This window comes from Sinohyriopsis cumingii, chromosome 14, assembly GCF_028554795.1.
Source record: "Sinohyriopsis cumingii isolate HCF-2022 chromosome 14, ASM2855479v2, whole genome shotgun sequence".
NCBI lineage: Eukaryota > Metazoa > Mollusca > Bivalvia > Unionida > Unionidae > Sinohyriopsis > Sinohyriopsis cumingii.
The window spans coordinates 16,532,689-16,676,867 of NC_142974.1; the positions used below are offsets into that span (position 1 = coordinate 16,532,689).

The 144,179-nt window shown below is 37.1% G+C and overlaps 1 protein-coding gene across 3 annotated transcripts; it reads left to right on the forward strand.

Annotated features, from left to right (window-relative positions):
• Nucleotides 1-11,416: 11,416 nt before the first annotated feature.
• Nucleotides 11,417-104,243, forward strand: LOC149783325 (protein tyrosine phosphatase type IVA 1-like). Of its 3 annotated transcripts, XM_089931545.1 has the most exons (7): nt 11,425-11,572; nt 31,356-31,520; nt 56,962-57,798; nt 60,221-60,313; nt 95,212-95,342; nt 98,052-98,126; nt 102,861-104,243. In XM_089931545.1, the coding sequence occupies exons 3-7, from the start codon at nt 57,685-57,687 to the stop codon at nt 102,970-102,972; spliced, it is 525 nt and encodes a 174-aa protein (XP_089787671.1). In that variant the 5' UTR covers nt 11,425-11,572; nt 31,356-31,520; nt 56,962-57,684; the 3' UTR covers nt 102,973-104,243. The 3 variants fall into 3 exon arrangements, with proteins under 3 accessions (XP_089787670.1, XP_089787671.1, XP_089787672.1); XM_089931544.1 differs by lacking the exon at nt 31,356-31,520 and having other exon boundaries at nt 11,417-11,572; XM_089931546.1 differs by lacking the exons at nt 11,425-11,572; nt 31,356-31,520 and adding an exon at nt 52,629-52,766.
• The last annotated feature ends 39,936 nt before the right edge of the window (nt 104,244-144,179 follow it).

Genomic DNA, 144,179 nt, shown 5'->3' on the forward strand with positions numbered 1-144,179 from the left:
GGTAACTTTCCACGAGGCGTTTAAACTCGGGATCGGTTTTCAAACGGTGATCGTACTCGTGTTCCCACATTTCCACCACTTGGTATCCTTGCTGTTTTAACTTTAGGCGTCGCTGACAAGTGTCCTGGTACAAGTCTTCCATGGTTCGTTGCAAAAACTGATTTTTAGTGCCACGGTCAGGGTAACAGACGGGACATCCGTGAAATAAGCAACCGTTAAACTCGTACACGATCTTGGGGTTTTCTAAGTCCCAGCCATCTACCGAATACGTTCCGATGGTCTTTTCGCCTCCTCCGTTGCGGGCATGCTGAATCCATTTGTCTTCCTTGTCGCACAAGTAATGTAACCAACGTAGGGCTTTGACCGAGTATTGACGCTTGACATAGTGGGTCGTTTGAGGACTGATGACAGCCACGGTGTTTTCAGGCATGAATCGTTGGCGGTACACTAAGGTACACGCTTTGGCAATGGTGCAAGCTTCTTTCAAAGGATCGACCCCTCCGTGTTCCATGAACAGTTCTCGAAATTTTCCACAGCAACGCCGTAAAATGTCCACGTCGGAACGACAATACTTTAACATTTCTTCCTGAAAGTCGAAAGGGTCCGAGGCGTGAGCTTGGTACCAAGCGTAGAAAGCTTCTCGTTGTTCGGTATGCATGTTGTCGGGGTCGTAATAGTGAGCCTCAGGCAAATGGGGTAGAACAGCATGTTGATTGGCTTCCGTATTGAAAAAGTGTGGAAAGTACCCTTTAGCCATTTCTGTCATTCCAAACGTTTTAGGCATTCGGCTCAAAGGCATGACCAAGTAACTCATCGAATCTTTAAACTGTACTTGTCCCACTTGCATGAAAATGATTTTGGCTCCGTTCAAAATCACTTTAGGACGTTCGGTGCCATGTTCCGTATAGTACCTCAAAAGAAACTGTCCATCGTATCCGGAGAAATTGTGAGCCATCACCGTGGCATGACGATGACAATCTCCGTAACGTTCGATGTCCTCTTGGCTCCACGTCTTGTCGATGGGGTCTAAGACCCATTGGGCAAAATCGGCTAACGTGTTTGGTCCCCGAAAGATTTTTTCACTCCCTCCAGGAATCTTGCTGCAGTGAGGGCAATGACTGAAGATAGGTTCTTGAATGCACTTCTCGCACGCTCGATGAGCCACGCAGAAATTAGGGATGTGAATGCCAGTCTCTTGCATGCATTCGAAATCGAAAAAGATGAAATTGCCTTTCTTCTTGTGACCGTCCTCTTTCTCTGGTGGGGGTTGGTATTTTTGCACGTAGCATTCGTGTTCCAAGTCCACGATGTGGTGACAAATGTGACATTTTTTCTTTCCTCGACATACGTGTGCCTTGGCATTGTTGGTAAGCATGCCTTGTCCACAGGTAGGGCACAATCTCAAGAGTTGACAAGCACATTTCTGCTGTGAACCTTGCGTCTTCAGATGTTGCTGGTAACAGGCAGGGCTGACAAACGTACGCAGACAAGTTGAACAAGGCACTGGTTCTTCGCTCAGACAGGGTGGAGAGGCCAAACATCCTGGGCAATTCAATCCACAATGCTTGTGTTGCTCTCGATTGTTATAACCATAATCACATTTCTCACAATAATAACCGTATCCCAGGAATCCAGTGATACTGGTAATGGTATCGAAATGGTCATCGTGATGATAGACATGAATGTATTTTCCGTCCTTAAAGTCTTGGCCTCGAAACAACAGAGACCCGCGCATTTCTTGAGGGTGCACTTTCAAGGTGTAGCGTGGAGCTAGGGCATCTTGCAATTTTTGCATCTCAGGAATGCCACAGGGTGTGTCTTTGGACAGGCCAGCTTGTTGCAACAGGAGTTCTGCTTCGTTTCGTTGTTTGGTTCGGTTCGATTTTCGAATGTTCTCCCAGGTTCTTTTCCATTCTACCGTGTCGTTCTTGTTGGCATAGGTTCGTCCCACCACGATGGCACGGGCTAAGCACATCTGGTCTTGAGGGTTGTTAATTCGGACGAGACTCTTTTTGGTGTTGCGAAGGTCGTCCACCAATAACATCTTTTTGCGTCCTGTCCCTTGAGGAAGAGAGACGTGAGCCATTTTCAGTGTGGCTTTACCATCGGTGATGTCAAACTGGTCATTAGATTGTTGTACGTGTTGAATCTTGTCCATGATTTTGGAAGGGGTTAGTTCTGCAGGTCTGCTAAACTCGATCCAAACAGGGGATTTCAAACCGTCGTGATCTATGGATAGTGTCAAGCGATCGTCTTCTTTGGGTTGACATTGTCGCTTGAGTGAGGTGAGCAAAGAATCCCACATCTCGGTGATGAACCCTTCTGCTTTCTCCAAGGGTACGTCGGCCTTGAAATCTTTAAACTTCACCGTGTAGGTGTAAGCCGTGGTTCTAAATTTTCTAGAGGAGCGCTTTTCCGTCTCTCGAATGGAATAGTATTTTTCAGGGTTGACTAAGGGTGACGAACTTGGTTTAGAGGTTTCAAATTCTATTTCACTCATGTCCTCTTCAAAATCACTGGCATGAATCTGTGCCAAGATTTCAGCCCTGGTACGAGGCGATAGATCACGTTTCTGCCTCTTACTTTCTTCTTCTTCTTTCTTCTCGAATGAATGGGATCGTTTCATCTTGAGTGCAAAACGTCAAATGACTCAGGTTTAAACACCATAGACTAATTTATAGTCTTGGCAAACCAGCGTATATAAAAAGGGTGTGTGTCTTGTCCTTTCACTATTCATTTCACTCTCAAGCCGAGCACAACGATGGAAGAGACTAGCCAAATCGAACGTTTCGTCAGAGCTTTGCGAGGGGTCATTAGAAAATTCTCTTCAGACCAGCCCACAGACTACTCTCCTTCCTTTCGAGATGAAAGTCAAGATACTTGCTATATCTGTCAGAAGAAAGGGCATTGGTCTTCAGAGTGTCCAGACCGTCAAAAAAGAACAAAAACAGGGGCTAAAAAAGACAAAAGTCAAGATACCTGTTATTATTGTAAAGATAAAGGACATTGGTCTCCAGATTGCCCAAAAAAGAAACAAGAGGAGTCAGAAGAAAAGAAGGATTCTTCAGAAGAAGAGAGGGATTCTTCGGAAGAAGAGAGGGATTCTTCAGAGGAAGAAGAGGAAGAAAGAAGACAATTCTATTTAAAAGAGGCAAAGAAACAGGAGAAGAAAAGAAGAAGGGAAGAAAATGAGGAAAAAACGGTGAAGAAATTCAAAAAACAGAGAGACTAAATAATGAAAAAGAAGAAGTGTACGAACTTTTTAAAGTGTTCTGTGGTGAATTGTGAATTGGATTGTAAAAAAATGGATAAAAGAATGCATGAATGATATAAGGTAAGTGTCTTTGAGTTTTGATTTTAAAATAAGAAGCTACACTCACGCACTCATACACAGACACGTACTAAAAGGGTAAAATGGGTGGGTTTATTTTTGAGTTATTGGCAAATTGAAATTGTATTTCTTTTCGAGAAATGTGGGTGGCCCTGAAAAGGGCCTTTTTTCTTTATGGTGTAGGAGTGAGTTTAACCAATCAACTTTAACTGCCTTAAGCCTTTGCCACGGCCAAGGCCTACTTCTGATGATTGGGTTGAAATCACTAAGGGTGGTACGACAGGCTTAGTCACAGGGTTGGCGTGTTTAGCTCGGGAAGGTCGTATTCTCTTCGGTCGTGATAAAGAAGTCTGATACATTTGTTTCAGACTTCTTAACTCCGCTAAAATGTCCAACAGTACCGTAGCCGTTTGATTTTCACCCTCTTGTTTCTTTGCTGCTACTTCTTCTTGCTGTTGTTGCTGTTGTTTTTTTCTTACCTCTTCTTGTTGCTGTTGCTGTTGCTGTAGGAGAAAAGCTTGTTCCGCTTCCTTTTGTCGTTGCATAAATTTCTCCAATTCTTCTTTCTGTCTCTGTCTAAAATTCTCCACTTGCGGTAATGAAGAAGGTAACGAAGGTTCCGGAACAAATTCTTGCGAGGTAAGAAAATCCACAAAATCTCAATGTACCTCTTCTGAAAGTAAGTCCGGGTTCCCTTGGGCAGTCTCCCCTGCTGGTGCACCCCAATGGATCGTTTTCTGAGTTTCCGTCATGTTGAATCACTGTCGCATAGATTGACTGCACACAAGCGCTAGCGAATCTATATAGACCAACTGACGTCACAGACTACTCTCTTCGGATTGGATGCGGGCTGACTGAATTTTGTAACGCGTGTTTGGATTGGTGAATGAACTCAATCCGTTTCAATCCTGCCTCTACCTATAAATAAGCGCAGTTCAGTGCATTGATTCACCTGTTCTCGTCGCTTCAAGATGTGGACCGATGTGCAATCTTCTACGCTTGTGTCTTCCATGATGTTCCGGACGGACATACCCATGTATGTCCGATCCAAGTGGGCCGTTGTCCACAGGACAAACACCAACCTGTGGATACGTAGGATCTACGTAGAAAGACAAGGATGCCTGAAAAGAGTGCTGATTTACGGACCAACAGTGAGACGTAGCCTAAGGACAAGAAGAAGACCAATGCGGTACCATTTATGTTAATGAATACATTAACATAAACCCAAAGGCCCTTTTCAGGGCCAGCCATATTTCTCGAAAAGAGATAGCCTTTCCATTGCCTACCCCTTTTTTTAAATTTAAATTTAAATTTAAATTTAAAAAAAACTTTTTAAAAAAAAAATAAATCCCAAAAGCCCAAACTCTATTTCCCATTCCCCATGTTAATTTCCCTTGTCCCTAGACAGACCCAAACTCTATGTTAAATTCCCATTGTCCCTAAAGTGACCCACGATTTTTCTCCATGTTAAATTTCCATTGTCCCTAAAGTGTCCCAGGGGTCTTTTTAATGCTAAGTCCCATTGTCCCTAATGTATCCCACTTAACTACTGACAGTTAAGTCCGCCCACTGATAGTCTGCTAGAGACTATGGATACTCATATCACAGAAAAGTTAGAAAAATTAGGCACAACCATAGACCATCTGTTAAGAGAAAGATCGGTCGGGAGCCGCAATGAGATAAACAAAGGAAAAGATACGCCATGCTCACATGTGACCAAGGGAGGTGACACGGAAAAAAAACAGAATTTAGTTCTTCTCTGTCTCCAACTAGAACAAAGACAACAGTTAAAGCTGACACTTACGATGGTTCGCAACCTTTTCTCGACTTTATGACACATTTCGAACACTGCGCAATGATTAACGATTGGAGTGAAACTGAACAGAGGTTGCGCTTAGCTGCTTGTTTAAGGAAAGATGCTCTCCAAGTCTTAACAGATCTCCAAGTCCAGCCCGGTCAAGTCGAATTTGAGAAGTTGAAAGCTTCCTTGGAAGCTCGCTTTGCACCTTGTAACCAGGATGAATACTACAAGGCACAGCTCCGAAGCAATTCAGGAGAAGGGGGAAACACTCCGTGAATTAGGTCAAACGATACAAAGACTGGTTTCTTTGGCATATCCCTGTTGCCCACCTGATATTCGCGATAGGCTCGCAAAATATCATTTCTTAGGGGCGGTACAGGATGAAAACCTGAAGCTCGAAATTTGGCGTCATCGCCCTAGCAGCTTGCAAGAAGCCATCAGAGTAGGGGTCGAATGGGAGGCTTTCCTGCGTGCTGGTGTAAGGCAGAAGCCAGTAAGTTCTGCATGTAGAGATTATGAAGAATCTGCAGACAGGTGCAAGGAGAGTACATATAAAACTGTAATCGAACAGCTTGGGGCAAAGGAAGAACAATTAGTAGAACAAAATAAGAAGTTGAATAAACAACAGCAGGAAACATTAGATCGTTGGCACCAGTCGGAATGTAAGCAACGCGAGTCAAGGCAATCAGGGGTCCAGTGTTTGAATTGTAATGGTTGGGGTCATTACCAAAGCGAATGCGCCAAGCCTGTCAACAAATACAACAAATAGTGGAGAAAAAGAGACCAATGAAAGGGGGACTCTAAAGATATAAGAAGTACAGACAATTCCAAGCATGTACGTTACCTAATCGAAGAACCGGGACTGTACACACAATGTCTTGTTAATGGGGTGCAGATCGCGTTGCTGGCTGACACAGGTGCTGCTGTTTCTATTATCAGCAAGAGGCGGTATGAAGCACTATGTCATCGAAAGCCAAAACTTAGCACTGTGGAGAGCCAACTAATCAGTCCATCCAGTAACAAAGTTGAAACTTATGGTCAGGCTGAATTTTTGATTGCTTGGAAAGGCGTCAAAAGGCGACATGTTTTCGTCGTTGCTGACATTAGGCCCAATGGAATACTTGGTTTAGATTTTTTCTGTCTGCATAAGTGTTACATTAGTATAACACAGTGTACACTGCAAATGCAGGGACTAAAGCTCCCGTGCTACTTTGGTCTTTGGGCTGTCACCTTATCACCGTGGCTGAAAACATCATTGCCCCGGCAAAGAAGGAAAATATCACGCGAGGTTGGATGGCGAATGCTGGTTGTGGAAAGCTAGCTACCGAGTCAGTGCTGGAGCCTCTAGCATCGTTTCGACATGAAACAAAAATTCTTGTCGCGCGAGCCGTCGTTAAGACGGTAGACGGAACAGTGCCAATACGGTTGCTAAACCCGACTAAAGAGGTGGTAAACTTGCAGACTAGTGTTTGTTGTGCTGAATTCAGTGCAGCCCTATCGACACAAAATGTCGATTGTTCCAGACAGGATTCGAGCAGCAGTCTACCGTTATATTTGCCTGAATTATTTGAGAGATCAAGCGTCCATTTGAATTCTGATCAAGCAGCTGCCCTAAGCAGACAGTTAAGTGAATTTTGCACAGTGTTTGCTAAAGATGATGACGACTTGGGCAGAACAAACCTTATCAAGCACGCTGTCAAGACAGGGAATGCCGCGCCAATTCGAGTACCACCTAGAAGATTACCGTTCTAGCTCCGACAGGAGACTGACATACAAGTGGCTGACATGCTGGAAAAAAGTTATAGAACCGTCCGTAAGCCCCTGGGCTGCCCCAGTGGTATTTGTAACTAAAAAGATGGGAGGAAGAGGTTTTGCGTGGACTATAGGGCGCTAAATGCAGTTACAGAGAAGGATGCGTACCCTCTTCCTAGAATCGATGACAGTCTCGATTAACTGTCTGGCTTGAGCTGGTTCTCGACATTATAGTTGATGTCGGGGTACTGGCAAGTAGAAATTGAGCAGGCTGATCGGCCTAAGACAGCGTTTGCAACGCGAAGGGGTCTCTATCAATTTAAAAGTCATGTCGTTCTGTTAATGCAACGTGCCGGGGACCTTTAAGCGACTTTAATGGAAGCCGTCCTAGCCGGGTTGCAATATGCAGTTTGTCTGATTTATCTCGACGACGTGATAGTTTTCGGAAGCACTTTCGAGCAGTTACTTGAAAACATGCACGGCTCTTTACCTGTCTTTTAGAGGCCGGCCTAAAGTTGAAACGCAGCAAATGTACACTCTGTGCACGAGAGGTTCGGTATCTGAGTCATACTATTTCAGCGGCAGGAGTTGCCACTGATCATGAGAAAGTAACTGCTGTTTTGAAATGGCCCACTCCGAAATCAGTTACCGCAGTGCGGAGGTTCCTTGGGTTTTGCAGTTATTATAGGCGGTACGGAGGTCACTTTGCTGAAATTGCAGCTCCTTTACACCAGCTAACGACAAAGAATTCTGTTTTTCCGCTGAACAGAGGAACACAATGCAGCATTCGAAAAACTACGTAAAGCGCTTGCCTCTGCACCAGTGTTGGCTGTACCGGATTTCAATAGCCCCTTTATACTTTACACATATGCGAGTGGTGAAGCCATAGGTGTTGTCCTGTCCCAGAACATATATGGGAAAGAAAGAGTAGTGGCTTACGCTAGTCGGTGTCTGGACAGGACAGAACGCCAGTATTGTGTCACTCATCGTGAGCTGTTGGCCGTCGTACATTTCATTCGCCATTTTAAGATCTACCTTTATGGCAGAAATGTCAAGGTACGCAATGACCACAGTAGCCTGCGATGGCTCATGAGCTTAAAAGAGCCCGGGGGACAGTTGGTCCGTTGGCTGGAGCAGTTATCAGAATACGATTTTGTGATAGAACATCGCCCTGGAACTCGACATGCCAATGCTGATGGTTTGAATCGCTGACCGTGCAACGGTTGCCAATGCTGTAGCAAACGTACCGTGGGGTTCTCTACTATACGGCTAGACAGTGGGATACATTTTGTAGAGATACAGAGACAAGATGCTACTTAATCACGAGTTATTAGTTGGTTTGAGGCACAGCAACGCCCTGCTTGGGAAGAAATATCTGGGAATAGTGCAGACGTTAAGGCTTTATTTGGGGGCATACAAATTATTAGAGATGTCAGACGATATGCATGTGCGAGTTTGGCTAGATCGTTCCGGCAAGCCAGTTAAAAGATTCATCGTCGTACCATACAGTTGGCGACGACAAGTCCTAAAATAATGCCATGATGGAGCCGCCGGGGGACATTTAGGTGTTGACAACACGCTCAGTAAAGTGCGTCAATGTTACTATTGGCCCGGTATGAGGGACGATATTCGTGACTGTGGGACGTGCTCCGTCTGCGCTCAGCACTAAAGGCCCAAGCAGAAGCGAGTAACATTTTATGTGAATGTTAGGTATAGTTATAGGCAAAGAATAAATATGAATCGCTAGCGATTTCAAGTAAAACCCGCAGTAGTTGTCTATATGGGACGTTTCTAAGCCAAACTCTATTTTGTCCGAAGACGACTGTGATTCAATGATAGGTCCTCGACAGGTATTCAATAATGAAGTCGACTCTGTTGCCTCAGCAAGTTGTTTTCATATTTGCGTAGACTAGCATGGGTGTTGGGTCTGGGCGAGGGTAATCATACTGTCGTCCTAATACAAAAAGGGGTTTTCCTAAGAAACTACATTGTATACAACTACTTCTATCTTTGCTGAACGTATTAAATGGCTTCTTTTGGTCTTATTTGGTTCATTATGTATTTACCTTTTAAACACGGGTATAAGCAAAGTAATTAGCAGAATTCGCACAGTTCAACGTCGAAGGTGAAGTCTTTCTGAGGAAGATCGTTCTCATGATTAGCATCTGTGTTCGAACGAACATCTTCGTTTGTGAACTGGAGGTTTCCCTTCGTCCACCACTAATCCATTACTTGAAAAATCCGACTATAATCATTAGTATCAAAACAAATTAGTGTTTATTTAATGATATATATTGCGTCCTAACGTTTCTAAATGAACACTTGTCATCAAAATATCACAACAGACATTCGTAGTTGCCAATCTGTAATGGTAACACTCGGTATGTTTGCTGTATTCATTAGATACAGTTTAAGGGAATTTTTAATGGCGTCGTCATTGCGTCTACCTTTATGTGTTTTTCATTATCTTTCAGTTTGCTTAGACTCGTATAGATTAAGTTATAGTCTTCTGCGTATCTCTTGTTCAGCCTTTTGGATACGAAATTCGTATCTCTTGTTCAGCCGTTTGTATACGAAATTTGTATCTCTTGTTCAGCCTTTTGGATACGAAATTCGTATCTTGTTCAGCCGTTTGGATTGGAAATTCGAATCACTTGTTCAGCCTTTTGGATACGAAATTCGTATCTCTTGTTCAGCCGTTTGGATTGGAAATTCGAATCACTTGTTCAGCCTTTTGGATACGAAATTCGAATCTCTTGTTCAGTCTTTTGGATACGAAATTCGAATCAGTTGATATTCTTCAAGATGACCTTTTTACATTTCTACATTCATTTCATTTATTAACTTGTTATGACATTATCAATTTTGTAGCTGCCTTATCGCGAGCTGCATCTGTATCATTTTGATACATGCTATCGATGTTTGTTTGCATGTACTCTTTTACTACCTGTTTTCGCGATAATCTTAAATTGGCTTGGCGTTCATGTTGTCCTTCTTTTATTCTTCAATGCGTATGTTTGCTGTACTATCACAAGCAGGAAACTCGTTATCATTCAGAAATTCAAATTAGATATTGTTTTAACTCTATGATCTTAAACTAAGTAACAGAAAAGAGCGATAACCAACAAATTTGGTAAAATTCAACAAATAATTTTTATCCCTCGAATACAAAGTGAAAAATTAAAACGAATTGACAGTATTGTGAATTAAATCCCGAATAATCTTGAAAGTTCTATCAGTAATCCAAATACATGAAGATGTTTCATCAGTAAGTGTTAGCTCCATGCCACAAATAAGAGGACATACAAAAAGTTGAAAAGATTCTGAAGAGAAAACGGATGAAATGTAAAAAGCGTGTGCTGGTGAACTAGAAAGGATATGATGAACCAGCACAATTATTTGCCAAACAAAATATTTAAAATAGCGAGGTCATGTGCACAATGCACATATATCACTATGAAAGAACATCAGCTATAAAGGAAACGATTTTATGGAATGTACCAGATGCACAAAAGTGACAAAACCGGAACATATGAAAATGCTGAGAAATGGAGTTTCCTTTCCCCATCAACAAAACAAAACAAGCGTTTTGTTTTGAGTTGCCTGATATATACCACTACAATTAGGCAGCGTCTCAGATTCGTAGTACATGACAACAGAGAATACATGAATATATATAACATTACAAAATCTGATTGTGATTCAAGCTACATCTAAACAGAACTAAGTAGCAAGTAATGCTATGGGATAGTCTGAACAAGTTTTCAATAACGAGGCATTAAGCCGCAGTAGTATCTAAGTAGCTTGTTCCGCACACATTTAGTTCCTGATGAATTCGACCTTCATTGATCATTTTTGTTGATAAAATAATCACTTATACTTGTAATCTTAGTATTCTGCCAGTAACCTTTTACTTCCTTTTCTAGAATAATCGCTCTACCGCCCCCTCCAAAAAAAAAAAAAAAACCCACAACAAAATCCAAATAAAAACACAGACTGTAAAAGTTGTTACTTTCCAGTTAGTGCACCACTACACAGGGCTCGTAACGTTGCCTACAATTGAAGATGTCATAGATGCCCAGCCCCCCTGCACCACTTACTATCACTCTGAGTTGGTGTCGCATTTAATATTCTCTTTTTGTTTATTTGAATCCTTATTTGGATTCGTGAGGAAAACTTGCCAGATACTTTCATTGGGTCGGGTTTTTTATCAGTTTATTCCTTCACCAGATATACTGACCGCAATGTATTGCCTACCCCGTGCTGAGAAATGATGTTTACACCTCAAACAAAACGAAACATTGGTATTTTTTATTTTTCTGAGACTAGGACCTGTGTGGCTGGTTTCGTTTTGTCTGATATTTTTAAAAAATAAATGTCCCAGCTATGTTACCAGCAATGTAGCTTTTAAATGTCGGAGTACAATCTCATTTTATTATCTGCGTATCCTTACATAGGATGTAGCCTGGCATTCTCAATGACATTGCCTGGCATTACTGATCACGAACTCCCACAGGTGCCTCACGTGACTTTGACAATTGCGCATTCCTGTTGACGTCACGGATTTGGCCGCCATGTTACTTCACTGCATGCTTGGTGAAACATTTCACCACAAGCCAAAACTGGATTTTCTCGTAGCTGGAGGAAGTAATAGCTCTCAACTGAGATAAATGTGCAGAAATATACTGGTAAGAAGCTGTACTCTTAGATATTTAAACATTTTGTTTAATTTTTGTTCGCGTTGAATGCCAGCACATGTTTTTTATGCGATGAAATTTTGCGCCATTCATTCATTAAATTTCAAAGAGTGGTGAAACACCGCCAAACACATCCTGTCATTTTATCTTCTACTAATATAGAGGGAGATATCTGTCTGCGTAATTTGAAACTTATGTATATGTTTAGATTGAGATGACTGATGAATTACAATTGCGTGATGAACGTTGTTTAATTAGGTGGTTTCTAAGTGCAGTGGTGAGTCAGAACCAAAGCAATCTCGGTTGGACTTGCATCGGCTGATTGTACAATCATGTGCCAGTGTTCCCTATTGCATAGTAATATTTTGTACCAGGTTCCAGTTGAGCGTCATGAATTTAATCAAGACACAAACATATAACAGGTTATATTTTATAATAGAGGTCTTTTTGTCCATACATTTCATACACAATCCTGTGTGTATTGTCAGCGTACAGTTGTTAAGTTTCAGTGACGAAAGCTACTGTCACAATATTTCTACGTTACAAATACATTCCTGTATTGTATTTCAGCGCATCTAAGGTTTCTGTCACCAATACGCATGCAAAAGGCATACTGAATACGACCGATTGACGAAAATAAAATACTGCAATGCTTACCATTTTAAAAGAGGCAGTTGTCACCAGAATATTCTGTTCAAAATAATATTAATTTTGGACACCGGATACCACTCCTGTTTTCGTGACGCGCGATATATCGGCCTATACTGCACACAGCTTTGAAAGATACAATCTTTATCCATTGGGCTGTAGAAATGAAACATTACTTTGGACTGTTTCTGTCAACAGTTCAGTTGAGTGATTAGGTCGGGTTTATAGCTAGTTTTACTAAATTCATCGTAACAAAGGCAATAAATGGCAAGCTGTATTAGGTCAATTAAACCGTTCTTGTAAAAAAAAAATGGTAAAGTTAACATTTTATTTTTTTTAAAAAGAACTTATGTGGAAGAGAATCAACAATAAATAGGGTGTACTGTGATGAGGAAAAATTGCTAAAGAATTTAGAAACAGACTATAAGCGAAGGAATTTCTTGAGAATATTCAATTGGCAAGTTGACATGTTGGGTAGCAGACAATATTGTACATGTGGGACAACTTGCAAAATTGGATACTTGTATTAAAATGCAGAATTCTTTTAAGGTATACATTTCCATCTTTTAAATAATTTATTTGTATGATTCTAAAAGATCCATAGCAAATAAGATTGTCAGGATGACAGGTTCAGGAAGGTCATGGAGTGGGTTTTCACGTTGACACTTTGAAGTTGCATTTTTATATGCATTTAGAGTCGAAATATGGGATATAATTGTACAGTTTATGAAAATCACTTTTCTTAATTAAAGTATGGCTGTTCTTTCTTGATACAAAATGGATTTTTGACCCAAAATAACATGTGATCCAGTGTTAACAGAAATGATGTATCATTGCACAGAATTACCCAATGTGTAGAATTGGTCTACATGGTGGTATATGAGAAGCAGTTTATCTACTACACAGGCAGGTTCAGACAGTATTTTTTAAGGAGTATGCATCATGTTTGGTTATTGGTTTCAGTGAGAGAGAAAAAATCGTTTCTTTTACTTAAGCATTATTTATAGCCTGTTTGTTTGCACCACTGTGAGTTTCAGTTTTATAAAGGAAAAACAACATTGATATAAATAGGCAGAAACCATTGTAAGTTCATTCATCAATTTATAATTAAACTGTCATCTTCTGCATTTCAAACCAAACAGTAGCTTCTTTGCTAACACAGAATGGTGCCAAGTAGTTGCATGTGCTGTTTGAGATTACTGCCATCTTAACTCTGTTCTTGCTGGCCAGCAACTTCTTGTGGGTCAGTGGTTTTTCCCTGCTTATACTGGCTTCCATGTATAGCATATCTGTGCTTGAAAATGTAGTTAAACCTCATAGCAATAACTACCGGATTTCATGTATTTTTTCGTACACCCACCCTCGAGAAGCTACTGACAAGCTTTCTCACATAACTGCATTGGTCGATTCCGAGACTTGAACCCATGCAGACAGAGGTGAGATGGCAGTGATCCATAACGGAGAGTGCTTTAGACCACTCTGGCCCCCCCTTTGAAATAGTAAATATCTATCTCTTTAGAAAGTAGTTTTGATGCTAATGCTGCAAAAGTTGAGTTGTACTTTGCTTTTGATGTAAGTGACCTTACACCATACCTGTCAACTTTCACTCATTCATTGCGGTGAATGACCATTATATCAGATCACCTGGTCACTATTTATGCGCTGGTTGAAATTTGCTATTTAAAGTAACCATGTCGTAATCTCCACTCTCCAAAATGGCGGTTGCGGATTTCATTCAGTACTTACAAAGTTTTCACAAATAGAATCACAGCTATGAAAGATTCAATAACCTAGGTAAAGGCTCTGATATTGATGTAGGCAGCAATTAGTTTTTATAAATTATCAAATTCAGATGACTTAGTGATGTAGACGCAGACGGAAAACTTGTAAATTTCGAGTATGAGAAATGGCAGCTATGGTTGGTCACGCGGTCACTGACATGACGGTGAACGAGTTCTCTCAAGATTTTAAAGCACATAAAAATTCTTCCATGATAAATAATTACACAGCTATAACAATCAGACTTTACTCTAAAAAATTTCCACACATAATAGATGTGTACCAAAAATGTAAAATGGTTAAAATTGCTGTTAAACATAACATACACTACATTGCTTGACAGTTCACAGGCGACCATGTGTATGGAGTCGACTGGGTAACATGTGTTCTATTTATAGTGCGCTGCACTTTGTAACTATGCTCTATGAGGTAGAGGGTTAACACGACTTTACTATTTTTATCATAATAGCCCTTTAAATAGAAGTGATATATGAGGTGCTGGGAATCACCAAGATATTCCCTACTCGTGTTGGTGGAACTAGATGGTTGGCGTATTGGCATAGGGCTTTGGACAATTTGTGGAAATCATATCCAGCGGTAGGCAGCCACCTCCAGACGTTGACTAAAACTGATCAGCCTTTGCCTAGAAGACCTGACGCTACTGGGAATGCACTATTTGAAAATGTCGCTAGATCTGCATCTTGATAATTATGCCCATTTCTCGACAGATGCCATAAATTTACTGTTGTCATTGTTTCTTTAGAGTTCTTGCAGCTTTTTGTCTTGGAACAGTTGAAATTAAGAGAAGGACCTGGGTTAAAAAAAAAGTTTCTGCCGGATATTGGTGAGGACCTATTAAAGAATTTCATTATTTTGTACTAAAAGAACAAAGTTCCCTAACATCAGTGCAGTTATCACTTCATGCTCAAGAGGACATGATCAACAGTTTAGCAGAACACTTGAATGCCCGATTTACAAACAGCAATGTGATGTATTGAAAGCCACACAATTTGCAGATTTTCATTTATGGCCAAGAGACTCAAATCATATTGGATTTGATGATGAAGATGTTATTACTTTGATGGAACATTTTCCCCCAGTAATGACGATGGCACGCTTCTATCCAGGCAAGGATAAAGAGGAGTGACAACTCTTGAAAAGTTAATTTATGCTTGTGGCTGTTAGGTAGAGAACTTAAATGGTGTGATGTTAACAAGAGATTTCAAGACGGTCACACTAACATTCTTGTACTGGTGGATATTGTGTGGAGATGCAGATTGCGCAGCAGTGTATTGATCGACAACAATTCACTTTTTAAGTGAAGGCATTGCTGGTTATGATCCAGTGCCAGCTATATATTTATGGAACTCTTGTAGACTGAGACAAGGATGACCACTGTATATGGAGGACTATTCAGAATCTGATGGAGAAGATTATCATTTGTGACAAACTGATGGTAAATCAATATAATTTATAATATGTATTAATCTTTATTGTTGTGTTAGGTACATGTATTTTGAGGACTGCTGGATTCTGCTGCAGACTAGTATGTCTTTTGTTTAGTTAGTCTGCTTGACTAGTTAATACAAAAGTTAGTTTCGAACCCTGCATTATATAACATTTCCAGCACTGTGTTGTAGAAGATGGAGATATTTGTAAACCAATTACTCAGGGAAATGTAAAATTGATAGATTTCAATATCCTATAGTAGTATCACATGGCTGTTACTGCACTTTTGCATAGTGTTATCTTCATGCTTGCCAGAAATGGGGCTTTGTATGGCCATGAAGTTCTAGATGTGCATATATATGCATAATGCATTGTGACACGGGTAATCCAGTTGTAGATTAATAGTCAACAACATATTTTGGATGTGATATGAGGAGGTTGGTGTAACATGGAAATGGTTGAGGGCAGTTTTGCATTGCATAATGACATGCAGGGGTAGAGATGAGAAATATTGAGGATGCATTGCTTTGCAGCATGCTTTTGGTATAAGGGGACATTGTAAGGTATTGGAGTTGCATTTTAAATTCTTCATGGCTGAAATCTTGTCATTCTTTAGAATGTTAGGCTCTTTTATTAAGAAAAGCTCTGATGAAAATGAGAAGTATGGTTTGATTTTGAATCCCAGCAGTAAGAATAACGGTCTCCTATTGTAGTCGCTTAAAGTAAAATTTAAATAGACTAGTTTCTAAAGGTTTTACAGGCCTGAATATTCTTTCACAACAAAGAGCTCTTTTATACTCAAACAGTAATGTGTTGCAGAAGTTTAGTGTGGGTGTATACGAGTCACATGCGAGTCCTGTGACTTTTGCTTAGGGAATACTTTGGATTTGCGGTATCTACAATGACTGACCTAGATTCATTATGGCTGAGTGAAAAGGTTTTGTATATGTCCTGCATGTGGGGGTTGACTAGGGATCAGTTTATTCTGTGGTTATCAATGACAAATGGATGAGACATTTCATTTCCATTGTCTGTCAGTTTGTATGATGCATAGTGGACTTGATTTATACAGTAGTCAAAGAGAACCAGCATGATAGCAACCACTTACCATCCCTAGTTCCACAAGGAAGTACCACACACAGGATCAAGATGACCATTGTAGGAAGAGAAATGTCAGACATCTTATTATAGACAACTGCTAACTGGTATTGTTTGCTTCATTTTGTATTCACTTCTTTTTTCTTTTTTTTTTTAATGCTGCTTGAATTTCGCTTTCTGGGCCCAGCTTGCCACTACTGAAACAAGCCACGGATAGCGAAAAAGATGATGGTAACTTGTATACATGGAACAGTAGCGTCATTAGGTGCCGAGTTCCAGGGATTTACCCAAACAACTTTTCTGTTAGCCCCTGGCTATATTAGTAAATTAAATGTTTTTAGTAAAAGTGTTGACTGAAAATGCTTGTGAAAAAACGATGAAGTTTATCTGCTTGTGCCTATATGATTTAAATAAATCTGGAAGTATCTCAGAATTGAAAGAAGCAAAGCAGATATGTCATCCAAAGCATAAATTTAAAAACGATTGATGTTCTAGGGAAAATGTCAAAAGATCACATGCTCCTGTTTAACTACGAGAAGTTTGAACTGTGACAAGGGGAGTGGTTACTGTTATAAATGTGTACATTATCCCATCGCTTGATCAAATTATACATATTTGAATTTGTTAGGAATAATAAGAAAACAAAAATATATTTATTGACTTGGAAAATTATAATTATACCATTTTCATGTTCATTGTCCCTTAACATGCGTGATTTTTTTTGTGGAAGAAATTACGATCGATAAAACAACTGATTGATTAGTAGAAAAAATGTTGGTGTCCTAAGACTTCATAGTGCTTGAGAAAATTGCTGTAATTTCATGTCCCATCATAGGTCATTACAAAAAATATTTGTTGAAAATAATTAAGGCTGTTGCAGGACTTGTAGTTACCCAAGACTTGGTCATTATGGTTCCTAATCGTGACCAGAACTCCAGGCAGCTGCTGATCCATGTAGTTGCAAAAATTTATTAAAAAATTTTTTATGTAGTTTTATTGTAATTGTGGCATGTGATACAGAGATTTTAATTTTTATGCCCAGGTTATGCTGTTTCGTCACAATTAATTTTTTTTAATAAGTGCAAGCACAAAGACCAGGTCCAGTGTTTTTATACTTGGGCCAGCATGATCATTATATTCAGCCTTGTTGTTTACTACATCAATGCCAGAAGGTGGAGACATTAAAACATGTCAGACTGGAAATTATAGCATGGATTTTATTTGCTAATTGGAATAATTCATTCTCTAATAGTGACCAGAGGTGAAAAATAACAGTTGGATTATTTTCATATATTTTGGTTTGAAAAGAAGACAGAAAAATATATTAAATGTTTAAATGAAGCATATATATATATACAAATAGATTGTTTATATTAAAGCATTTGTCTTCCATGTTGGATTTTCAGTATTATCCAAATGTTTCTACTACAACAAATGTCCATATTGAACATATCTGATTGGCTTTCTAGGTCAGCATCATGTGTCACCTTTTAGGTCAGGAGGGTTTTAATGGTGAATGGAGGTTGCTGAATTATTTGTTTGTACAAGTATCCAAATTCTGTGCTTTGTTAATGTGTCCTGTTTTGTTCCCCCATTTTGGTATTTGTAAACAGCAAGATCAGTTCCTTCCCGTTGAATGAATATTTGTATGACATTTTGAGAGGGCCAGACCTGGCAAAAGGCCATCTCTGTTCCACTCCAGATGAATCCCAGTCTCAGCGAACTTAAATATTCTATGAACAAACCAGGCAACTGCATTACTTTCAACCAAAATGTTTGAAAATATTGAAATGATCGAGGTATGGTGAGGAGAAGCAAATCCTGCACTGCTCCTCATGTAAAACAAATTAGCAGTTAATAAACCAGCACGATTTGTCAGAGAAACAAACAGGTTTTAATTGAAGCCATTGGAACTCTTAGCTTCAAAAATGCACACAAAGTATATTTCTCTTTTAAAGAATGCATTCAAACCATAGGCAACTAGGCAGCGGCTCAGTGTTTATTAAAGTTAAAGCAAGCAGAATATGACAATATTTTTATAAAATTTAGAACTACACGTCATAGTAAACAGTCATCTGAGCTTTTTATCCTCTCATTTTTGACACAGTACATGTATATATTTTGGTTCAAGTCAGCCCAAGGTTATTATGAGGTCTTAAGCTTAATACTATTTTTATATGAAATTTAGAGTCAATGCCTTTTGTAAGTTCGCTTGGCCAGTGATTTGAAAATTTGATCGTGAAGACTCACTTAGGTCATCCTAATAACTATCACTGGATCGGCAGGTATGTTTTTAGAAGTTATGTATAAAGGGCAATGGCTGCTGTTTAGATCACAGGGGGCAGATCTAGCATTACATTCAGGGTCTAAAGGTAAGAGGCAAAAAAGATGTCTACGTTTTTACTAAGTATTCTATAATTATTGCATGAAATACATAGATTGCTCTTTTTATGCTCAGATTATATTTTTTTGACACTTATATTAATAATAATTGTGCTTACAGCTTTCTTGGTGGTTAGGATGTGTGATCATACAACAAAGGAGTTCAGGTTCACATTTAAGAGTATTTACCATTTGATCAGGTACCTGAGTAATGAATTGTTACGATCAATGGGTAGCTGGTAGAAGTTCCTAGTTTTGACATCTCTAAGTACCATTCATGTTGTTGGTACAGAACCCAGAAGTAGGGTGCAAGCTGGCGATGTGCAAACATCACATACTGGGTTAATGAGTTGCATTTAAAAAAAAAAAAAATCTTATAAATTTAAAGTTTTGATGCAATATTAATGCACACATAATAAAATGCCCAAGGAATTCCGATTGGTGGTGTCATTGAAATTCACCCTTTACGTTGTTAACTGTTATATATTATTTTCATTCTTGCCTGAAATGGGGTGGTGATGGTGGTAAGAAAACAGATTTAGGGTGTAACTTCTAAGTATATCTGCTTCCAAGAGATTTTTGTTTAGCTGGGTGCCTATTGGTATAAAACATTTGCTTGCACATGTGCAGAATGATACAATTCAAACTTTTTTTCAAATTGGACCCATCATTTTCGTGCCCTGGCTACTTTACACTCCAAATCACAACCTTGTCAGTGTAAATGATGTTGGCAGTACAGAGTTCAGAAGTAGGTTACAACCTCATTTAATGTAAACATAGCATGTGGTGTTTACACATTAACCCCGGGTAACGAGTTTAAGTGGCAGGAGGTAGTAGCCTACTGCCAAGCTCTGAAGCATCAAGGTCATGTACGATACACTAAAGTGGGTGATATAGAAAGGTAGATAGATGTAGCTTTACAATGTTACCAAATAATCTGGAATTTCTAGTTGTACTACAACATACAGAGACAAACCTCATTTTTTGGACCCGATTTTTTTTCTACCCAAAATTCATCCTTGGTCAGAATCTGATTTTGTTTCTGGATTTTAGACTTTTTGGTCCCAGATCTAAGGCAAACCTATATGAACTGCAAACAGACAGGTGAACCTTTGCAAAAAGTAGGATAAGATGGGCATTTGAAATAAAGAGTGGCCTCGATGCAAAAATAATGGGTCCGTTAACTCATTCGGCCCCAGCACTGTTGTCAGTATCTCTGCTGCTATGCCCCAGAATCACTAAGCTGTGTCTAGCTGCTTGTGCCCCAAGAGTTTTTATCTGTTTGAAAATTTTTCAAAACATAGGGCACATCCATTCACTCTTATTTTAATTTCTCTTCTTATATCCAATTAAAATCAACAAAATTTTCACCATTTATTCCAAATGAATTTGTCTACACAGTGATGTATCCCCCCCCCCATTTGTCCAAGTCTTTCACAGCTTATTTATACACTATTTACAAAATTATGTGCAAGAACTCTTATCATTTGCTGTCAGCATCCTCATCTGACAATTCATAGAAACTTCTATGTCTGAATCTAAATCTTGCAAAATATCCAACTGCCGAACATATCTTTCCTCAGCTTGTGCAATATTTTCGAGATCAAACCCGAGAAACTCCTCATTTTTGATCTCATAAAAAATCACTCGTCTGCCATCATTTTTGCGATTTTTCGTAACAGAACACATGTAGTGAAGCTGCTCTCAAACGGTAACCCATGGCTTCTGAACAATTCAAATTTCCACAAATGAAAGTAAAATCATTTCTGAATCGTTTAAACTTTCACCTCATGGAAGCGCCTTTTGGCGCCTCTAGTTGCATAGAAGCGCCGTTTGATGTCGGCTAAAAACATCCACCATTTTAAGCTATTAGATACTACATTCATTTCTGTGAATGACAATTACATCAGATCACGTGGTCACTGTTTATGCACCGGTCGATATCTGCTATTTAAAGTAACTGGGTCGTAATCTCCGCTCTCCAAAATGGCGGTATCGGATTTCATTCAGTGCTTACAAAGTTTTCATGATTAGAATCACAACTATGAAAGATTCAATAACCTAGGTAAAGGCTCTGATATAGATGTAGGCAGCAATTAGTTTTTATAAATTATCAAATTCAGATGACTTAGTGATGTAGACGTAGACAAAAAGCTTGTAAATTTCGAGTATGAGTAATGGCATCTAAGGTTGGTCACGCGGCCTCACTGACATGACGGTGAACAAGTTCTCTCAAGATTTTTAAGCACATTAAAAAATTCTTCCATAATAAATAATTACACAGCTATAACAATCGGACTTCAATTTATCCACATATAATAGATGTGTACCAAAAATGTAAAATGGTTAAAATTGCTGTTAAACATAACATTCACTACATTGCTTAACAGTTCACAGGCAACCATATGCGTATGGAGTCGACTAGGTAACAGGTGTTCTATTTATAGCACACTGTACTTTGTAACTATGCTCTATGAGGTAAAGGGTTAATAGTTGTTTATTTCTTGGGGAAAAAAACCATTTCTAACCAATGAGACATGTATCTAACAAGCATTCATTACATCGGGAGACAGTATCGGGCATTGAATGCAGTAAACAATCTGCGGCCACGGAATGGAGAAACCAGATCGTGGGCCGAATGAGTTAAGCAAAACCATAAAAGGAGAACTCCCTACTTTTACCCTTCTGCTCATACGTGAGCCAAACAGCCTACCACAACTAGGCATTATTTTATTGGAAGATTGCCTGGAAGTTGGTCTTTTCGTATGTATTCAGAAATAGCTTTCAAAATGTGTTTTCCTATTCGAATTTCAGATGACAATAACAAAAACCTCCAGGGGTTAATGTGTTAACAAGTTAATTCTTAAAGTGCTAGTCGTGACATAGGTCATGCTGCCAGTCGCAGTCTCGTAGTGCTGGTTGCGACTTGAGTCGTTTTTCATGTAAGCAACAATGTACGCATCCTATTACTTCAATATGTCATGGCTGCTTGTAAAATATTTTTGATCGGTACATTGGGGTCCAGAACAAGCATTCTGTTGTACTTTATTATACATTTAGCAAATAAATTTTACAAATATTTGCTCTTGCGCATGTGGTGTCTGGACAAATTAAAATGTCTGATGCAGAATATGATGGTGATTTCTTTCAACAAGTACTGCTGCAGATAGTGATGATGACAATGATTTTGAAGGATTTGAGGAAGATGAGATTATTGGAGCTGGCAAAGTGTTGATGGAAATACCTATGAGTGATTTTGAGCCAGAAATTGACATTAACTGGAGCGTGATGTACATGCTCACTGGACAATAAAAGATGGCTTGCCTCTCAACCAACATTCACTTGTACTTCAAAACCTTGAGGGATTCAGAAGAAAGCAAAGATCTTTCAGATGTGAGACATTTATTATTGACTGTTGGTGTGTGTGTGTGTAAACATAGCTCTGGCATTCATGGAGTGGATATTTATAAACTTAACTTTTCTCTACTTTAATTATATTTATTTGAACTCTTCCATTAAATAAATATATAAACAAAAATACAGATGATATGCAATGGCAACATGTCATTTTACCTGTATTTGCACCTGTACATGCAAATATGTTTAACTTGCATTTGTGTCCTGATGCTTATCATAAAGGTTAGGCATCCACCATCATTTTTCATATAAGGTTTGTATCTGTTGTTTATATTTATTAAAATACATGTAGTTTAAGTTTTTCTTTTTTCCCCAAAGATTTCAGTACTGAGGGATTTTGTACTGCAAAACAGTATAACACTTTATGGGTTAATGATAAAAACTAAAAAGAGCTTGGAACATGGTAATTTGCTTCTTTTCTTGGCAAATTTATATTTTTGAAACTGAAAATTGAGAAATTGTAGTCAGTGCTTGGATGCTTGATCATTTGTAATTATTTCCATTTTTACCTCTGACACATGAGGGAAGACTTTTAAATTTGAGTACAGGTTTAAACTGGCACTTAAACATTGCAAGCAAATTTAGGCACAAGTGGAGAGAAACTGTTTTTGGTGCAGCGTTTAAATTTACCCTTATATACAGTTATGTAGGTTGACCTGACACAGATCAATATTCTATAGTTCTATATGGTATTTCTGTGAAAGATATTCAAGGGTCAAAGCTTGTTATATTCATATGCAAAGATCGTTTGTTGAAAAGAGACATATACATGTATGCAAGTTTCTGTTAAGAAGAACATATATCTTTACAACTGCTGAGAGAAAAAATGTGCCTGGAAACCATGATATAGGATGGTTGTTATGGGTTCCATAACTGCTGATTGCATTACACACCATAATGTGGTACAGCAAGGAATGATCAAAACTTCGATGAAGGCATGGATTGTCAGATGTAAACAAAATGTCAGCCCATTGTGTAGTAATTTTGCTACCTTCCAATTTATATATCAATATCTGGATGATAAATTGTCCTATGCTCCATCAGAATTAATTGCTATGTAAGAACATTAATTATCATGGTCACTAAGTGCTGATGATAATGATCCAATCATTCTGATGGAGGAACTTTTCAGGGCTGATCATTGGTTCTCTTTAATGGGAATAAAAATGCACTATTGACATATGTTCATGGAAAGTCCATGCTTTCTAAGCAATGGAACTGTGCTTTCCATTTATTTTGATCAAACTCGTACAGGTGGTTTGGTCTTGGTGCCAGCATTAATAAATGCTTACCAGAAGGAAAGGTGATGGATCATAGTTGGTACTTATAGTGCCAAGTTTAATTATTTCAGATGGTTATGTATCTTGTATAAGAATAGTATTTGTAATTTTTAAACTCTTTTGATAAATTTAATTAATTCTTGTTATATATAGATTACTATATCTGATTTCTGTTAAATAAGGTGTTACCACAAGTTTAGCATTAAGTCAAGAAGTGTCTTAAAGGATGCTTTCTTTGAAGTTGGCTTGGTTCATTTATAAGCTAGGGTCAACCATATTGCAGGGAGTGGGCAAGTAGAACTAGAAGGGTTCATAATATGTGTAGAACCGCTCTTATCTAATTCCCCAAGTGAAGTGCAGTTATATTAGAATGGGCATTACAGCATTTCTGTGCAACTGATATTAGATGGGTCACAGAGAAAGTCCCCCCAACCCACCAATAATAAAGATAAATAAAATCTGAATGGTTCATCATTGCCTAGCTGAATTTAGACTGTGGACATTGCCAACTTACATATTTATAAAATGTCTGGTTGTACAAAACAGTGATTTCCCCATGTGGTGCAATATTTGAGTTTTAAAAAAGTCATTTGGTGTCGGAACTGGGGATCAGATGAAAATTTTGTGGTTCTCTGTCACACAGATGAGGGTAAAAGAGAAACACTGTAGTCTTCACACACCTTCTCCTGATGTCACCAATAAGTTCAGTGTTAGAGACCTGGTGACAAGTTAGAAATTATAAGTTGATGAATGAAATGACTAAGTTCTGTGCATTTTGTATGGTTTTTTTTTTTTTGTTTGTTTTTTAAATCTGTAGAGGATACAAATGGGAGGGTATGCAAATGCTATAGTAAGAGAGATCCCTGAAATCAACAATTGCTGTTTTTTATTTAGGCCTTACTCCAATGCATGTCTTATGCTTTTGTTAGTCATTGTGGGTTTTGTTCTTTGAGGTATTGTGACCAGCATTAATATTGGATTTCTTTGCTGAAAAAATCTGTATCATTATGGATGGACTAGTTAAAGAAGTATAACATTTTAATCAGTTTGGTCTACAATGCCAAGCTGAAAAATGACAGCAATAGCTTACGAAACATGGCAGAGTTATACACAGATTTTACCTGAGCTTTGTTTTTTTACTTGTCACGTTTTCTGGGCTGAATGACATTTGTATTAAACTTTGCAGAAATGGGTTATATTAGGAGTGCCTGTATTTGGATCAGACACCAACAACAATGTGTGGGAACAAATGCAGATTTGTCATATAAACTTGCTTATAATTTGATTCTAGATTAATAGAGCAATTATCGTCATCAGCGCATAACGTGCCTGCAGATCAGGATCTGTGTTGCTCATTCTACTGATTACTCCTAGCAAACTGCAAAGATCCCAATCTGCCGACCCATTATGTGAACGCCGAGCTGGATGTATACAGTTTGCAATTGGACTCGACTTATAAGCGAGTATATATGTCACCAATGGAGGAAGTTGGGAAGGAATAAAAGTTTGCATAGTGTCCTATAACACTACTCATTTCTGTTTGAGGAAGTAAGGCTGCGTTTATTGTTAGGCTAAACAGCATTAATGGCGAGGCTTTGGTTATTAAAAGATAGCTACTTTAACAAAGCATGGGATGGTCACCTAAGAACATCACCAGATAAAGCTGGCCTTTTTTCTTATGGATAGACTTGGGATTTTACCTGCATGCATTGAGTGTTATTTGATTTATAGTTGCTGATTCTGGCAGTCACATCATCTTCTGCAGGCAGTCACCTATTATTTGCTGTAAATTCAGCAACTTTTTGGAAAATGCTCTCTATAATTGACTTGACGGTTATTTTAATGCACATATTTGATTATTTTGTTGGTAGAATGCTAAAATCACCATGTTTTCTTGTGCCTTCATTAGTGGGAAGCAAGACACAGTAATCCCTAATTGTTCTCAACATTTAAATCTGTTGAGATTCACATAATGCTTATAACAAGTCTTTATAAAGTTGAGACAATTCTTTCTACAGTATGATTATTCCTTTTAACATACCAACATGGACCATTCATAGTAAAAAAATTGATATTATAGTTTTGGAATATTGTATGCATATATTTCACATTTTTAATGGGTGTGTGGTGAATAAGAGTGCACAGGGTCAAGAAGGGTGTGTGGAGCATGGGACTAAAATTGTGGGAAACAAGCAAGACCACACTGACGGTTCAACACCGGATTCACCAAATTGCAAGAAAATTTCTATAACCAATCAGGGATGTGATTGTGCACTAGGGGCATTAGCTTGGTTTACATCATTATCTATACAGAGTAATAAATAGAATCTGAGTATCTGTCAATCAGTTCAGACTACCCCACTGATGTATACAAAATTGGCCAATGTATAAGGATCAATGCCTATCAAAAACTGGATAATAGAAAATGCTTTTTTGGTTGTGCTATCAGTCAGACACAGGTCTTGTAGATGACCCTTTATTTGTAAAACAGACGATAAATATGCCAGTGTTGGGCTTTAGGGTAAGTGTAGCATAATATAGATGACTCCTGGTACTGAAGGTTACACAAATTTCATATATGGTGTATGCAAGTTAATGTAGCAGTTTACCTAAAGGGTATGTTTCTGGATAGTCTGTCCATATACATTTACCAAAAAATACTAATATGATAACGCCTTGGATCGTTAATACCAGATATATTTCATGATGTGGTACTATAATGCTATACTTGAACTCGTGGCCTTGCCACTCATTCAGATATCACATTTTTGGTACCACGAGATGAAATATGTCCAGTATTAATGGAGGAAAAGAAAATATATATATATCAATTTCAGCATGACATTTTAACAGAAATTTTATATATTCATCATCAAGTCGGCAAATCTGTGACCTTTGACATGTGACCTTTCTCAAACTCTAAATCTGCAGGTTACGTATGTATTAAGAATCATCTGAATTGTAAAAATGAACAAACATTGTTGCCTACATTAGCAGCGGAGTCTATAATGACACTTGTTGAAACCTTGATGTCATAAATCTAATCATCCAAACTGAAGAAGGTGCTCAACGAGATCTGAGTCACCAATTCTGGGTTTTGGAGAATCCAGACCTGTTATTTTAACACATTAACCCCAAGTGACGACTTAATGGGGCAGGAGGTAGTAGCCTGCTGCCGAGCTCTGTAGCGTCATGGTCATGCATGATACACTAAAATGGGTGGTATTATTGAAAGGTAGACAGATGTAGCTCTACAATGATACCAGATAATCTGGAATATCTAGTTGCACTACAAAATACAGATGGAAAGACCTCATTTTTTGGACCCAACTTTTTTTTACCCCAAATTCGCTCGTGGTCAGAATCCGATTTTGTGCCTGGATTTTAGGCTTTTTGGTCTCAGATCTAAGGCAAACTGTTATGAACTGCAGACAGACAGATGAACCTTTACAAAAAGTAGGATAAGATGGGCTTTTGGAATAAAGAGTGGTATCCATACAAAAATAATGGCTCCGTTTAGGTGGCGCTATACAGTTTCGCATTTTGCATAGGGTTAGGATTTTAAAGAAAAAGAATGTCCCCGGCTTTCCTCACTGGTTATACTGGCTATTTAAAAAAGACCTTGTATATCTTAGGTATAATGCAAATAACCTTTAATTCCCTTTATTTTGGTGTATGATTGATGGGTGTACTATGGGTTATAGAGTATACAGCTTGGCCTTACTTCAAATGTGCACCTTTCAAAAAAGTGCTAGCTCTACTTGGTCATTTTCACTTCCTGAACTTCAGAGGTAAATTGTATAAAAAAGAGCCGATAACTTTTTTTACATTTTATATATTTGGTAATTCATTCATTGCACTTTCAGAAGCTGGCATTGTCTAGTCTGGCAAAATTCATTTTCCCTATTTTAATAGCTGCTATGTATAGTGTACTTTAGACTAATTCAGACTGATTTTTTAACACAAGGGAGCAGTCATTTTAGTTAGCAGTGTGCTTAAATCATGTAAAATTTCCAAAAGTACAATATCCAAAAGAAATATCATCCACATTACATTAATGAAGCATAGAGGTATGCAAACATTCTCTCCACTGTGCATGTTTTAAATGTGAACTACTTCACCTTACATATGTCACTCTCTCAAAAGTACATATTATCTGGTGAGCGCCACCATATAGAAGATGTAGGTATTATTTTTGTACGATTTAATTATGTTTATATGGCTGAAACATTTAAGTCGCAAGCTTCAAAACAATCCTTATGAATAATTCTCCTGCCTTTTTCCACACAGAACATTATTTATGAGTGTCAGAGTCTCTACCAAGTCCAGCCTACCCCCCGCCCCCCCATGATAAAAGTGAGCTATTTTAAGAATGCACATTACATTTTGTAAACATAGCAACCAATGTTATGCTGAATGACAGGAACATGAAACTAGCCATAATTATTTCTGAGATATCAACAATGAATTTTACAATTAGAAAAGGGAGGTAACTCATCAGCTTCATAAAGGTCAAAGGTCAAAGTGTAAAATATTTGCCTATTGTTTAATATGGAAGAAGCGAATTCACTTTCTCTTCATTTATTTTTTTATTTCATTGCAAATAAATGAAAAGAAACATTTTCACCATATATTTCTGTCACTTATTGCAACAGTTTTAAATTTAAGTTGACTCTATTCCTATATTCTAAGTCTTCTAATTTCCCCATAATTAAGGTCACTACTCACACAAACATACCTCATGGCAAATTATGTAAGCAAGAGAAAAATGATCATAATTAGCTTATTTTCATGCTTAACATCAATATGAATGTACCATTTTATTCAGAACATCATACGTAATTATATGAAAATAAAAAAAAATAATTGCAAACGTTTTTTTATTTTCTTTAAGGTGGCGCTATACAGTTTCGCATTTTGCATAGGGTTAGGATTTTAAAGAAAAAGAATGTCCCCGGCTTTCCTCACTGGTTATACTGGCTATTTAAAAAAGACCTTGTATATCTTAGGTATAATGCAAAGAACCTTTAATTCCCTTTATTTTGGTGTATGATTGATGGGTGTACTATGGGTTATAGAGTATACAGCTTGGCCTTACTTCAAATGTGCACCTTTCAAAAAAGTGCTAGCTCTACTTGGTCATTTTCACTTCCTGAACTTCAGAGGTAAATTGTATAAAAAAGAGCCGATAACTTATTTTACATTTTATATATTTGGTAATTCATTCATTGCACTTTCAGAAGCTGGCATTGTCTAGTCTGGCAAAATTCATTTTCCCTATTTTAATAGCTGCTATGTATAGTGTACTTTAGACTAATTCAGACTGATTTTTTAACACAAGGGAGCAGTCGTTTTAGTTAGCAGTGTGCTTAAATCATGTAAAATTTCCAAAAGTACAATATCCAAAAGAAATATCATCCACATTACATTAATGTAGCATAGAGGTATGCAAACATTCTCTCCACTGTGCATGTTTTAAATGTGAACTACTTCACCTTACATATGTCACTCTCTCAAAAGTACATATTATCTGGTGAGCGCCACCTTAGCAAAAAATTAAAATTCCAACTTACCTTTCTCCTCATGCGCGAGTCAAATAGCCAATGAAAAACGATGTTTCTAACACAACTAGGCAGTATGTTATTAAAAGATGACCGGTGATTTGGTGTTTTCGGATTTATTCAGAAATAGATTTCAAAATGTGTTTCCTATTCGATTTGCATGGAAGCGCCTTTTGACATCTATACTCCATTCGCATGGAAACTCCTTTTGAAGTCTGCTGTAAACATCAGCCATTTTACGCCCATTTTCATAGCACCACTTTCAGGGAAAAACCCCTGTTAAATACTACATTAATTTCTGCGAATGACAATTACATCAGATCACGTGGTCACTGTTTATCCTCTGGTCGATATCTGCTATTTAAAGTAACTGGTTCATAATCTCCACTCTCCAAAATGGAGGTTGCAGATTTCATTCATTACTTACGAAGTTTTCACGATTAGAATGACAACTATGAAAGCTTCAATAACTTAGGTAAAGGCTCTGATATTGTTGTAGGTAGCAATTAATTTTATAAATTATCAAATTCAGATGACTTAGAGATGTGGACACGGACAAAAAAAACTTTGAGTATGAGAAATGGCAGTTACAGTTGGTCACACGGTCTCACTGACTTGAAGGTGAACGAGTTTTCTCAAGATTTGAAAGCAAATAAATAATTCTTCCGTGAAAAATAATTACACAGCTATAACAATCGGACTTTACTCTTATATTTTTCCACACATAATGTGTATCAAGAATGTAAAATGGTTAAAATTGCTGTTAAACGTAACATACACTACATTGCCTAACAGTTAACAGGCAGGCATATACGTATGGAGTCGACTAGGTAACAGGTGTTCTATTTATAGCACGCTGCACTTTGTAACTATGCTCTATGAGGTGAAGGGTTAAATAGCGGATTATAATTATATCTTAAATAGCAGTCACTTAATGTATGACATAATGAGCAATTACCTCATTGCCTATATTTCCAAGTATTGGTCTTTCAAGATGTCCTGTGGTTACTGAAATGCTCTGTGTGAATCAGAAACAGGTGTTAAAGGTGCTTCCTTTGGAATGTGGTAGTGGCATTGTCATGTGCTCATGGAAAGTAAAGAGATATGTGCTGAAATAAATTGGGACTCTTTTTATATTTTTTCCCTCAAAGATTTTAGAATTTATTATACACACTGGTCACCCCCATTTAATGCACCTGATATACCTCTGCTTCTCTTAATGTGCTGTTGGTATGCGACATTAATTTGGTTTCATTATCCTTTTTGATTGTTACTTTAGTTATTTTGCTTGAATTTTGTTTCAAGTTATGTGTTTAGGAGCCATTCTAGTATGGGCTGTATATCTTTGGACATCATATTTTCTTGTGTACTATTTATCCTATTATGACCAATCGCCATTGGAATATAATTATGCTAGTATGATTTGGCTTGTATAAAATGGGTCTTGTTTTTAAATGCATGGGTGTAATGCGTCTTGATTTATATTGTGGGTCTAGTTTGAAACTATTGAAGTATAATGTGGCTCCATTTATGCAAGTCTCCTTGCTTCAAAATAATGTCCATTTATTGATCTCCGTGTTTCAAAATGCCAGTTTAATATGGTGATATTTATAATATGGTCTCCTTGTTTCTAAATACCTCTGCACAATGACCAAGTTTATAATATTAATCTCATGTTTAACAGTACCCATTTATAATGTTCAGTACCCATTTACAATGTGGCCACATTTGTAATATTAGACACTTTGTGAAGATACCTCGGTATTATTATGTCCCATTTCTAATATGGGTCTTCCTATTTGAAAAAATTCCTCAATATAATATGGCCCAGTTTATTTTAACCTCGATGTTTAACAGTACCAAATTATAATATGGCCCCATTCATAACATTAGTCTCCTTGTTTAAAGATACATTGTTATTATGATGTCCCATTCGTAATGTGGGTTTTCCTGTTTGAAAAATACCTTAACATAATGTGGCCCAGTTTATAATATTGATCTCCTTGTACAATTCCAGTCCATTTTAATATGGGTCTCAATGTTAGAAAATACATGAGTATAATAATGAGTCTCCATAACCTCAGTATAATGTTAACCTAGTTATAATATGGGTCTCCTTGGAAAATACCTCAATATAATGTGGCCCTATTTATAATACAGGTTACTCTTATGGTCTGCATGAATGGCATCATAAAGAAGGAGCACTGTTATGGTCCACATGAACAGCATCATAAAGGAACACTCATATGGTCCACATGAACAGCAGCATAAAGAAGGAACACTCTTCTGGCCCGCAAGAACAGCATCATAAAGAAGGAGCACTGTGTATATAAATCTTAATATATACATTTTTGATAGAAATAAATGGATTTTCACGTATTAATTGGGTCAAAGAACATAATGCACTGGTAGTTATTGTCAGGCTTTTGGTTCATTATTGATAAATCAAAGAATCTATGATGACTGCATATTATTAATTAGCAAATAATTTGCTAAAGATCTTCGATTTTTGTTGTTGAAAATTGCATCAGATTAAATTAAACTCTGGTGAAGGGTAGTAAAGTTGTAACCGTTTGTACTGTAGTGAAGTTAGCCGGGGGCGGGGGGGGGGGGCATTTCTAGAGGAAGATGGCACACCAGATTGTATTACATAATAGATCAATCAGTGCCATCCAGTTAATGAGCAGATGTCCATTGCAAAAGTTGACAAATTAAATGACAGCTGTTGGTAGGTGCATGGAGCTTTATTATTGGCCATTTCTGTTTGGCATCAGGTTCTGCCTGCTTTGTTATTAGAAATTTGAAACTCTTACTGGTATTTTATTATAATTTTTTTCTTTTTCATTATGGTTTCCAGTGATCTGATTCCTTAACACTTGTATCAGCTAAAGAAATGTGATTTGATTTGACACAGCCATCATGTATTACTTTGAGGACCATAGTTAGTAAAATAAATTGCAGCTTAATGTTCCTTTGCCTTGACTAACGAGGCTCTGTATGGACAATGCAGTTCTTGTGTGTGTGTGTATGTATCTATCTATCTTTCTATCTATATATATATATATATATATATATATATATATATATATATATATATACACATACACACACTTTGTACTTTGATCTTACATCCATACACAATACTGTCACCCCAACCCACTGCCCTCTGGAAAGTTAGGTACTGGCTATACAGTTTTATTAAGCCTATATATTAATAACTTACAAAAAGAAATCCTTTATTGTTTTGGGCTGAAAGTTGTACACTAGCTGGGGTTGCTACTACTCATTAATTTTGGCTTTGTTAAATATTTGCACTTGTATTGAACAAATAGAAAACAGTTTTGCACATTTAATCATTTGCATATTTGTTCACCAGGGATTTAATTTTGTTTAATTCGCCTCAGTTGTCAACAGAGACTATGTAATGATTTTGCAGACTATGGTTCAGGTTTTATGAAACTGCTGGCTGTTTTAATTGGCTGTATGCATAATATGGAGTCTGATTCTTATTTTTAATGCATTCATGCACTGGAAAAATGACACTGCCAAATTGCCAATGAATGTGTAAATGGATTGTTTGATAGAATTTCAGTTATTTTTGTTATAGGTGTGAAATTTAATTATAAGGGAGCAACTATTCGTTGATTTTCTTGGTGGGGCCTGGGATTTAAAAAAGAAATAATTAAGATCCCCAGATAGCTTGTTTAAAACATTCTTATTTTGATTTGTAAAAAATATCTATTACATTAGTCAAGCCAAAATAAATTTTTGAGATAGAAGGAAAATAATATTGTTAGAAAGCTCCCCCCCTTTAATTCCCTGTGAAAATGGCTAGTTTAAGTTTGTGAAGTATGCACTAAAAAAGAAACAGTATAAATTACTATGCTCATTGTGCAGAATCATAGTTTGTTCTGGAATTTTTCATTTCATACTTCATTAAAATAAATAAACCTTGAATCATGGTTAAACAATATTTGCCCATGTACTTCATGGTACCTTTGTGCGCTATCTTGGGAACAATTTGTATGAAGTTATTTTTGCACTTGTTATCTTTGCACTTGGTATAAGGAGGTGAACAAGTTCACAACTATAGGGAAGTCTTAAGGTGAGAGGCTATTACTGGCATAGAATGTTTATCTGTCTATTCCTTGAGTTGACACAGTATAAATTTGCTCCAGTATCATTTACCTTTTTCATACTTTTTTCATACTTTTACTATGCATGATTGACTGTGAATTAATTTTTTGACAGTTATAAGCATACTTTAAAATATCCTTTGATTGACTTTTAATTTAAGATGTTAGGCTTTTTAAATCTATACCTTTTGTGATGACTGTAAGATCTTGGCATGTTTCCAGTGTTCAGCAAGCATATCATAGGTGATGAATAGCTGTAAGGCTTGTATTCACCCGGAGCACCTCCATTAAAAATTTCATTGATAAGGTTTGACTGGTTTGTTTACACTTGTCGTTGACCTTATGAAAAGGATAGTTGGCTTAAATCGGTGAATGGAATTCTTTTCAGCTAGTTCGCACCATCCAGGTAGGTTGAAGCAGGTGACATAGTTCTATATGGAGGCCACTAAGTTACAGGACTGGAATTATCCAATTATGGTTAGCTTGAGGTAGGCTGAGATAAAAATGATTGTGAAGAAAAATGTTACTTGGCAGCTGAGAATTTACATTTTCACCCCACCCCTCAGATGTCTGACTGTTTTTTTGTTGATAATAGTGTATAAACATGTACACACTAATAGATCCATGAATCATCTAGAAATCATAGATATGATACACATCACAAGACATAACACACTGGTGTACTCTGTCCTGTTTGTCATTATTTTGATGTTTATTTTTATGCACTGATAATAAAGAGGAGAGAAATATTCAGCTTTTTATCATGGCAGTTCTTCCGTATCAATTACTATTTATTATATATAATATAGCATGATGTGCAATATTTTATTTTATCAGGACTGGAGCTGAAATGAATAAAACAATTGAATGTTAAGTGTTTTGCAAATATTGTAATAGAAAAATTGGTATCCAGCTATCATTTTTGATCATCTGGTGAGTTTGGCAGCATTTTTTTAAAAAAGAAACAAGGCACAATGTTAACTATGTAGTATTAGTTTACACGTGAGTAACCATAAACCTGCTGAATCACCTTAAATTCAAACTCTGGCTCCTTAAAATACTGTGAAAATTATGAGCTCTCATTGCTCACGTGTCATATCTATTAATTGTCATTGGGGTGCTTTTGAAGAGTTGTGTAATATGGAAAGTTGATCAAGAATATGATAGAGAATAGGGGTAATATCAAACTTAATCAAGTCTTTTCATGTTAATCAACATATCCAAATTAAATTATGTATACTCGCATAAAAGCCCATATGCATGCAAGGCAACACCCCCACCCCCCAACTGAAGGTATAAACGTTAAGAAGTGCATGACCTGAACATAAGCTGGGAATGCCAGTTTTTTTTCCTCCCAGCTTCAGGCATATTCATGACAAGCATTTCCGCATCCCTCATTTCTGTTAATTGTCATTTCTGCAAGAGGCAGATGGGCGAAAAATATCAAATGAAATTAAAAGTGAAATTAAATCTTAAGAAGGGCAGTAAGGAAGATTTAGAATTGAAACAGCGAAATAATATAACATTATACTTCATTAACCCTTGCTCTTAGAGTGTATGGATTTTTAGCCCTTCAGTATGTGTATCAAAGTTACCCATTGTAGTGCACTATAAATAGTACGCCTGCTAACTGTTTGACTTCATACACATAGGCCTGCCTGTTAAGCAGTGTAGTATATGCTATGTTTAAAATTAATTTTAAACACTTTACATTTTTGGTATATATATGATGTATAGAAAAATTTAAGAGTAAAAATCTGATCGTTATAGCTGTACAATTATTTTTCACAGAAGAATTGATGTGCTTTAAAATCTTGAACTCGTTCACCGTCGAGTCTGAAGCTGTGTGACCAACCATGGTGACCATACTTGAAATGTACGAGGTCTTTGTCTGCACCTACACCATTAAATCATCTGAACTTAATAAATAAACCTAATTGGTGCCTACATCAATATCAGAGCCTTTACTTAAGTTATTGAAGCTTTCATTGTTTTGATTCTAATTGTGAAGACTTAAGTACTGAATGAAATCTGCTGCCTCCATTTTGGAGTGCAGAGAATATGACCTAGTTACTTTAAATAGCAGATTTCGACCAGATCTTAAACAGCAACCACATGATCTGACAAGGGTCATTCACACCAGTGAATATAGTATCCAGTAGGGAGTTCTTCATGAAGGTGGCACTACAAAAACCCGATCAAAATGGCAGATATATACTGCAGGCATTGAAAGGCGCTTCCATGAGAATGGAGTAGAGGCATCTAAAGGCACTTGCATGAGGTAACGGGTTAAATGAAACTCAAAGATTTACAGTTGACATTTAATTTGCTAGTGTTTTCAGTTGGTATTATGACAACTTTGACTATAATTATTGCACATTAAAAGGATTGGTCATTTGGTTCCATTGTCAGATTTTGCCTCTGTTTACTTCATGCATAAATTATGCATAATTAGCAATATTTTGGTCATTTGGACTGCATGGGGCCCCAAGTGGACGAGCGGTCTAAAGTGCTCTCCATTATGGATCACTGCCATATCATTTCTGTCTGCGTGGGTTCGAGTCTAGGATTAGGCCTGTGTGGGTATGTGAGAAAGCTTGCCAGTAGCTTCTCGTGGGTCGGTGGTTCTTTCTGGAGTTTTCCCGGGTTCTTCCTCCACCATTGATACTGGCCACCATGCAAAACCTATCATATGCTGAAAAATGGCATTAAACCCCACAACAACAACATCAGAGGTCATACAGTCACATGATATCAACAGTAAACAGTTTCTAGTGTTGCTGTAGGAAAACAACTAAATGAAAGTCACGTAATTTTAAGAAAAATTAAAAAAAAAATTCTCAAAATATTTCTTGTGAAAACAACCGAAAATCTGTAAATGTTGCAGCAATTTGAAGAAAACCAGATTCACTACGCAGAGAGCACATGTCATGTGACACCAAGAAAAACATCGCTTACATGTGCTAGGTACTTCTTGAAAATGGCTTTCTCCACCCTGCTGCGATACCGACAGGTTTCTGGTCATTGATCTCAGAGTAAATATGTTGAGAATTAAATGTGCATTATACTTTTTTTTACAAACATTAAGTGACTTATATAATATGTCCAAATTATATGTACAGCAACTTTGGAAATTTGTTTATTTCGATTTCACCAGACTATATGACATCTGATGTCATTGACATATTGGTAGCGAGATTTGTGATGTCGGGATGCAAATGGCCCGATCCAAGTAAAATTTCTGCAACAACGTATTTTTGTTTCGTCTGTCAGCAGATTAAAGACATGACGAATGCTATGCTCATGATTTTTCAGAAAATATTCCTATCAATTTCATGCAGGTATATTTCGATGAATGGTCGTTCAAGTTTGCTGGGTCGGCTAGTAAGCAACTACCCCATGCCGACACCAAATGGCGTTGTTGAATTCCAGCTTTTCGATAGGGAATGGACTCTGACCCTACACCCCAACATAAATATCCAAATATCAAAAATGGGGTGACAAGGGTCAGAGGAAACTCTGACTAGTTTTAGGTTTGCTGTCATTCTAGACATTATTGTCATCACAGTCATTTGATCGTGTCGTTCTCACTCTCCTGGTCATCTGAATCAAAAAGGAGTCATCCAAGGCATTGTTGATAAAGCACTTTTGAAATGATTTGGCAGTCATTTCAATGGAATTAAGCCCCATGCAACCTTGACTCGTTTGTTCACCATGTTGATTTTATGGCTTCTTGAAATTTTCATGTTTTAAAAAGATGAGCAGAAGAAGCTTTGAATAATCAGCTAAACCGGCCAAACAGTCGTGAAACGTATTTTTTCATGACTGGTTATTTTTATGAGAACAGTTTTCTCATCAACATTATAGCATACATAATAGTGAATTCGCTGTAGCTCTGAAGGTCAAAGGTCATAGGCTTCTCATCCATATCTATGATTTGATAGTTTGAATGAGCACTACTTTGGATGTTTGATGATAAACTTTTGAAATGATTTGTTTTCTTGCAGAGTTTTGGGTGGCTTTTGTGCAATCTTTGTTTGCTGCTTGAAATACAATCCATGCCTGTTCATAAAACAGGAACACCAGCCAATTGATACATGAACCTGCTGACTTACATTTATTGCGTTTCACCATTAACGTAGCATGCAGATGATTTTAGATCTTGCGATGATGTATATATTTTGTCGACATTCACCAACAAAACTGCTGAACTGAACCAAGTCCTATGTGCCTTCTTTGTTTTTGGCATCACTTCTCAAATTGGCTTATTATCATTGTTTCTTTTTATTGTACTAAAGGCAGCTTAATTGTTGGTTGTTAGTGTAGACATCGTTATACATGAAACCACTTCAAGGCAAATGTGACAATTAAGACTGAATAGAAAATATGACACATGCTTATCTTGTCGAACAATACATAGAGAGTAGGTATGGATTAGAAAATTAATTGGCATTGTGCAACCAAACGAACCCTTTATCCCAGAGGCAGTATATACCGTGGATTAAGCAGATTGGTAGTTACTGTTCTGCAGCTAAAAAAACTTATTTATAAACAACTTAACAATACAATATTTCATTGTGGGTGTTACATTTTCAATATATAAGATGAGCTTTTAATGGAATCGAGGTGGCTGCCTTTTATTTCCAAACACAGCTGACAAAGAAATATTGTTTAACCCTTTACCTGGTGCGTATTTTGGATGCCTCTACACCATTCGCATGAAAGAACCTTTTGACGCCTCTACTCAAGTTGCAATGAAACGCCTTTTGACGTTGGCTGTAAACATCAGCCATTTTAAGCCAGTTTTCGTAGCGCCACCTTCAGGGAAAAACCCCTATTAGATATTACATTCATTTCTGCGAATGACAATTACGTCAGATCATGTGGTCACTGTTTATGCACTGGTCGATATCTGCTATTTAAAGTAGCTGAGTCGTAATTTAAACTCTGTCGCAGATTTCATTCAGTACTTAAAAAGTTTTCACGATTAGAATCACAACTATGAAAGCTTCAATGACTTAGGTAAAGGCTCTGATATTGATGTAGGTAGCAATTAGTTTTTATAAATTATCAAATTCAGATGACTTAATGATGTAGACGCAGATGAAAAACTTACAAATTTCGAGTATGAGAAATGGCATCTACGGTTGGTCATGCGGCCTCACTGACTTGATGGTGAATGAGTTCTCTCAAGATGTTCAAGCACAAAAAAAATTCTTCTGTGATAAATAATTACACAGCTGTAACAATCGGACTTTACTCTTAAATTTGAAAATTGCTGTTGAACGTAACATACACTACATTGCTTAACAGTTCACAGGCAGCCGTATGCATATGGGGTCAACTAGGTAACATGTTCTATTTATAGCGTACTGCACTTTGTAACGATGTTCTGTGAGGTAAAGGGTTAAGAATATCAGCATCTTAGTCATGCTAATTCATATGTTATTTCATTTTCTTCAACACATTTAAAATGAAAAACCCCAATGGAGCTTCTCGTTTTTATTGCTTAAAGACTAACCATCATACATGTAATTTTACTCTTGATACCAGATGTAGTTTGTTTTCATATCCATTTACACAAAAATAAAGCTTGGTCACTGATTAGCAGAATGTTAACACATTAACCCCTGAGCCAAACAGCTAGGCAGTCCAATGCAGCATACTTGCAGAGATCACCTAGAGCAGTGTTAGCCTTCCCAGTGCCTGTATCCCTGAGACTAGCTTACAGCAATTGCATTGCAGATTTTTATAGAGGGGGCTACTTGCAATAAAATTGTTATAATTTTATTTGTATTCATTTAATTCAGCTGAAATTTGGCACGGTAGTTCTCAATAAACTTACATACATAATGGTATAAATTTCATGCTACATGCGGAAATAAAACTAATGCATGATGGTGAAAACAAATGATGTACTTGCCAATTTGCTTCTCTTGCCGTGAATAAAATCCATTATGAATTCACACAGAATTATTAACACCATCAACACATGAAATAATTATATTTTATGTACACAGAAATTCCACTTGTCTCTTGTAAACTAAACTTACTGTGAATACTGTACACAAATGGGCACATTTTACTTGTTCTGTACTTAGCTTTCTTCCTTAGAACTCTCACTGAAATTTTTAGAACTAATAAAACACTTAACAAACTTTGAACTATGAACACTCATGTTAACAACATATATTTCCCAAACTTTATTTAACGATTATTCAAAAGGAAAAGAAGCTCCACAAAATCAAATGCATTTGCATCAGGGTCTAAAACCGTTGCTGGTCCTTTGTATAGCCTCTTGTCAATATGTGTTTTATCATTTACGATCATCGATCAGCTCTACTTTCATTTTCTTCTTCTTCTTCAACATTCTCATTCTCGTCATTACCGCTGTTATTTTCAGTAGCTTTTTCGATGTCACTATCAATCTCGTTTGATTAAAATCCAGAAAATTCTCCATCAGAATCTGTCAAGTAAAAGTCTGCTCCCAGTTGCTGCTTCTCGTCAGTTTGCATCATTTTCAGATGTATATATTTTCACTATTTCTGCTGCCATCGAAGTCAAATTTTTTTCCCTCCGCTCAGCAATGTTCACTCTATCTATGTAAGCTACAATTTTATTGGTTAAACTGCTTGTATAATTAGGAAATGGCTTCAAATCAACCAATGGTTTGCGCCGATTTAGTTCGGCATGCGGGAGAAAGGCATTGATAAATACTGCCTCGCAAACTCTGCACTCATGATACAAGCTATGTAAACTCAGCCGCGTTAGCGAGGCACGCGGAAGATCAGGGAGGAAAAGTACGACGAGTATACTCATCGCCAGGGGTTAATGTGTTAAACACTGGATTGAGATTACTAACATGGCAGTAGCAGCTCTTTTTGGAAAATAGATGTACAATCGTGGCTCTAATACATGTATGGCTGGCTGCTTTTATTAGTGGATGGACATGTACCACAGTCAAGTAATACCTGTTTTCTTTCATTATCCAACCCGTAATGTTTGGCATATATCAGATATACAAAAACAGTAATGTCAGTTTTTCATTCATTATCTCCTGCCCATTTATTAAACTTAGAAAAATACTTGTTTTATTTCATCACATCACTTCGTCAGCATGATTAGGCTTGTGATTTTTTATTCAGTGATTTTCAGATTTAGACCTTGTCTGCAGATAAACCTGGGCTTTTTATATTTAGATAAATTATTCTGCTATTACACAATTTATATGGTAATTGAATTTGCCACATACATGTAATTTCATTGTAAAAAATTACCAGAGTTGCTGCCCTTCTTTAAATGCAGTCTGTCTTCAGCGCTAAAGGAACATTTTTCTTCATACCAAAGCTTGAAGATATAATCGGGGAAAATAGCATTTTTATTGATTTGATTTTTGGTCTGAATTCTTCTTGAGCTGACTCAAGACACTCATGGGGTGATATTTGATTTCGTTGACTAGGTTAAAAGAAAATTAAACTAGTTTTGATGTAGGTTTATGGTGTTTAAAAATACTGAAGTAGACAAAAGAAAACTGGATTTAATTGATTTATTAACATTGATAATTCAGATTCTGTCAGAATGCATTCAATAAATATTTTAATAGATAGAGTTTACTTCAGCTTTTATCAATATATCGTCCCAGTTTGATGTGTTGTATCTCAGTGAATCAGAAATGGCTGATAAGTCAGGATATGCATTGGTGGAAAGAAATATAGTGATATCATTAATTATCGCTGAATTGTTAAACCTCTACCAATTACTGATACTGAGCAGATCTTTAGAAATGTGAAGGACAGTAGTTGTTTTATGCCAAAAGGCTTCATAGGGCAAACTAGTAGCACACGTAAATTCACAATATAAACTCTTCTGCCTAACCTTTGACCTTTCCATCAATTAATGTTGAATAGTTGTTATAGTTGTGTCTACACCAGTTAGGCATGTACTTGCATGTGAAGGTTTTCACTTGTAAAAGTATTCAAAACCATCTCATTGCTGGCACTCTGTGGCTAGTTGATATTGTAACATGACAAATTCTAGATTTATGTATTATATATGTAATGTGCACATTATCTTTTGGGCCAGATTGTTGTCCACTGACTTGGCACTTTTCATAGAACCTTTGGAATTTAGTAAGCATGACACCTTGTTTTGTTTGTATTGGATTCTGGTTAAAACGAAGAGGTTTCCTATTATAGGATGAGACTTGATACCTGTTATTCCTCTAAATACATGTATTCTCAAGATGAATAACAATACTGTAAAACCTGTCTTCAAAGACCCAACATGAGAGGCAACCTGTTTTGAGGTACCAAATTCCTAAAAATCTTCGCAAATTGAATGTTTTTGCCTTTGGAAATGTATAATGATAATAATAATAATAATAAAAGAAATCATTAATGCACAGATTTATTGATTATATAGTATTGTGACCTGTTGTGAGACCATAATTTCCTGGCAGAAGGGGTCGTCTTTCAAGACAGTTTCTGCTGTAAATGGAGAAGATAATAAATTTCCATATTTAATACAACAATAATCGTATAAGTGTCAATTGTAGTGCTCGGTTTTTTAAAAGTATCATTTGTTCTGTAGTACATGCTGTAACACTTGCCTACAGGTTGATAATGGTTTTATGAGTTTATTTTATGGCGTTACCATGTCCGTTTTGTGCATAGTATGTGTACCGGGCTTCTATTTCATAACCCGACCCCACCCCCACATTCATGAAAGCCATGAAAGAGAAATGTTTTAAAGGATGCAGGTATATGTTGGTGTTCTATGGCACCTCAAACAAAACTGGCCATGTTGTGCCAAGGAAAGGTGAAGTTTAAAAAAATAAATTGCAATAAACCTTTCCATATAAATGTCAGCATCAAGAAAAACAAGATAGAATATAAAACATGAAGATGTTAAAATTCTGTAAAATGTATTTTAAAAAACAGGTGAATGGAAAGCTGTTTAATCCACATCACCAAAAAAATCCAACATTTTCTTTGTGGTAAATCACTGTATATTTTCTTCAAGCAATTCACGTCAAAATACTTGTGTGTCATGGTGGGGGGTGATGAACATTCACGACAAGACTGGTATGCATTCCAGTCACGGTATTGTTCAGTAATCAGCACAAAACAGCAGCATCTCTTGAGTTGTTCTCTGTGAGGAACGCCACTCGCCAATAGTGGGTTTGATGTACTCAAGTTTATAGGTTTTCATTTCACATACATACGATAAACATTCAGAATAATACATTGTTTGAAGTATGTATATGGAATCTTCCATATGGACATAGGTGACTGCAGCGTTGCTTTCATTGCTACCTGTTTATTATCCTTTATCCAATGTAACTAGGCACCCAACTTAAATTACTTTCTATGATGCTGACCTAGTTACCCAGATTTATCATTGCTTCCCTCACCTCACTCTCTGAAATTAACATTATTCACCCACACCGCAACATATTACTAGTCAGAAACCTGATATTGTACTGCTGTATATTTTACTTTATCCCACACTAAAATCCTTTTTATCACATGTACTAAGATCATAATAGTGTACAGAAATAAACTGATCCACTACTTTGTATCATATTATAATTGGTTATATATAATATGCCCCAACTAAACTATAGATAAATGAATGACGAGTGATGAATATCAGCATTGTAAGAGGGACAGCATCATGTTTCAGGGCTTCGTAGAGAGGGACCATTGTATTCAGCACGAACATTGATCATGTGACAGTGATAGATGTGCATTCCTTTGATATGTTACTGTTTGCTTGTTCTTGGTTTGTTTGGGAAAAGGATTTGAATGCTGGCGGCATGGGTTTATATGCAGGTTGGATAGCTGTATATTTTTCTAGTCTGTATTCCTCATATTGCTTGGGTATTTTTTGTATTTAAAAAATGTCTGCAGACTTTATTTATTAATTAAAACAAGTATGTATGTAAAAAAAATTCTACATTTTGATCACAATTTTCGCTTATTCTCACTTGCATGTCAGTTCCAAACTGCATTGTGGAATTAATATGCCGGCAGATCTGGGTCTCATCAGTTTGTTAGGGGTAATCAATAGAACAAAACAACACAGACCTTGATCTGCAAAAGCATTAAGCGATATTTATATTGTTAGCAGTTGGACACGCTAGTGATCTAGTATATACTGTTAAGTTTTACAAAATCCATTCAAGATCTTCATTTAAGCCAAGATAAACTGTACTTTGTGATCAATAGCATTATTTAGAACAGATTCTGAGAATCACTGAGGTACATGTAGCTACAAGCAATAATGCAGTCTTAATGTAAGCACATAGTGGTTTCCATTTTCAAGTACAATATGTAAGTGGTACACGACTACCATCAATCAAGGAGAACTACACAGTACTGTTTAGTCAGAACTGGTTTTAAAATAGGTATTTATTAAACAAGCAGGATATCTTTCTTAAAACCAGTATACCTTTATACAAATGATGCATATTCTCTCCCGGACAATTTGACAATCTGACAGTTGGTTTTGGTTTGGTGCTTTACATAGCAGCAACACAAATAGACTATTTAGTAATGAGGCAATTGGAGTCATTTTAAATCTGTCCTGTTTCTTCGTGGCTTTTTGCTCTTGATTTAGTCTTGCCATAATTGTTATGATAATGCATGAAAAGGAAAAATAAACTTGAATAATCATATGCAATTCAAGTGAAGTATTTTTGAGCCAATGCCTTCACTTCTAAATCTATTTTTTTAAAATTGTTTAAAGAGGAAACTTTATCTGAAAAAAGTATTTGATATTATAAAAATTAATGTTATTTAATTTGTTTATACTGGGTCTTGAATAAAAGCTTTCCTGCATTTGGCAAAATGTTTACCAAAATCTGCATGTTAATCATGGTTTGAAAAACTTGAAATTGCTGTATACTTCTACTGGACAAGGTACCATAAAGGGTTGTATTTTTTTCTTGTTCCTACAGAAAAACAGGGATGAGAAAGTTAAACACGGTCTAATTAGCAATTTTTCCCCCAAATTTAAGTTGTATACTCTTAACGCAACCACTCCCAATACCATTCATTTTCACTTTTTGTGCCAGTTAACCTTTTTGGTTGTGGTCATAATTGTGTGTATGTTGTACTTCTTGGTAATTTGAAATGGGAACAAAAGCGTGGTCTTTTCCCTCCAGTACCTTTAGTGAATGAATAGACCCTATGATTCAGAATGGCAGATGTATGTGGAAATTTCTTATGTCTGGACAAAGTTTTTACCCACCCATATGTATGGACCTGGGATGGGTGGACATTTTTTGTCCTTTGCATCCTACATATAAGTGTTGGCTCTATGTATGCCTGGCATAAGACGTTGCTGTTACATTGCAACATTGTCGATCTGTTCATTACCAATTTCTTTTCAGCACAATAATTGTGCTGTCCACCATCTATAGCTATATCAGACTTGCATTTGAGCTAAAGAACAACAATATTTGATATCAGGGTTAAAAGCTCAGGTCAAGGTCTGTGCAACTAGATGTCAAGTGGGTTCCGTGCAATACGTTTAGTTTTTCATCATCTAGTTAACTTGCTTTTGTGGTAATGAAGAACCCTTCCAATTTTTTGTTCAAAGGTGAAGGCCACTGACAAAGAAGAAAAAGTTTTTTCTGCACCACAACTTGAGCTCTCGTAGTCTACAGTTACAAAACAGTGGATATGACATAGTGTATCTCAAGTTCTTTTTGTAATTTGCGCAGAGCTTCAGAATGATCTTTCATATTGCATGTAGATATGTTAGCCGGTTTATTTATATCAATGTCAGTTGCATTCAGTCTTTGCCTGTCTCCTAGTATTTTGCAGCAAATACACTGCAGGTGAATTTGGCTGAAGGGAACAGTCTAATGCTGAGTATAAACATAATCCAGATTCTAATGATAATAAGCCAGTCCTAAGGATCATGCATGGTTTCTTATAGATGTTTGCCAGGGCACAAGTGAAGACCTTGAACATTAGGGCATCATCTACAGTAAAAGCCACTCTTGAATTTGGTCCGGTACAATTGACAGAATAATGGGATGAAACGTTTTTTTTAGAGTATCTTTTGTTCAGGAAAGTTGCTTGACACTTATGATTTGACTTTATAACCTTGCCGTCCTTCAATTGTCATGTACTTCCACACCACTGTCCTAAAAATTACACATTTGCACATTTTGTGCCAAAACGGGCATTCAGGGTATACGCTAGGGGCTCATTATTGTGAAATACACCTTTTGTTAATCATTTCACCCAAATATACAAGAAATTGATGTCCAATTCTAAAACAATCTGATAGCTCGATACCCAGGACCCCTGTATTATAAATGATGTGCCTATCGGGCTTGTTAAAAAGAATTAATTTGCCTGTCGAAACATTGATTTTGCTGATGAAATCTGTAGATGTATTTTGAAGATGTTGACATCTGCCATAGCACGGCGCAATCTAAACCAGATCACCACTGTCCGATGTAAAATTGAGCTCTGAATTTAGTCAGATTGAAGCATGTTGGGCCTTGCTAAAACTAGGATTTTATACTCGAAAACCCCCTGGCACGGTCGTGTTTCAAAAAGGCACAATTTTCAGTAATTTTCTATAATAAAAAAATACCCACCAATTTCAGTATATTCCCGTTACATGTAGCATGTATCAACATTATACAGTCATGATTGGAGCTGATATTCAAATTGTAGCCTTTACAATGTTGCGTGACAGTATTAAAAAAGGTAAAATTTTCAGTGTGTAAATTGGGTCTGTTCGTGTGGAATTTCATTCAGGGCTAGTGAGTTTTTAAAGTCACCAGCCTGGGCTTTCTGTCTTTAAAAAAATGTTTATTTGAGCACTGACATCACACCCACAATGCCATCCATTTTTCTTGCTAGTGAGTGCTTTCAAATTCTAGAGGACTGATCTTGTGGTCTTGGTGGTTAGAGTGTCCACCGCAGATGCAGGAAGTCATGAATTAAAACCCTGGCAGAGCCATGCCAAAGACTTGTGAAAGTGGTACTTGCAGCTGCTCGCTTGGGGTTCATTGTTAAGAGGTTAGTGTTAGGACTGGTCATCCTGGTATCCAGATGATGTAACAGGGTGTGAAACAATGCTACATGTCTGCAGAATGATGCCACAGTGCTAGATATCACTGTAAACTGCCACGCTGCAGACATGGTAGAGATTATGACTAAAATTGTTGAAGCAATGTTAAAAATTCAAATCACAGTATCAGCTCCTTATATTTTCTGTCCAAGAATCAATGCTGTACAGTTTAACATTATTAGTGCATTTTCATGGTTATAATTTGCCATTTTACCAAATTACTGATTATGTATATATGCAGTTGTTTTAGTCTTGGAGATTTCCAAAATGTACACGTGTGAAAAAGTGTAGGTAGGTAGGTACATGTATTAGCATCTCACCATGCGTGACTATGTAGTACTACAAAAGGTTAAGTTTGAAAAGTGGAAAGTTGGATTGCCAAAAATGTAAGAAACAGAAAGCCTTCTAAATGAGCAATTTATATTAAGGGTTAAGTCTGCTATAATCTGATGTAATTGACTTTTTTAAAAAACAGCCCAAAACATAGGCTGTCCTTGAAGGCAAGTGATTGTTTAATACAGGTGACTTTTGAAGCAATTTAAATAGAAACTCATCACATCCCTGTAACAGACCTGCCAACTCTTAAGATTTTGCTGTATGTCTTGTGAAAATTAGCCTTAAAATACGGACTTGACAGCATACTAGCAAAAACTACAGAAAAATGGTCGTTGCCGAGAACTCCGGATAATTGGTTCATCTGTGTTTTATTTGGATCCATGTTTCATCTTAGAATTAGTGAAATTAGTCGGGGAACCAGACTAACTTTACAGCATCACACCAGATGCTTTAAACTACACCTATTTGTTCATGCGAGGCGTCTGCATGATCAAGCTATTGATTATAGAATTTTTTTAAATGTGGTCCAGAAAGCAATACATGTTTAACTCATTCTGCCCCAATCCCGTCTGTAAGCGTGATCAGGTTTCTGCATTTATTGGCCGATCCCATCTCCAGGCGTGATGAATGTGTGTTAGATACCACGTATCTGATTGGTTAGAAATGTTTTTTTTTTTATGGCAGACGTAAGAGTGAATTTTGGTGAGAGCAAAAATGAGGAGTTTCTCGGGTTTGATCTCGAAAATATTGAGCAGGCTGAGGAAAGATATGTTCGGCAGTTGGATATTTTGCGAGATTTAGATTCAAACATAGAAGTTTCTGCGATTGAATTGTCAGAAGATGAGGATTGCTGACAGCGATGATGAGTTTTTACAGATAAAAGTTGCACATAATTTTGTAAATAGTGTATAAGTAAGTTGTGAAAGACTTGGACAAATAGGAGGAGAAAAAAATACATCACTGTGTAGACAAATTCATTTGGAATAAAATGGTCAAAATAGCATGATTTTTTATTGGATATAAGAAGAGGAATTAAGGTAAGAGTGAATGCATGTCCAAAATTTGTCAAACAATAGCAGTTGTTGATATTTTGTTACACCTTACTGAAAACTGGTCAGTCTTATGGACAAAAAATCAAACTGCCTTACTGATATGGACTCCTCAGGGTTGACGGGTCTGCTGTAACACCATATGCTTGGTTTACAATAAAATTCAGTATTAACTACATTGTTAAGGTGTCAGTAACTGGGAAGTATCACAACTATGCATTGGTAACAAAGAACTGTCTAGTCTTCACAGCCTATCAAATTTATATCCTCAGACTAGGCAGTCAGATATATTTTCTTCATGAAGGTTTTGCATGGTGGTCTTCATTTGTTGGCTACCATAGTCTTGCACCTTTATGTCATGAAAAAGAAAGGACCATTCATGAATAAGGTGCATATACTGTACCTGTTTTGCTAATCTTCAATCTGGCACAAACTGGCTGGCTCATCTCAGGTCTCACCCTGGCTGGAAAAAACCCAGTTGAGTGTTATCTATTCAGATATTGCCGTTTTGGGTTAGGTACAGCCATTTACTCAGGGACTGGCTTTATTTTACTATGGGAGGGGTGTGGATTATGGGATTTTCTTTGGATTTTGGATTTTTTCTTTTATTCTGAAGATAAATTATTTTTTCAATTATCATAAATATATCTTGTTTTATACAAATTGGAGAAAGTATTATGTTTTCAAACTAATTTAGGTCTGGATATATATATATATATATATATATATATATATATATATATATACACATACATACATACATACATACACACACACACACACACATATATATATATACAGTAGCCCCCCTCATAAGGCCACCCCTAATGCATCAGGGAAGTGGCCTTATAATGAGGGTGGCCTTTCTAGAGGGGGATGACAAATGCGAATAGTAAATACATATGAAGAAAGTCACAAGTACATTTAATTCTAAAACATTTAATATTTTCATTAAAAAATCACATGCATGTTGTGAAATAAATGTAAAACAAACTGGGTCATCAATTTCAAAAGAATGTTATGAATAACCATTGATATAGTTTTAAAACTGTCTTTATAATTATGTTTCAGATCACATCATCTGTCACTTTGTTGGTAAGTCTAAAAAACAAACCAGTCTCGTCACAGTTAAAAATATTCTTGCTGTCATATCCCCTGCATATATCGTTTAGACTTTTGTTCCAATCTTCGACAACTTAATTATTAACATCAGCTGATTCTCCACTAAGGACAGAACACTTAATATTGTGTCACATTTGAAATCTGTGCAATCATCTGTTACTTGCGCTAAAGTCGTCATATCCCAATTCAGCTGACAAAAATTGTTTGCTTTTTCTTGTCATTAAAATCAGGATACAAATGTCTCCAGGCTCAAACAATCTTCCTTGCTCCATCCATTTCACCTTCCCCCCCCCCGCCCCGTCATTTGAATTATTTTCACTTTCTCTTCTAAACTGAGAATTTTTCTTTTCCTCGATGACATGTTGATCTTTTTGCAGTAAGTTATTCATGTTGCCAACTACAATACTGATAAAACAATTTTGTATGCATCTAAACAGATTTACGTGTTTTTAAAGGAAGTGATCTTGTCACGTGATTCGTTAGTCGCAGTCTGGTACCCTATTGTGTTTATACATTTCTTTACACTAGGTGAGAGAAGCCAAAATGGCTTCGATATGTACCATTAACATTACGCAGATTTGACCTCGCGGCCGTTAGGATTTGTAATTTTGACAATTATTGTCAGTAGTAATAGCCACTAATTATCAAAGTGAACAAGCTCAACATCTTACTAAGGGAAGCCATAAAGGCTATCAAACCATTTTCCTGCTGACTTGGGTATTGTACATCGATACTGCCACTTCTCAGCTGTTACTGCTGTTCAATAATTGTAATCTTAACAATTATCAGAGTGACTAAACTGGACATCTTACGATAACACAGCAGTAAGGCTAATTGGATTACATGTACTTACCCTTTTGTATGGATTAAAATTTGAGTCTCGGTTTTTATGGAATAAATTTGGCTTCTCGTGAGGCGAAAATGATATAATATTAACCATAGTGGTACATATACTTTACTCAACACTTCTTTCAGTAACGAAAACCTGACATCAGGAAACAGATATCGGATTACTTAACACACGTTATGAATAAAATACTGGTTCTGGATACATATTCAGATAAAATGCGTCCGCTTGTGAGGGGTGAATTTTATATTATTTACTAATATGCTGGTCGCGTTAGCCGGGTGGCCTTTCGCGAGGGGTACTTTTGAACACAAACTCGTCGGTGCCAATGGATTCTGGCCGTAAGGAGCGGGTGGCCGCTGGTCAGGGGGGCCATTCAAGAGGGCGACTACTGTATATATATATATATATATATATATATATATATATATATATATATATATACACACACACACACCATAACTGCTCTCAGGGTTAATTGATTGGTAGCTAATTAGTTACTGAGGGGATTCTTACCAAATAAAGTGAATTATATGGCATCTATATAGGGTGCACCCATGCTTTTAGTTGTGTGGTTTGGGCTGTTTGATTGCTGATGCAAATAAATTCCATTAGAGATGGAATTTTTGTCTGCATGGGCAGACCCTTAAATTGTAAATGTAATTGTTTAAAACTTGTTACATCCCTGTTAAATTTTCCCCCAATGCAGTGAAGCCCAGTATACTGTTATTGCCTTTGTTCTTCGTGCCTTTCTGTTTCTGATTATGTGAACTTTGTGTTATTAAATTTAAGATTGTGTGCATTGTTTTTGTTGATGTTTTGCGTTCATTAATCAGAGCACCACGATCCTTTAGGTGGCACTCTACAGCATTGTACTTTGCATAGGGTTTAATTTTTAATGAAAAAGAATTTCTAGGTCTTCCTCACATGTTATGCTGGCTATTCATATCTTGATATTGCTACTAGAATGTTTAATTACCCTGCTTTTAGTATATAGCTTGGCCTTAAATCAGGTGTGCACCTGTCAAAAAGCTGCTAGCTCTGCATGGTCATTTTCACTTCTCAGACATCATAGGTAATTTGTATAATAAAAAATTGTGGTCACAACTTATTCTACTTTTTATACATTTTGTAATTTATTCATTGCAATTTCAGAAGCAGGTATTGCCTACTCCGGCAAAATTTGTTTTCCCAGTTGTAATACCCACTAAATTAAGTCTTCTTTGGATTAGTTCAAGTTGATTTTTCCAGGACATTTGGGCAGCCAGCGAACATTTTTGTTTAAAAAAATTTTAGCTTACAATTTACTGAGCTATCAGATTACTAAATAGCAATATGCTAGCATCAATTTCAACTCTAGAATATGGTTGGATATCAACATGTGTCATTATCAATAGCTCTGGGTGTCACCATGCAGTGTAGTCAGTATTGGTGGGTATCAGTATGGTAGGTCAAAAGGTTAGGTATCCAAATGCCTTATGGTCATTAGAGTTCAACAGGTATCACCATTCATTGTGGTCAGTAGGGTTGTGTATCAATCAGTATGCACAGTGGTCAGTAGGGTTGGATATCAGCATGTGTATTTGGTTGGGTTATCAGCATGCATAGTCTATAGGGTTAGGTATTGGCATGGAGTGTGGTCAATAGGGTTGGGTATCACCATTCATTGTGGTCAACAGAGTTGGATGTTGGCATGCTGTGTGGTCATTTGGGTTGGGTATCAATATGCACATTGGTTAATAGGGTTGTGATCAATAGGGTTGGATATCAGCATGTGCGTTCAATAGTTTGGGCATCACCAGAATATTCATATTGTTATTTGGGACAGTCTGTTACAATGCAGTATATTGAGAAACTCTGTGGAAGTGCAAAATAATACAAAACTAGGGAATAAGAAATGATGGTCTTTTAACTTTAATCTGTTTTAAAACTCTATGAAGTTAGCAGTGGATGGGAAACATTGCAAGTGGCCAAATCCAAGCTACATAAAGTTTATTTGACTTCCATCACGGTGTCCACTCTGTTGATTAAATCAATCTTACAAGTAGACAGGCAGCAACTAGAGATTTAGTACATATGGAAATGCTATGGTCACCTATTTAACAAGTATGTGAAAGTCTAAAGGCAAAAGAATTTTAATGTACAATTAACAGTGTCTGTTTAATTTGCATCTTTTCTTCTCAGACAGTTAGCCTATCTAATTGGATGTTTATAATCCTGGACAGTCAAGTTTGGCATCCCACCCACAGACTTCTTATTGAGTTACATTCCCAGCAAATGGTATGCATATTGATTTTCCATTTTGTATGGAGAATTCCATCCAGAGGTGTTGATAGACCATGATTTTGCCTTTTTATTTGGCATCAGCTCATACCAGACTTAAGGCATCGTGTTCACAAGTTTTTAGTTAGTGTCAGGCAGGATATAATGCACAATTCAACCATTTTGTATTTTACTTTGAAAAATGAAAGTTGAAACAGGCAAAAATTCAGATTTTAATGAAGCTAAGTAGAAATTTATTTGTGTACTGTTTGTTTGTAGCAATGCCACAAAATCAGGCTCATTGGCAATATACCACAGTGCATACTGCCATACTACAATATAGATACACTGGTAAAACCAAATACATGTACCTGAAATAGCTGAGGGGAAAACAATCCTGTTTCACCAATAATACTTAGGCTAGTTACCTTGGTTTGTCTGGCATTTCTCTACATTCCACAGTACATACTGCTGTATATTGCAAGTGTATTACAGTGGAAGATAAGTTTGCTATGTCTAAATTGTTGCTGATGTCATAAAAATAATGCATCTACTCTAGGATGCTTGAACTTAGGCTAAAGCTGGCACCCTGTAATGGTTATTGTGCTGACATTAAATAGTCGGTTGATGAAATGGGAGGTGTTGAGAATGAAGCCTTCAATTTACTGGCTACAGTACTGATGTAATGGGCATGGAAACTTTACCAGAGATATAACTAGTGGTGAGAATTGGTCAGAACTTCATAATCGATAATCTGTTCCACTTAACCAACTGATAATCCATTATAATCGGTTACGAAGTGCAAATTTTAATTTTGTTTGTTATGCAGTTATATATTTGATCAAGAGTTCAAGTTGTTACTATATGTACATAAGTAATTCTCTTTTAATGACGTGTATACTTCAACCTGATAATAATATACATTTTTGTCTATTGTGTTATGTGTTATTTTTGTTCTGCAACTTTGTTAAATGAACAAAAACTTTTTATGGCTGATCTGTCATGTGTGACTGAAATACTGGAGCAATTCACCAAATTCCTTTCATTCATATGTGATGTGTCTATAACATAAGGTATAGAAGGACATACTTTTCTTGTTTGTCATTATTTAAAGGATTTTACATTTAAACTGAAACAAATCATCAAAATTTGTTTAAATTTACTAACTTAACAATTTAACAGCTTAATGATGTTATCATGACTATATGTTCCTAATTATGAAATTTTGCACTTGTGGAATAACCTATGGTTTTATATTTGTAGTTGTGAAGGGAATTAATAATTAGATCAACTTTAGCGGCTGGGAGTTTTAATAACCTTTGTGCTTTTTATACAAAAGAAGTAGTCTCCCTTCACACACAATCGATCATGGAGTTTCACAATCGATTATCTTGTTAGTTCACTCAACCAACTTATGCCTGTGCATGTTTCAGGCTTGATACTTCGATTTTTAAAATCACTTAATTATCTAGTGTCAAGCCAGATTCTTCACATCATGTTGTATATACTGTATATATTGTACATAACAGAAAGAAGGCCTCAAGGTAGATGAGTTCTGTAACTGAGTTACCTTCTCTAAATAATGTTTTTATTAATATTATTATTATTATGATAGATTATAATTGATAATCAGAACAACACTCTACATTGCACAAACACATTGACTCTGTCATACCAGAAAATATTTAGTGATAAAAGATTTATCTGTTAAGTATAATTGTTGTTATTTATGCCATACACTTTGTAGGTGCAGTGCAACCTTGGGCCTTTATTGTACTGCATGTGCTGACCATTGTGATAGTTGTTACTAAATGTTTAGAGAACAATAATTTCAGCAAAAGTATGTCATAGTGATCCCATACACTTTGTTATATATGTGGATGTATGTGTTTAGATATGTAGGTGCTACAGGCAGAAGATGTTGTTACGGGGTTTTAACGCCATTTTTCAGCATACGATAGGCTATGCATGGCGGCCAGTATTAATGGTGGAGGAAGAACCCAGGAAAGAACCACCGACACACGAGAAGCTACTAGCAAGCTTTCTCACATACCCACATTGGCTGAATCCTGGACTCGAACCCACGCAGAGGTGAGATGGCAGTGACCTGTCACGGAGAGCGCTTTAGACCACTCGGGGGCCCCTGCAGAAGATATATGCAGTTAGAAATGACTTCACATGTATACACTTTTAAGTTGGTTCCAGACTGCAGATGACTTGGACCCAGAGTTGCTGTTACATTATGTGCCAGCAAGTTAGGGTTTGTGGTTGATCCACTGATGAAAGATCTGAGTCTTTGCACTTGAACCAATTTGCAAGTGACTACAGTATAGCTCCCTTAGTTTTTCATTTCCCCATGTATTTAGTGAGGGTGGGGGAGAGCATGGAGAGGATTAAGTAAAATTAGTTCCACCATCACACACCATTGTCTAAATGGACACGTCACAGTTTCTGAGATTAGCTCAGCATAATGTACGTCATTGAGGTGAGAGAGAGAGAGAGAGAGAGAGTGAAGAGAGGAGAGATTGAGATCAAGAGTACACTGTATTGTGTACTTTGTTTTTAGCTAATATGGTCATAGACCAGAAGAGCTTACGGGATGGTCTTTCGCCTATCCACCCATTACTAAAGTTGTTGCTACTTGTAAACAGCATGGAGGATTTCATAGAAATTTTTACACAAATATTCATCACTTTGGTCTTCTGGGTCTAAATAAAAATGGTACTGCTCACACATTCAATTTATCCACCACAACAGCCATTTTGAAAACCTTGGATCATGTCAACATTGACATGTCACTAAATGCTTCTTATCAAGTCTACTGCTCCAGAATGAAATTGTGTTGATCTGATGTGTAGTATGGGCAACACAGTGGTCATATCAAAATAAGATTTTAATTGAAGGCTTATTGTGATGTTTGGTGGTTTTTATATGAAGATAGTGCTGATCAGACTGTCCAATATGGCCACAGTGGCCATTATAAAAATAATCATGGAAAGTCATATTCACATAGTGTTTTCACCAGAAGACTTCTTATAATGCCAAGCTGAGCCAGTAAAAATGGTACTCTACTGGTTTCTAATATGGCTTCCACAGTGGCCATCTTGAAAACATTGTTATTGTTATATAAACAGTAACATATTTGGTGAGGACATTTTATTTTTATATGAAGCCACTATTTAAAAAAAAAAAATAACAAATCAGATTGGTAAAACATGGTTCTCTTCACAAGTATGCAGAGATGAAGCAGATGCATTAATATTGAAGTCCCATTGTTCATTAGTAGTATTTTGATAAATTTACATCGATATTTTGTTGAAAGAAATAATGAGATGTAGGCTGAATTCCTAACATGGAGAGATAAATAAGTTGTGAGCTTTGATTGAAAAATGTATTGAAGGACAAATGTTCATATATACAAGTGAATGTCATTATTTTAAATTAATCATGTTTGGGGAAAAAGATGTAAAATTAAACCACAAAAATAACTGGAGAGAACACTAGGACACCACACATCATGGCATGAAACTCATTAAAACTTGTTAAATTGATGCCATACCACTATCAAATATGGCTACACATACAAAATCTTCAAAAATGACTTCTCATGCACATAAATAATTTTGATTAAATTTGATTTGATATTATTCTGATTTAAAGCTCCATCACATTTGTTCAGCTGATGCCAAGTTGCTTGTTATGTCTTTAACTAAGTAACAGGAATAAAGCCAAAACTAACAAGTTTAGTAAAACTTAAACATATAATTTATTTCCTTTGAAGACAAGAGTGAAAACTTAAATTTACTTACAGTATTGGGAATTAAATCCCAAATAGTCTCCTTAAAGTTCTGTCACAAGTCCAGAAGTATAGTGTTCCAATTGAACTCCAGTGGTGTTATGAATTAATTCCAATTTTTAATCTGTTCATGTGCAAGTAGTTTTAAATGTGCTGATGTGCCAACAGTCTTGATGTAGCGCAAATATATAAAACAAAATGTCCTTTAATAAATTCTCAATAATCCCAGAATAATGTTTTATCCATAAGTCTAGAAGCATTTGTAATTCCTGCAAAGAATAAATAACTAAAAGATGATTCCACCAGACAGGTGTGAAAATATGAATAAAAAATGTTGAGCGTAACCATATATAAAAGCCTAAGACACAATAAACAGATCAGCACAAGGGTTAAAGAATATTTTAAGTTGCAAACAAGATTTGTTACCTAAATAAATACAAATATTAAGGTTTAGTGTACATCCTTGACAAAATTTAATTATGCAATAGGTTGTTTATAAGATGATCTTTACAATCTACAATAATGGACAATAATTAAACACAATATAGATTTACAACTTATAAAATGCAGCCACCATTGCTAAAAGCATTTTTTTTTTTTTAAATTTATGATCTTCAGTAACCATTGGACAAAATTTGACCAAACTTGAAAGTGAGTATCTGGTCAGAGGTTTAGCTAGGATTTTAATAGTAGGGGTCCCACCAGCAAAAGTTGCAGTCCTCTTCCAGAAGTATATTGGGTATACTTGAAGTGGTTAATTGTCCAGATGAGAAGAACCAGTGGTTGCCACTAATTTTAGTTTGCATACAGAGATTTAAAAGATAAACCAACCATGGCCATTTTGGGTGGAGATTTACCTTGGCAATTGATGGTCCAAAATGTTAGTTTTAAATGTTTTATCTGTCACTTTTCCTACTGATGACTGTCATCAAATGATGTATTACTTTGACAAGTAGGAATCAGAAAACAGTCATGGCATTATAAAAGAAAAACAAAACGTGTTATGATATTTCTGTACGACGCAGACATTTATTTATAAATGTAAATGTACTCCAATTATTAATCTTGATTCTTATATGTTGGTCCCCATGACTTAACACCCATTTTTGTATATTTGCAGTTCTTTGGTGAACTTGGACACACATTTATGGAGTTTGTCACCAACAGTGGAGATTATTGCCAGGCACAACACGTATAGACTGGTGTGATCAAGTGGCAGTTACGTTGTCTTGCGTGCCCGAAACAAGCAGAATATTTAATGAAAAATACTGGCCATTCTCTAGTTAAAGAAAACCAGATCATCAGAAATATAAAGGTGCTTTTCTTCCATACCATTGTGCAAGTTGTCGTCATCATCTCTGATTGTATGCCGGATCTTTGGGAAATTTACTGGATTGAGTAATTTCACTGGATTGTATTCATAGTAGATGTGAAGCCCACTGTCTTTCATACCTCTGTAGTTTGACCTAGTGAATGGTCATCAATTCCTTATTCGCATGGTGAAATCTGTTGTGGTTGCTTCCTTTCGTGCTACATAATTGTATCCAACTAAATAGATATTTTCGTCTTTGTTCTTGTTCCATATATATATATATATATTTTTGTGAAAACAGAGCTTTAGCTGTTCATTTTCATTTACATTCTGAAAGAATTCAATACAGCTTACTGTCGAGTGGAAAATATATTTCTGTATGAAGGCCATCATCATTGTTGAGTAAACTTCTTTCAGTTTTGCTTTGAAAACTTAACGGCAGCAAATTAAGCTCTGACACCATTGTATTGTTCCTACTGGATTTAAAGGAACTGGACTGAAGTACAGTGGTTTATTTTTGTGTTCAACTCAATGTCAACCAACATGAAAACCAGACGACCAGAACCAGCCGTGATTGAATACAGGGACATGAGATTCCTGATTATGGATCGACCAACAGATGCCACAATAGACAAATTTGTAGAGGTAAGGCAGTGTTCCCCTTTGCCTAAATTTTTCACTGATTTGAATGATCGACCAACAACTTAACTCCAGAACATTTACTGGTAATCCAAGCCTTCTTTTCATAATCCTTCTGTATTTTGAGCTTTTCATAACAAGCAACATTTCTGTTTTTTGTTTACCTAACCAAAACATTATTGGCACCTGACCAGCAGTCAGATGCTAATTTTCACTGCTGAAATAAGGAATGTTTAAAGTGTTTTGGAAGTTTCTATATTTCTGGTTTAATAGTTGGGTTGAACTGAATTTTGAATTCAGTTTTGTCTAGATCCACCATGATTTAAAAGTTTTAACTTTAATCCATTGAATAAAATAAAAATAACTAACTTGGCTGATAATATGTGCATATGTAGATTAATTGATTTGATTTTTATGCCATTTAAATGATTTGAGCAAAGCATTTCAGGTTGTCATTTTCTGAACATTGTTGTTTGTAGTTGGCATACATCTATTTAGCTCGCCTGGCTCTATGTGTGTGTGTATGTATGTATGAGTATTTATATATATATATATAGAGAGAGAGTGAGAGAGAGATTCTAATAACTTTACCAATTGAATAGTTCTACAGGCTGCAATGAAATTTGTGTCAAATTCTAGGCCTAAATGTATAATGAATGGTGATTTGCTGAAAATAAACAATGTACTATTACATGTTAATGATATGTTGGATTTTGACACAGATTCATACGCCATGTTTGGGTGCAAAGATAGTTCCATTTCAGACAGTAACTGTGACTGATTGCCATTCTTAAGAAGGATTTACTTTAATTCCAGCTTTTGTTGTTGAATACAGTAGTATCGCTAATTTTCATCAGGTACCAATTTTCATGGATTTCCTTAATGCCCAGAGACATTAGTTTAAAGATGACAAAATGTTAGCCACACTTGTTAAAGAATAAGCCCCTTTCCTAGTTGGTTTTCGTTCCTAGAGGTCGACAAAGAACTGCAAATATACAAAAATGGATGCTAAGTCATGGGGACCAACTTATCATAAGAATCAAGATTGATAATTGGAATACATTTACATTTATAGCTTTTGCCCATGTTATGTTTTATTTAAACTCTTTAAAAGAAATTTATTTCGTTTAAATGCTCATGCACCTTTATGGTATAAGATGGCTATAATTCCTTAAACCAATACATTGTGACTACGGAAACAAGAATAAACACAGGGTATTAAACACTAGCATTACTAAAAAGAAAAGAAAGACTTGTAATTTGTACTTGTATATAACTATTAGATTTAATCCTCGTTAGATCAATTCTTCATGTAAGTGAAACTGTTGACAAAATCTTTAATCTTGGTGAGAGCATGCCTTGTTTTTTTTAAACCATGCATTCTTTATCCCAATGTACAACATGGCTGTAATATACCATAACTACTAATGAAGCACAATTACTAGTGAGACACTTGGTAGTTACACTAATTACAACAGAGAATTGAAGCTAATTCATCACTGATTTTTGTGACAAACCACTGATAAACATCATGTAAATGAAGCATGCTGTTATTCAAAGCAGTTATTTACCAAGTCCAGCATTCTCAAATCCATGGATAATTAGGGCTAATCTTTCACACATTTTCCTGTGATGTGCAATTAGTCATTATGGTTGAATCAGCTGGATTGATGAAGTTTCCATGTATTGTTTGGTTTGTACATGAAGCAGGATCAAACTTTGGATTGATTCCATTGTTTTTCAATTTGGTTGGCATCTTTGGACTTCGTTGGGCTCTGAACACATGAGAATGTTTACACTACTTGCTAATTGCATTGAACAATGGACAGCTGGTAACATGTTGTTTTGTTTTTGGATTTATCAAATTTTCTGAACCAACAGGAATTTAGTTTGAAGTTTGCAACTCTTGAAGTCAGCATGCTAACACCATGATCGTCAGAAAGTAATTTTTGATGCAACATTATTTTCAATGTTATAATGAAGCTATCATGTACATATACTTGTAATAATTGATGTGTTGTTGGCTGTGTTGGCTCCCTTTGGTTTTGCATAAAAGCTATTAAGTTGAATGGTGGTTGATTTCTGCTGATACAGGTGTTTGTATTGTTTAGACCACTGAAGTTACCACCATTTGTGGCAGTTTTTTTGTTGTTGTTTTATTCTTTAGTTCGGCTATTTGCCACAGTTAACGAGTGAAATTCAACACCTACAAATATGAAATTTTTGGCTGCCACAAAAACAAGTACCCACAAATAAGTTTCTTTACAAAACCATGCAACCATCAAAATTGATACACACAAATGAAATGGAAAAACATGAAATTTCACATATCTGAAGTGTTATTGAGTACATTTCACTACTGATGTTTTAATATGAGATGTGGCAACAAATATCTGTCACCTGCCATAAGCTATTCTTACTATTTCAGGAGCTAAGTAAACATGGCGCAAAGGATGTAGTTCGAGTTTGTGAGCCCACATACAAGACGGATAGATTAGAAGGAAAGGGAATCAGGGTCTTGGTATGTATCTATCCACAACCTTTTGTCATGAAGTTGAACATTGGCATTTCTTGCATGTGAGATGTGTGCAGATTTTCATTTTGTAATCTCATCATCAAATGTCAAACAATCAGTGTTCAAGGATTTTTGGCAGGATGTGTCAGTCAGTCGCAGCATTTGGTGAAAGTGTTTAAAGAAACAAAAACTGGTAAGACTTGAAATCTAGTTAAGATAAACAGTTGTTACTTTAGTGCCCTGTGCTACATTGTCTTACAAAACATTTTAAAACCAAATAAGAACTGCTATTTTTGATATACATGCTTATGTATTTTCTAATTGGATATAATCGATACCCAATTTCGTGGATGTTTCACATACGTGTACAGTCTTGATGCATTATGGATTGTATTGCACAAAGGCAACACAAATTTATGTTATCAATGTGTAATTCAAACTGGATATGCTTTCATTTAATTAAAACTGCTATTTATTTTTTCAAAGTATATGGCTTCTGATTTGTTAGCTTCACTGGTCATAGAGATGTCAAAATTTTGGGAAATTTCTACTGGGTACCCAATCATAGGAACGATCATATTAAATGCAAACCTGAACTGCTTTGTTCTGGGTTTACATTTGTCCATCCCCAATAGAAGTATAAGCGTAATTATTACTAATATAATTGGCAGAATAGCGTAATCTGAGCATATAAAGAGCAGTCTATACATTACATGCCATAATTACAGAAAACTATGAAAAACGTACATTTAATTTTGCTACTTACATGGATCTGCAGTTAAAATTTGTCACAAATTGGCTAAATCCATGTGGATTAGTAGTTAGTACAAGAGTATAGAAATAAAAGAAGTTGATAAATTATTTATGCATTTTACTCACTTTAACTATTCTTCATGTCTACAGTAACTTTCGCAAAGTCATGAAATCCACAAATGATGATTGTTCTATTATCCTTGACCTGCCATGGTTTGTCCCTTAACGATGTTCTGATGCATCATGTCTGCTACGTATGTAGTGTCAAGTGTTTCTTGGAACTGTTTCATGTAAAATTTATGAAAAAATTACCACATTTACACATGAATTTTTATTCGATTTTTGTTTTCAGTGTTATCAAAGAACAGATTTGTTACCCCCTCATATGTAAATATTTCATTGAAAAATTTAATTCTGTTTAATTGTCCATTTTGTTCATTCTTTCCTACCATGATATAAGAAGTGCATGTTACAGTAACTCAAGTTTTTTTGATGCCATGACAAAAAATGTATCTTGGGGTTTCTTGCTAATAAAAAAGGTCCAGCAAACTAATGTGCACAGTGGCCCTGACTTGAACAGCTAACACTCGCTCCAGGGCCACAAACTTGAGGCAAAATGGCATTAGTTAAACTGCTCATTTTTGTTGTGCTTTCTTTTATTTGTAGTATGTATTTAAATTTTATTTCGTCAGATATTTCTTAATCAGTACCTACTGATGAAACGTATTCACCCAGTTATTGTCATCAGGATCTCCAAACAAGCATATCTAAGTTGCGAGAAAAGTGGCACACGAACTATGGAAGGGTACGAAGTTAGGAAGGTTGAGCTTGAAATATTAGCATTGATTCTTAAATAGGTCACGTGAGAAATTATTGTATTATTGTATCATTATATAGTACATGTATGACAAGTAAATTGTTAGCAACTATTCGAGCCCCTGTGATAATGAATAAATGTGCTATGACATGAGCCTCGAACTGTAATCATTATTCTGTGTCTGAATCTGAACTTGAAAAACTTTTTCTTAAATGTATACGGGGGTGTTCGTTTTATTACCTGGGGACCAGTTGGCATCTTTTAGTCATAGAACAGAAGAGCTTGTGGGATGACTTCATATCCATTGTCTTGTTGTCGTTGTTGTTGTAGGGTTTAATGTCATTTTTCAGCACAAGATAGGCTTTACATTGGCAGCCAGTATCAATGGTGGAGGAAGAACCCAGGAAAACCCTATTGTCTATTAGACCAGCAAGAGAGAATCCTTTGCAGGATTCGATTGATAGTGTTCAAGACTTGTGATGTTTGTTGTATTTCCCCCCACGATGTTAAGTGATTACTTCACTGTCACAAAGCTGTCATCTTTTCAAGTTGGTGTGACAGGTTTACACACTTTGCTTAGAGCTAATCTCTGTGTCATCTTTGAATGAAGTCATTGATTTTTGTCTCTTAGTAAATAGTCCTGTTTCTGGATGAGATAATTGTTTCTTTTTATTTCATCAATTGTTAGATATGCAGTGCACATGTACAGATATCATATTTTCCCACAGCCCAGTAAAAACTGTCTTTACGTTCGATGTTACAATTGAGCTCTAATAATTCTAACAACTAGAACGTCCAACTAAAAAGACAAAAATTTTAAGACTGGAGAAAATGATTATTGTAACTGAAAGAAGTGAAAAAAAGTGTTTACACATCGGTAAAACAAATTTGGATTGTTATAAAAGAAATCTTGACTTTCTTGATTTTATGTTCATTAAGTGTCATCTGTTTCTACACCAGTCCTGTTTGCAACTTGGATCTATAAAATTAGTAACTATGTATATATGGCTGAGCCACTAAAGAATAGAGTAGTTTTGTTAGACATGTCTGATTTTGTTTTAAAAACAGAAAGAAAAAAAAATAGCACCAGCAGATATGTGACTTTATGCTTATAATAAAGTTCGGACTTAAGCTGTTAGCTTTTTGTGCAATATATGTATCAGTTTTGTGCAGTAAAATATGGGCCCCAGGTTTTTGAGTGGTCTAAAGCACTTGCTTTTACCAAATACTCCCATCTTGGCACGTCCATGTGGGTTTGAATCTCAGGCTTGGCCAATGTGGGTATGTGAGAATGTTCCCAGTAGCTTCCATTGTGTCTGTGGTTCTTAAATGATGTTTCCCGGGTTCTTCTTCTTCCAGTTCTACTTGTCATATGTGACCTATCTTGCACTGAGAAATGGCATTAAAGCCAAAACTAGTAAGTAAAATACAGACAATTTAAAGGCAGAGTGCAGTTTTCACTTTTCTTAAGCTATTAGGGCCTGAGGGATCTTCTGTTGCAGGACTGTATATGTCAAACATTTCAAGGCTGAAAGGTCAATTAAGAACATGATTTTTGAAATGGATGTTTCATATCTTTTACAGAACAATGTAGATTGAAATTCCATTTCTTCCAGACAAAATTTCCAAAGTAATCATTTCAACTTTGATCCAAGCAATAAGGTATCATTTGGTGAAGTAGTTGGCTTGTTAACAGGCATTATTCAGTTTTACTAGACTTGTGAATAACATCACCATTTGTGTCAAGTGGGTGTGAAAGCTTTTTAATATGTAGACAGTAGACGCGATGAAATTATATGGAAGGTGTGGCTAAGAGAAACTATATGAATTTGTTGTGGATAGCCTGAGGTGGTCAGTTAATGTATTGTATTATAATTAAGCCATGTTTGTGAATAAATATGTAATAAATTAAGACAGCTTTTTGAACCACTTCCCCAGTATACAAATTCCCATGCTCACTGTGATCTATAATACATACTTGTTTTTTTATGTAAGGGCAATATTACCAGTTAGAGTCTCTGGCAATGTTTCAAAGACAGAATTTTTTGTTGTTGTTGCATGATGTTCTGGGAGGGAATTAGATCTGGGTCACCTACTTTTATTTTTGCTTATATTTTCAGCATTTTAACCCCTTCATAATCATGCTACTAAGCATTAGACACAATTTGACAATGTACAGGCAAGTTTGCTTGGTGTTATGACATAAGTGATAAATGTAAATAGTAGATACAGCAAATAGAAACTTGAAAATAAAGAATGTAGACTGGAGTCCGGTCATTTATAATAATGCATCAATTCTTAGGAGAATTGTCAGAGTAAACAACTTAACATTTTAATACATCATTGTATCCCCCAGGGGTGTAAAATTGAGGGTCAAAAAACAACCATCTTGTCAGAACTGGGGGTCAAATAAAAAATGGGGGGGTCAAAAATGTAGACAAATTTTCATCTGACCCATACTTTTTCAGCTTGAAATAAGGGATATTGCAACTTGCACAACATTCTCTCTCTCTCCCTAAACATACAAATAAACCAACATGCACAATTAACAAACAAATGCATTGTCCATTCAAAGATTAATTGTATTGTTTATTTTTCTTTTAAAGTTGTAATTTTAAGTCTCCTTCTAATCTTTTTAAACCAATATTATAGACCAACACTTTACATATAGGCCAATACAAAAAGCCAAAAAAATCTTTTTAACTAAACGGCAGTTTATTTACTGCCTCTCATAAAATGTGTACTATCAACAGTTTCATTGTACTTCATCCTAGAACACATTTATCCAAAAATCAAGAAGGCTAATGGTTCATCTTTCTGTTAAGTTCCACTTGAACTTGAAGACATTTCTTTTATTGCTGCAAAGTTAAAAACCAACAAAATCTGCAATGACCCCCTGACTTTGTAATCCAAATAACACATTTGTCTTGGCAAGTTTACTGATTTCTTTGTTGTGAAAGAATGTCTTGAGTTATAATGTGTTCTCCAGATATCTTGTTGCAAATGAGGGCAGATTTTTAAAAAAAATTCTTAAACCTTGTCACCAAAGGATTGTTCACTTTTGCCATCTTCACAATCATGCAATCATAAGTCACACCAGTAATCCTAATGGATGTGCCGTATTCCAGTCAAGGGAATTATTTTCTCCATTTTTCTTTAAAGTTAGATCCATCGTTACTCTTGTGTTCTGCTTCTTTCACTTTATTCGCTAATAATTCTTAGTGCACACCAATTTAATCTGCAGATCGCTTTTTAGTGCAACAATCATTGAGACCTGACATCTTGCTGAGCTCGATGGAAATCGCGTGAGAGCTCGCGAGATATGGAAAAACTACTCAGTCATAACATTGCATGTGCTAGTTTGGTTCCCTTTTTCATATGTTCCCTGTGTTGCACTCTGCTATACGAATAGAGGAGTCTTAACACAGGAAGCAAACAAAATGGGAACCAGTCAGTGACTATGCTCAGAGTATAAATGATGCCATCCCTCATCCAAAGCATTGGATATTAAATAAATCCTGATTGCATTATGCAATCATTTGCGTTAAAAAAAAACTGCTATGCAACAAAATCTGTGCGTCAGTTTTCACCAGTGTGCATCCCTGATGCACAGATGTGCATAAAGGAAAACACTGATACATATATAGCTATTATTATCTCTGCTTGAAACAAGTTCCAGGATATGGTTGGGTGGATGTATGTGTATAATATCCTTGAACTCTCCTACACCACTAAAATGGGATGATGTGCAACTTGGGGCACTGATAGTCTGATGGGTGAAGATAGTGCCTGCTGCTTTCGATTTTGTTTCATACCAGAAATTGTGATGTTTTTGTGAATTTATATAAATTTTAAGTGAGCTTGAATTCATTCAACATAATAGCCTGTATTCAATATGACCAGTGTGCAAAATGGTCTTTGTTACTTCTTATTTGCAAACAGATTAGATTAGATAATTGTGTTTATATACAATTATTCTTGGACTCTACCCCCAACCCGTGGGCTACAAAAACCTAACGTTCTAATGGTGTTTGCTTTTGTGTACAAGTTACCATTTTTATTCTTTAATATACCAAACCTCAGAAAGATAATTGATAACATAGTCCATATGGTTGCAAGTACCATTACATGTATGGAAAGATAGTTAATAACAGTCCATTTGGTTGCAAGTACCATTACATGTATGGAAAGATAGTTAATAACATAGTCCATTTGGTTGCAAGTACCATTACATGTATGGAAAGATAGTTAATAATATAGTCCATTTGGTTGCAAGTACCATTACATGTATGGAAAGATAGTTAATAACATAGTCCATTTGGTTGCAAGTACCATTACATGTATGGAAAGATAGTTAATAACATAGTCCATTTGGTTGCAAGTACCATTACATGTATGGAAAGATAGTTAATAATATAGTCCATTTGGTTGCAAGTACCATTACATGTATGGAAAGATAATTGATAACATAGTCCATTTGGTTGCAAGTACCATTACATGTATGGAAAGATAGTTAATAACATAGTCCATTTGGTTGCAAGTACCATTACATGTATGGAAAGATAGTTAATAACATAGTCCATTTGGTTGCAAGTACCATTACATGTATGGAAAGATAGTTAATAACATAGTCCATTTGGTTTCAAGTACCATTACACGTATGAAAAGACATTCTGTATTATGTCACTGTCTTTTGTTGTTGATTCACAACAATACAAAATTCTTTTTCCCCCAAGAACTAGGGATGTCATCATATCATTTGGAACCTGTTTACGACTGCCCAATGATAACAGTAATGTTATTGAACCAGTGGAGCCATCATCATCCAAAGATGAGATAACGGTTACTCGTAAGATAAAACCATTTTTTGCAGCACTGGTTGAAAACATACAGCTGGCTACATTTTGAAAAAGCAGTGAAGTTGATTCTCGGTCCAGAATATGATCTTAACCAACTTTAGGAATAGGCTTGGGATTGAGAAACAGCAAAATCTGATGCCTGTCAAAATTGATGGGGACGACAGAGGTACCATAAATTTTGAGGATGCTTTGAAGAAATGGAAGAACATAGAAGAGAGAAGAATCCATGAACTTAAAAACATGAAATGATTTGTTGAATTGTGAACAGTTTACTGAGTCAGAGCTACATTCAGAAAACTTCCTCATTGAAAACACATGATGTGTGGGATAAGCTCTTTTCTGCCTGCTAGTCAGATTAATACATTCTAGTCATCTCGACCTAGTTTAATGTTTTCTTGTATAAAAATATTTAGAAAACATGCCTTGGCTTTAGTTACGTTGTATAACTAATTTTTTTGTCATTTATTTGAACAATATAATTATTTTTAAAAGCTACAGAAGACTGGTCATTGGCTTGAATAAGACTGAGGTTTGGATTTTGATCCACTGTTTTTGGCCTTGATGAGTCAAATGACTTGCATGAAGCCATTTGTAGATAAAACTCTGGATAGTAGATTGACATTTTTCACATTTGAATAAAAGAGGGCATATTGTATTAATGTGGTTTACACTGAAACCAAATTAAAAGCTAGAACTAAAATACAAATTTACATGATACAACTTATTGAATTTGTATTCATTTATGAAAGTTTTGCCACAAGTGACATTTTCTTTGATCAAAATTTTATAGAATATTGCTATTTTAGAGTATATTGGGAATGTTGTTTAAAAAGAAAAATAAGACTTTCTTATTAAAAGCTGCAAATTTCATGATGCCCATTCAAATTTGCATGTAATAACCACCCTTTTAGAAAATAAAACAAGCGTTATATCAAGGTTTCACATACCAATTTAAATCATGATTCTTATCATGTTCCAACAAATGGGGGCCAATTTTTGGGGCATTTTCATGTTATAAAAACGGAATCAAACCCTGACCCTTTGAGTTATCTGGGCACGGGTTATCAAGGGAGTGGTGTGTACTTGTACTTGATAACAAGTCCAGATGCAGACTGTTCAGACCCATATATACAGCTGCATAATGAGCCAGCAGATCTGGACCTTTGCATTTTTTTAAGGAGTAATGAGTACAAATAACATAGACCCTGATCTGCAATTATGTGACCACAGATCAGGGTTCATTTTTTTGCAGTCAGGCTTGTAAATATGTATTAACAGTATTTTCCCTTATTAAATGTAAAAAAAAAAGCTTTTACATTTTTAAAACCCAAGACTTGAATGTAATTCTTGTGGTTTGACAGAAATTTGTATGTTCTTGTGTGAAAGGGAAGTCACTTGTGTCTTGATAGAGAAGGGTGATGTAATTGTGAAAGAGCAACGATGTCCTTGTGTAAAAGTCTCAATAAAAATACATTCCTGATTTTGAATTTTTTTGTTTTGTTTTAAAAGTTAGATTATGCAGCAGAAAATAAAATATAAAAAAAAGGACAAAGTCAATAGCAAACAAAAAATGTGATAAGATAAATGAGTCCTCTTACCACACATGTGTAAAGACACCTGCATAAAAAATTACCAGCTGGAACACTGTACAATGCAAAAGTTATTGAAAGGAAGCCAGGTAACAAAATTGTCAACAGTTTGGGAATTTCTCATGTCACAGCCTTAGTTACCATATTTACCGTATGTTTTTGGACATCTTTTTTATGTTGTGGAAAATATAATATTTAAATGCCTTGTAAGTTTTCGGACACAATCTAGGAAGATCGGCTGCTTCGTTTTATTGTAAAATTCACAGCGTGTTTACCGTTAATTTAACTGATACAAAATTCGCTTCATTTGGTAGCCAATTATTTATTGTGATCATGAACTTCCATGAACTAATATAATTTAAATTTTTTAATCGTATGTATATATTTATGTATGTATGTATGCAGATAGATAAACATTGTTATATTAAGCCATATACAATAAGTAGCAATATCAAAGAATGAAAAGAAATATGATTTAATGCTGTAATATATTTAAAGGTCACCACCCACCTATATTGTACAAACATATGATATTATTATAGTTATAAACAAAATGCATTGGTTATGTATGCACACCATAAAAATGTTTAATTAGACTTAAAATTCCGCTTTATAAAATGAAAAAAATTACTCAGCAATCTCCGTAAACAATTGGTAGTTGCCGCGTGCCAAAACCGGATATGACGTACATTTATCACTTCTAATCAACCTAGCCATTCAAGTGCTTATTTTCCCCACGTAAATGTCTATGTGATATAGTGTACAATCGTGCTCTTGTACAGCAAATATTGTGCACTGTGTTGCATACGAATGTAACCAAAAGAGTGATGATGGGAAAAAGTGTTCTTTCTTTTTCTGAAAAACCATGTTTACCAGAAAAAGTGTATTTAATCTGTTGGATCGAATATTTGAGGGATGGGAAAGTTGTATCATTTATGCCGGATTGTAGTGAATTTAGCCCAAAGACAATTCGGCCCAACTCGAAATACAATTCGAAATACAATTCGGCCAAACTTAACAGTAGTTTGTACGTTCTTTTTCTTCAACAAAATAGTGGATGCTATGTAAGATAGGTTTTAGGGAGAAACAGAACCTAAATTTAAACAAACTATTTTGATATTCTTTGAAAGAAAATAATCATACTTCGTAACGTACATATTTATGAGAGAAAACACAAACTGACATATCTTGCTTGTTCTAATTAAAATATTTACATACATTTTTTATAAAAAAAATATGCATCTGCACAACAATATTCTTAATTTAAGTCTTGTGGTCAAATTATCAATAATCATTTATAAAACAAAAATACGTAACAGATAATCTACATAATACATATACATTTTGCTAAGGGTAGTGTAAATGAGATATAACAAATTTAATTAATTTTAGGCTTCATGTTGTAACACAGCTGCATACAATACATACTAGATTACACATGAGAGAGAGAGAGAATAATGTTGAGCATTTTGTCAGTATTTAGTTGCTGCAATATGAAGCTCTTACCAGTTAATTTTATTGTTTGTTTTTATTTTTCAAGTTGTCTTAGTGTTTGCGCGCGTACATTGAAAGCTTGTCATTACTGGTCAATATCGTCAATCATATTTGCTCCATTATTCCATACAAATTAGAAAGGAAATAATTTTGTGTTTAATTTGTGCCCCCCACACACACACACAACTCACACACTCACGGTACAAAATAAATTGATAAACATACACTTGTTTGAAAATAAAATGAAAGAAATTAACCTTGCACTGTTATCATATATTCCTTTTTTCATCATGACAAAATTATTTTTAAAAAAATATATATCCAGGAGCTTCATATATGTAGCGGATGCCGGCTTGCGTATGCATCCTTAGTGTAGTGTGTATCACTTATATCAAATAACAAAATCGCAAATGAGACGAAAGTATCACCCAATTGATTGAAGACTCCTGCCATTTACGCATTATAAGTTACTTATTGCAAACTGACCCAGATTGTATTGTATCCAGATTAAGTAAAGTCGATATCTTGCAAATAAATAAAAAAATCATTAATTTAAAATACATTCAGTGTGAGTGCAAATGATAATCTTTTTGCTAGCATGGGTTACAAAAGTATTATTAAATCAAGTTATTATTGTGTATAATATTTGCCCTGCAAACAACAATTATGATTACATATGGCAAACAAATAGAAGCCCATGTGATAAACACAACTGACAATTGAGCTATCTTGTCATCCATAGCTTGTCCATATGAAATGGGTCTTCCACACTTAGGCAAATGTCCGTTCAAGTTCAGATCGGCAGAAAAGTCAATTTTCATCCAGGTACTCACCGTGGATTTCGGAATCTTGAATTTTTCTGCTGTAGGTCTAATTCCCAGACATTTTGCATTGTTAACGATATCCTGCTTTTGCTTTGATGTATAATATTTATAGTGACCACGTACAGAACCGGGTGGAGCACTCTCGGATTCAAGATAATCAGACTCGTCATCCAGAGCAGCTTTCTTCGATGGCTACATTTTATTTCCAAACACACATGTCAAAGAAATCCCACAAGTTTTATTATTAACAATTATCACCTAGACACCCTGAAATCTCCGACATACTGGTACATCAAAACGATCTTTGAGCAGTTGATTGTTTCGAGTCAGCAAGCTCTACTCATTTTGAAGCTACCCTCGGCTAGGTGGGGAGAAAAAAAAAAGAGAACCACAACAAATAGACCACCTTTATTTTTAAAAAAATACCAACATATTAATCCCGCTGACTCGTATATTGCAACTTGTTATTTTTACCCTTCCTATGCGTGCATACAACACTCACCCCATATGGAGCCTCTCACCCTCTCACATGTACCTGTAATTCTACTCTCGATACTAAAATGTTTCTGTCATAAATATCTTAAAAATTATAATTCCAAAATCTTTTTATTTAGTTTGCATTAATATCTTAATTACACAGAAATTAAGCTTGCCCGTGTTGGTAATGTAGATTTTAATGATCACCGATTAGCAGAGGGTTAAACTGTGGATTGCAAGATTATATAGTAATATGGCGGTTCTTTTGGAAAATACACACACAATCGTGGTTCTAATACATGTATGGTTGTGTTTTCTGGTGGATGGACATGTATCACATAGACAAAATAAGCAAGTAATGCCTGTTTTTCATTCATTATCCTTTCCGTGGTGCTTGACAAAATACTTGTTTTACTTCATGGCAGCATGTCGTCATGTGAGCTAATGGTAACTTCGTTACAGACATGGGGGGTGATAAATCTATCTTCAGCTGTATGTTTTCGGTCACCTAATTAAAGAATTTGACATGTATTCGGACGACAAAAAAAGTAATTATTTGTTGCAGTCCAAAAACATACGGTAAATACGGTATTTGTTTTTTCAAAACAATGCCAGACAATAATTTTCAGTTCTTGTAGACATCTTTATAATACTTGTTCCCAAGTAGATAGTGTTGTAATGTTTGTGCCAACCCAGATTATTCAGTGGTACCTGATTTCAGGATTCCATCGACTCTCAGTGGTTCATGCTATTTCATGGATATTAGTGAAGAATGGTTTCATCAGTCAGTTGAAATATTTTTTTTCTTCTTCAGACAATCGGTCTACATAAAAATGCTCAATAGATCAAACACTGAATATCAGGCAAGAGTTGGTTTTAGATCTACAGAAGTCTTGGAACCTGTTAGCTAAGTTGAAAACTACGTTGACTGATATTTGCCATCCTTGAATGTGCCAGCAAATCAGAGTCTGTATAGGAGTAAGCACAACAGAGACTCTGATGGCAAATCAGGGTCTGTGTTTACATACAGACCTAACTTATTAGCTAGAATATATGGTTTTGGTTCTGAATTACTTTACACTTTGGTCGACAGAGAGTTGCAGAAAGTATTTAAAGTGATCAAAAAGGGTGAAATTTCAACTACAAGATGGATGTTGCTCAGAGAATTTTGTCTTATGTTACATGTTTAGGCTCTAATAAACATTAACAAAAGAAAGAGTGAGAACAACAAGCTTTGAAAAATATAACAAATAATTTATGCCCCTGGCAGTGTTTTATCTACCAATGGTTTAGTGTAAGTCATTTGACTCTTCAAGGCAAAACAAAAGTCAAAATCCAAACCTATGAGTCTTAATCAAGCTGATGATCAGTTTTCAGCCATTTAAAAAAAATAATTATATTGTTTAAATACACAATGAAAATATTAGTTATATAATGCGACTAAAGCCAATAAGGCAATTCCCTTGCCAGAAGCACCTGAACATTCTATATTGGTTAAAAGTCTTGTTGATAGTTTCATGTCACCAAAAATAATCTGAGCATATATGGCAAGGCATTTATTGTTGGCTATGTCAGTACTTTCATCTGCCATTGCTGTCACAAATGACGAATTTTGCAGGTCACGTATAAGACTATCCTCAACAATGTTTGATAGGCTCTGCAGTAACTCCGAGCAAGTAGTAGCTGAGTCATCATGATTGGCAGAATTCGTCAGAATGCCAATGGCATGAATTTCTTTAGCTGCCAAGTTGTGTATTAAATTAAGAGATTTGTATTTTTAGAAAGGGATGTCTTCTACACTCAGCCAATGTACACACTTAAGTAGCACTTCACTGCTATGTCTTGTTTGGAAGAATGTTTTGTAAATCTGCATTTAAATCTGCCTGGTGTTGTGGACCTTCAATCAGCAGTTTGTGTTCTGGCAACCCAGCATGCCTTGCCAGTGTACTGTTCTGAAAGTTATTGTTTGTTGCACATTTGGTCATGGACGTATGGCAAAACATAGTAGTGTCTTCAATGTCACATTCTTCACCTGTCTTAACTTGTTTTTAAAAACGTAGCCAGCTATGTTTTCAGCCATTGCTGCACAAAATGTTTTATCTTAAGAGTAACCGTTACCTCATCTTTGAATGATGAAGGCTACACTGGTTCAATAACAATACTGTTATCATCAGTTGGTCGTAAACACGGTACAAAAGATAATTTTGTTTTTTGTTCTCAGATCTATTTTAATTTTGTTGCCTTGGACACCATTTTCAGTTGAACGCCTACAGTATCTTTGAACAACGCAAGGCGTACAATTGAGCCAGTGGAAAATTGTTGCTTCGTTCCATGACAAAGGTGTACATAAAACAACAGTTTCTTGTGAGAATAACTTTAAAATTACGCGTTTATTTTCTGCCTCTTTCTTGGGTATGGTGATTATACAGTTCTAAAACCCTGTTGCTACAAGTGATACGACAGTTACAAGCCACATAAGGTCAGCTCAAGGCTCCACACTCAGTTGAAACCCTATGTATTGATAACACGAGTGGAAGAAACGGATGTGCGCTTGTTTTGCCTGTTTGGGAGAGTTGTAATCTAGCCATTAGAGTAGTTAGACCAAACCTTAATTTTGTGTTAATCAGGAAAACAATATTGGGGTGCACCAATTTACGTACTGGCGACTATTTTTCTGTGTCAAATTGGAAAAGATTAAGTATTTGACACATGACGCATGGGTAGATAAAACACTAAAAATGAAAAAATATTAACTTATGATTTTAAGAATCAAATCCAAAAATAATCCAAAAATTAAATTTTAAAAGTCCTAGTAATGAAATGTTCTAATGAATTCAAGTTCAAGTCCTGACGAAAAATCCAGAAGGTGATGACGTATTCTGTAGCCTTTTATAGTATGCCTGCATCTACAGTTCTTTGTTGATTCACAAACAATATTCTGATGTTTGAATTTCCGAAATTTTAAGAAATGTCTTTTGTCCAAAAATTCCTATGAGCACTCAGATATTTCCAGGGAAAAAAAATATCTTTTGGAATCCAAATTATTTGAATAAAAATAAAAATGTAACTCCAAACTGTTCAAAGAAAACGAACACCTTACATCCCACTGTTTAAAGCCTCACTGACTGATTTCTCTATAGACAAAAGTTATACAAGAACTCAAGATGCCAAACAGATTCCTGGATGGCGATTAACTCGACAGATTTTTTAGAACACTGTAGAAGTTTTTACTTCAACAGTCAGTCCCAGTCAGCCTCTATTTCACTTTTATCATTCACACATTAACCCTTTACTTTTTTGCAAGCGCCTTTGGATGACTTGACTCTATTTGCATAACTGAATGCTTTGGTGGCCTAGTGGTTAGAGCATCCGCCTTGGATGCGGGAGGTTGTGGGTTTGTTTCAGGCCGAGTCATACCAAGGACTTTAAAAAAAAAACGGTACTAACAGCTGCCTCGCTTGGTGCTCTGCATTGAGAGGTTAGTGTTAGGACTGGTTGGCCTGGTATCAGCATAATGTGACTCGGTGGGACATCATGCTACATCTCTGCAGCATGATGCCCCAGATCTAGACATCACTGTAAACTGCCACATTACAGACATTGTAGCGATGTGACTGAAATATTGTTAACGCTACGTTAAATATCCAAATCACACACATACAAGCGCATTTGGATGCCTCTACCTGATTCGCATACAAGCGTCTTTTGACACCTGCTGTAAACATCATCCATTTTGAGCGGGTTTTCGTAGAACCACCTTCGGGGAAGACCCTCTGTTAGATACTACATTCATTGCTGTGAATGATCATCATGTCAGATCATGTGGTCGCTGTTTATGCTCTGGTCGAAATCTGCAATTCAAAGTAACCTGGTCGTATTCTCCACTCTCCAAAATGGAGGTCACGGATTTCGTTTGTTTTCACAATTAGAATCACAACTATTAAAGCTTCAGTAACTTAGGTAAAGACTCTGATATTGATGTAGGCAGCAATTAGTTTTTTAAAATAAATTATCAGATGACTTGGTGATTCAGACGCAGACAAATTTCGAGTGAGAAATGGCAGCTACAGTTGGTCATGTGGGGTCACTGACTTGATGTTGAACGAGTTCTCTCAAGATTTTAAAGCACATAAAAAATTCTTCCGTAAAAAAAGATTACATAGCTATAACGATTGTACTTTACTCTTAAATTTCTCCATGCATAATAGATGTGTACCAAAAATGTAAAATGGTTAAAATTGCTGTTAAATGTAACATACACTGCACTTCTTAACAGTCAACAAGCAGGCCTATGTGTTGTTGTTGGGTTTAATGCCATTTTTCAGCACACGGTAGGCTATATATGGCAGCCAGTTTTGTACAGATTTTTGTCATTATTGTAAAATAAACATGCTTGTATTTAGTATCATAATTTCAGTAAGTGACAAGTATTGTTTGGTACCATATATACTCACTTATAAGTTGAGTCTAGATGCAAACAGCTTGATGCCTTTCTTATTAAATGAAGCCAAGGGCCCACTCCCAAACAGCTTGATGCCTTTCTTATTAAATGAAGCCAAGGGCCCACTCCCAAACATATCTGTATTTGTTGTGGAAATAAGGAATAAAATTAGGTCAATAAAGTGTGGTTCACTTTCATTAAGTGCATTGAGGAACAAACAAAAAATAAAGGAATAAAACTAATATTGTTGTGAGGGACTGACCCAATTTTTTTTAAAGCATGAAATAAGGGACTGAAGCTCAGTCATCAGCGGCTACCTGCAGTTTAGATTTAGTATTTATCTTTACGTAAGAATTTGCATTCTGTACAAAACCATCTTGTTAAATCATTGCAGAACCTGACATGAATCGTGTTTTCTCCTGCTTTCCAAGACAAGGCCCCTCAAGTCAGATCTGTGAGGACCTTTTTCACTTTTCGAAGTCCCTGCCAGTTCATCATTTACTGGCACTGTAAATATCATAATTCATGCAGTTCCAGAGTTAAGAATATTTATATTAAGTTCATTTCCAAGAAATTAATTTTATACTAGTCTTTCTGTACAATGCTCCACCATTGTAAAAATTTCTCCCATTAATGATCAAATAAGAATAGGCTGAAAAAAACCTATTTCACTGGTTAGAAGATAGGGTTCTTTTCTTTTTTAAACATATTATAAATATATATAATAATATATATATTCATTAATATATATAATATAGTAAGTGTTTCAAGTGCTGGGCAAAACCAGCTCTGTGAGATGAACAAATCAATTTCAGGAATATATAAGTTTTAATATTTTTATTAAGCCTTTGTGGGGGAAACAATTGCTAGGGTCAGCAGCAAAAATGTAGTCTGCCAAGCAGAAACACTTTTTTTGGCCTTATAGGAAATAGCTTAATCCCTACAGATGACTCCAACCATGGGTTGTTTCTTTCAAACTGCTGTAATGCTGAAAAGATGTTAAATCTAGTTGCTTTATTTTTTCATGTATTCTTTATGCTTGAGTGGTAAACTCCTACTTCTATCACAGAAACCATGCTAAGGCAGTGTTTGCATTATCCTGGTCATTAATTACAGCTCAGTCATATCCTTTAGGCACAGTATACATAGTAATTTAATTTATATTAGACTGTCAGTCATACTCAACATAACCATGATTGACCTAAATATTCAGTGTGATCAAGTCAATTATTCTTTGATTTTACTGTCTCAGATGTCTGTCAGAACAAAGTCCCAACCAGTAGTTTTCATAGTTCATTCTGGAAGTTAAGAGAGCAGTTCAAGAGCTCATAATGGGATGCAGAAGTTGCATCATTTTAAAAAAAAAGAACAACACCAGATAGGTTCCAATGTCCATGCCTTTGTTGTTGTTAAAAAAAAAATTCAAATAACTTCATTATCATCTTTCAGTACCAGATATTTAAATCCCCATGATGGAGTAATGATCCTTCTCTAGAATTGCGTTTTGGACACTAGATTCTACACCCACGTATCCCTCGTATGTTAGGTGTACACTCTATTCAGGACTTGTGCTCCCTGGGACATTTAGTACATGATCAAGGAGAGCCATCTTTATTTACTTTGGTCATCCTTGGTGCTAGAGAGGCAGTTTTCTTGTGGCAGAGAGGATAATAATAATAATAATAATGAATACCAGTGCTTGTGTACTCTCGCACACCATCACACTCTAAAAGTGCTTCCAGTGGAGTGATCCAGCACTCTCACCAGTCTTATTATTCAAAGCAAAAATTTGCAGATGTTTTTTTGAATGAATTTCTCCAAAAAACATTCTCCGGATTTCACGACAGTTGCCTTTCACAAATACTGATATGTTTACAGGTTCCACGATTTTGTTGTGATTTCATCTGTTTGTAAATCGTGTACCATAAACAATCTCGTAAATATTTCAGGAGAGTGAATAACATCCTCATCACCACTAAGAGTTTTTTGTAGCTTATGCATTTTACAAAACAGAAGACCTGAAATACTATTTAAAGATGGTGACATAATTAGTGACTGATTTTGTTGCATGACTAACCTACTTACCATAAAGCCTTCAGAGATCAAAAGATAAGGGTTGTCAGCATGCTGGTTCAGACAGATAAATGCTGCAGATCTGTCTAGATTTTTTCATTGGGTCCTCATATTGATGGTCTGTAGCAAAAATTCTTACCATATACAAAATATAGTGAATTGGCAGTTCACTGAAACAGCTTTAATGTAGGTGAGCATGGGATTACAGGTTTCCCCACACCTTTTTTGTCTATGATCCCTTAATCCTGATGCCAATGACATGCTTTTGCATCCAGGAAGAAAAAAAGCAAAAAAGTATGACTTCTAGTTTTCTTTAGTACATGCCTGTCCATATTTGTGTTTGGCACTGCAGTGGTCATAGATGCTGAAGGTGATTGATAAAAACTATTCAGTTTTAATTAGCATCCAATTTAGACAGTGTATTTGGCAGTAAGGTTTGTAGTTGTCTGCCTTTGTATTAGTCTGCCAGGTTACAATGTTAACACTGTAAACCACTGGTGTAATGAATTTTTCAGGTTAAAGGCTCCTTTGCCATTTGAAAAAAATTGAGTTTCTTACTACATGCAGCTTAATTTATTAAAGAAATAGGGTTTGAAAACATGATGCATGGAGTTTGTACATTAGTACAATTTTGCAGCATGATTAGCTTAGAAAGTAGCAAATTTTGCAATCACACATTCTGAATATAGACCTGTTATGATTGCAGTTGAAAAAAGGAAGTAAAGAAGTTCTGCAATCCGTACAGTTTTTACATACTTAAATATTAAATATATTCTGACCTTATTGTCCAGTTGAAAAACAACCCTGGATTTGGAGAAATTGTGCATAATTCTTGGATCCCCAAACCCCAACCCATTGTTATGCCTTTTCATATCCATCTCAAACCCATCACACTGATACATGTTGGTAGTGTGTTTTTATGATGTGTGTTGACCACTGCCTCTGGTGAAAGGTTTACTTTCTGAACTTGCATATTTGACCTATAAATGATTTGAATGATGGCTATTTGTCATGTTTGTTGTGCTTGTGTTTTATTTTCTTCATGCCCTTGGGTTGAGATATTTCAAAGTTCAGACTTGTTTACATGTGGATAAATTTGGCATGGATGCTTTTAATAGCAGAGAAATAACAAGTTAGTGTGAATTAAAACTTCATCTCCTGTTGTAGGCATGTATTTATTTTCTGAATTAAAACTCCATCTCCTGGTGTAGGCATGTATTTCCTGACAAAGTAGTTGGAATTACTTTAGTATCAATGGGAATTAGTCATCTGATCATTATAGGCAGGATAAATATGGGTGATTTAATAAGAACAGCTTATGTCCATTAGCTGGAAACCAGTGAAATTATACACAGACATCCACCTGTGGCCACATAAAGGCCTCGCCCCTCCCAATGTGTGATGCTGGTTGGCTGACTGTTCCAGTTTCTCACTGCCAACCCTAGCACTTTTTCCCCCATGGTTTAAAAAAAAAAATATTGAATACACATTATTTTTTCTTTTAAAAAAAAGTTTAAAAAATGGGCCTACCCTAATAATAAAGTTAGTGCAATCGGAAATTTGCATATTTTTTTTCTAGGCCTAAACTAACTATAAATTTTTTTCTCTTTAATCAGGGTTAGAATCAAACAAGGAATATGGTAAAACACGCCTTAAAGGACCACAACTCCGAAGCGCTACATGTCTTGACCAGATTCTCAAAGCACATATTGATTATATTATGATGAGATCTGTAATGACAAATCATCAGTCTTAAAAAAGTCATAATGGGGGAGGGGCATAAATCTGGTCTTTCAATGCCCTTTCTACTGTAGCAGGTTACAAAAAGCATCCCTAAATGGTACATAAATTATACCCTCGTTAGATGAGGTTACAGTTCAAAATATAGCAGGTAGCGGACTATTTCTGCGGTAGTCATTATTTTCATTCTCATTTAATATCAGTTGTAGTTTTTATTAAAACAAAAATCAAAGATCTTTTTCTTTCTACAGACTAATTCTTTTTCATGTCTAATGGAGTACAACAAGCACAGTCCTGTATGAAGCAAACACACAGCACATGGGGAACATATCAGCTGGAGTATACAGAACCTGTGGATAATTGAAGATTACTCGTTAAATTATCAGATGATTAATATTTTACTCATTTGAAGCAAACTTATTCACAGCTCCGAAGGTTATCATTTTAAACATGGACTGAACATTCAGAGCTTGTCACGAAAGCAGTTTATATTTATCCTGTGCACCATAATAGAACTCTGTGTATACAAATAAGCTGACAGCTCTTGATTAATGCTTAAAATTTAAAAAGTTCTGCATAATTTAATTTCAGTAAAAACACTTTATGCGTTTCAGCTCATTTTGTTGGCATAAAATATGCAAATACTCATCCTGATCTTTGTTCATTGGGTCTTAAATTTCATTGTTTGCAGCAGACAAACTCCCAATACAGTACACATTTTCACTGAAATAAAATGGTAAATTTGCAATATTGAAATGGTGTCATTGTTCATTTGTACTTGGAGGAATTTCGGGTATATAATAGCTGACTAAAGCTGATTGTGTAAATGCCAGCAACATGTTGTACTAGATACTCCCACAGAAGTCTGGACTGTTTTTGCCTGATGTCTCTTGTTGTTCTAAAACTTGTCAAGTGATCTCAACACAAGTAAACATAAATTTGATAACACTGGTACCGTAGTTATTTAGTGCAATTAAATAAGAGTTGAGGTATAATTTGATGATTTTACATAAGCAAGAGATTTTAATTACTCCTCCACATTTCCTTATGTTAACTATTTATGCATACTGCTCCGATGGCCTCATGGTTAGAACATTAGCTTTGACTGTGGGAGGTCACAGGTTTGAACCCTGGCCAAGTCATGCCAAAGACTTACAAAAATGATACCAACAGTTGCCTCATTAGGCGCTCAGCATGAAGAGGTTAGTGTTAGGACTGGTCGGCCTGGTATCAGGAAAAAATGTAACTGGATGGGACACCATGATACATATTTGTGGCATGATGCCCCCCAGTGCTAGACATCACTATAAACTGCCACACTGCACACCACAGACATCATAGCGATATGACTGGAAAATTGCTGAAGCTGCATTAAAAATCCAAATCACACACACACACACAACTACTTCAGCTACATTACTTCATGACAATATTTAATCCATTCTTCTAATAGGGGCTGGGCTTGAGGCCTTCTAGGGTAATTGGGAACAAAGCCTTGGCCCATTGTGGGGGCAAAAAGATGGAAACAGGTCAGTTTCTATCGCATCTGGTCACACACCTAAATGAACTTCATACCTGCCAATCTTCCAGAGTTGTATTTTGCTTGTCCCTGAAGGTATGCTACATGGATGGCAGTGGGGGTAGGAATAGTGCACATACAAACAAGTGACATTGTACAATTGAGAACAAGTTGGGCCAATAAAAAAAAAAAATTGTTTCTGGTCGGCAAACTGTCCCAGTTTTCATTGCCAACCCTAGTTCTTTTATCTCCCCATTAAATTTTTTTAATAAAAATATAAAATTCCCAAATTTTATTTGTGCATCTAATTGAGCTGGTTTAGCTCAGTATTTGAAGCATCCAGTACATTGTTTTTAAAAAAATACTACCTACACTAGGAAGCGTTTTTTTGTTTTGTATTGTCAACTTGTATAAGCCTTTAGAAAATTGCTGGAAATCTAGATTTGAATAAAAATAAAATATTTGTTTTTAATGATGAATTTAATACCCCACAAGGATTTCAGTAAAAAACTAAAGTAGACTTCTAAATTGGAAATGCAGCCAGCAGGGGTGTAGGATGAGCAATATCCTTTCCCTTGAGATTTATTCTGTCTCTCCTTGATGGAGAAACGCTGATTTTGTTTGAAATGAATATCTTGATTGCATAGCTGATTAAAAGAAGAGGCCAGAGACAATATTCTGGAGAATATGCTTATTTATTATTGATTTTATTTGAATATGATTGTATGCAATATTGGTAGTGAAGGCTGGTAATTGGTTGCCATGTTATGAGGTAGATTATCCTAAGATATCCAATATTTCACACGAGTATAAAGAATAAAATCATCTTTGCAAGAGAGAATTTTACAGCATGGTTTATATATGTAATGTGTATTGTTAAAGGACACATTCATTTCTAAAAGAATTAGAGGAAGCAGACTCACTTTCATTAGACACATTTTTACATGTCATAGCACGTATTGCATTCATAATGCATTTTACATTATATAGTGAGGGTTGGTGGTTCTTTCCGGGGATTTCCCAGTTTCTTCCTCCACCATTAATACTGGCCGCCATGTATAGCCTATCGCGTGCTGAAAAATGGCGTTAAACCCTACAACAACAACAACAACAATATTATATAGTACACACATTGTGGATTACAGATTGCCCACTCAATCGGTGGAGGTGGATAAGGTCACGGTACTAAGTGTCCACTACGAGTAGTGTATCTCCACTAAACTGATCTTTGCTAACCCTACCTGCACCTAGGCGGATCGAACATCTATATCAGGTTTTTTTGTCCTAGCGACATCTGTTGGATTTCATGTGTTGCCTCCCTTAGTATGTAATTCTAACCAATAGCGTGGTGCATTGTACTTTGGCCGACAACGCTGCTGGCAATTGACCTAAAAAGGATACTTTGTAAGTTTAACGTCAAAAGTATAACTATGTACCAGAGGGAAGCTATTACAGGTCTGTTTGAGTGAAACGTATTTGCGCAAACATGGACTGGCACTGGAATCATGCATATTTATCAGTCCTTTCAAATTGTGTGCTCCCCTTGTCTCGATCACTTGGGAACAGTGTTCATATTTGAACAACATAATTTGGATTGGATGCAGTGGCTAGCAACGATGCCATAAACCTGACCATGGCAGTTGTCCCTATCATACTGTTACCTGTAAAAACAACATGAGACAACATTTCTTGTGGTATTTATCAGTGGCTTAGCTAGGGATGCATAAAGATGAACACGCATAACAATAAAAGATGTGAGGTTTTAAATTTATTGGATATCTTTCTACCCCTGTCCATGACGAGCATCGATCAGAAAATTGCCTATCTACAACCTACAACCGTGTTGATTTGTTAATGTATATGAGCCTGTTATCATGTAGAGATGCAGAAATTTGCATACTGTTCTACACCAGGTGGTAACTTCGATGTTCAATAATTGTATTTCATAAAAGTGCTTTGTATACTGGTTATTAATTTGTCACAATTTCTATTTTATTTTGTTTTCATACTCTTTCCAAGGCCCACTTTTAATAAGTTACTGAAAGCAGTAAAACAGAGTAAATGAAAAATAGATTACAAATAAAAGCCATACCATCTGCACTGTGCATGTACAATTAGGAACACCACAACATTTTGAGATGCAATTTCTAATTCTTTTCAGTGTTTGTTGTACAAGAGTAATGGGCATTGTATATGAAAATAAAAGGGAAGATAAATGAACCAAGCAACAAAAAAAGGCTCTTCTGTAGCCTTGCCCTTGAACTTTGAAACACTGTTTATCAGAGAGTATGACAATTTTTTCATGTGTGGAATTGTGTTGCTGTATAGACTGTTGCATTCATTCCATAAAAGTGATTTCAATGAAAATTAGTTACCGTATATAATCGCTTATAAGTCAAACTCCAAAGATCCTGAAATATCATAGCATGCTGCACCAGCATATTACTGTCTATTTCATTTGTTCTGCTGATCACTCCTTACAAGCTGCACAGGCCCAGATCTGCCGGTAGATTATGTGGTGGCAGGTTTGGGTCTTCACACTTTGCAGTTGGCTTGTCTTTTAAGTGAGCATATATGGTACTTTCTGTCATCACTTTTGTGAATCTACATGCTATCACCAGGCATGGAACAGCATTTTTAGTTTGAATTCAGCCTCCTGCCTGAAGTCAAGATTGTTCAGTCAGAACTCTTCCTACTAAACTATTGTTCATTGTTGCGCTTGATGTTAAAAAATGTATGCCTTTTTGAAAAATAATTTTTGGAATGAGAAAAAGCACATTGATAGTTCTCATATTAAAAGTTCTCATATTAAAACTGGTTTCAAGCATTATATGGAAAACTAAATATCATTTTTTATTTTCCCAATTAGAGACTGACCATTTAAATCAAATTGGAAAATAAACTATAATGACCTCGATTCACATCTAGATTTATTTGTTCTTTTTCTAAAAGTCAGAACAAGTGTATTTCTGAAAGTCAGAACAAGTGTATGTTTCTAGTTTTTTTTTTCTAAAAGTCAGAACAAGTGTATTTGTTTCAAGCTATATTCCCTTCCCTCCATGTCTCTCTGAGCCCACTCCTGCCCACATCAGTAGCAAAATAAGCAAATGGAAATCTTGAACGACTTTAGGTAGACAACTGTAGATCCCATAACTATTGGTTGGTGTTGGTCTTCCATGCTTCAAAATAAACACGGTTAAATGAAAATGTCTCCTGTTGTCATTTAACCAATTACTAAGAAGATTGTGGTTTATGAAAAATGAATGCAGACATTTGGTGACCACATTGGTGTAAGTGACACATATCAAGTATATGTATAAATGATCATAAATATAATTATATTTGTAATATTCAAGTATTTAAAATTTGTGATAAGAACAAAATAGTTTTTGATTTATTGTGTCCTAAAGAATGAAAGCATACTGTTAATATTATTAAAATCATAACAAGATTACTCGGGATTTTCAGAACCACTCTGGTGGCCTAGTGGTTGAAGCATCCGCCTCAGATATGGGAGGTCGTGGGTTTGATCCCCGGCTGAGTCATACCAAAATGGTACTAACAGCTGCCTTGCTTGGTGCTCAGCATTAAGAGGTTAGTGTTGGGACTGGTTGACCTGGTGTCAGGATAATGTGACTGGGTGGGACATCATGCTACATGTCTGCGGCATGATGCCCCAGTGCTAGACATCACTATAAACTGCCACACTGCAGACATTGTAGCGATATGACTGAAAAATTGTTAAAGCTATGTTAAAAATCCAAATCACACACACAGAGGATTTTCAGTACATTCCTTGCTAATAGAAACTCTCACTGCCAGTACAATGATAAAGTAGTGATACATAAATCCAGGAAAATATACCAGTATATACTGGTATACTGTGCCTGGTCTGTTATGATCCATTGTCCATTTTGCATACTCTATTCAGCATTGCTATTTACAACTTTTCAGAAATGGCTCAACAGAAATTGACCAGATTTAAAGAAAGTGTTTATTCATATTTGTTCAAATAGTACTGATCTGCCATCAGATTTCTTCATTGTTGCTAAAATAAGAAATGGCTTTAAATTACGTCTGGAAAACTGCTTACCATCATTTGACAAAATTTTCCAAAAAAGCAACCAGACTAAAAAACGTTTTCAGACTAGTTTTTGTTTGTTGACCTTAAAAAACATGCAGAGAAATTTGATGGAGGGACTCAAATCTGCAGCCATCTGGTCACTTGGATAATACTATAACAACTGAGCCCCTGCAACTCTTGTGGGAGATCTCAGTTGAGACTGAATTAATGGGGCTAAGGACAGACCCAGGAATCCATACTGATGCCAGATTAACTACCCTTGTAATGCTGTATAAGTGTATATGCTTTCAGGGTTGGGCTTTGGACATTTTCTAAGTTAATTATAGCCAAGTCCTTGAGCGCTTGAAGAGATGAAGGTAACACTGCTGCTTATATCAATAACTTGTCATTTTATACAGAGACAGGGATCGTATCTGTGATTAAGAAAGAAGATAATTAATTGTTGCTATTTACTGTACTTCAGTTTGTATTCAAGAGATTTTTGGCAGATTGCTTGGGGATATGAATGGTTTTGTAGTTGCCCACACCCCCTTGGGGTTAAAGATCAAGGTCAGCATTTCTATTTACCCAAAATTAGAATTGGATTTGTTTGATGTAATAGATGAGTTGTACATTTTTCACTTCCAACATTTGCTGAAAGTTGTTTTGGCAACATAGTGTGCATGGATTGTACAGTGTAATAAAATGTTAGGTACCTTAAGTCTGTTGAACTCCTAAATGTTTTCTTTTGACTATTGTTGCGCTGTGTATTGAGTAGTGTTCTCTTTAGCATTGCAGGTACTTGGGTTGTGACCTGATTTTAGGGTCCTTTTTTTGCTGTGTTTTACCATCATTTGAAGTTTTCTCTATTGCACATGCATGGCGTTTGATTTTGTCTAAATTGCAATCATACTTGTGGCACAACCTGCATTGTCTTAATTGTGAAATGTTTAATGGAGTGATCCTGTCGAGGCTGTCATACAGGATACACATTCAAGATAATCATAATAACTTGTAGGAAGCTTCAATGAATGTTTGTCTTGGGGAACTCCCCAAATTTGTGCAGACCAATGGAAGGGCATGGATGTCTACTGTGGTTACTAGTTAAAGGGAATATTTCTATTTATAGTAAAATTGTGTTGTATATCTAGGTCAAGCTGTAGACTGAATTAGTGTTTATACCATGTATGCTCATAAGAGTAACTGCAAACAACATATACCCACATCTTTTGATCTGGGTATTCGTAATTTGCATTTTGGCTCAATTTATAGGTGAGCATACATGGCACTGTAGGTCATAGTGTACAGAGAATCCATTAATTCTCTTTTGCCTTTAATGATTTGTCTCTACTCCCATGCTTTAGCAGGGGATACTGTGATATATTCTCTGCCTGTCTGCCCATAACTCCCCAAAACTGCTGGGTGGACTATCACCCAACTTGATATATAAATAGATGTAGCTTTTGAGATAACTTCATAAAAGAGGAATATATGAAAGTTTCTAAGTCTGTGGTCAATGATCTGTTGGATGTGTTGTAGGTCTTGTGAGACACTTGTACAAAAACTGAAAGGAAAGTGAACTTTTTTGAATATTTTTTTGAAACCAAACTTTATACACAAACTCATGGGGGTGGGGGTAAATAAAACCATGAACTGGTTTGATAACATGAGAACTTGTTGTTGTTCTAGGGTTTATTGCCATTTTTCAACACAAGATAAGCTATACATAGTGGCCATGAGAACTAGTTGTGGTTTTGCAAAAAATAAGTTGTTTCCCTTTACTGTACTTAAATTCATAAATTTTACAAAGGAGTCCACTTGTTTCCATAGAAGTACCATTGATAGTTGGTTTCTTAATTTTTTTTTATTTGAAGTGACTATGAAATCTTTCAATACTGGTATGCAACAAAGGAACTTGAGTTTAGAGCATATGTCAAGGATTTGGGGTTAGAAACCCTGGAGCATAACCCAAAAGATGAGGCAAATTGTGGGTGGGTTACAAGTCACGAAATATGCTCCGAAAGGAGAGGGTAGTGGTGGTTGAATTAAAAAAAGGTTGGTGATCTGCTGTGGTGAGTTAGAGAGAGAGAAATTAAAGCATGCATGGGAATGAGAGTTTTTATGAGTATTCTTCAGCTCCCTGAGACAGCTCTCTTTAGTTATTATAGCTTATTAAGTTTTTCTTTCTGTATTTTGTAGTGCAACTAGAACTTCCAGGTTATTTTGTATCATTGTAGAGCTACATCTGTCTACCTTTCTGTAATACCACCCACTTTAGTGCATCATACATGAGCTTGACACTGCAACGCTTGGCAGCAGGCTACTACCTCCTGACACGTAAATGCAGCACCAGGGGTTAATGAGTTATGGAGAAATTGGATTGTCATGAAGATATATGATCATCCATAAATTGCAAACCTGGCATAAATGTTGATGTATCTTTTGTTGTATGCATGCTTTGTTTTATCTGTAAACTACATTCTTAAGTTCACTTTAAATACGCTTATTAAAGTGCGGCACTTGTAATAAATTAAAATTATTTTCTCTCTTTTTTGCTGACTGAAAAAGCATGTTTTGTGTGATACTGTGATATATAGAATAAAGTTGTTATTTTCAAACATGTTGGTGAGGAGTATATAGCTAAAGTATCATAAGATGGTACAAATAATTCAATGATATGCAAGATTGATATAAAACAAATTGTCTATGCTGGTCATAGAGTTTATCCAGCCTATCTATGTGTCTGTCTCTCAGTTCTTATGTTAGATTTTGCATTTAGGTCATATCAGAGACACATACCTGTTCCATTAACACATTTCTAGTTTAAGAAAGAAAATATATATATATATATATATATATATATATATATATATATATATATATATATATATATATATATATATATATACATACACACACACACACACACACACACACACAACACTAAAAAAATTTAAATGATCAAAATATGAGTGAGGTTTTGATTGCTTACCAGTTTGTTTTATAAAATAAGTTATGACCAAATTATGATTAATACTGCAGGTATATAGGACACAGTAGAATGTACACATGGACTCCATGTAAACCAATGTTAAAGGTCATGTGATCCACCAAGTGCATCCCAGTTGCCTTATTTCCCAGGGTAACACTGGTCAGGACCTCAGCTCCCAGGAGTAAATGTCAGAAGTTCAATGTTTTATGATTTGTCTGACATTTGTGCAGCTGTTTGTAGTTAGGCACTGACATATTCTAGTCACACCCAAGAGCCATTTAGGGAAGGGTGAAACAAGGGGGGGGGGGTAGTGTTCTTGTGTGTAAGAGATCAGGTATTTAAAATGGAAATAAAATAAAAATAAAAGTATGATCCATACATTTACAATGAGCCCACATTAGTGCAAAGTGAGATGTAGTACAATGGCAGTGGCTGTGTTATAGGTAACTGTTGACATATTTTGAATATGGACTTGGCATGCATGCCCATGCCTGCTCCTTATTAGTAAATATTCGGCTATTTTAGTGTTCATGTAATGTACACAGACTTATTATGTCCCTCCACAAGTGTTATCCTTATTAGTAAATAAACAGCTGTTTTAGCTTTCATGTAATATACAGACTTATGTCCCTCCACAAGTGTTATCCTTATCCAGCTGTCTCTTGCATTAGCTCAGTTTGGTGGAGCATAAGTAATTGTAATAGATGGATTGCTGGTCCAGCATGGACATAGGCCTGACCTGGTTGACTCCCTTGGTGTGTCTTTGGGAAAGGCACTTTACTCACGTTTGCTTGGATGATATAGTCAATAACGTGTCCTAAGTACTGTTGAAACCATCCAAGCCCCCCAAACTCTTATCATATCTTGGTTAACTGCTGTGTTTAATCATTTTTAATCAGTGTGGTGGTGACTTTTATTAAAATTTAAAATTTATTTGGTATCTGATGAAAATACAGTACAGATGAAGTGGAAGTCACTCCTTTTAAGGTACTTGTTGTTTTGTGGTCAGATTCTCCAGATAACAAAAACATTTATTTGTATCTTATTATCATATTGAGAAATCTCGTGCAACACTGTAATGTGATGGCTTTCAACATCACATCACAAAGTCATGTAGAAATGCATTGAGTTTTGATGATTAAAAAAATATCAAATTCATGTTTATTAGACAGTCAGATTATGAAACATGCTAAAAATTACACTCATTTCAGATTTTTTATATTGAATGAACATGAAACATGTCATTCGACTAATCATTGTGAGAACAGTACATCATCCATCAGGAGCAGTATAGGCTGACCTAAATGTATACCTAGTTTTTCATTATTATCCGGGGTTGAAATATAATCACTTACAAAAAGCCCCAGATAATTGAATTTTTGTTCTTGTTTCTGTTCCAAGACAAAAAACTTGATAAAACTTGCTTGTTTAAATAGCTTCAGGTTGATGTAGCATTGATTCCCTAATAGAAATGATGTCCTTGAACAAGGTCAAGATCAGAGTCTTGAATTATTATTTTTTTGTGCCCAAGTTTTATGTCTGTATTTCAAAGTTTTCTCAGCTTCATTCCTTATATAGCTTGAAAACATAGTCTACAGTAGGAGCTCAGTTAGGTCATGGATTGGTAGTCTACTCTAGGATAGGGACTCGGGTACTTAATGGATTACCTGTCAGAATGTCAGGTGCACTCTATGGTCTGTGTAAGTAAGAAAAGCAGGAATTTGTGTTTATGCAAAATAATTAAATGATTATTTACATGACTTATAGTTTTAGATTTTGAAAATGGTGATGATATTAGAGACAAGATAGATTTGGTTTCTCAAATTAGCAACAGTAACTTGTATATAGATTTTAAAGAAATATGGTTTATACTTGAACCCTGACAATCTTTGCTAACCCTTACACATAAACTACATTTATTTAACATTTATATTTTGAGGAAGAGGTTGAAAGTGAGTGTGATTCTGATTAGACATGTTATAATCATTTATATTTTTTTCAAATCAAGTTCTAGTCAACTCATTAGTGAGATATCAAATGTTCAATGTAGGAAACGAAGATCTGTGTAAGCTGGTTGTAGAAATGTGATATCAGGATGTCTCCTGTGAAGTCTGCTAGGCTGATATATATATATATAGAGAGAGAGCTTTTGAATTTGAATTTGGTACAGTGAAAAGAAACCTTTAACACATTAACCCCTAGCGACGAGTTAACATGGCAGGATGTAGTAGCCTACTGCCGAGCTCTGTAGCTTCAAGGTCATGTACGATACAGTAAAGTGGGTGGTATTATAGAAAGGTAGACAGATGTAGCTCTACAATGATACCAAATAATCTGGAATATCTAGTTGCACTACAAAATACAAATTTAAAAAAAATTATATTTTGGACCCTTTTTTTTTTTCTGCCCAAAATTTGTGATTGGTCGGAATCCGAATTTGTGTCTGGATTTTAGACTTTTTGGTCTCAGATCTAAGGCAAACAGGTATGAACTGCAAACAGACAGATGAGCCTTTGCAAAAAGTAGGGTAAGATGGGCATTTGGAATAAAGAGTGGTCTCCATACAAAAATAATGGCTCCGTTTAGCAAAAAAAAAAAAAAAAAAAAAATCCAACTTTTACCCTTCTGTTCATGCGCAAGTCAAATAGCCAGTGAAAAACGATGTTTCTAACACAGCTAGGCAGTATGTTATTGAAAGATGACCGGTGATTTGTTTTCGAGTCTATTCAGAAATAGCTTTCAAAATGTGTTTCCTACTCGATTTTCAGGTGAAAATGACAAAAAGCTCCAGGGGTTAATGTGTTAAGGAAATATATAGCCTAGACATTTGTTTGTTTGCTCTACCAGCAAATTCCCCAATGTAGCTGCCGCCTACCCTACACAGCTACAACAATATTGCCATTTCGTTTCTACAATTCAGCTCTTTCAAAGATAATTTGGACCTCAGATTTGGCATGCAACTCTGTATTGATGAGACCATGTGCGAGTTCGATTTCCAGCATTCCTTGACATTTACAGGTGTTAGCCCCCCCCCAGTTATCTGCTGTTTTGACTTGGGTTGGAAGTTGTGCGATGAAGTAAATTTTGTATGTAGCTTCATGTTCACAAGGTCTTGAACAAATTCAGTTTCCTTCATTCGGTTAAAGGAGTTGTGACCATTTTTGGCGTCTTAACTCAGTAACACATCAATCCCTGGAGGTTTGTCATTTTCGCCTGAAATTAGAGTAGAAAACACATTTTGAAAGCTATTTCTGAATAAATCCTAATAAATCAACTTCCAGGTGATTTTCCAATAACTTAATGCCTAGTTGTGTTAGAAACATTGCCTTTCATTGGCTATTTGGCTCACGCATGAACAGAAGGGTTAAAGTTGGAGTTCTTTTTGTTTTGTTTTTATTTTGCTTAATGGACCTGTTATTTTTTGTATCGAGACTACTCTTTTTTCCAGATGCCCATCTTATCCTACTTTTTGCAAAGGTTCATCTGTCTGCAGTTCATACCAGTCTGCCTTAGATCTGAGACCAAAAAGTCTAAAATCTGGGCACAAAATCGGATTCCAACCACGGGTGAATTTTGGGTGGGAAAAAATATGGGTCAAAAAATGAGGTTTTTCCCTCTGTATTTTGTAGTGCAACTAGAAATTCCAGATTATTTGGTATCATTTACTGCATCGTACATGACCTTGAAGCTACAGAGCTCGGCAGTAGGCTACTACCTCCTGCCATGTAAACTCGTCACCAGGGGTTAATGTGTTAACCCCTGAGTCAAACAGCTAGGCAGTCCCCTACAGCATACTTGCAGAGATCACCTAGAGCACTGTTAACCTTACCAGTGCCTGTGTCCCTGGGACTTGCTGACAGCATTTGGCTTGCAGATTTGTATAGAGAGAGCTACTTGCAATAAATTTGTTATTATTTTATTTGCATTCGTTTAATTAAGCTGACAGTTGGCACATCAGTTCTCAATAAAATTACATACATAATGGTACTTGCTACATGCAGAAGTAACTCTCATACATAAAGGTGAAAACAAATGATGTACTTAACAATTTGCTTCTCTTGCCATGAGTAATCCATAAAATCCATTATGAATTCACACAGAATTATTAACACCATCAACACATAAAATAATTCTATTTTATTATGTACACAGAAATTCCACTTGTCATCTCTCTTGTAAACTTAACATCCTATGAATACTGTGCACAGATAGGCATATTTTCCTTGCTCTTTACTTACCTTTCTTCCTTAGAATTCTCATTGAAAATTTAAAAACTAATAAAACACTTAACAAACCTTGAATTATGAACACTCATGCTGACAAAATTTATTTCCCAAACATTTATTTAACGATTCGTCAAAAGATCTACATGATATGGTTTAAAGCAATCCACACACAAATGAATATTACAATGAATACACATATTCATAACTTCCCAGCGTCGCTTTTGTTTACTGTATTGTCAACATCTCCCCCTCTTTTCATCATTCTTAGGATAGTGGCCCCCTGTGTTTGTAGCTGGTGCTACTATATCATTTTCCTGGTAGTCTCCAATAAGCAGTTTTGCCAGATTCATCTTCAACTAATCTATGTGCTTTTATCCGTCTGTTCTTGCTCTGCTTGACATGTTCTGATTCTCTCATTAGTATGAATCCGTTGGTGACTGCAATATCAAACAAAGACAAAAACAGGTACAACCACCATTTTTTGACTGCTCTGTATGTACTGTACTGTATTCTCAGCTGGTCTGCAGTGTCCACTCCCTTCATGTTATTGTTCTACTCTGGCATAGATAGATGGTACTCTGATGTCCCTGACTTCTCCATTTCTGGATTTGCGCTGTACTGTCTTCTCTATGGCTGCCGGATCTTCTGCTGTTGATAGAGTGTAGATGTGCTTCTTGTCCATCCAAACATAGGTTGTTAATTCCCCTCGCTGTACTGTTTTTAATTCCCCTTGAGATGCTGTAAAGGATAGCCTCTTCTGTTAGATCTTACGGTACCGCGTGCATACATACCTTTCTGTAGAAGCTTTTCGAATAAATCTGGACTGGTGAAATAATTGTCTACATTTACTATGTGGTTTCTTTCCCAAATCTTTTGTGTTAGGTCCATAACGACATGTGTTGCTAATCCAACTTCTCTGATACCTGCGTTCTTACCTGTATAGACTTGAAATTCATTGATGTAGCCATTCGTTGGGTCAGCCCTCATCCAGATCTCGATTCCATACTTTGTTGGTTTGGCTGGTCGATACTGGCGAAAAGCTAACCTACCTCGAAATTTTATCATGGCTTCATTTTCACGTACATTTTGATGATGATTGTAGTTTTCTAAGCAGCTGTTTTGAATGGCATCATACACTGGCCTCACATGATGCAGCTTGTCATGACCTGGTTGAAGCCTGGGAGGATTTTGATGACTATCATTTATGTGAAAATATTGTGATATTTTATCAAACCTATCTCTCCTCATTATTCTTCTAACACTTAGGTTTCCAAATAGGGCATCTGTTGACCAGTACATGGCTGTCTCAGGGAGCTGAAGAATACTCATAAAAACTCTCATTCCCATGCATGCTTTAATTTCTCTCTCTCTCTCTCTAACATCTTTCCAGTTTGGGTCTTCTTTCTTCTCCTGCTTTCGTCTTGCAGAGAGATTGGTCTCACCTACAATCAGCTGAATCAAAAATGCTGGGGAAAAAAGCTCCAAAAATTAAATTCATTTGCATCAGGGTCTAAATTCATTGTTGGCCCTGGTGTTGGTCCTGTATATGGCCTTGTGTCAATGTGTGTTTTATCATTTAGGATCCATCAGTCAGCTCTTCTTTCATTTTTTTCTTCTTCTCCATCCTCTTCAACATTCTCATTCTCCTCACTACTGCTGTTATCTCCAGTAGTTATTTCAATGTCACTATCAATCTCGTCTGATGAAAATCCAGAAAATTCTCCATCAGAGTCTGTCGAGAAAAAGTCTGCTCCCAGTGGCTGATTCTCGTCAGTTTGCATCATTTTCAGATCTATATATTTTCACTATTTCTGCTGCTATTGAAATCAGTTTTTTTTCCCTTTGTTCAGCAATGTTTACTCTAAGCTAAAATTTTATTGGTTAAACTGCCTGCATAATTGGGAAATGGCTTCAAATCAACCAATGGTTTGCGCCGATTTAACTTTTGCAGGATACAGGCCTAGACAAATACTGCCACTCCAGCTCGGTGCCCAGGATACAAGCTAGGTAAACTCAGCCATGTTATCGAGGCACTTGGGAGATACGGGAGGTAAAGTATGACAAGTTATCGAGGCAGCAGGGGTTAAAGTATTATGGATTTGGTTTTTACAGCATAACTTGACTCAGGTGTGTGGATCTTCAGTCACATTCAGGATGGGGCTTTACATTGGATGAGCTTAGTTTCCTGCTCCGGTGGTTTAGTGGTTAAAGCATCCGCCAAGGAATAGGATGCAATAGGTTGCAATTTTGAACCCCGGCTAAGTCATACCAAAGACTTTTAAAAACGGTACTAGCAGGTGTCTTGATTGCTGCTCAGCATTAAGAGGTTAGTGTTAGGACTGGTCGGCCTGGTGTCAGGATAATGTGACTGGATGGGACATGATGCTATATGTCTGTGCCATGATACCCCAGTGCTAGACATTGCTATAAACTGACCCACTGCAGGCATCATAGGGATATGACAGAAACTTGTTTCGAGCTATGTTAAGAATACAAAACAAACACACCCAGTTTCTAGGAGACCATGACATCATTTAAAGAAGTTAGGTCCCCTGAATGCCCATTCACCAAACATCTGTTCCTCGATGTTAATTCACTTTGTTCAAGGCCGTGCTGAACAAATTATAGTCAGCAGGCCCTTTGTGAGGGATCCATAGTTAATAGGTATTAAATCGCATCAACATATATATGTGAGATTCTTGTATCTTATCACCATATACATCATAGTGTTGGGAATCTGATGAAATTTCATGGTGGATCACAATTTTGATAGCCGATTGAAGATAGATTTATTATGTGCAGTCAGTTTTGTCAGTGTGATACATTGTAAAAACCAAGGCTGCTTCTGCAATGGTCAGAATTCTCAAGACAGCAGAGCTTAATTGGACCAAAGTCAGTCACAGAAATTGTAGTTAATTAAAAGGTCATTTCATAGAAAATAATACTTGAATAACTCAATTAATTTAAATAGCAGTAATGCATTACACATCATGTATCGAACATCCTGTTACTGTATCATGAATCTGTTTTGTTACAGGACTGGCAATTTGATGATGGGTCACCTCCACCAACCAGCATTGTAGAAGATTGGCTTAATTTATTAAAGATACGATTCCGAGAAGAACCTGGTTGCTGTGTTGCTGTTCATTGTGTGGCTGGACTTGGAAGGTAACAGCTGAGTACTTTATTATAGCCATACTTTTATTAGGTGCATTGTGATTGATCATGTCCATCTGTGCATCCATCTGTAAACCTTTGCACGAATCACTTAATTTATCTTATAGTTCTCAAATTTGATCCGATGTCCAAAAAGGGAGAGTAGATAAAACATTTTGGAGCCTTTATAAAACCCCTTGGGGAGGAAGGGATGTAATGTGGTTCATCCTAAATGCAGGAGAAGGGGCTGAAGGAGGAAGAAGAGAATGAAAATAAATAATAGATTACTGATTTTTGCAATCCGTTGTATTCTTGCTGCACACAAAATGAACCCATATCTGACAATGCACCAGTAAATTCAAACCGGTGTTCTGTTCCAACTAATGTATTTAAGGGAACAGCCTTACACTTTTCTTCTGGTCCATTAGACTCTCACACTGACATACTATCATTAACCCTTTTCTACTGGTCCACTAGACTCTCACAGACATACTATCATTAACCCTTTTCTACTGGCCCACTAGACTCTCACACTGACATACTATCATTAACCCTTTTCTACTGGCCCACTAGACTCTCACACAGACATACTATCATTAACCCTTTTCTACTGGCCCACTAGACTCTCACACTGACATACTATCATTAACCCTTTTCTACTGGCCCACTAGATTCTCACACTGACATACTATCATAAACCTTTTCTACTGGCCCACTACACTCTCACACTGACATACTATCATTAACCCTTTTTACTGGCCCACTAGACTCAAACACTGACATACTATCATTAACCCTTTTCTACTGGCCCATTAGACTCTCACACTGACATACTATCATTAACCCTTTTTTACTGGTCCATTAGACTCTCACTGACATACTATCATTAACCCTTTTCTACTGGCCCATTAGACTCTCACACTGACATACTATCATTAACCCTTTTCTACTGGCCCATTAGACCCTCACACTGACTTACTATCATTAACCCTTTTCTACTGGTCCATTAGACTCTCACAGACATACTATCATTAACCCTTTTCTACTGACCCACTAGACTCTCACACTGACATACTATCATTAACGCTTGCAGTTCTCAGCAAGATCTTTAAGTACTGAATTGTTGGAGAAAAGAAATGAAAATTGCACTCCGCTTTTAAATTGTCTGTCTTTTAATTACTGTACATAATGTATACACAAAACTAGTATAAATAATGATTCATGAAGTCTGAACTTTATGAAGGCGCATTTGTAACTCTGTCATATTTGCATTTATCACATTTGTAGATGCAAATACAGGTAAAATTAAAAATTACCTTTGTATTTTATATGTAGTTTTGTTTCTTTTTTAATAAAAAGACACGATGAAAAAAAGAACACTATTCTTCTGGCTTTGTATGCCTGTTACATATTTATATTTGGGTTTTGAAAATCACAAATTTAGAATAGGTAACAGTTAATAAAGATCCAGTCCGGGCATACAGTATGCAAGTTTACACCCTAAAGTCAAATGGTGTTCACAAAACTGTTATTTAACAGTTTCTCTTGTTATTTGTGTAGTACATTTTTTATTTTATTTGTATGTCATTGTATGTTCACTTGTGAGCATTCACATAGTCACCTATCAAGTTCATTACTGTTCATGTTACTCTCTTTGATTATTAACAAATATATCTCTCTACTCATTTGTTTCTGACACATGGGATTGATAATGCATTCACCTGCCCAGAAAAAACTGTCAGGTCTATTCACCGGACTCTGCCAAATTCAATGCAAAAACAGTTTACTTCATCAAGTGTGAGTTTTTTTGTGTGGCTGTTGTCAGTCAAGTCTGTCCCATAAATATTTGTTTGATCTACAAATGAATGCAAGAAATCCTTATTAAAGAATGACGTTTAACAGAGATCAAATTAATAGTGATGATTAATTGAGGTGAAGCCATTACTAAATGTCTTAATGCATCAATACTCTTTCCATATTGATACCCGTATCAGTTTAAGAGGTGAATAATTGATACAAAATTATACTTCCCCTATAGTAGTTACTTTAGTCTTCAGTTATTACAAATTATTAGTTTGCAGTTTTATTCTTCAAGTTAAGAATTCATCTGAGACAGCTAGGGATATGCACTGATTTGTCATTTCTCAAATATAAAAAAATATTGACTCAGTTGCTTTCTACAAATTAACACAAAATTTGACTAACTTGTATAATTTGAAAACTTGACACCCCCCACCCCCCACTTCATCCAGGGTAAAACAATAACCATTAATCAGAACAAGCTGAAGTTATTCATTGCATGACAGTTTGGAAGCATTGCATCAGAACTCAATACATATAGATAAAAGCAACAGCTTTATGCAAAAGTGACTGCTAAATGATGGATGTACATAATTGCTGGTACAGTTAAAAAAGCACCATGGTATAAACCACCAATAACAAGTTGTGGTAAGTTGGTATCCTGGTAATACAGTACACACTTATTGGAGAGTATGACAACTTCAAGTAAATTTGGTATTCATACTTCACAGGTACTGAATGATAAATTTCATTCCTTTGTCCACTGGTGAAATAGGTGACATAAAAATGACTAACATGAACTTGTATCATTTGCATTTAAGCACTAATATACCTGTCTATTGGAAATTATTTTTGTGTCATACTCGTGAAATTTAACATGTAATACACAGCAAGTGACAATAGGTTTGATTTAATTTACAGAGCTCCTGTCCTGGTAGCCCTCGCACTGATAGAAGGTGGAATGAAATTTGAAGATGCGGTTGAACTAATTAGAACGTTAGTATAAAATACCATAATGTTTGTAGATTTTGGTACATTATGGAATAAAATTGGAAAAAAGAATAACATACCCTGTATACCACTATATATCCCCTACACTGTACACAACGATTGATGATGTAGTATTTACCATTAATGTGCGTGTCTTTTGAAATGAAGTGGGAATGTTCATCCATTTGAGACACAAATTTATTATCAGGTTATCTATTTTTGACACTGCAAACTTTGCATTGTATGAGAAACCTTTTCTGGTAGTGAAGACTTAATCCTATATACTTGCTGATAAGTCAGGTCCAAGTGCAGTTTCACATATGATGCAAAGTTTTTATGTATGTATGTGGTTTAACTGCATGCGAGTAAAATCCAGGCTAAATGGTGCCATCAAAAAGTTGTGTTCGCATAAATATAAGTACTGGAAAAGTATTGGAAACCGAAAATAAAAGTGCAGAAAAAGAATGGTGTAGCTGATATTTGTATGCAATGATGTTGATAAAATGGAAAAAAATCTGCATACATGAAGATTATTTGATAATTGTAATGGCCAACTTGTGTCAGCTGTTGTCATTGGGAAAGGTACTTTGCTCCTGTTTCTTCAACATGATATAGCTAATTATGTCCTAAATGTACTTCCAGGTAATTAAAGATCACTTTTAGAAAACCGAGAAGCTTAAGGTCAAGTGGTACATGCAGTGTTAAATGAATTGCTGGTGTTCTCTAGGTTCTCAAGTTTCCTCCAGCTCAGTTATCACCTACCGTATATACTCGCATATAAGCCCGTTTGTGTATAAGCCGACCCCCCCAAACTGAATTGGTAAAACTGTTATAAAGTGTATGACCCGCGTATAAGCTGACCCATAATTTCTAGACTACCGGTACATCACAAGATGCACAAAGTGATTTCTGAATACGTTTATTTAGGCAAATCACATTATTAAATAAAATGAAAGTAAGAAAGCTAATTTATATGTTGAAATAAAAACAATTCTAAAGTGTTAAGTCTTAATGGAAATTTAATTAATCCTCATTCTAAAATCATGAATTATAAAAGTTCTATCACTTCAAAATCTGGCTCTGTATCACACTCGCCAAACAGTTCATGAAACTAGGCTTCTGTTACGGGCGTGCTTTCGTCATATACGTTGTCATTGTCATCATGGTCATCCAATAGTGTGTCGTTCTCCTTCTCGCTCTCCTCATCATTGTCGGATTGAAATATAGCATCATCCTCTGTTCCATCCATGGCATTGCTGATACAGCACTTCCTGAATGATTTTGCAATCATTTCCGATGGAATTGAGTCCCATGCTTCTTTTCCCCATTTGGTGACCAAATCGATGTGCGGCCTCATTAAATTCCCGCCTTTTGTCATTTTCACAGCCTCTGAACAAACCCATTCTGCCCACATCCTTCGTAATCTTAAAAGGTTTGTTAAGGCAGACATCAGGAGGTTGTAACACTGACGTTAAACCTCCTGGTATCACAGCCAGTGTTGTTTTCATTTTCTTTGCAGCCTTTTTTACTTCATCGGTCTTGTGTGCACGAAACATATCCCATACAAGCATTGAAGGTTTCCGAAGAATTGCACCTGGTCTATGTTCCATACTTTCTCCAACCATTCAATTGTTCCACTTTCGTCCATCCATTCCCTTTTGCTGTGCACGAACGATGACACCAGCAGGAAATTTCATGCTTTTCGGCAGTGTCTTCCTTTAAAAATGATGACAGGAGGCAGCTTTGATCCATCAGCTAAACAGACCAATACAACCGTGAAATGCGTTTTTTCATGGCCAGTCGTTTTTATCATAATAGTTTTCTCACCAACAGCATTGACTGTTTTATTGCTTGGTAAATCAAAGGTCATAGGCGTCTCATCCATATTTCCAATTTGTGATAGTTCAAATGAGCACTCCTTTCTGCGTTTAATGTTGAACTGCTGAAATTATTCAGTTTTTTCTTCCAAGTCTTTTGGTAGCTTTTGTGCTATCTTCGTTCGCTGCCTGAGGCAGAAACCATTCTGGTTCATAAAACGAGAACACCAGCTGGCTGATGCAACAAATTTTGAATCTGCCAACTTATATTTATCATTTTTCGCCATCTGCATAGCACGTAGACGAATTGCAGTTCGTGTGACAATATATCCATTTTGTCGACGTTCATTTACAAAATCATTGAGTTCTTTCTCCAGTTCAGGGAAAGAGGCAATCCCAGTCCGACGAGCCTTCTTGGATTTTGGCATTTCTTCTAATGCTGCTTTGCTTTTCCGCCATTCCCGTACTTGCTTCTCGTTCACAAACAATTCGCGTACTGCAGCACAGTTGCTTCTGCATATTCAATAACTTCAAGCTTCAATGCTGCATCATAAGCAGAACGCTTTCTTTTACTTCCAACACTGTTCATTTTATCTGATTGAATTGAATATAAACTTCTAGAGAGATTAAACTGAAATAATTTCTTATAGTGGTAGTATACTATTTATTACCTTATCCTGTAATTATTTCCATGTGTGGTTGGTTATCAATTTGTATTTGATAATTATTTATCATTGTTGTTTATTTGTGTGTTTCTTTTAAACTACTGGTAGTGTGATTCAGTTGATCAAAATATGATTGGTTTCAGCTTGGACATTATTCAAGTATTGTGACAGTTTATAACTTTGAGCAGAAACCATGTCCACTACCATATCTCATTAAATAATACATTTGAGAGTCGGCATGTATTAGTAAAGTCATTGGCATTATGCAACAAAACAAACCTATTATCCCCAAGGCATTTATCACAGATTAAGCATATGGTAGCTATTGTACAACACTATACCGCTAACAAACCACTTTGCTTTACAAACAACTAAACAACACGAGTATATAAACTGTGGCTGCCGATTACTTCTAAAACACCTGTCAAAGAAATCCCACAAATTATATTGTTTTAGAATTATTCACGCTGACTCGTATATTGCCCTGTTATTTACCCTTCCTAAGCGTGCGTGCAACAAACCCCTATGGAGCCTCCCGCTATTGTTCCTTTAAGACTATTGTACATGTATTTCTACTCTCAATCAAAAATGTTTGTCGCATATACCTTCAGTATCGTAATTCTTTTATTTTTTACGTAGATGCTTTTCATATTTACACTGAAATAAGCTAGTGTGCATTTGTACGATACCGTAGAGTTTAATGATTACTGATTAGCTGAGGTTTAAATGCTTGACTGGAGATTACTAATATGGCAGTTCTTTTGGAAAATACACGTACCACCGTGGCTCAAATGACACGTATGGCTGCATTTTCTGGTGGATGGACATCTGTCAAATAGACATCAAGTACATTATAACATGTTTTTCATTCATTATCCTACCACTTAAGTTAGAAAAAAAAATATTTGTTTCACTTCACGACAGCACAAATCTTATGAGCCATGTGGCATCATTAGGCATGTGATCTCATCTTCGGCGATCGACAGAAACAATAAATACTGGAAATCGAGGGAAAAAAGTGTTAAAAATTTCAGACTTGGACCTTGGCCAGCAGACGAGCTGACCCCCCTTCTTGTAGGCCTTATTTTTTTCCTAAATTTTTGGGCTTATACGTGAGTATATACGGTAGTCTCCTTGGTCATTGACATCACCATGTTTATCCATGTGTAATGTGCATCCAGATGGAATCCACATTGATCCAGACCTGCAATCACATCAAGGTCATGGTCAGCATTGATTGAAATCAAAACATCATTGATTCAGATCTGCAAGCACATTATGCTTTTACCAGTAGTTATGTGTATTTAATTTAATTTATATCTGACTTAATTGTTTGTAAGTTTTAAAATCTTTTTATTTTTTAATTTCATTATGTCAAAATAATGTAGTTTTGTTTACTAGGAACTCGATACTTTTCCAGAAAATAGTTTGACCTTGACTGTTCATTTTGTAAACATATTAGGCTGACATGGTTCCCAACCTTAATTCAAAATTAGTAACAGTCCTGTGAATAATGTTTTTAAATTTATTTTTATTGTGGGAATAATAAGGCTGAGATTGAGGCTGTGTTGGTTACATGACCCTTTACTTGTAAATAGTTTTTAATGAAGTAAACAAGTTTTTTTTCTCTGTAAAATGATTGGTTTTTATCAAGGTCATACTGGGGCTATGTGATTTTTTTTATATGCAAACATGATCCTGTAATCCTCAATTTTGCAATTTCCATTGTGCATTACTTAGTTTTAATAGTGATGCTTAGAGAGATCTCAGTCAGGCTTCTAAACACTGTATCATAGAGGTGTTTCTTTTGTTGTCATTTTTGGAATTACATTTAATGTTTATTCAAATAATTTGGATTCTAAAGGATTAAGTCGTTTTTCTCTGGAAATATTTTGATTGCTCATTCAGAATTCTTGAACAAAGACATTTCTTAAAAATTTTATTCGGATTTCCAACACCGGATTATTGTTTGTGAATAACACAGAACTGTAGACACTCCAACACCACAAAGGATAGAGTATACATAGGCCAATCTTGGTACTTGTAAATAATGCCATGGTTTTTTGTTTTTATGTTTGGGTAATGATGGATTGTAATCTGTTGAAGCATTTACAGCAGGTATTTATAACCAGTTGTTTTCATTGGTATAACAGGAATTGCCAGATGCTTGTATTTCAGGTACTGTTTACAAATTTCTGTAATGCATAATGCTTGTATCCCAGTTCTGTTTTATACATTCTTTCCCCCTTATTTTTTAGAAAGAGGCGAGGAGCCATCAATGCAAAACAGCTGGCCTACCTGGAGCATTACCGTCCTAAATTGCGGCTAAAACCAAAAAGTAATGGACATAAGCCATGTATACTGATGTAAATCATATAGGTATACTTAGCTGTAGCGTGTTAATCCTATTTATTATATCCATTGACATGACTTCTATATGTAAAGAACTTGCCCTTGAAGGAATCTGCTGTGACAAACATTTCCTAGTGGCTTGGAAACCAATATTCGCCTTGCCAAAAGAATGGAGTGACAAGTTATTTCCCCATAATTGAAGTTACCTTCCTTGGTTTGGAGCATTGCCCAAGGTCATTGGTGGTGTTGTTCCTGACTGATGCTTTGTATGCAAATTTTAGCCTGATCCTAAATTTGCCAAATAATGCTTTGAAGTGAAAATTATGGTGGATCTGATTACATTCTATGTGACGAAGAGATCGAAAATGTACCGTATAATGGGTAATTTTTATGTGTTGATACTTTTTGCATGTTCATTTCTTCTGTATAGTAATAAACACACAAACAGATCCTTGTGCTACTAACGCGTTTTAACTATCTCTGTGACCTTCAGTCATAATTAATGAAGATTGGTTGGTCTGGAAAGTCAAATGACCACTCGTTCATTTACAAGTTTCCATTTTAGAATATAAATGATTGCAGTTGTGCTTTTCAAACTGTTATCCTTTTTTGAGCTAAAATACTCTACCTTTCATTTAATATTGCCTGCCTTTGTTTAATACAACCAATTTCCAACAGCATGGCTGACAACAAATGTGGTCATAAATTTCACAAGATAACCATTTCTAGGTATAGGAAAATGATGCTGTCCATGTATAATGGAAGAAAATGTTCAGCTGATGACAATGGATGATTGATCTGTAATTAGTTCCAACAATAATTCTTTGTCCCATAATCCGTGAAAAGTTGACACGAAGTATTTGAACATTCAGTTTTACTACATATCTGTGAATATATACAACAGTAAAAATAATCCATAATACGGTAGTGCAGTAATTTTAGAAAATGTAATTTTTATACATGTAAATGAAGTGACTTTTTTTTATATAATTGTTCTTGTTTTGCGACAAGAGTTACTTATTTTCATGTAGCTTCCTGCCAGTTCCCTTATCATAGTTTAATTTCCCTCTTAAGCATTCTGTCACGTCTTTGTAGATTTTTCACAGATCACTCTTGTGGGCTGGATACTGCCCATACATACATCAAAAAGCTACCATAAATCTATAGCCTAGAATAGATATCTCATTTTGCCAATAACAAATAAAAATGCCAATGTTTAGACACATATTTTACAAGTTATTTCCCAGAGCAGTATTGCTTTTTGACAATAAAATGTGACCTCAAACCTCTCTTGACTTTGTTGTTACTACATAATCCTTTGAATTTAAGAAATTAGTTACTGTATTGTCTAATTCTTTTGTACCAATTAGTATTTCAAAAAGTTTCAGAAATCATTTTTAAAACATTGCACTTAAACCATTGTAAAGATTTTAAAAAATCTTATTTAAACATGGCAAAGTATTCTAGTATGTACTGAAAATTATAAACAATGTTCTTGCACCAGAACAGAATAATAAAACACGTGCAAAGAATTATACTTTAGCTAAAATCAAGAACTGTCTTCTAACAACTATGACAAAACTTGGTGTTCATTTGTTACTCCCATGATTATAAATATCTGCATTTGTATGCATCCATCCTAAGCTTGAATTTACATTTGATTTTTTTAAAATTTATTTTAATACCAGGAATGGAGATGTAGCTGGACTCCATTGAGTTTTAAAATGAAAATTTGATCATGTTGGCCCCTTCCCCCCAGCCTGCTAGTAATAACATTTTAACAGGGTTCCCACTCTATCGGGAAAAAGTCAGGAGAAATGATCTTTTTGATCCCGAGCGTGAAAAGTCCTTGAATTTTGCAAATATTGACGAAAGTCCGTGGAAAAACCCAGGAATTTTCCTCCACAGCGTGGCGCCCGAAACAGTTATGTAATTGAGTCGTAACTGAACTGATCGTGAGTTAACTTTATCGAGTTCTAACCTTAATATTAGGAGGTTGCAGTAATGATCATTTGGGTGCTTGCCATATATATATATATATGTTGAGACAATCCAAGTGCTCAGTGAATTAGATTCATCTAGTAGACTTTTTGTTTCACAGGCAGCTCGATACCCGTATTCATTTTTATGGAAGGTATGAAAACCAGTCTAGCATCATAAGATGCCAACATGGTGGCGTTAAAGCATAGCCGCTATTCGGAGGGGCTAGCAAACTTAAACGTTGTTAAATCAAGTTATACCTGGATGAAATCAATATGAAAATCATTTATTTTCTCAGAAATTGCGAGAGTATTAAACTCGTTATGACTTTAATCTGCTGAAAGACAATGAAACTAATGCATTAATGAAACTTGAGCAGGTACTAGCGATTTTGATAGCATGTCGCACAAGCACACAGAATCTCACAACCATCATTTGCAAATATTGTAGAAAAAATATTAACTGAAAGTCGTATACTGGTTGTAATAAAAATACAAAAATGAAAGAGCACTAAATTTATATTTATTCTGACACTAAAGAGTTTTATTTTATCACGTGACTACCACGTTGACGTGCTCTCACGCAGCGAGCATACAAAGCAGGAACCAGACTACTCTGCTTGATGAATCAGACTGGCCATGTTTCTTGTAATTCTCGAAATAAATATGTTGAGAATTATATGTTCTTTCTGGTTTTTACAAAAGGTATTAGACTTTCATTTAATATAATTGAAATTTTGTACAACAACATTAAAAAGGAGTTTTGATATGTAATTGTTCTGAACCCACACCCCATCCAAAATGTCCAAATGTGAAAAATAGGGTTGGAATATTTAGCGTAAACCCGGATTAGAAAAATTTCAAATCTCTGAGCTGAACTTTGGTGCGAAACTATTACACAGTGACATGTTGCTTGAAGCATTGGTTTCAGATTTTAAATGGAATGCAGGAGAAATTGGAAATTGTCGTCCCTTTTATTATATATTAAGAAACGATAAGAGCCCATGTATCAGTACAGGTTTGGGGACTGGTTTATTGAACTACAAGAAGACAAGTTGATTTTACAGAAAATTCAGTCCTTGTTTATACAACAGTATATAATTTTGAAGGTCTTTTGTCAAAATTTAAATCAACCCTTTTGTAAATGTCTTTAAATGATGGAGTATTTAACCAAATCATCATAAGAAGTTTAGGTTGGTTGAAAAATCTTGTTTGAGATTTTATTGGCATATAATTTCAGGGTTAAACTGTTTTCGTTACAAGATAAGATTCTAATACTTTTCATTTATTGTTTTTTTTTTCTCCATACTGTGATAGGAAATGTTTACTTTGTATATCATGCATATATATGGCTCTAGAATTCTTTAGAATTATTAAAGGTTTGAAAGGAAACCAAATTTATGCTTATTATGTTGTTTCCATGTAGCAATATAATGCAGGTCAGCAAATTAAAGTTAGAATTTGTATTCTGTACATTGAAATGGTTTTAAATGTCAATTTATGGGAATATAGTCAAATTGTTTTGTGTGACTCATTTTGTGGTATTCTACATGATCTTTTCTGACATGTATGTTTTGGAGAGTCTTGAAAGAGAAACATCTTCAGATACGGAAAATGCACGTTTTATAATCCAAAATGTTCTTTAATTCCATTCAGTAATGGTTATTTGTTAACCATGAAAAATTAATTTCATCCTGGAAAAGACCTGGAAATTTATATTTAGAAAAGTGTGGGAACCATGTTTTAAGCAAGAATAAAGAAAACTTCATTTTATGGTTGACAAAAATGGTGGTGGGTGGGGAAATGGGACAAAATGTGAATGGAGCAAGCCGACCAGATAGTTACTGCCGGGTAGCTAAACCAGTAACCAGTAAAAAATTTCCGACAGTATCCATCCCAAGTTAATGCACATTTGTGGACAATCTAATAGAGGTATATGCATAAACCCAATTTAAGATAGATGTTTATATCTAAGGTCGATTTTTACATTAGGTTGTATCACTTAAAGCATGAATGTGCTTGCATACATGCACACCATTATGCTTTTGACGTAATCATTGTGCTTTTTTTTCACTAAATCACACCTTGTGTATAAATGTATTCGGATAATGTGTTTTCAGTATATACCCCTCCCAAAAAAATTAGTAATTTGTTTTCTCAGTTTTATTAACCTCCCTTTAATCCCACCGACCATATTCTAGAAAAGATGGCTTCCTTGTAACTACAACATAAGAGTACGCTTGTCCATAGACTTGCATGCACTTTCCTAACAGTGTTCTATCTATAGCAGCTGCCCTATTTCCAAGAAACATGCTGGTTCTACTTTCAAACTTTTGACCTTGGTTTCTATTTATAGCACCAGTATGGCTTAGTTAGAGAACAGACTGGATCTCTAACTTGTAATCTTTGCTCACTGATTCTTTGTTCAAATTTATATCTGGTATGGAACCAGTCTGTAAGTATTTGGCGCTATAAGTCAGATTTATTCTAGTTGATGCCTGTGCAAAATGTTTTTCAAATAATTTCACAGATGGATTTAAAAAAGACGAAAAATCAATTTAGAGATGAATACATGAATTACAGATTACCACGTTCCATTCTAGCCAGCTTCACATCTCTTGTGTGGAAAGGATTTTAATATTGGTCATGGTGGTAAAACAAAGAAACCTTGAATTAGCTCGTTTTACAAACTCCAGTACTAAGGTAACTTCTTTTTTACAGCAGAACTAAATTATGGACACAAATTTTATAAATGCAGAGGCATTATGTACCGAGTTCTTAATAGAACACGGGTTACCCATAGCGGTAGAAGACTACATTGGTGCTTTGTTCAAATGGATGTTTCCTGTTTCCAAAATTGCAGAAAATATGCATGTGCAAAAACAATCATCTAATATTGTTAGGTGTTTAGCAGAAGATAATTCACTTAAAATTGCAGAAGCCATGAAAATTGGGCCATTTAGTATTGCAACAGAGAGGAGTAGTGATTATGATGACAAAAAGTTGTACCCGGTCTGTGTAAGAGTCTTAGACAATGAAAAGGGCAAAGTCAGAGTGCTCTGCTTTCATTGCCAGAATTAACAGTAGATTTCACTGGAGAAGAGATCTTTTATTTGCTTGTAAATGCATTGAATAAATATAAGTTGGCAGAACTGTATGGGGTTTTCAGCTGATACTGCATCAGTGACGACTGGAAATCATAAAGTTGCATTCTGTATTTTGAAAAATGTCTCCATCATTGTTCATATCAGGTTGTCACTGTCATATGATGCACCATGCTGCAGGAAAGGCTGCTGATAAATTAGAAGGAGAGCACCTGAAGTATTAAGTTGGCACACTACCTGACAATGTACTTCCTGCAATCAGAGTTGATATTTTTCATCTTATTTCCACGCTGAAAGACCCAATAACAGGAAGATATAAATTTCCTCTTCTTTGTCAGGTTATGAAAGGAATATTGGTTCTTTGCCATTCTGATAGTGACTATGAGAGTTCAGTATTGTTAACAAAAGTAAAACTGAATTCAGATCCAGGCTCTGTAACCCAGCACTTGATACTCTACTGGTGTGCAAAACATTCATAGTCTCAGCTGGTACAAAGTGTTTTGAAATGCAGTATTAGAGACTGTAAAACATTCATAGTCTCAGCTGATAAAAAGTGTTTGAAATGCAGTATCAGAGACTGTAAAACATTCATGGTCTCGGCTGGTACAAAGTGTTTTGAAATGCAGTATGAGAGCCTGTTGTTTTTTAAAGCTCAGTGTTGTTTATGAAAACTTGAAGCAGTAATTGATGTTAGAAGTCCAGAGGAATAAATAAATCATTTTGTACATATGCTTATTGAATTTTTCTCATGTTATATGTGCATTACTCCTTTTTCTGCTCGGACTACTCTCTTTGTCCACTTGGATTACACTTTTTCCTCGCCAGGGATTGGCATGTATGTACTTGAAATTACTTTGGTCAGATGTCTGTACACAATTCAGTGAAATGCCATGTTGTGTCCACACCAATCACATTTTCCAAATTACCCAGCAAAGTTTCTGGAATGAAAACTTGGTTAAAAAAAAAATATTTTGCAAATATTTTAAGCTATCATTTTTTTTAATGAAATTAAAAATAAATTGGGACTTGTACAAGTTCAGCTCTATGTGTAAAAGAACATTAACAAATTGTCAGTGAAAACTTAACTAATTTATATCTGGGTGTGCAATACAGAAATGTTGATTGAATGTTTGTATTATATGCTTGATCAACTACAGAAAATATAATCGGTATGTAATAATGGTAAATTTATTGAACAAGAATTCTAGTTCTTGTACCAAATCTGATATGCTTGTCTATCATGAAAATAGATACCCAGACCTAAGCTATGAAAATCACGTGGGACTTTGACACTTGATAGTATGTCAACATTTTGTGAGATGAGTGCAAGTTGAATTTCATATTCTGAGTCTTTTGAGCTTGTCAAGTTTTCTTGTCTATTAAATGGCAGTGTTTGAGGCAGGGTGAAAATACTTTTAGATTTTCCATAAATTGAAGATATTGTGCATTGTTTATGGACTTGTTTCAGTTGTGTGATTTTTCTTATTTTGGAGTTTGACATTGCTTCTTTTTACAGTTGTCAAAATTTTGGAATTTTTTTTTGAAATAGAGATGTATTTACTTTAAAGGAAAAACATATATTGATAAAACTCTGTAAGAAGTAAATCACTGAAATGTTCTTTTAACCAAACAAGTAACCTGCTTATAGGGAAGTTAGTCAAGTAAACTGCTTACAGGGAAGTTACAGTCAAGTAACCTGCTTATAGGGAAGTTACAGTCAAGTAACCTGCTTATAGGGAAGTTACAGTCAAGTAACCTGCTTATAGGGAAGTTACAGTCAAGTAACCAGCTTATAGGGAAGTTACAGACCCTATAGTTCTTAGTTTTTTGTCTCGCTGCACAAGTAATGTGAGGTATAGATAACACTCTTCTCCTGGTCATGGCAGTGTTAAAATTTTTGGCAGGTCAAGGGGTGATATTCTAGGGATGCATATGAGATCCTAATTTCAATGCATCACTTGATGGGGCAGCGTGCCTTTACTGATCACTGTCATTCACCTCTGTGTGGGTTCTAGTCTCGGCTTGGCAAGTGTGGGTATGTGAGAAAGCTTGCCAGTAGCTTCCTGTGGGTTGGTGTTTTTTCCTTTTTGTGAAAATTTATGAGATTGTTGAGTATAATCTTCGTCTTAAAAAAAAGCGAGTGCAGGAATTTCTCAACTTGTGGAATCAAGACATTATTACTACCATTTTTTAATACCTGCCCTATGGAAAATGTAATGTTCACAAAGTGAAAAATTAAGTAGTCTTATTATCCAGAGGAAAATTCAAGATGTTTAGTGAAAATGTGTCTTGAGATGATCAGTTTTTCCCCTGTATGGTTCAGATCGTATTCACTTGACATATATAAATAAATTAGGTACATGTATGACATATCCATTAAATCTTACATGGTTTATTTGTAGTGTTTGATATGAATGCCTTTTTAATTTATTTACATTTTACAATCTTTTAATTTGCACCAATATAGCCAGGGTTCAACACTAACGTTTTTAAGTAGGAAGCCTGCAGGACTTCCTGCATTTGAAAACTGGTGGTCCTTCTTACTGATAGAAAGTCCTGCTCGTTCCAGACAGAAAATTGTAATCCATGCAATGAAAGTAAACACACGTACAAGGTTGTTATTTTATTACAGTTTACTTTAAATTCATCCACAGTTTATATGCTTTGTTTTGTAATGCTCATAAAACACATATGGTATTTATTAAGATAATCATAATCACCATCGTCATCAGTACTGATGCACCATCCGTTCCCATTGCAACAATCTTTTTCATCCATTCATTCCCATATTTCTCTGACAAAAGGCCCGCTTATGGTTGATTGATGGTTTCACTGTCTTCCTTGAGTACTTTTTTTATACCAATAAAGTGAGTTTAAACCTTAGAAGAAATACTAAATATTTGAATTAACAAAATTAAATGAACTAGAACAGATCAAAATTTAAATTGGTGGTTTAAGTGTTTACAGTATTATAAATGGAATGGATCTAAATTTAAATTTCTGGTTTAATAGTTAAAAGTTCTGGTTGAATAGTTTAAATTCAGAAGGATAAAATTAAAGTTAATAGCATTTACCTTGCATTAGAAAGAACGTATACAGTTTTTGCTAGTTTGTTGTAACAGTGGAGACATCACTAATAACTGACAAAAACTGACTGGAGGACATGATACGGTCCTGTTCTGACTCTTCGAGTATCTTCAATAGCCCTGATGAATTTCCGACAATAGTGCCTATCCCCAAACCATGTCCCGATCGTATCATACGCAGAACAAACTGAACATGTCATCTCATCCTTCTTGTTGTGAGTTGGCCACAGAAATTCCTGCTTCCAGGTATCTTGGAATTTTCATTCTCTTTGGTTTTATCGTACACGTTTTTAGAGCTTCTTGCCTGTTGGGTTTGTTGGGTTTTTTTTGGGGGGGTGGGGGTGGGTGGGGGAAGAATGGTGGCAGAGAGACATTATAAAGAAATCAATAAATCTCCATATTTTTTCAGATGTACAAAACAACAAAAAGTCAGATGCCTAAATGATTGGTGCTCTTATAATATGATTAACAATGTAAGCACCCTAACAACAATAATTTCGTTTGGTGGCTTAGGCATGTGCTTTTCTTTGTTTTAACTTTGCTTCACTTTAGATTTTTGCTGTGTTTGACATGTTCATAATTAAAAGAAGATTTATACAATCCTATAACGTGGGATAGATATAATTTTAATATCCACAATTTAAAATAGGAGGCCCGACGGACCACGCAGGTTTAGGAAACTGGTGGTCCTTCTGAAAATCAGGTGGCTTCGGGTCAGTGGACCTGCATTAGTGTCGAACCATGATAGCCAGCATTTTACTGACATACCATTAAGCTTAAATATCTTCTTATTTTTGATGCAGATGATGAAACCATTTCTCCATATTGTGCACCCAGAATAGATGTACTGATTTTCATCGATGTTAATGCATTGATATACTTACTGCACGAAATAAACTTAAATTTTAATTACAATTACAATTTGTAATGAAAAATCTGGAAGTAAAAGCATAAAACTGCCTTGTTGGTTCCTTCTAAGTTTCGTTTGTTATGGCGTATTAATACATACCAGTCAGAAAGCTGTGGAATATTACTCAGACCCTTAAAAATTGTTCTTTCATCCAAAATCTTAGAGCAAACCACGTGTGTAGTTTTTCATGTGTGTGGACATGTATATATGTCCTGGGATTTCTTTGGATTACTAGGTAGATACACTTACTATTCTAATGAGTGCAAGCACCTTATCAGAGAATAGATCTGAAACAACAGTACCCATAATATGGAAGAATGGAAAATCAAATGTCATAAATAGAAACGTATGAAGAGCAAATGGAGATAAAGGTCATATAATAAAATAAAGATTATTTACCGTAGTCCCTTCTTAGGACGTCACCCTTCAGCAATGAAGTGTAGTCTTGATCCGAATGATATCTAGCTGATTAAATATTCAACGCTAGAAACATCAGTAGTTTGAAGCTGACAGAAGTGTCGAAGTATGTATGTCTTGTTTCTGTTACTCTTGTTCATTCTCTTGTCAAATATTTAAATTTTGCTCATACCAATCTTTCTCTTTACGCACATTTGTATGTCTGATGCACACTTTTTGATGCAGTGCATATTTTTGATGCAAAGCAATTACAATGCAAATCGGGATTAGTTCACCGCTCTGGTGGCCCAGTGGTTAGAGCGTCCGCCTCAGAAGCGGGAGGTCGTGGGTTCGATCCCCGGCCGAGTCGTATCAAAGACTTATAAAAATGTCACCATGTCGGTCAATTCTGCGCGTCGGGTAATTCTGTGCAACGATACGTCATTTCTGTAAACATTGGATCACATGTTATTTTAGGTCAAGAAAGAACGATCGCGATTTAATTAAGAAAAGTGATATTCATAAAGTGTACAAAAATATCAAGCATTTCGACTCGAAATGCAAATGAAAATGTGATTTCTAAATGTCAACATGAAGACCCACACCATGACCTTCTCGAACCGGTAACCCAGAAAATCCGATTTACTATGTATCTTTTAGAATCATACAAATAAATACATTATATAAAAGATGGAAATGCATACCTTAAAACAATCTTGAATTTAGTCTAAGTTTACATTTTTGCAAGAAGCTGTCCCACACGTACAAAATCGTCTGCTACCCAACATATTAACTTGCCTCTAAAATATTAATTTTTAAGACCGCTCCGGTGGCCTAGTGGTTAGAGCGTCCGCCTCGGATACGGGAGGTCGTGGGTTCGATCCCCGGCCGAGTCATACCAGAGACTAAAAAAATGGTACTAACAGCTGCCTCGCTTGGCGTTCAGCATTAAGAGGTTAGTGTTAGGACTGGTCGGCCTGGTGTCAGGATAATGTGACTGGGTGGGACACCATGCTACATGTCTGCGGCATGATGCCCCAGTGCTAGACATCACTATAAACTGCCACATTGCAGACATCGTAGCGATATGACTGAAAAATTGTTAAAGCTACGTTAAAAATCAAAATCACATCACATCACACATCACATTAATTCTCAAGAAATTCACCGGCGTATAGACTATTTCTAAATTATTAAGTAATTTTTCCCCATCAGCAAGACGTTGTAAACACGTTATATCCTATTCATTGTTCTTTCTCTTCCACGTAATAGATCATTTGTTTTATAAAATGTCTGACTTTACTTTTTTACAAGATCGGTTTTGTTTGCTTAATATATCTTGCCATTTATTGGCATTATTACGCTCCATTTTGTAAGCTAGCTCTAAATCTGACCTCATTACTCAATGCTGACAGGAACAGTCCAAAGTAATGCCTTTCATTTCTATTACCCGATTAATAAATAGTACCTCTTTTCAACGATGTGCGCAGAATAGGCCGACATATCGCGAGTCAGGAAAACAGAGGTAGAACAGAATATCCTGGTGACGACTGCCTCTTTTCAAATGGTAATCATTGCTGTATTTTATTTTCGTCAATTGCCCTAATTCGGTATGCATTTTGCTTCAATACTGGAGACGGAAACCTTAAGTGCGCAGAAATGCCCAACATCATTGTGGTACTTACAGCTGCCTCGCTAGGCGCTCAGCATTAAGAAGTCAGTGTTAATGAATGATTGGTCTGGTGTCGGGATAATGTGACTGGGTGGGACATAATGCGGCATGATGCCCCAGTGATAGACATCACTATAAACTGCCACACTGCAGACATCCTAGCGATATGACTGAAAAATTGGTAAAGCTATGTTAAAAATCCTAATCACACACACACACGCAGACGATTTGTTCAGTCCCCAATGCATAGAACGTGGGATGGCATGATGTATATATACTTCAGCCACTGGCATTGTTAGGACGGAGTATCTTCCCCATATCTTGTGAACTCGTCATTTCCATCACGCCCAACAACATGACATCCAGACAACAGGGGCTCATATTGTTGATCACAATTTAACTACCAGTCATACATATACTATACAATAAAACTATATGTATGACTGATAGTTAAATTGTAAGCAATGATACGAGCCTCTGTGGTCCAGATGAACGAACCTCAAAACTTTTCTGACTAGGAAAAGATCTTAAGATGCAAACACGTACTCAGAATCACCAGTCAAAAAAAAAAAAAAAAAAAAATGAAAGAACACAGCAGAGTAACTGGAGCGTAACTTTTGAAGAAAAATGGAGCAGTAGCAAATCCTTCGGGATTATCCACCTGACTGATTGCGAAGACTGCAAAAGTCTATATAGTCCTTTTGTGATAGGATCTAAGAATTTTAAAAATCTTAACTTTGTTTGCCTTGAGGTATCAGGAGGACACATTATCACCCAAAGCATTCTTTCACAACAAATAAATCAGTAAGTAATTTGTAATACAAAACGGGGAATGTCGTAGTTAATGTTAGTGTTTAACTTTGATAAGATAAGACATTTAAGTGCAACTTACTAACAAGAAGATCAACAATTAGCCACTATGTTTTTGGATAAATGTGTTCTGGGAAGAAGTAAAAACTGACATAGGCAGTAAATTGATTGATTATTATGCATGTTTGTTGATTTTTAATTTTTAGACATTGAAAGTGTATAATGCAAGTTGTAATTTTGTACTTCAAGTTGAAAAACGTACAGGTCAGATGAAAATTTATCAGTAGATTCTTTCTACATTTTTCACTTGACCCCCAGTTTTGGCATCCAGGGTTTTTGAGCCTCCATTTTTCCACCTCTAGTGGTACACTGTCAGATTGTTTCAGGTAGCTGATGTTACCTCAACTCTTCAAGTCCCAAGTTACAATGATGGTGGGGACTTTGGCCACCATCAGTACAAGTTTGTACTTGGGGAGATAAAATAACTACAGCAGATTTATTGATCATAATTAATAGGGAAGGAAAACTTGATTAGAAAGCTTCTGGGACTTCTTGGTATTGGTGTGGAGGAATTTTAGTCTCCATCATACAGGACATTTGTGTGTGTGTGGTGTGTGTGTGTGTATAAAGGGATATAACTTGAATTTCATCTGTTAGAGGTAATAAAAAGGACATATAGTTTCCTGCCTTGAACTTCAAATGATGAAATTTTGTTAGTGTGATCCATCTAAGAGGAATACTAAGAAAATCTTAGTAGTAAACATTATTATAAATCTCCATGAAAGATGGAAAATATCAGAATAAAAATGTAAGTAGTGAAAAGGGCACTTTAGCCTCAATGGGAATTAGCATTACAGACCCCCCTTGGGTCACTTTAGCCTCAAGGGAAATTTAACATGGAGAAAAATCGTGGGTCACTTTAGCCTCAAGGGAATTGAACATGGGAAAAAAGTCTTGGGTCACTCTAGCCTCAAGGGGAATTGAACATGGGGGAATAAAGTGTGGGTCTATCTAGGGACAAGGGGAATTGAACATGGGATTTTTTCTTTTTTTTTAAAATTTTTTTTAAAAAAAAGGGGTAGGCAATGGAAAGTCATTCTCTTTTCGAGAAATATGGGTGGCCCTGAAAAGGGCCTTTGGGTTTTTTCTTCTTCTTCTAACTCCTTAACTTCTTCCACCATCCTCTTATTTTTTTCCATCATTCCTTTCTTCTTCTTCTTTTCTGTTTCTGGCATCCAGTCCGGGTGACCCATGGCTCGGAACTTCTCTTGGATTTTCATCCAGTTAGCGTTTAGTTTCTCTAGTTCTTCCTTTTTCTTTCTATTTTCTTCTTCTTTTCTTTCCTTTGACCACTTTTCTTTGATCTTCTTGACCTCTTCGGTCAGCACATTCCTCATTACTTCTTCCGCTTTCTTAAGCTTGTCTAAGCCCCACTTCACAAAAGACCAATCTGTCCATTCTACAATGTCTTCTAAAAAACACCTTACACTCGTCACATTAACTATCGCTTCTTTCAACTTACCCACTTTCACATACGGTGGGTTAATTAAACCTCTGATTCTCTTCTCCTCATCCTCTATCATTTCTTTTACAATATCGATGGCTAAGTGGAGGCTGGTTACTTGTCTTGAGACGAAGTCTTTTGTCACTGCATGCCTCCATTCCTGTTCAAGCCTTTCTGCTACATTCAATCCATCCACCATCCAATACCAACTTCCCATAAGGTTGTTATACAAAACTGAAGCTGCTGGCATCTTCTTGTTTGCTTATTCCGTAGAATGGGCTCCAATGGCAAACACTGTTAGTTTTATACTTAAAGCGCGGACGTGAAGGAAAACATCCCCCTAAGACATAAAATTGATATTACCTAGATCATGACCAAACAACGCGCGGACGTGAAGGAAAACATCCCCCTACTTTCTCATTTCGTATAATAAAACCCAAACTATACTCTTCACATACGCTAAGAAACAATAAACTAACCCATAATCTACTATTCACACAAACTTACGTGAGCAGTTACAAACACAAACACAAACACACATACACTCACACTATGAAAAAAGAGTCAGTGTTTATATTCACACTACTCTACCTACACACATTGGCAAATTGATACTTATTTCTTTTCTAGAGTATTGGGGTAGCCCTGAAAAGGGCTGTTTGTTTTTAACTTCAGAGGCCCCTGGTTAATGGTGGCACCTTCCGGGTCTGGCACCACAGACACAACGTCTACTCCAATCATTAGTCCAATTCACATGACTCGTTTGAAGAGCAGACGGGGGGTGAGTGGCTTCACTATCCCACTCCTCCGTTTGCGGAATAGTGAACACTTCTTCCCTCTGTCTTCTTTGTCTTTGTCTTCGTTGTGATTGTGGTTCAGCTACAGGCTGGCGAGATGTCCTTGCCTCAGGTGTCACCTTGCACACAGGGTTCATCATAGGGTGACACCTGATCTCTCTCTTTCTTTCATTCTCTTCTTTCATTTTTCTCTCCTCCTCCTCCTCCTGTTCTATTCTCACTTCTTCCACAAGGGCCTCCGCAGTCAGCTCGTTCAGTAGGTATCTGGCATACTCCAGATGCATCTGAAGTTCCATCAATTTAGTCAGTCTGCTGCTCATTCTACTCATTTATTACTGTTGATCAATCAACAAGGGTAGCTAGACTGTCCAGCGAGTTTCAATTAAAGTGAAAGCGCGGACGTGAAGGAAAACATCCCCTAAAAACATAAAATTGATCTTACCTAGATCATGACCAAAGAAACAACGCGCGGACCTAAAAGAAACACTCACTCACTTTTTTATGCTACCCATTCCTATTCTAAAAAATTTTTTCATTAATCACTTCAATAGACTATCCACATACTCAAAGCAATCCAATCCATCCCCCAAATCTACTCTCCCCACAACTCAAGCAGCCAAAAAAAACATCATCTTAATCTACTATCCACACCAACGTACGTGAGCACTTACAAACACAATCCTATACACAAACACATACCTTCACATTTTTAAAAAAAGAGTTAGTGTTTATTATCACACTACTCTACCTACACACATTGGCAAATTGATCGTTATTTCTTTTCTAGAGCATTGGGTAGCCCTGACAAGGGCTGTTTTTTTGTTTTTTTGTTTGCTATGGCAATCTTTTTTTAGTTTCTAAGAATGCGATGTCCTCTGAGGATAGACTTTCTGGCGATAGGTTTGCTTCTTCGGAAAGAGAAGAAGAACTCTTTGGTGTCGATACGGCAATCGACAAAGCCTCTGTCAGCTTCAGGTTGTTGCTGCTGTTGTTGTTGCTGTTGCTGCTGTTGCTGCTGTCTCAGAAGTCTGTACTTCTCTGTCCATTCTTCTTTCTCCCTGTTCACTTCTTCTCTGAAGAGCTCTTCTATCAGGTCTTCAGTGACTTTTAGCATTCTCACGTTCTCTATCTCTTCAGGCTTCGGTATCAGACTGTGTCTGACCCTATGCAAATTCACGTAGGCTTCGTTTAGCTTAGCTAGTTTGGAGCACATCTTCGTAGGAGGATGAGTCGACAATGGATGGTTAGACTGGAAACTTCCCCGGTTCTTAAAGTCAAAGCGCGGAAGTGAAGGAAAACATCCCCCCCACGGTTTTCGAGTCGCAACGTTCAATTAGTGTCATGAGAGGGATAGTAAGAAATTAAAGAGCATCAATCAAACATTCTTATAGCTAAACAAAAGACAAAGGCATTTTTTTTCAAAACACAACATTTTTTATTCAAAAATCACTTAACACTAACCAACAACTCTAACATATTTTAAATAATAATCCAACATTATAACATCAAACATTTTTTTCTTCAAATCACAAATTTTTTTCAATTCACAGTCTACTTTAAACAGGGCTGGCAACGTTGTGAATGAAATTGTGATTTCCACTGTTGGAAGTCATTAGGCCATTGATGGACACTACGTTTCCTAGCTTGAGACAAAAGATAAGCATACTGGTCACAGAACCATCGATCTACTTTCACATCGTTTCTAGAAGAAGAACGAGGATCAAAATGAGTCACTAAATGTTCTAAGGAATAGCCCAGGCTGCGATGATGCAGAAAATACACACAGTACTGTCCACACACCAAGGAATCTGTGCCTTGTAATTTCACATTATTGAATCGGGTGGTCTGAGCATTTCTTCTCATAAAGTCGATGAATTCGTCTTCCAAAGGGGGCAATCCGTACGAATCGAAATATTCCACACATCCTTCTTGAGGAAAGTAAACGGCTACCCAGTGGGTTCCTGGGAGATGACTGTCGTCCGTGTTGATCACGTAAGCTTGATGGTCTTGAGGTTTGCGATGAGGGAGTTCATCTTTAGCACAGACGACGGGATTCCAAGAAGCCGTATACGAACTGTGGTTCAAAAGGTAATAAAGTTCCCAGGTATCCATTGATTTGTGTGTTTTCTTCTTCTTCTTCACAGGTAATAATAAGTTGTCAATTCGATCCTGACTTTTTGCTTGAAAATGTCTGACAAATAACCGTTTCTTCGTTTCGTCTCCTCACTCTGATTCAGGAGAGCTTCGATACGATGGATCTCTTGAGTGGTTAATGGTGGACAAGAATGTTCACGCAAGTCTTTATACCACTGATGCAACACGTCTTCGTCCGAGATGAGACTCCAAGCTTCGTCCAGATACTCGTCCAATTTTTCTTCTTGACTCAACATCAGGCATTTATCGTGTTGAATTTGACTGGGATGATCGTTTTGACATCCATAGCAATCTTTCTTGATCAATTCCGTCATTTTTTCCACCAAGTGTTTGGCAAAACAGGAGACTAAATGGGCTTCTTGTTCTGGCCATCTTGACTTCATCATGATCACTTCTTCTTCTTTCACAGTCTCCTCACATTACATGTCTAAAGTTTCTCCACTAGGTAAAGAGGGATAACAGTCTTCCATGGCTTCTAATAGTCTAGAATGACTTCTCTCAAACTGTTGATTTCTATGGTATTGTCGAATTCTGCATACAGGAGGACGTTCACTGTCTTGTCCAGTGGTTCTCCAAACTGAAGTTCCACACGAATCTGGCCTGATTTTATAGGGTGAAAATGTCCCTCGTCGCTGCCTTGGTCTGGAGTGAAATCGAAAGCCCACAAAGCATAGCCTCCTGCGTAATCTTCGTACGTAATGCCGTGACTGGTGTTGGTCCCTAACTGGCCGGTGGCTTCGTACAAGGACAAGTACGATCTCAAGTAATTCATTTTATTGGGAGAAAAGTTAGGTTCGAAAGGTCGGGTACACAAGGTCTTGCCATCGCGACTGACTTCGATTTTCTTCACGTTGAAGTGTTGAAAGTTGAAAGGATTTTGATGGAAGGCTCCGTTGAAGGCTGAATTCAGGACCATACCAAGGATTAAACGTTTGGGTAACTGTCCTTGAAACAGATGATCTTCGATCATGGAATGATGGCTAGCGGGAATGGTGAACGTTTTCACTTCCACGCGTCGTATGGGATACTTGGCGGTCGTTCTGCTCAACGTTTGACTGATGTCATTTCCCACTTTGGGTAACACTTCCACGCGTCGTACGTAGAGTTTGACGTCCTCGATTTGGCTTTTAGGATTGCCAGCAGTACTATTAGCCAACAAATGGAAAGCGGCACTGCTACGATTCAGTCTCAAGCGGACATTGACCCCGTTCAGCAAATATTTCTCTTGCAACCACATGTCCAAATGCAAACGATCCATCAGTTCTAAACTCTTGTTATTTAAGATTTTGCTTCGTCTTTCCTCAAAGCCGTCATTGTCTTTATCTATTTCGTCAAACTTGGTCGCTTCGTCAGGTTCCCATAGCACACAAGCATTGAGATGAGTATTCTTGGCATCTATTCCGTACGTCAAGAGATTTTCCAGGTAGGCACGGTAAGGGTAAGTATCCATGCTGCTGCTGACCAGTTTGTTATTCAAGTACAAGTCCACTGAGCTGAACAAGGAATGCATGCAATTGTTGACGGGAGCTATATTCTCAGTGTCTTCTACTGCACCATCATCCTTATCTAGAACTTTGATTTTCAAGTACAAGTAACTGCTATTCAGATCGATGTAATCTTCGGGCTGTCCCTTGCTTTCAAACTCGATGGGAGCGGAATCTGTCAATGAGGAGACGGGGTGAAATTCGACCCATTGGGATTCTTGCATGGTCATCATGGTGGGTGGCATGGCAAACAGATCCAGTTCCGACTTGGAACAGGCACAACACTCTCGGTGCATCATTTTTTTATTTTGTTGCTGTGTCTCAATAATCGAAAACGTCTAAGTCTCGAACGGTTCTTCTTTTCTTGGCCTTTCTAGCTTTAGACGTGTGAAGTCTGGTGAAAGGGTGTTTTCTTCGTCGTCTCTTTCTGCCTTGTCCTTGCTGAATGCCTGACTCGGTAGCGTGCAGGGCATTTATAGGTGTGTCTCGTCGGCCCAAAAGGTCTTTACCCGTTTGCAGCAAGACATTTTTGCCTACCCTCATGAAGGCTTCTTTGGGGTTTTGTTTGTCGATGATGACATTTTGGAGAAATTCTTTGCCTTGCGTCAGTGCCGCATCTTTCAAGGAGTGCAATCCGCGTGTTACCATCGGTTTCAACACCGGGGCCACCGAACGAAAGGCTGATTTTAACATATCTCCTAAACCGTGTCCTCGCTGTCGAGCAACCCCTCGGTACACTGGATACATGACTTACGATTCGTGAGAGAACCGTTTTCGAAAATGGAGTTTCACCGTGACTTTTCCTTTGGTGAATGGAATATTTTGTCCCAAATCTCCTTTTATAGCAATGTTGACCGTGTCCAAATACGACTTGCTGACAGGCAAATAGTGAGGATGTACAAATTCGCGGTGGACGTGATAAGTGTTTCCACCTTCCTCGTCAGTGACCGTGGCAGAATTTACTTTGAAAGGAACGACACGCAGTAACGGCACAGAGGTGTGTCCCACCACGTTGTACTCCACCACATCGGAGTACACGAACATCAAATTCAGTCCCTGGTTCAGTTCTACCGGGTAACGAAAATACCTTGCAAAATGCCCGTTGTTGTCAATCTCTGCGATGTGAATCCTTTTGGTCTGCTTATCCGTGACCATATTGAGGTCTCCACCCAAAATGTCATACAATCCAGGGCAAAATTTAATACGTATACTTTTTTCCTCACTTTCAAATCTGATGAGTAGACGGTGAGACAGTTTGTGGTACTTCATGGTGACACGTTTTTTAGTCCGGTCAGAACTTTGTCAAATGCTGCATAGAATTTGTCAGCAATGGCCTCCACCAAATGTTGACCACTAAAATAATGGCCTGAGTTAATTTTAAAGTGATACACGTAAAGAGGAGGAGAAGTGTCACTGCTGAGTATTGGGGCCTTGGGAAGTGATTTATGTTGAGAAGTGGCCGTCATGGTTTGCTGCACTGTTGGGTCCAGAATGTCGACGTCAAAAGTGTCTTGAGTTTCAGTGATGTTGTTGATTTGTGTTGGGTGAATCATTTCTACCAAAGCCACTTCCCAATGGGCTTCGTGATCTCAGGGGATGGCCTGAGGTAATTTGGCCGTGTAACAGAACAACGTGTTGTGGGGAAACACCTCCATGGAACTGTCACTGGGTAAGGTTAAGTAAAATTGGTTTTGGTGACTCATAATTCCAGAGTTCTGTGGCTGTCCGAGGGGTTACTGGACGTCAGAGGCGTGTCTCCGCCCAAAATGGGTTCTGGTTGTGGTTGTTGTTGGAGTGGTGACTGGCACTGGCACTGGCACTGGACACAAGGTTCCCGTGGTTCCCGTTGGAAGAGAATTTCAGGGAGGGATTGGGAAGCAGGTAACCGATGCAACTGCTCAATAAAATGGTCCACAATTGTTTGTCTCCTTGTTGCAAACTCAAATTGGCGATGGCTGCCCCGATGACACAATACACCACGAAGATTTGGCAGAAAAAGACGATTTGCGTTTTAGGCACACGTTCTCCACACCACACCCACAAAGGTTGTTTTTGTAAATCTTGCACAGAAGAACTAGGTGAAGGAGTGGTCGACGTAGCTGCGTCTGTGTGAAAGGGCATGATGGTCACTTCTTTTTATAGTCGATGACTTGCGAAGCGTCGATCCAAGAATCAAAACTGGGTGGATATCCTTTCCAACGTACTTTGACTTCTTTGACACGTCGTTTGCCCACTTTACGGGTTCTGCGTTCGAGAATGCTTTCGATGTCGTACATGTCGTCTTCTTTTTTGGTGACACGTTGCGACCCGGGCAAATAAAACGTTCCTTTGAGCACTTCTCCGTTCATGTCTTCCAATTTATAGACGGTAGGATGACGGCCATGCACTCGTCCAGTGACGCGAAACAATTCGGTCGTCCAGTTAGGTAAGTAACCTTTGTCGAAAGTGCGTTTGGTTTTGCCAATGCGTACTCAATCTCCTACGGCCAACTTTCCACTTTTCTTGGGGACAGCCCTCGTCGGGGACGTACCAAACAGATGCTCAAACACCAACACTTCGTTGTCGGGAGTCACGTCTTGCGGGGCACGTCCGATGCTTCGATGGTAAGATTGGTTGTACGCTTGCACCAGGTGCGGTAAGATGTCGATGTACTTCAGAGTGGTGATGCGTAAAATATTTCCACATGCGTTCTTTCAAAGTGTGTTGAAAACGTTCCACGATGCTGGCTTTGGTTTCGGGATTCTCGGTGGTAAAAAAATGAATGTCACGTTTCTTTAATTCTTTTTGGAAAGCTTGGGTCAGAAATTCGGTGCCTTTGTCCGTTTGCCATCGAAGAGGGTGACGACCACTTTGTTTCAACACCCGTTGCAGGGCTCGCACTAACTCGCTGCTCGATTTGGAAGTCAAGGGCATGAGCCAGGCAAATTTGGAAAAGACGTCGATGACACAAAACAAATATTTGTAGCCACGATTGTAGCTGGCCAAATGAGAGACATCGGCTAAATCGGCTTGCCATTGATGATCGATGCCTTCCACTCGGGTGCGACTTCTGGAAAACGTGCGTCGAATGGGTTTGTGTAAAGTGTAGGTAGCTTGTTCTTGTAACCATCGTTGCACTTGAGGTAAACGGAGATTTTTCAGTCGAGTTTTGGCAGCACGATACAATTTTTGAACTCCTGCGTAACCTGCAGGATGCGAGGGATCGTAGTAAATGCTGGCTAAGACTTTTTCGATTTTTGTGTTCGTATGTTAATAAGACACCCACTCTTGGAGGATGCTCCTCTTTTTCTCTTGGGGTATTTTCTTGGATTGCAATGCTTTGCGTGTGCGACCGGCAATAGGTGCTGAAGAGGAGGCTGTTTGAGCGGGAGATATGGGTTCCTGTTTCATTTCTGTCTTCACTTCTGTCTTCACTTTCTTTTTCTCTTGTGATGAAGAAGGGGTGGCCATCATCTTTTTAATCCATCCAATTCTGGAGGTAGGTGGTGTTATTAACTTGCGTAATTTTTCTGGTGGAGTTTGAAACCCTTCTTCTTCTTCTTCTTTTTCTTTTTCTGTCTTGGTCACTGGTTGTGCTGGGACTGGTACTGGTACTGGTGATGGTGCTGGACTTTTCATCAAGCTCTTAAAATCTTTCAGAGTGGGTAGAGCTGTTTCGTCTAAAGCTTTCTGGTGAAAGAGTTGCAGTCGTTGCAAAAGTTGACCGTACTTTTGCGATTTTTCTGTTTCGGACAAATCTTGGCGATCCATCAAGGACTGCAGTTCGTGTTGTAACTGGGACATCTCGCTCAAATTGGGATTGGGAGGTAAATGCGGGGTGCGTTGTTCTTGCCACCGATGGTATTCCATCCATCGTTTGTAAGGTACTAAAGCTAGTTTTCGTCCTTCCATGGGGTTGTCAGGGGTCGATTCTGAGATCTTGGGACTTCCGAAGACCTTTTTATCTTGCTCCCACCAGTCCTCCCAACATGGTTCCCAAGACTCCTTTCAGTATGGGGCCTAACAAGAGAGGCAAAATGCCTCCACGTTGGACCAACATCTTCTTCTTTTGACGAATGGGAATTTTCTTTTGAACCATTTGGCGAAGAACGTGACGATGTTTGCTTAAGCATTGTTTCTGGTGTTTGGACAAAGGGATCGTGCCTTTCAAGACGTTCAAACAACATTCGCACACGGTATTGATGACCTCTTTGGAGGCCGATTGAATGAATTTTTTTCGTAGAGGTGGAGAAGCTTTGGACAGGATAGATAACATGTCCCCATGTTTGACTAATCGTGGTGGTAGTCCTTTCCTTTTCTTTCCTTGGGGTTTTCTGGAGGGTGACATCTTTGAGTCTTCAGGAGCACCAAAAAACACTGATACCCCCGACTTGGTCACAGGGCTTTTTTATACTGGAACGCGTCGGCACTGATTGTCTTTACGTCGTATTAGTTTGAGGACAGGCATGACACGTCGTGCAGGGGTACGTAACGGACTAAATCGAGCCAGTTCTTGCTTGGACAAATCCAGTAAACTTTGTAACATGCCCGATCTTTCTTGGACTTTGATTTTGGGAGAAGGTACTTTGTGAGCAGCAGCCACTGCCGCTAAATTGGAGGGTCCTGCCACTGGGGAAGTTCTTTTTGGGGTCATCAACGGAGAAGTTCTTGGTGTAATCAACGTCTCCAAGTACTCTTCAGTTCTTGGTGCCATCAACGGAGAAGTGGATGAACGTGAGGATGCCAGAGACGCAGTCACCGCCGTGGCAGGTAGTGGTTTGCGAGTGTAAAGTTGCGTCCTGGCCGAAGTGCCTCTCTTGCGACTAGTTTTCTTCTGTGGACTTTTCTTTTTCTGGTTTCTTTTTCTCTGTTTCTTTTTCTGGGGGCTTCTATTCTTTATCCGGGGTGGTGTCTGGTAAGAGGAGGGTCCCGCCACTGGAGAAGTTCTTCTTGGGGACCTGGTCTTTTTCTTTTTCTTCTTGGGGCTTCGTTGGACTTTTTTCTTGGGTATAACTTTGGGGGCATTAGGATCCCATCTTAAGAGAGAGCGAATGATGACCCCTCCTAGAGTACCGCTCCCTCCAGGTTTCAAAATGATTTGTTTTTTGGTTTGAGTGTCGATGCGGGGATCGGCCAGTTGGACCAAAGCGACTTTGTTTCGATCGAAAAAGCGTTTGGTTTGATGACGAATCTGAATGATTCCTTGGAGTAATTGACGTGAGACAGACGAAAAGGGTCTGAGGTTTTTATAGATTTTTTTTGTGGAGTGAAATTAAGTCGAGGACGGAGACGTGTACAGGACAGGCCCTCCGTCTTGGCACCAGTGGTGAAACAAGTGGGTACGAAATCGCAAATCCTCGGGAGTCGTAGGTTTCAAATCGACGAGTAAATAGGCGTGTGGAGTTTGAGTGGCATCGTCGTACACCTGAGTCAGCCAAGGCGTTCCTAACTGTTTGGCTAAGACTTGCACTTGCGATTTATCTCGAGGGCTTTTAAACAAGACCACGTAATGCGCATTGAGACTGATGGTGCGATGGGCTTTACTTTGTTGAAACAAATTTTGGGTGATGTAAACGACACTGGCATTACGGTGATGCCCTTTGCGCGTGAACCACAGTTTAATTTCTTCTTCGTCTTCTCCTAACATGTCGTCGAAAATGACCAAATGGGTTTGACGGGAGTCAGAGACGATGCCGTCGTCTTCTTTAGGAATGCCTTCCACAAACACGATGGAATCGCCTTGACTTTCTCGCAAGAGGCTGTACGCCGATTGCCACTCTTTGTAACACCACACGATCCGTTGAGGTGGCCGATCGATCAAATGATGTTTATGTTCGATCAAACGTTTGACGAATTCGGTTTTGCCTGAACCGCTAGGTCCGGCAATGAGCATGTTAAAAGGATGGCGAAGATACAAAGCCTCCCAACTGGCACGATCTAAGTGTTCGTCGATGACTTTGACAGTAGAGGAAGAGGGAGCAGAGTCAGCAGAGGTAGCCATTTTGTGAGAAATGTCACTTGTGACACGAAAACAAACAAGACAAGAGTTTATATACTTTTTCAGAACACGTTTATTGAATGTTTTCAAACATGAATACGAAAGACAAAAATACATAAAAGCCAAAGGCTTAAGTACAAGGATAAAAGGCACATGATAACCATTAACGTGGAATAAACACAAGTGTCTGTACAACAACATGTTTTGGGTAATGTTCTAACCAGTTCTATAGTAGGGGGTAAGGTCACACAAGTGTCCTCCCGAAAGGGTCTTTCAGGCCTGTCCACGACAGTCCCGTCCTGGGTGACGGGTTCTTCTGGCACCGTCACTAACACGGGTTGAAAAGTAACTTTTTTCCTTGAACAACTCTCGTACATACTGGGCCACTTCTTGGGTCCAAGCCTCAAAATCCCATTCTTTCCAGGCACGGACATCTGTCCAATGGGGATGTAAGTCACAAGCTACACACACATCGTCATACACGTCTTGGGTAGCTAAAAGTTGACGAATCTTTTTTTCCTGTTGAGGTCGAGAAGTATCCAGATGAAACCGCAAGGCTTTGAGCAAAAGGAGTTTTTCGTGACCATTTAAGGCCATTGAGGTGGTAAGTACTGATCGTAAAGAGTCCACAAAGAATCGGCTGGTAAACGAAATCCCAGAAAACAAGCCACTAAGAAACACACCACTTGTCGACCCAAATTGAATGGATACAGTTCTTGTAATAATCGATGGTAATGATCCACGGTTTGAATATGGTCATTGAGTTCCTTCCACGGAATCTGTTCAATGACATGTGACATAAGTCGTGGCATGGCAGCCTGTTTTTATATTCTCTTTTTTTCGGATGCAATACAGCTCTCGGTAAATCCTTTCTCTCAACTCCTCAGGCAAGCCCAAAATGTTCTCTTGTAAAGTATCCATAAGTATATACACTGTTTTTGGAATCCTTGGGTGGTGGCCAATAGCCTCGTTTACCTTTGTGCCTGATGTAATATCCACTCATATACAGTCTTCTTATACTTTGGAACAGAGCATAATTTAAAAACGGTTCAATAACTTTGCGTTTGCGTTTCGCTTGTATTTTGATCAGTTCTCGGTAAATGCGTTCTCTCAACTCCACAGGCAAGGCACGAATGTTCTCTTGTAAAGTATCCATGAACAGATTATGGTAAGTTACTTCAATGTCTAGGTCCCACTAAGGGTAAGTAATGACAATTCGGTGACCATCGAGCTTGTTCTACGTAGGCTGAATCTTGCGGTTCCCAGTGGTGAAGTGACACACCGCAACTGAAGCACTTGACTTTATCTCCTTCGCCCAAATAGAAAAATCCGGCTCTGGCTAATTCTTCGGGGGTCGGTCCTCCCAGATACTTAGGCCATTTTCCTTTGAACGATTGAAGACGATTTTCAAAGTCGCAGTATTCCGCCAAACGCACAGGGAACGAATATTCGTCTTTCACAGGTTCGTTTCGATGAGGGTTGAGTGACATCAACAGGAGTTTGCTCATGGCTGGATGACATCCGTAGGGGGGTAGACGTGAAGGTGAACATTCCCCTTTAAAACGAAACCCAGTAAAATGTCCAAGAGGACGAGCGGCATCACTTTCGCATCCCTCCGGTTTGACACGCACAGCATCACTTTCCATGATAAGGGTAGTGACACTAAAGTTCCCATGATGCTTTACGGCATCGCTAAGGTCACAACGTACAGCATCGTTCCCATCGCAAGGCTCACAATCGCATTCCACTTCCGAAGCCTCACACTTGAATTGTGCCTTTCTAAACAACTTGTTTTGTGTTTCTCTGAAAGTATTCATCTTGTTCGCTCGGTCTTGGTAGTCACAATGAACTATCGATCTTGACCATAGCCCCCTTTTTATACTAGTCGCAATGCAGTCTCCAGCTTGTACATCTTTCCTTTTTGATGTTTTTTATGTCTTGTTTTGGAAGGTACCGTCTCTAAGGTACCGTCAACATTGTACCGTAGTGTGATGGATGGAAAGGCCATAGAAAGGTAAGGGCAGTGCGGAGACCATCGAGTATGTTCCAGAATAGCTGAATCTTTATAGATACATAGATCCATTCGTAACTTCAGTCCGCAAGGGAAACACTGTACCTCGTATCCCAATCCTGACTCAGGTCCCAAGTAGACAAATCCTGTTCTAGCTAAAACATGCGAAGAAGGTAATCCTTCCCTATCCGTAGGCCATTTCTGAAACGTGTCCAATCGACGGGCACAATCACAATAGTCAGGTAAGAAGACTGGAAAATGGTAGGGTTTGAACTTGGAGTTCTCATCGGGTTTCTCACTCGATTCTTGCAGTGGCGAAGTCATCCTTCTAGCGGGTGACTATCCTCTTACAACCAATGTTTTATACCAACGTGTCCATACGGTAAGGTGAAATGATTGGGAAGTCGCACTCGCTTCTGGTACACGATTTGATAGACTTTTTCCAAGGGCCGACTGACGATGTGATGAGTGGGTAAACGTACAATCTTGTTGGGTTGATAGGTGGTCACTTTAAAGTTTCCATCCTCTCCGGATTGCAAGGCTTCTTTCAATACCCCAAAGTTCACCACTCGACTAGTGCGATAATTCAGAGTCAGTCCTTTCACTTTGCACGTCGTGTGCACTTCTCCTTGTGGGTCCCGGTATTCGTAGCCGTAATTTTTTGGACCGCCACTGACGAAACTTAGAATCTTGTCGTCGGGATGCTCGTCTGTCCAGGCTCCTAAACGGTCTCCTTCGATGTCAGGGTGCTGTTGACTCGGGTGATGGATGTAAATGCAACTGTCCGTGTCAAAGTACAGGACGCGTTCCCCTAACAGTTCTAAAGCTTCGTACAATTTTAAGCTAGCATGAGCTGTCACGTAAGCCGCAATGATGACATTTCCAAAAGGGCCGTCTTGTACAAATTCCAGATCTTCTTCGTAATTGACCAAGATCAAATCCTCGCGAACGACGTCCACGTGTTTCATGTATTTCGTTTTGTCGTGAATCATCTGGAAGTAGCGGGAAGGTTCTGTCAAATATTCCGTCTTGGGTAAACACGGTCGTTGTGCCATTTTACCCCACAAACAATTTAACATCACTCTGGCAAACGATCGCCTGCCTTCGTTTTTCTCGATGTGGTCTAAAGTGATGCCTTCTTGTTCATAGTATTTCTCTTTGAATTGTATTTGGTCTTCGGGAGTGTGACACCAGGACGGATAGCCGCTGGCTTCTTGTTTCAGTTTCAAAAAGGCATCCACGTAGTCGGCGAAAATGCCTTTCTGACTGGGATCACCCTTGTGGTATTGTTGTGTCTTAGGAAAGTGGCAAATTTCGTACACTTCTAACAGTTGGTATCCCATGTCCAGAGCTTTGAACAATTCCACGCTGACCCAGGTTCCCGTCAAGGCACGTTCTTCCTGGGTGTGCTGACAAGGTTGGTCTTGGTTGCACGTTTCGGCACAAGTACGGCACAATGGAAACATCAGTTTGCCTTGACAATGGTGAGGTAAGACGGGATGGTATAGGTTCGTGGGAGGCAAAACTTTGCACTTGATCAAGCCTTCGTATTGTCGAATGTTTTTCAGGTCGATGTGTTCCGTTAACAATTGCGGGTGCGCTAAAGGAAAGCGACAATATTTGCACACGTAGGGATACAGCGAACACACGTCCAAGTATTTGATTTCTTCTCCTTTCTCTTCGTCGGCTTGGTACAGCAAACAGGTGGCATTGGTCCTTCCACCGTACAAACTATCCCTCGGGTTCAGCGGGTCCATGAACTGGTAACTTTCCACGAGACGTTTAAACTCGGGATCGGTTTTCATACGGTGATCGTACTCGTGTTCCCACATTTCCACCACTTGGTATCCTTGCTGTGCTAACTTTAGGCGTCGCTGACAAGTGTCCTGGTACAAGTCTTCCATGGTTCGTTGCAAAAACTGATTTTTAGTGCCACGGTCAGGGTAACAGACAGGACATCCGTGAAATAAGCAACCGTTAAACTCGTACACGATCTTGGGGTTTTCTAAGTCCCAGCCATCGACCGAATCCGTTCCGATGGTCTTTTCGCCCCCTCCGTTGCGGGCATGCTGAATCCACTTGTCTTCCTTGTCGCACAAGTAATGTAACCAACGTAGGGCTTTGACCGAGTATGACGTTTGACAAAGTTGGTCGTTTGAGGGCTGATGACAGCCACGGTGTTTTCAGGCATGAATCGTTGTCGATACACTAAGGAACACGCTTTGGCAATGGTGCAAGCTTCTTTCAAAGGATCGACCCCTCCGTGTTCCATGAACAGTTCTCGAAACTTTCCACAGCAACGCCGTAAAATGTCCACGTCGGAACGACAATACTTTAGCATTTCTTCCTGAACGTCGAAAGGGTCGGAGGCGTGAGCCTGGTACCAAGCGAAGAAAGCTTCTCGTTGTTCGGTACGCATGTTGTCGGGGTCGTAATAGTGAGCCTCAGGTAAATGGGGTAGAACGGCGTGTTGATTGGCTTCCGTATTGAAAAAGTGTGGAAAGTACCCTTTAGCCATTTCTGTCATTCCAAACGTTTTAGGCATTCGACTCAAAGGCATGGCCAAGTAACTCATCGAATCTTTAAACTGTACTTGTCCCACTTGCATGAAAATGATTTTGGCTCCGTTCAAAGTCACTTTAGGACGCTCGGTGCCTTGTTCCGTATAGTATCTCAAAAGAAACTGTCCATCGTATCCGGAGAAATTGTGAGCCATCACCGTGGCATGACGATGACAATCTCCGTAACGTTCGATGTCCTCTTGGCTCCACGTCTTGTCGATGGGGTGTAAGACCCATTGTGCAAAATCGGCTAACGTGTTCGGTCCCCGAAAGATTTTTTCACGCCCTCCAGGAATCTTGCTGCAGTGAGGGCAGTGACTGAAAATAGACTCTTGAATGCACTTCTCGCACGCTCGATGAGCCACGCAGAAATTAGGAATGTGAATGCCGGTCTTTTGCATGCATTCGAAATCGAAAAAGATGAAATTGCCTTCCTTCTTGTGACCATCCTCTTTCTCTGGTGGAGGTTGGTATTTTTGCACGTAGCATTGGTGTTCCAAGTCCACGATGTGGTGACAAATGTGACATTTTTTCTTTCCTCGACATACGTGTGCCTTGGCAGTATTGGTACATATGCCTTGTCCACACGTAGGGCACAATCTCAGGAGTTGACAAGCACATTTCTGCTGTGAACCTTGCGTCTTCAAATGTTGTTGGTAACAGGTAGGGCTGACAAACGTGCGCAGACAAGTTGAACAAGGCACTGGTCCTTCGCTCAGACAGGGTGGAGAGGCCAAACATCCTCGGCATTTCGATCCACAATGTTTGTGTTGCTCTCGATTATTATAACCACGGTCACATTTCTCACAGTAATAAACATATCCGAGGAATCCAGTGATACTGGTAATGGTATCGAAATGGTCATCGTGATAATAGACATGAATGTATTTTCCGTCCTTAAAATCTTGGCCTCGAAACAACAGAGGCCCACGCACTTCTTGAGGGTGCACTTTCAAGGTGTAGCGTGGAGCTAGGACATCTTGCAATTTTTGCATTTCAGGAATGCCACAGGGTGTGTCTTTGGACAGGCCAGCTTGTTGTAACAGGAGTTCTGCTTCGTTTCGTTGTTTGGCTCGGTCCGATTGTCGAATAGTTTTCCAGGCTCTTTTCCATTCTACCGCATCGTTCTTGTTGGCATAGGTTCGTCCCACCACGATGGCACGGGCTAAACACATCTGGTCTTGAGGGTTGTTAATTTGGACGAGACTCTTTTTGGTGCTGCGAAGGTCGTCCACCAATAACATCTTTTTTCGTCCAGTCCCTTGAGGAGGAGAGACGTGGGTCATGTCCAGTGTGGCTTTTCCATCGGTGATGTCAAACTGGTCATTAGATTGTTGTACATGTTGAATCTTGTCCATGACTTTGGAAGTGGTCAATTTTGCAGGGGTGCTAAACTCGATCCAAACAAGGGGATTTTAAACCGTCGTGTTGTATGGAAAGTCTCAAGCGATCGTCTTCTTTGGGTTGACTTTGTCGCTTGAGTGCGGTGAGCAAAGAATCCCACACCCCAGTGATGAACACTTCTGCTTTCTCTAACGGTACTTCAGCCTTGAAATCTTTAAACTTCACCGTGTATTTGTAAGCCGTGGTTCTAAATTTTCTAGAGGAGCGCTTTTCCGTCTCTCGAATGGAATAGTATTTTTCAGGGTTGACTAAGGGTGGTGAACTTTGTTTAGAGGTTTCAAATTCTGGTTCACTCATGTCCTCTTCAAAATCACTGGCATGAATTTGTGCCAAGATTTCAGCCCTGGTACGAGGCGATAGATCACGTTTCTGCCTCTTACTTTCTTCTTCTTCTTCTTTCTTCTCGAATGAATAGGATCGTTTCATCTTGAGTGCAAAACGTCAAATGACTCAAGTTTAAACACCATAGACTAATTTATAGTCATGGCAGACCAGCGTATATAAAAGGGTGTGTGTCTTGTCCTTTCACTATTCATTTCACTCTCAAGCCGAGCACAACGATGGAAGAGACTAGCGAAATCGAACGTTTCGTCAGAGCTTTGCGAGGGGTCATTAGAAAATTCTCTTCAGACCAGCCCACAGACTACTCTCCTTCCTTTTGAGATAAAAGTCAAGATACTTGCTATATCTGTCAGAAGAAAGGGTATTGGTCTTCAGAGTGTCCAGACCGTCAAAAAAGAAAAAAAAGGGGCTAAAAAAGACAAAAGTCAAGATATCTGTTATTATTGTCAAGAAAAAGGACACTGGTCTCCAGATTGCCCAAAAAAGAAACAAGAGAAGTCAGAAGAAAAGAGGAATTCTTCAGAAGAAGAGAGGGATTCTTCAGAAGAAGAGAGGGATTCTGCAGAGGAAGAAAGCAGACAGGTGAAGAAAAAGAAACAGGAGAAGAAAAGAAGAAGGGAAGAAAGTGAGGAGGAAGAAGAGGAAAAGCCTGTGACGGTGAAGAAATTTAAAAAACAGAGAGACTAAACAAGGAGAAAGAAGAAGTCAATGAACTTTTTTTAAAGTGTTATGATGTGAATTGTGAATTGGATTGTAACAATGGATAAAAGAATAAATTAATGATATAAGGTAAGTGTCTTTGAGTTTTGATTTTAAAATAAGAACGTACACTCACGCACTCATACAAAGACACATACTATAGGGGGTAAAATAAAATGTTTTTTTTTTTTTTTTTTTTTTTTGAGTTATTGGCAAATTGAAAGGCTATCTCTTTTCGAGAAATGTGGGTGGCCCTGAAAAGGGCCTTTTTTGGTGTAGGGGTGAGTTTAAGCAATCAACTTTAACTGCCTTAAGCCTTTGCCACGGCCAAGGCCTACTTCTGGACTGCGTAATGTTGATGATGATTGGGTTGAAATCACTAAGGGTGGAACGGTAGGCTTAGTCACAGGGTTAACGTGTTTAGCTCGGGAAGGTCGTATTCTCTTCGGTCGTAATAAAGAAGTCTGATACATTTGTTTCAGACTTCTTAACTCCGCTAAAATGTCCAACAGTACCGTGACCGTTTGATTTTCACCCTCTTGTTTCTTTGCTGCTACTTCTTCTTGCTGTTGTTGCTGTTGTTTTTTTTCTTACCTCTTCTTCTTGCTGCTGCTGCTGCTGTAGGAGAAAAGCTTGTTCCGCTTCCTTTTGTCGTTGTATAAATTTCTCCAATTCTTCTTTCTGTCTCTGTCCAAAATTCTCCACTTGCGGTAATGAAGAAGGTAACGAAGGTTCCGGAACAAATTCTTGCGAGGTAAGAAAATCCACAAAATCCCAATTCACCTCTTCTGAAAGTAAGTCTGGGTTCCCTTGGGCAGTCTCCACTGCTGGTGCACCCCAATGAATCGTTTTCTGAGTTTCCGTCATGTTGAATCACTGTCACATAGATTGACTGCACACAGCGCTAGCGAATCTATATGGACCACGTGACGTCACAGACTGCTCTCTTCGGATTGGATGTGGGCTGACTGAATTTTGTAACGCGTGTTCGGATTGGTGAATGAACTCAATCCGTTTCAATCCTTCCTCTACCTATAAATAAGCGCAGTTCACTGCATTGATTCACCTGTTCTCGTCGCTTCAAGATGTGGACCACAGTCGAATCATCCACCCTTGTGTCTTCCATGATGTTTAGGACGGACATGCTCATGTATGTCCGGTCCAAGTGGACCGTTGTCGACAAGTCAGACACCAGTCTGTGGATACGAAGAGTGTACGTAGAAAGACATGGTTGCCTCAAGAGGACACTGATTTATGGCCCTCGAGAAAGACGCAGCTTGAGGACAAGAAGATGGCGCAGATGCCCTTTATGTTAATGGATACATTAACATAAACCCAAAGGCCCTTTTCAGGGCCACCCATATTTCTCGAAAAGAGAATGACTTTCCATTGCCTACCCCTTTTTTTTAAAAAAATTAAAAAAAAAAAAATCCCATGTTCAATTCTCCTTGTCCCTAGATAAACCCACACTTTATTCCCCCATGTTCAATTCCCCTTGAGGCTAGAGTGACCCAAGACTTTTTTCCCATGTTCAATTCCCCTTGAGGCTAGAGTGACCCAAGACTTTTTTCCCATGTTAAATTCCCTTGAGGCTAAAGTGACCCACGATTTTTCTCCATGTTAAATTTCCCTTGAGGCTAAAGTGACCCAAGGGGGGTCTGTAATGCTAATTCCCATTGAGGCTAAAGTGCCCCATTAATGTATAACTGAGTCAGATGTTATAATAAAATATTAACGCAAATGCAGTGTTTTGAGCCAATGCCCTTTTGTAGACAGAATTACTGTCCATAACAAGCAAAATCAATTGACCAATTAGAGCTCATTACTAAACCAGTTATATTTTGAATATGGTGACTTCCATGATGTCCAGATGCTCCGACTATAATGAAAAAAGTGCTTATAATATTTAAATTGGATAAACTCGAATGTGACATAGCAGCTTCTATTATTAGTCCCAGGTAAAATGTAAAAGGCATTCTGATTGGATCTGTTTATCTCAGGTTCATCCAATCGGATACTGTTCTGGCTAGCTATGTATGCCAAGCACCAGCGTGGTACAGTGACCCTTGGTTAAAGTAGATGGGTGCATGAGGGAAGTATTTTAACCCAAGCGTTCAAAATCTCTTCCTTCCCACCCACCCCAGTGTTATGACAAATTTTTCCACATAGCAAACCATTTATGACCATTCGTGTATGATCAGTCACTAAAAAAAGTGCCAAAAATATTTTAAAAAGTTTTTACATGTGAAGAACTCTGTACTTTTCTGATGTTGGATTACAAGTGCTGTGATATTAAGGCACATGCCGAACTAGTTGCATACAAATTTGTGCAATCTAAAACAAACTGTAAGAAAACAGTAAATGCCATCAACCTTAATTCGAAAAACACAATGAATACAAGATAATGAAGGGGAAATGAGTGGAGGATTGTGCAATCAATCATACGACACTAAGAACAACCTCAAAAGTGCCATCTCACCTCTGTCTCCGTTGGTTCGAGTCTCGGATTCAGCCAGTGTGATAAAGCTTGCCAGTAGCTTCTCGTGGGTTGGTGGTTGTTTCCCATGTTCTTCTCCACCATTAATACTGGCCGCTATGTATAGCCTATCATTTGCTGAAAAATGGCGTTAAACCCTAGAACATCAGCAACAACCTCAAAAGTTGCAGTTTTTACACAAAGTTTAATAACGATGTGAGTTTGACAAAAATTATCTGTTGCAAGAGAGAATCTTGAAAAATTAAAGAACAGTTTTCTCAGAAATTGATTTCTTTTCTGTTAACACGTGCATTTTGTGTTCTTATTGCTATTACAAATGTTGGTTCATGTTTTGGGCTCGGCCAACATGGGTATATTGCCAGTAGCTTCCTGTGGATTAGTGGTTCATCCGATGTTTTCCAGGGTTCTTTCCACATTGACATGTAATAATTCAGCGTAAATCCAGTGGAAAGCTAACTCTAGTAACCTCAAGGTTTAAATTGCTGTTTCCATTCCATTCAGATGCAGGTATGTTTGCATGCATTGTTAAATTTCAGTGCAGCAACCTAGACCCTTGTCCTGTTGGATCCAACGAATCATTCAATGAAGCTACTGTACATGTGTAATATGTCGATGAACTGTGGTGCAAATTGGGTCACATGTAAATCAAGTTATTTGAAAAGCAAGAAAGCAGTTTCATGTCCTATGACCCTGAGCTTGAATTGATCAGCAGCAGACTGTCCTTCAGCAACTGTAACTTTGAAGTCGTAGGAAAAATTGGGCGTAGAAACCTTTCAGGAAAGTCGGCTTCTTCTGTCGAACCCACCATATCAAGTTTTGCGGTAGTAATTTACCTCTCCAGAATTTTGACCCTTGATCAGCCAGTTCATGCTAACTAATGTGTGTATGTGTGCAGACTAATTTGAGAATAATACTAGAAATATGCACACATATTTTGGGAGTTTCTGGAAAAGTGGTGTCACTGATGTCTTGATGTGGCAAACTACAGATAAGTAGCCAAGTTACAGAATTGACTTCAGGAAGAAACTACTGACATCTGTCTGAATAAACCAAGCTGTTTTATAATCCAAATTTAAAACAAAAATTCAACTATTGACTATCAATGGAGAAAAATATTCCATATATCCTGGAATTGTTGTTCTGACCTGGGACCAGGGTTGCATGTAGAATTTAGTAAATTTGGATACTGCCCCACTTAAGTTGAAAAAAAAGGGGTCCAAGATGGTCATATTTGGGACCTCTCAATAGGGTATAAAAAAGTAAAAGTGAAGGCAGAGCAAGAGTGAATGTTATAATTTATCATTTCCTTAACTGGTGTAAAAAAATATGGAAATGAAAATCATATTCGCTTTGTCTAAGTAGTAAGCTTAAAGGAGGTTTCTTAGCCAATACGCTATTTTGTATTAGGACGCGCGCAGGATTACCATCCCCCTCCCACTCAGGCCCCCCATGTTAGTCTAAACAAATTATGAGACCAACTTTGTTAAGGCAACAACGTCGAATTCTTTATTGATTACCTAGCTCGAGGATCTTGTCACTGAATCATCATCAAAGTCATACAAAATAAGGTTGGCTTAGAAACGCCCCCTTATACTCTACTACTGAATGTTTTTACTTGATTACCTATCCCTAGGATTTTATCACTGAACCAGCATGATCATCAAATAAAATAGTGTTTGGCTTAGATATGCCTACTTGTATCTACAACTGCAGATTTTATTTGAAATTGCTAGCGATTTACATTGATATTTTACACAAAATTATTATTCCTAACACGCAAGGTTTTTCCACATCACATGTCTGACTGCTATTAACACATTAATCCCTAGCGACGACTTTACGGGGTAGGAGGTAGTAGCCTACTGCCGAGCTCTGTAGCGTCATGGTCATGCATGATACACTAAAGTGGGTGGTATTATAGAAGGGTAGACAGATGTAGCTCTACAATGATACCAAATAATCTGGAATATCTAGTTGCACTACAAAATACAATTAGAAAAACCTCATTTTCTGGACCCGGCTTTTTTCCACCCAAAATCCGCCTGTGGTCGAAATCTGATTTTGTGTCCGGATTTTAGACTTTTTGGTCTCAGATGTAAGGCAAACCGCTATGAACTGCAAAACAGACAGTTGAGCCTTTGCAAAAAGTAGGATAAAATGGGCATTTGGAATAAAGAGTGGTCTCCATACAAAAATAATGGCTCCGTTTAGCAAAAAATAAAATAAAAATAAATCCAACTTACCTTTCTCCTCATGCGCGAGTCAAATAGCCAATGAAAAAAGATGTTTCTAACACAACTAGGCAGTATGTTATTGAAAGATGACCGGGGATTTGTTATTTTCGAGTCTATTCAGAAATAGATTTCAAAATGTTTCCTACTCGATTTTCAGGCAAAAATGACAAAAAGCTCCAGGGGTTAATGTGTTAATGCAATATTAATAACTCGCTGGGATTTACACAAAAAAATTGATATATGTATATTTCACAACATACGCTGTCAGGATGGTCTCATATAAATTTTGATCATTTGCGATCTTCTGATTTCACAATGTAGGTTTTGCCGATTATTTTTACACAGCCAATTGCCAAGATATCTTTAAAATTTCAGCTTTCCCTATTATGTCTTTTGTCATCCTGACGGAACAAGTACAAATTAATCTTGTCACTAATGAGAGAACCAGGTTCTAACAGCTTGATAACATTTCCGTGTTGACTGATCGACATAACACTTTTTCAATTCATCATTGACTGTAATCTTAGTGTATTTATTCTGTGATATTGGATTGTAAAGATTATCAACATCATTAGAAAGTGAGTCTGTAGCTCAGGTAAGCTTACTAAAATAAACTCAATTTTCTATGCGAACCAGAAACAATTTCATCTTATTTCTCTTTTTGAAATCTGCGCTGTACTTTTCATTGTCGAGCATAACCATCAGATCCTTAGCTCAGGAAATAATTCTTGTCATCTTTAATGTAGCATCCTCTACGTAATTTCTTCCATTACTTTTCATATTTCACGAAGGTTTTACTATCCTTATTTTTTAAATGAAATAGCTAGCGATTTCACATAAAATTTACTGAGTACAGATTTTCGTATTTTGCAACTCTGTTCAGTATCATATCAACAAGTAAATGGTCTTTGACTCGAGCAGTTCCTGTATCAGATCTGACAAATCTCTCACCACGCAGATAAGCTCAACGTTGATGTCTCTGAGCTTACGATTTGTAAGAAAAACTTGTGTTTTCTTTCTTCAGCAAGGTTATCAAGCTCATCAAAAATTTTCTTAAGTCGTTCTTGCTTTGTTTACTTATCCCCATGAAATTTGGTTTTATAAGGTTAGATCTGTCTATCGTGAGGACATTTTCTTTATTTAGCTCAAGCAATATATTTATCAAACACTTTTCAACTTTTAACCGTCTTATCTCGCACTCACTTACAATAGAGTATTTGCTGATTATATAAAAGTCTCTGAATGCATATCTCATTCCTGAAACTCTAGCAAAGTTATCACTGTTCTCATTTAAACCGGGTGACTCTAAAGTTCTTTTTTTATCATTCGAGCAATTATATAAAACGCTCTTGCTTCCTCGACATTCTCTGGGTCTAGCTGATCAAAAGTGGCTATCTCGACCTCCGTTTTGGGATTTAGTATAAAATTCTAAAACTCTTTTGCCACTCTGATCGATGGATGATCAACAGACATTATAGATTACAATCACATTAAATCGTCAAGTGTATATATCTGAAACAGTGTCAGACCTGGGTAAGGACCCTCTGCGTTGACAACATAAATCCGGAAATACGAGGACTGGTTGCTCTACGATAAGTGTAAATTGATGACAAGTAGTAATACGAATAATATATACAGCGTAGTCCATGTCGAATCATTATTAGATCCTTCAAATCACCAGTTATAAATTCTTCCGACATTAACATTTAGTCGACCTCGTAGTTGAAATTTCCATATTGCTACGGCTTCTTGACCCTCTATTTTAATCCAGAAAGTTGATGTTTCTCCTTCTGTGATCCACTCTAACCCGTAAGATAATGGACTATTAAAAGCAAATGCATAATATGGCTCCCCCCCCCCCGAATAATTAATTGATGCACTTGCAACAAAACCTCAACGATTATTTATGGCATCAGCGAGATGTGGAATGTGACCGACACTATTTTTAGATTGTCTTGTACTAATACCAATCACTTATAATTGGATAACTCTATCCACATACTATTTATTGACAAAATCAAATGCAGAAGCAGGCACATAAGTGGAAGTTATCTTATTGACAGCCATATCGATTGCACCTGTAATTATTCCTCCGAATATTTTTTTTATTGCATATGCAGAAGTAATTATACTTGTTGATGCTGCACCTATCTCAGCGTCAACATAACATGTATTTGTAAGATCAAATGGGGTGACTGGATTGTAAGTCGTTGTTATTTTAATCGATACCATGTTTAACATACCTGTCGTAGTATCACCGGATTTTGCTGCTCGTGATACAATATTTCCTTCTATCATATCGTCGACGTAATTTTTATTTGTTAAATCTGATGTTGCTGACGGAATTGCCGTAGTTGTTATCTTGTTCGATCCCAGGTCCAGGTTTCCCACCACTGTGTTGCTGGATTTTATTACAAAGTTGTCCTTGAGAAATTTGATATTTGTTACAGAATCCTTATTAGTCAACGTTGTGTTCTCAAGTTGAGTATTAAATATTAATTTCCCACCCATAGCTATACTTCCTGCATTCGTCCCACTAGCTAGTGGCAACTTGTTGTTATCAACCGCCTAAGATGTGCATAGCTTACCGCTTGCGAGTTATTTATGTTAACAGGGGGTATTCAATCTCAAAATTTACATCTTTTATACTCATATTGACATTTCCGGTCATCTTTCCACCAGTTATTGACAACTTACTACTGCTGACCACACTAGATTGTGGAAAGCTTACAGCCTCTGAGTTATCTGCATTGATTGTTGGATATGTTGTTTCAAGGTCTAGTACTCGCTGACCTGACATATTTAAGTTACCTGTCGTTATATCTCCAGATTTGTTTTAGATAATTTGCTAAATCAACTCCAGCCGTAGTGATTGTGACTACTGCTATTTTTTTCTGTTGAGCTATCAATTAACGTACCGAAATTTGTGTAATAACTCATTCTAACTGTGTGATAACATTTTGTGAATACCTGGCATAGAATGAGCATAATCAACTTTGACACGGAACGACTAATAAAACATCAACATAAACACGACCTACCGGACTGCCATTATCTGATAGAGTGACGAACTGGATAGGACAAAACTAATCTTATGATGTATGTATTACTTAACGACTTCTTCAACTACGATCGAGTTTACATCTACATGACCAATCCATAGCATGATAAATACGAGCTGCTCATTGAATACAACGAAAAACTGATAAATGAACTTGGAGTAGGCGATGATACAGTTATCATAAAACAACCAGAAGATTAAATTCCTATTGCTGATCTAAATTCTGATGAGCATAAAATAATTGTCTTTCATGACATTCCATTAAGCAGTGCAGCTATGGATAAGATAAAATCTTATTTTTCATTATCTCGCAACATAAAATGTAATGCAGTTTACCTAGCTAAAGGATTTGATAACGTGGATCGGTTTATCAGGCGAAATACAGGTTGTTTCATATTAATAGCTGGACTAGACAATTTGCCGAACTTTATCATACCGCTACTGGTGACGGCAGACACAACTTTTTGTTGTTTGATAAGCTAGACGAGAGCGAAATCATATGTTCAGATGTGGAATAGATAAGTTTTTGGTCTGTGAAAATTAATCTAACGGTAAACGTCTAACAATTGATATAACAGTCAAAATCTAAAATTAGTCTAACAAAATTAAATAAAACGAAAAATGGATGCAAAACGAATAGAGGTTTTAAATAAATTTGTTGCAACGATGGCTGCATTCAAAAAGAATTTTGAACAGGTATACAGCAAAACTGAAGAAGAAATGGCTAGACTTTCAAGACCAGTGACCGAGGCTGTACTTGGCAAACAGCCAGATATTTCTGCGGTATCACCAGATATCAAAAAGTTATTGGAGAAAGGACTATGAGGTATTATTTGAAGAGGAGCAAAACAAGTTGCTGAACAAATTATCAAGCAAGTAGGAGATCCAGCTGCACGACAAGCTAAAAATTACAAAAACAACTGAAGTGCAGGTTAAGGGTAATGAAGAATATGTGTTTATGTTACAGGAAACGATCAATAGACTAATAAGGGAAGCTAAATATGAAATATATCTTATCGAATTAAGATATTTTGAGGAAATATTTCTGGGCAATAACAAAATGACAGTTTTTGATGTAAAATGAGTAATAATAAGGTAGATAATTGGATGTAACAACTAAAAATTGTGAGAAAAGATAATGAAGTGGCTTTTTATAAGATCAAAGAATCTACTACTGCTAATTACAATGACGAAAAATGCAAAGCAAAGCGCCTGTACACGTGAAGCTGACCACGATCTTAGTTTAGAGCAGGAGAAAATAGTAATATATCGCCAGTGTTGCAATAAGTGAGCTGTAATCGGATCCGGTTTAGATATTCACAAATTAATTGGTAGATTACCAAAACCTAGGAAAGGATGGACCCTGCCATCTCACAAGTACACTGGACCTTGGAATCCGCTCAAAAAATACAACTTGATGAAAATCACAATCATATACCCGGGGTAGGAGCCCTGTAATCAGGTCGATGAAATTGCAATGAAAGCAATAACTCTGGTTGTGACCGTATTAAGATTGATGAGCTAAGTAATATGAAAGCAAAAGGCGGCTTGTTTCACAGGCGGCGAGAGCGAATTGATCGTAAGCTTGTCCAAGGTATCATTGGAGCAAAATAAAAATTCGGACTTGGAGTGTCTGGGCTTTCCTAAACTGTACTATATGATAGCGGATTTCAAAGCACTCTTGCACATGAACTTCACAGATGTAAGTGATATGTCAAATATTGCTAAGCACAATGACAATAAAAGGTACCTGACGAATGTAGTTCATAGGTTTAGTAAATACGCGTTTCGTGTACCTGATACAGATAAAGCAGGAAAAACCATAACTGATGTGTTGAGAGATATTATAATTAGCACAGAAAGAACGCATAATAAAGAATTGACCGATCACGGAGCAGATTTTTTAAAATAAACAATTCGAACAGCTTTTGGAACAAATTAACATTATCAAATATATTACCGGAAATGAGGGGGAAAATGTCAAAGTCGAATGATTTAACAGCGAAAACCACTAACAGGTATGTTGATGATCTGCCGAAGATTAGGTCAAATTATAATAGCACAAAACATAAAACACTTGGAATGCCACCCAACAAAGCAGATAATAACCCAATACTGGCGAACGAGAGTAAGTACCGATGACACAAATTTAACGTGCTTGATAGAGTTAGAATTTCACTAGTGAAAAAAAGAAACGTTTGAAAAAGAATTCACTCTTAATTGGTCCGAGGAAATATTCGTTGCGGATAAAATTTTAGCAACAATACCTGCTACGTATAGCCTTAAAGATTCAGCAGGAGAAGAAATTATTGGAAGTTTTTACGAACAGGAACTACGAAAGACGGATCAGGATACATTCATCATCGAGCGAGTAATGACAAGGAAAGGTAAGCGAAGTTTGGTTAAATGAAGAGGTCACGATGATAGTTTTAATAGCTGGATACCAACTAGTGAAATAAAAAATCTTTGATCAAATCGTGGGATGTATAAAACCCTACAAGCCAATCAAGTCACTATAAATCTTTTCGTATTTCAAAAGGACA

What these genes read in the sequence shown, in the direction of transcription:
- LOC149783325 (XM_089931544.1), top strand. Translation starts at nt 57,685, where the DNA reads ATGTCAACCAACATGAAAACCAGACGACCAGAACCAGCCGTGATTGAA. An exon ending in GAAAGGGAATCAGGGTCTTG is followed by an intron (nt 60,314 to 95,211) that starts GTATGTATCTAT and finishes GTTTTGTTACAG; the next exon opens with GACTGGCAATTTGATGATGG. An exon ending in GCGGTTGAACTAATTAGAAC is followed by an intron (nt 98,127 to 102,860) that starts GTTAGTATAAAA and finishes CTTATTTTTTAG; the next exon opens with AAAGAGGCGAGGAGCCATCA.